Source organism: Vitis riparia, chromosome 9, assembly GCF_004353265.1.
Source record: "Vitis riparia cultivar Riparia Gloire de Montpellier isolate 1030 chromosome 9, EGFV_Vit.rip_1.0, whole genome shotgun sequence".
In the NCBI taxonomy this organism is placed as follows: domain Eukaryota; kingdom Viridiplantae; phylum Streptophyta; class Magnoliopsida; order Vitales; family Vitaceae; genus Vitis; species Vitis riparia.
In genome coordinates, this window is record NC_048439.1 from 8,833,353 (window position 1) to 8,977,531 (window position 144,179).

The 144,179-nt window shown below is 33.8% G+C and overlaps 5 protein-coding genes, 1 long non-coding RNA gene and 2 pseudogenes across 18 annotated transcripts; 3 read left to right on the forward strand and 5 right to left on the reverse strand.

Annotated features, from left to right (window-relative positions):
* The first annotated feature begins 12,062 nt into the window (after window positions 1–12,062).
* Window positions 12,063–20,540, forward strand: LOC117921996. Its single transcript, XR_004652424.1, has 3 exons — window positions 12,063–12,535; window positions 18,005–18,105; window positions 20,270–20,540. It is a non-coding gene; the product is annotated as an uncharacterized LOC117921996 (long non-coding RNA).
* An 816-nt stretch (window positions 20,541–21,356) lies between these two features.
* Window positions 21,357–30,147, reverse strand: LOC117921995 (annotated as a pseudogene).
* A 306-nt stretch (window positions 30,148–30,453) lies between these two features.
* LOC117922608 (putative disease resistance protein RGA3) lies at window positions 30,454–38,579 on the forward strand. 10 transcript variants are annotated; one of them, XR_004652516.1, is made up of 4 exons: window positions 30,454–33,276; window positions 34,483–34,690; window positions 34,951–35,090; window positions 38,297–38,579. XR_004652516.1 is itself a non-coding variant. In XM_034840769.1 (2 exons), the coding sequence occupies exon 1, from the start codon at window positions 30,517–30,519 to the stop codon at window positions 33,235–33,237; it is 2,721 nt and encodes a 906-aa protein (XP_034696660.1). In that variant the 5' UTR covers window positions 30,454–30,516; the 3' UTR covers window positions 33,238–33,276; window positions 38,297–38,579. The 10 variants fall into 10 exon arrangements, 2 of the variants coding, with proteins under 2 accessions (XP_034696660.1, XP_034696658.1); XR_004652515.1 differs by having other exon boundaries at window positions 34,965–35,090; XR_004652518.1 differs by having other exon boundaries at window positions 30,739–30,828; window positions 30,912–33,276; window positions 34,483–35,090.
* Window positions 34,540–37,688, reverse strand: LOC117922610 (putative disease resistance protein RGA4). Of its 2 annotated transcripts, none has more exons than XM_034840770.1 (2): window positions 37,339–37,688; window positions 34,540–34,702 (listed from the first exon to the last, which is right to left on the reverse strand). In XM_034840770.1, exons 1-2 carry the CDS (start codon window positions 37,648–37,650, stop codon window positions 34,565–34,567), a joined length of 450 nt encoding a protein of 149 aa, XP_034696661.1. In that variant the 5' UTR covers window positions 37,651–37,688; the 3' UTR covers window positions 34,540–34,564. The 2 variants fall into 2 exon arrangements, with proteins under 2 accessions (XP_034696661.1, XP_034696662.1); XM_034840771.1 differs by lacking the exon at window positions 34,540–34,702 and adding an exon at window positions 36,195–36,376.
* A 2,105-nt stretch (window positions 38,580–40,684) lies between the features above and the next one.
* On the reverse strand, window positions 40,685–66,467 carry LOC117922602 (annotated as a pseudogene).
* Window positions 66,468–77,626: 11,159 nt separating this feature from the next.
* On the forward strand, window positions 77,627–115,233 carry LOC117921537 (F-box/LRR-repeat protein 14-like). 3 transcript variants are annotated; one of them, XM_034839443.1, is made up of 16 exons: window positions 77,627–77,702; window positions 79,662–79,894; window positions 79,977–80,105; window positions 80,225–80,432; window positions 81,993–82,139; window positions 86,193–86,267; window positions 87,029–87,100; window positions 89,470–89,541; window positions 93,157–93,228; window positions 93,414–93,485; window positions 94,071–94,142; window positions 96,501–96,572; window positions 111,153–111,296; window positions 112,780–112,851; window positions 113,895–114,041; window positions 114,722–115,233. In XM_034839443.1, the coding sequence occupies exons 2-16, from the start codon at window positions 79,697–79,699 to the stop codon at window positions 114,904–114,906; spliced, it is 1,737 nt and encodes a 578-aa protein (XP_034695334.1). In that variant the 5' UTR covers window positions 77,627–77,702; window positions 79,662–79,696; the 3' UTR covers window positions 114,907–115,233. The 3 variants fall into 3 exon arrangements, with proteins under 3 accessions (XP_034695334.1, XP_034695333.1, XP_034695335.1); XM_034839442.1 differs by lacking the exon at window positions 77,627–77,702 and adding an exon at window positions 78,131–78,933; XM_034839444.1 differs by lacking the exon at window positions 77,627–77,702 and adding an exon at window positions 78,131–78,933 and having other exon boundaries at window positions 80,058–80,105.
* A 6,111-nt stretch (window positions 115,234–121,344) lies between these two features.
* Window positions 121,345–125,475, reverse strand: LOC117921522 (putative disease resistance protein RGA1). Its single transcript, XM_034839418.1, has 2 exons — window positions 122,555–125,475; window positions 121,345–121,655 (listed from the first exon to the last, which is right to left on the reverse strand). The coding sequence occupies exon 1, from the start codon at window positions 125,396–125,398 to the stop codon at window positions 122,594–122,596; it is 2,805 nt and encodes a 934-aa protein (XP_034695309.1). The 5' UTR covers window positions 125,399–125,475; the 3' UTR covers window positions 121,345–121,655; window positions 122,555–122,593.
* Window positions 125,476–134,597: 9,122 nt separating this feature from the next.
* Window positions 134,598–137,951, reverse strand: LOC117921769 (putative disease resistance protein RGA4). Its single transcript, XM_034839728.1, has 2 exons — window positions 135,087–137,951; window positions 134,598–134,744 (listed from the first exon to the last, which is right to left on the reverse strand). The coding sequence occupies exon 1, from the start codon at window positions 137,949–137,951 to the stop codon at window positions 135,132–135,134; it is 2,820 nt and encodes a 939-aa protein (XP_034695619.1). The 3' UTR covers window positions 134,598–134,744; window positions 135,087–135,131.
* Window positions 137,952–144,179: the final 6,228 nt, after the last annotated feature.

The window sequence follows — 144,179 nt, forward strand, 5'->3', positions numbered from 1 at the left end:
TAGAACACGAAGTATAAGGAATAAAGTCAAATTGGGTGGGTTCTTGGTGAGGGAGAAGGTGGTTGTTTTTTATTGTTCTCTCCCTTTAAAGTTGTGCCTTTTGGCACCCTTTCTATACATCCTGTATATCTTGGTGTGTAGCATCCTCATTTGATATTTGTACTATTTACCTTTTCACTTATTAAAAAAATGGACAGAAAAAAGTTTAATTGTCTTAAAATTATCGTCGTGGTTTTAAATCATACAAAGATTATGCAAGGCATTATGATTGTAAATGAAGGAAATCCCTTTCACCGTACCAAACATAGAGATAACATGGAGCAAAATGGATAGGAAGAGAGATTAGCATCTGCAGTTAGGGATTGATGGTGTTCTAAGGGATCATAATGGCTAAGAGGTTAGAGCCTTCTTTAGACCTACAACAATGAGGTTAGCCATAAAAGAACAAACCCTTGCATTGTTGAAAAGCTTGCTTCAAGCAAGATCTATATACTAAACTACTGCCATCAAAGAAGGGTGTCATGCTAACCCAAGCAAAGTAAACCCACAACAAACATGATCAACAACCGCCTTAGATGCCCTTAGACTTCATTCTTCAAGCAAATTCATGATTACTAATAACTTGATTGAAGGTGATTCATCAATTCTTATAATGTGGGCATCACATAGAAATAGAGATCCATGTGAGTTCAATGGTTGGTTCTGCAAAATTATCAATGTCAATAGTGGTTTGAATAGCTATTTTTCTAGGATCTCATTTGGCTAATTAGTTGCGAATCAATTGGTCAAATAAGGACAAAGACGATTAGAGTTCTTTGTAGAGGATGCTATGCCACCATGAGGTGTATGCTCTTTAGCTTTTATAGCGGTTGCTTCTTTTTTGCTTTTGTAATCCTTCTTTAGCTTCTTGAAGAAAGCCTCATCCTCCTTTTACTTTCAAATTCGTAATGAATTACCATTTGAATAGTTGTTGCTGACTAATAAAAAAATGATTATAGGATTGGGCAAGTTTGGAGAATTATTTAAGAAGAAACTCGATTGACAAGAGAAATGTATTGTTTATGAAGCTTAAGAAAAGAATTAAGAAGCTCTCATAAAAAAAAAAAAACCGAAGAGAATTGAGAAGCAACACAAGTTCAAAATTAGCACATGGAATGGAATGCACAAAGACAAATATGATGATGCAATTCTAGGCACTAGATCATATGATGGAATTATAAGAATTTCCATTCATACAAATAAAGAGGCATGAAAGCAGTGGAGCAAACCTCCAAGTTTGACTATCTTTTTATGTAGTTTGGTTTAATGAAGTAATGAATAAATGGCATCTTACTACCAACGGGTCCCAATCCAACCATTTGAGATGAAATGGGGTGGTTCATGTCAACCTAGAAGATACTTGAGAATATGCATTGATGGCAAAAAACAAAAAAAAAAGGGTTTGAAGTTCAATGAAAGAAAGCCATATCTGGAAACCTAAATGATGAGCCAGAGACTAATAAAAGTGTTGTTCAATGAAAACAAAATCAATTGTCATCAGTGACATGAATATTGATGTTGATTAAGAGTGGAAAATGGAAGGAAATAACAAGCTTGGAATGTCAAACAACACTGCTTCAAGTTCCTTAAAACAAAGTAGCAAATTACAGATTTGATCATTTGATTGTGCAAAAAAGGAAAACACTACTTACCCATGTCCACAACAAAGGGAGACATTAATACAATTTTTAAGATGAAGATAAGGAACAACGACGGGCCAATGTAATGAATATCATAATGAATAAGACAAAACGATATTCTTCCAGTGCAAGGGGAGTCATTGGCTTTGCAATGAGCAATGAAATGCTGAAGGTTTAATAAAGTTGGAGAAAAAAATTCTTTTTGTGCTGGAGTCTTTTGTCATAGTAAGATGTGTAATATTATTCTTGATGTCAGCAGCAGCCAGAACACTGTTTCAGTGAAGGTTGTTAAAAAGTTGAGGTTATCCATTTAAAAGCATCCTAATCTTTATAAGGTTGCATGATTTCAAAATAGAAATAAAGCACCCTACTTCCTTTCGTCCAGTTACATTTACTAGGTGATAATATAGATTTATTTTTATTTTTATTTATGGGCAAAAGAGCAATAGGTATATTAAAGACCCAAAAAAGGCTACACCAAGTACACAGGAAATATACATGTGCATACCAAATAAAAAAAACACAAAAACCCTCCTCTTATTGATAAAATCAATCGTAGAGAATGACTCTTGCCCTAAACCCCCTTTGGTCCATTCTAAAAAGTTACATAGAAAAGAGAATTTTAGCTCTAGATCTAAAAGCTCATTATCAAAAACCCTTCCATTTCATTCTTTCCAAATAATCCAAAACAAATAAAGATGAGCAACATTCCATGCCTTATTTCTCCTCTTCCTAATGGATCCAGCTATGATAACTAAATAGCATTGCTTGGATTGAGGTATGCAGCACCTAAACCACTCCAAACAAGGAGATGACCAACTGCTATCACAAACTTGCCTTAGAACAATGAAGAAGGATGTGATTGCAAGATTTCTCCTCGCCTTTGCATAGAAAACATCTGTTCACCAAAGTCCAACTTCTCTTCTTCGAGTTGTCCTTAGTTAGAATCCCTTTCCAAGTTGCTTCCCTAAAAATAATCACTTTTATTAGAGCCCAAGAATTCCAAATAAGCCTTGCACAGAAACAATCTGAACCTCTCTAAACCATCTTATCATAGAAAGATTTAACTTAAAACTAGCCTCCCTTAGTAGTCGTATACACCACCTTCTCATCCACCTCCCTACTCACTGATTTACCATGCAAACACAGAAGAAGTGCTTCAACACAACCTAACTCCCAATCTTGGAAATTTTTTACAAAACGGGGGTTCCAACACCCCCTAAATTTAGTTTGTTCTCAATCATCACATACCCAAGCCTCCTTTGAAGTGGCTATAGTGAACAAAAAGGGGAAAAAGGTCCTCAAATGGGTGTCCCCACACCAAATGTCCTTCCAAAATCTTACCATTCTTCTATTGCCCAAAACATAGGAAATCTTACTTTTGAAAACATCTCATCATTTCCTTATAGCCTTCCTCAATCCTACGCAAAGTTGTGAAAGGCGCGTCTAGGCTCCAAACGATGTGATTTGACCCTCCGGTTGTCTCACCTAAAGGCAGGCGACACCTCCTTCATGAAAGCACCGCTTAGGTGCACAAGGTGCTCGCCTCCGGCAAGGGACGACGCGGTCCACTATCTCCTTCTTCTTCTTCTTTTTCTTCGATTTTCTTTTCTAACGACAAGTTGTAGATGGTAGAAGAGAAGCTTTTTTTTTTTTTGAGACCAAAATGACGTTGTTTGGTCTGTTCTTTTAAAAGAATAAGGTCCAAAATGATGTTGTTTTGGACCTTTAATTTTTTTTATAAAAAAATGGTCAAAATGACGTTGTTTTGGTCCTTGTTGTCTTAAAAAAAAAAAAAAAAAACCAAAACGGCATCGCTTTGGCTCCTTTTATTTTAAAAGAACAAGCCAAAACAATGATGTTTTGGAGCCTATTCTTTAAAAAAAAAAAACAAAAAAAAAAACAAGCCAAAACGACGTCGTTTTGGCCTTGTTTTTTCATTCCAACCCCATTTTCTGGTTGTTTTCAACCCGACAACACCCTTAAAATTTGCCTTAGCCTCTACTGTGCTATGAATAAGTGAAGAAGACGAAGAAGATGAGGAAAAATAGAGGAAAATATGAGAAAATGAGGAAAAATAAATGTACCTTTCCAAGACCTTGGTATTTTTCTCTTTTCTTCACTTTTCTGCATTTTTTTTCCATTCTTGTCTCATAACTCTCATTGACATTTTTTTTTTAAAATAAATATTGTATTTTGACATGAAAAGTTTACTAAATAAAAATAAGCAAATAAAAAACACTCTCATGTGTATATTTTTTGTTAATATGATATGCATATTTATTTTTTTATTTTTCAATTTTTTATTTTCTTAATTTAATTATAATTATTTGATTATAGTATAGATAATTTGTTTGCAGGATGGATAATGAGAGTAAAACTCAATTGGACTTTAGTACAAGTGGAAGAAGAGATTTCGGATGGAAGTATGCTCATTTGCTTAATGAAAAAGATTTGAACACCATCATATTCATTTTTTGTGATAAAGTAACCAAATGAGGCATATATAGACACAAACAACATCATGTTGGTGGATATAGAAATGCTAAAAAGTGTAGAAAATGTTCGGAACATGTTAGAGAAAAAATAGAAGAAGAAATGAATATGGGGAGCAAAAATGTTAATGAAGCTTTTGGTGAGGAGATTAATAGTAGAATGTGATTATTGGTGCACAAGAAGTAGGTAATTACTAATTTTTGAATTGTTATATTGTTTGAGACTTTTAGTAAGTAGAGTCTTTTGTCACATGTTTTAAATATTTGTTATATATGAATTGCAAGAATGGGAATTGAACCTCCATCTCCATATGAAATAAAGAACAAGTACTTGGAAATGGACTACAAAGAAACGGAAGCTTATGTGAACCAACAAAAAGAAAAATGGAAGACATATGGGTGCACAATAATGTGAGATGGATGGACAAAGCCCATGAAATCAAGTATTCTTAATTTCATGGTTTATTTAAAAGGGACCACGGTGTTCCTTAAGTCAGTTGATGCATCGAACAATATCAAACACCACAAGTATATATATGAGCTATTGAAGACTGTTATTAAAGAAGTCGATCAAGAAAATGTGGTCCAAATTGTCATAGATAACGGGTCGGCATTTGTGAAAGCAGGGAAACTATTGATGAAGAAGTTTAACTTATATTGGACTCCGTGTGCTGCATACTGCATCAACTTAATCTTTGAAGACATTGGTAAAAGACCTAGTGTTACAGATATGATAAACAATGCTCGCAAGATAACCAACTTCATTTATAACCATGGTTGGTTACTTGCACAAATGAGAAAGTATTGTGGTGGAGACATTGTTCGATAAGGAGCTACAAGGTTTGCTACCAATTATATTGCTCTTAACAATCTTCTTAAAAAAATGGTTGATTTGAAAAAATTGTTTATAAGTGATGAATGGGCACAACACAAGCTCAATCAAACAAAAATTGGACGAGATTTGGAGCAATTATTGTTTGACCATGCGCATTGGGACAGAATGGCAAATATAGTTTCATTATATGAGCCATCATACGTGGTGCTTCGACTTATGGATTTTGAAGTTGTTACCATAATGCTGTTTGTGTACAAGCTTATGCAAGTGATGAAAGAGAACCTTATTCGTCAAGAAGCTAGAGATTGGATTTTCAAAATAATAAAAGATCATTGGGATAAAATACTAAAACATCCACTTCATGTAGCAGGTACATAAGTACTATCTATCTTTATAAGTTTTACTTTGTATTTAATTTTCTCTAACAAAATACTAAATCTAATTAACTTTATTGTAGCATACTTCTTGAATCCAAGATTTCAATATAAGCGTGGAGTTGGTAGTGATCCAAAACTACTTCAAGTGGTTCATGACGTTTTTACAAAATTAAACCCAACTATCGAATCTTTTGGTCAATGTGGAAATAAGGTAAATAGAAAACTGTTATTTTTGTCCATAAAACAATAATTTCATTCATCAATTTATTTGAACGTTTACTAACAAATATGATATTAACAAACTAAATGTTGAATATATAACTTGTGTTTTTTTGAGATGCAAAAACAGGATTCAGTGGTCAAGCAACAATTGTAACAAGGTCAACCATGGTGCCCAGTGAGTATTTATAGGAAAAATTGATTATCATTATTGTAAATTCACCACATAAGTATTTATATAATTATGAAATTGGTTGCAGCTGAATGGTGGTTCATGTATGGGAATTAAATACCTACATTGAGAAAGTTAGTCATCAAAGTTCTCTCACAAACTATGTCATCTTCTACCTGTGAGAAAAATTGGAGCATGTTTGCTCTCATCCACACAAAGCAATGAAATCATTTGGCTTACCCTCGACTGGAGTAATTAGTTTTTTGTTACTATAATATGAGGCTAAAGTTACGCGATATGGAGGCAGAAAATGATCGAGTTGCTAAAAAATATTACTTTGATCTTCTTGACATTTCAACCAAGGTGGGTGAAGAATAAGATAATTAGTTGTTCCAATGGGTTAGGCTTATACACTTGGATGATGATGTTGGAAATCTTGATCCACGAATTGCCTCTCATGCTCGAGAATTTAAAGTTAATGTTGAATGTGTGTTATCCAAAGAAGTTCACTTTAAAAGTTTTAGCAAAAATACTGAGGATTCATTTTAGGCGGCATTGAATTCCCATTAAGAGGTAAACTCCACAAGTGTTGGCCATAGTAGTAGACCTAGTGTTGTAGGTACTTCTGCTTTTAGTTACGATGGTTCAAGGGGTGGAACTGATGATTGAGGTGATAATGCAGGAGGAGATATTTGGGAACGTCAACAAAGTCAATATCCAATGAGTCAATTTACCTGTGAAAATGATTTCACACACTGCACACATGATGAAGACCATGGCTCTAGAAGAGTTGGTCTAGGCATAGGAGCTATTAGGAAGCCCTATGGAGGAAGAGAACGAATAATGGAACCATATAACGAGGAGTTCCATTCAAGGAGTTTTGAATCTATGAGTATAGGGACTTAATTTAGTGACTCCTCAAATGAGGCTAATGTCTACCCTCCTTATGTGATGAGTTACGGTCAACCTTCAAGTTCAACCGATGAAGAGTATGGTATGTTGAGTTACTCCCCTTCCGCACAAATGTCATACCAAGTTTCATATTATATGGAATGAGGATTTGACATTAACACATGGATGAACCTTGAGTATCCTATCCATGTAGAGGCAGTGGACATGACTCAAGAGATATATGCATGGCATGTTAGAATTTTTAACCAATATTATCAAGGCTCATTGAGTTGGTACCAATATTGTCTCAAACAGCAAGACGAGGTTTCTTCATCTACCAATTCCATTGAACCATATCGATCCTCATTTTGGTACTAAAGGGACATTACAATGTAATGTGTACAAATTATTGATATTTAATGAAATGAAGTATTTTATGTAACTTTATAATGAGTGTACAATTACAAAATTAACATTTCTTATAGATCGACATGTATAATTACATCTAATATCGCAAATTATATCATACATATATCAAATTCTTCAATAAAACAACTTTAAAATGTCTATTATACTTCTAATTACATTGTTATGAGGTTTTTCTTATATTTCCATGAGTTTTTAACAATTTTAGGTCTACCGAAAGGCTTTTCCCAAAATATTTGTCGATATATCCGTAAAATCGAAGTATCGATATATTCGTGATTATCGATATTTTTATCCTTGAACCACACACACGAATGGAAATAAAGAAAAGACGATATTTTTAATGTTATTCAATGATCAATGTGATTCTTATATATACAAAGTGTACTAACACTTAAGAATACAATAATCAAATACAATAGGAGCAAACTCGATTCAAAAAAAAAAAAAGGAATCCAAGGGGTGTTGCCCCCTTAAAATAAACAAAAAAAAATATTATTATCTTAACATATCTTAAAAAAAATGGTGAGAACTTGCATAAAAGTACAAATTTACATAATTTTTAATTCATTTAGGATTCAGGAAAAAGAAATATAAAATAAATTACTATATACTTCCAATTAAAGCTCTATAAATCACTCTAAGTTCCAAATATGGACATATATCCAAGTTTGATTAACTACCTATATGCAAAGAAAAAAGTAAAGTAGAACAACAAAAAATGCTCTGGACTTCTTAATAATGGAAGTCCAGAACTAAATTGTGAGATGTAAGAGTTTAGGTATCAACAAACTCATTTTCCTTATATTACTAATCATTTTGTTCTTCTACCTCCCTTTCCTTATTTCATATATATATAGTTTATATGCGAATGTGCTTTGTAAATTATAGGGGGATGGAAAATGCTAGACAAGGGAAAAGAGTGGCAAATTATTTTTTTTCTCTTGACATGTGAATTACTATTTTTAAATCGACGGACTATGTTTTGCTTAACTGTTGCACTAATAAGTTGCTCCTTACTTGTGAAAAATGAATTGTACATGTTTAATAAGAACAATGAATTATTTTGTTAAATTTATCAACCATGGTGAATGGAGATTTGGAACCAATTACTAATTAGTCTCATTGTAAGGAGCCATAAGTAATTAAATTAAGGCTATATCAAAGCTGCATATTCACTTGAAGATAAATATATGTATATGTTTTGAAGAAGGTTTTGTTGCCTTCTAATGGTGAACCAAATAACTTTGGTTATGTTGCTCCAATGTCACAATCACATACAGTATCATAAACAGAGTTCTTTAGCTAACGATTCAGAAGTAATGAAAACTTTTTCAATATATATATATATATATATAGTGTTGTTTGTTGATATATTAGCGTAAATCACGTAGTTTTTTTTTAATATTTTATTTTTATTAAATATTAAAAGATAAAAATTAGTATATTTAAAAAAAAATTAAATATTTTGATTTTTTACATTCAATAAAAATTTATAATAAATCATAAAAAATTTAAAAATAAACCACCTAAATATAGAGACAGGATTATTGAAGGAAAGGTTGAAATAAATAGTTTTGGATTATTGAAGGAAAGGTTGAAAAAAATAGTTAGATACCTTTGACTTTTGGGAGAATTGTGTTTTGGGCCCAGTTGGGCCCAAAAATTAACATTTGGTCCATATAATTTTCATAATTGATGAAAAGGATATGAGATGTTAAAAGACCAATATATCCTTCAAATTTCTATACATTACATTTTAAGGATATAAAATAGTGATGGACTAAAATACCCAATGACCTTTCACATAAGCTTTTTTTGTCTTTATTGTACCACTATTAATGCAACAATAATAATTCTATTTTAACAATTTGGATTTTTCATTATTTTTAATTTTTTTTAATAAATAATTGAAAATCAGCATTATTTTCTATTTTAAATTATAAATAAAGAAAAATTATGTTCAAAAACTATTTTAAAAAATACTTTCTGAAAAATAGTAATATGATTTATATTTTTTATATTTCTTTTTTTTGAAAAAACATTTAATTAAAAAATGAAAACTATTTTTAAAAATAAAAATTGAAAACCTTGTTTAGTACTATTTTTTTATATGAAAATAATAAAAAAATTAAATTTCATTCATTGATTATTCATTTTTATTTTTTTTCCATTAGTTATTTTAATAATAATAAAAAATATAGTATATTTACAATTAAACAAAGAAATTGATCAATTATGTGTGTTTTGTGGGACTATATTTTACATGAAAAATAATTAAATAACTAAATTATATATATTTATTACTCTTTTTAATTTTATTTTCTTTATTTATTTTTTGTCTAATAGAAAATTTTAATATATCTATAATTAAAAAAGTAATAAATCAATTGTGCACATTTTAATCTTTAAAATAAATTACTTTCTAATTTAAATAAATAAAATGAAATAAGCAAATAAATTTGGGGTTATTTCTATTTTTTAACATATCTTATATCAATATTTTTTACAATTAAATAAATTTTTTATTTTTTATTTCTTTAATTCCAAAAATAAAATGAAATAAATAAATAAATTTGGAATTTTCCAACTGATTTTATATTCATATTTCTTATGGTTAAATAAATTTTTTATTCTTTTTTCTTTGTTTCCAAAAATAAAAGGAAATAAATAAATAAACTTGGCTTAAATAATAGTTTTTAAGTAATTTCTTTGTCTTATTTTTAATTACATTTTGCATTGAAAATAAAATAAAATAACGTTTTATTTGAGTCACTGTACAAGGTATTTACACTAAGTGTACATGACAAATATATTAATTGTACAAGGGTGTACAAGATTATTATTTGTGAAAGATTTTAAGTGATTCTGAAAAACTTGTTTGTTTATTTCCCCTAACCGAGGATAAATGACATTCTTTACACACATTGGTTAAGCATACATTCATCTCATGCACTTTATCTAACTTGTATATGGTCATTTTAATAGGTAGCTCACTTATGATGATTGTAAAACAAAATTATACAACAATTTTTCTTCTTTTTTAAAATCAAACCAATGCAAACATGGTTAACTGACTTATTGTCAAATATTTATGAGATGATGTATGAAATTTGAGTTATTGTACAAAGGCATTACACTAACTATACAAGACAAATTTACTAATTGTATAAGGGTGTACAAGACTACTTTTTGTTAAGAATTTCAAGTGATTTTGAAAAACTTTCCCATTTTTTTCCACTCAAATATTTTTTCCCCACTCAAATTATCTCACTCAAGAAATGTTTCAAATTTTATTTTTAAATTTCATCATCAAATTTTTGTAATCGCATATTTTGTTTTTGTAGTTTTAGCAATGTTCTTTCTTTCCACTATTTTTTTTTTTTTTTGTGAAATTTTATCCAAATGAATCTATATTTAAAATTATAATCATATTTATCAAATTTTTTACTAAGATTATCTTTAATTTTTTTAATATATTTATACTCATTTATTTAAAAAATGAAAAACTAATTTTTTTTGTAAACATGTTATATTACCTTTCAAGCAAAAAACTAGATAAGTTTGAAAGTCAATAAAAAAAATTAAATACCACTTTCAATAATTTTTAAATAAAATTTTATATAATATATTTTATTTGAAATTTAATTTCTAAAGTTTTACTAAAAAATTGTACTGACAATTTTCTTGTTGTGAATCAAAATACTTTGCATTAATCTATCTAGATAAAAAAAAATTATTAATATAATATTAGAACTTCATATCTTAGTTATTTTTTCAATAAATTTATCTTTTAAAAATTTTAAAATAAAAATATTAAAAATTAAAAAGCTAAAAGGATATATATATATATATATATATATATATATATATATAATAGAGTGAAGTGATAGTCAATTTAATTTTTTTTTAAATATGGTTAATGTAGAAAATATAAAAAACTAAGAGAAAAATATAAATGAAAGGGTAATATAAATTTAAAATAAAAAATAAAAAATTAAACTAAAAAATAAATACAAAAAGATAAAAAATATTTGGATGAAAAATCCCAAAATTTTTATCATTGCTTATAATAAGAGCAAAAAGATTCAATATATATATATATATATATATATATATATATATATATATATATATATATATATATATATATATATATAATAGAGTGAAGTGATAGTCAATTTTAATTTTTTTTTTAAATATGGTTAATGTAGAAAATATAAAAGATAATTAAAAATAAGAGAAAAATATAAATAAAAGGGTAATATAAATTTAAAATAAAAAATTAAAAAATTAAACTAAAAGATAAATACAAAAAGATAAAAACTATTTGGATGAAAAATCCCAAAATTTTTATCATTGCTTATAATAAGAGTAAAAAGATTCAATATCTTTAAAAATGAAAAACAAAAAAATATTATTACTTTTTATTTGACATAAAATAGAAATATAGATCGGAAGAAAAAAAAAAGTTAGAAATGAGTAATACTTAATAGGGAATAGAAAAGGGAAAAAAAACACAAAAAAATTGAAATTTATACTCACTTGTGTCTATATAAGGATTAAGGGTATTTTAGGGATTATTGAAGGACAATATCCTTCATCTTAATTTTCATACTTTATTTGGGTCTTGAGCTTAAATATATATATATGATATATGGACCAAATGTTAATTTTTGGACTCAATCGGCCAAAACACAATCCTTGACTTTTGGTGTGTCACTTATGGGTAGATAGATGAAATAGTTACATAATATTTAAAATATTTACATAATATTCCAAAATAGGGAAAGTTAGGTTTTAGGCTCTTGACATGGAATATATATGGTTTTGAAAACCCAAGTGTATAAAATATGAGATGTCACTGTTAATTGGTAAAATAATATCCAAAATATGCACTATGTCCTGTTTACTTTTCTTCTTCCCAGATTGCCCCTAAATTTCTCCATGTCATCAGCAAATTCTCCCATGTCAGCATAACACAAAGAAACCCGACCCGAGAACCAGGAATCTCTCTCTCTTCCCGTCATTTTGCCCTAACCCTATCTCAGGAAATTCCCAATTTCTAAATTTCTCATCTTCTTCCCACAAGCCCCTCGTTGAATTTGCTAGCTACCTCTTCATGTCGCGGCATTTCGGTCGACAACCCTTCAATCAAATCTTTCTCATATTTCAGATACGTGGGTTTTCAAAACCATATATCGTCCATAGCAGCCTGCAATCACAACTTTCCCTTTTTAATACACCTGCTTCACTTGCTCCAATTTTAAAGTGCCCAAAAAAATTTTCACTTGCGTAATTTCCTCACGAAAATGTCTTCCATCGGAACTTCAAAGGGAATCCTGGAAATCGGAAAGTTCGCTTTCTATGTCTCAATCCCGATTGATCTGATGTATACTTTGGCAAACAATTCCGAGAATATGAAGAAACTCGTCCAGAAGGTATTCTTTTTCCTCAGTCGGTGCTATGAAATTGGTGTGTTCTGGTTATTGAATCTGTGATTACATGACACCTGGGGATTTTTTGAAGTAAAAGAGAAGAAAATGCTTAACAAAATGGACCATTCTGAAGCATTTTATTTTTCTTTCATCCGAATGGTCCTTAGTTTGTGGAGAATATTCTCGATAGGGCTGAACTAGTTTTTCTTTAGAAGATTGAATCAAGATTTATTACGTTTTTGTGGTTTGGAAAATCCTTATTAATTGGTTGATAGAGTAATTTTGGGGATCCATCATTGATGTTAGACATTTTTTGAATTGGGAACTATTCTGATTCTTACACGTCGTGTTTAGGTCTAACATTTTCAGACTATAAACTTCTTGGATACGTGTCCAATGTTCCTCAAAAGTCTCCTTACTTATACAGGGATCAAATATCTCTTTTTTACTAGCTTATACGAATTTATGAATGAAGCAATGGTAAGTTAGTATAATTTCTTAGGAATTTGATCAAATAGAATCTGCCTATCCACCTTTGCTAAAAGGATTCTCGAGGCTCTCAGAGAATTAATGGTAAACAATAAGGATAGGGAGAATAAGGAGATAAAGAGCAGAAGTAAGACAGGGTAGCTCCAAAATATTGGGGTTGTGACAATGTTGATAATGTTGCTCTAGGCAAAACATGACTATGAAAGCAGACTCGACATGGGTTTCCCCCAAACACTTGGATTTTGCCTCTGGTTTCACAGGCTTTTGAAGTATGGCTAGATACTAGACCAGTGATAGCCCCAAACACTAGGATTTTGCCTCTGGTTTCACGGGCTTTTGAGATACAAGAAGGGACTAGGCTTGTATATAATATTTTGAGCTGCTTTTAAGGTTTATGGCACATTTTTTATCTCTTAATTGGATTTGAAATTCAATACAACACCCTAAATGGTTGTTTACTAGTGATCTTATGTTTCTTTTTTGTATTTTCCCAATGAGATGTTTTGCAACAATAAATGGCTGCTTAGGCATTAAGGAATGTTTTAAAAAATTTCTTAAATAAAATTTTAAATTGTTTTCAGGAATAATTTTTTTTTTTTTTTTGAGAACTTAAATGTGAAAAACAGTTTTCTTGGCTTTTTCTCCATGAATGCACTAGAAAGAGTTTTTAAGAAAAGAAATGAAATCATCAATCCAATCAAAGAGAGAGAAAAAAAAAAAAGAAATGATGAAATTATCAAAATGTTTCCTAGTTCCTGTTAGTTTTGTGTTGTAAGAAAACATGTACACTTGCAGGCTTGGTTAAAATGTGTGAAAATCAATGATACATATCAAGGTAGCTTATTTAAATCAGTGATCAGGTTCATATTTATTACGTCTTAGGTTTTATTAGGTAAGTAGAGACTTATGTTTTAATTAGGTAAGTAGAGACTTATGTTTTAATTATTCTTGTTGGTATTATCCTTTATTCGTAAAAGCTAGAATTCATATTTGTATGTCTATCATCTTCTGAAATACGTTCATATTGTTTGGTGGAAGTTTGATGTATATTTTTGAATTTACTTTGATTAGTTTTCTTAAGACTTTTGTTGTGCTTAGGAGAGAATTTGATTAATGTGCTTCTAAAGGATTGTGGACTATGTTGCATGGGTTGGGGTATGAGTGTCAAGTGCAGGTGTTTGTCTAATTGTTCAATCCTTCATAACTCAAATTTTAGGTTGTGAAGACTTGGCTAAAAATGATCCAAAAAAGGGGCATGGACACCTTTTCCCTCTAAAAAAAAATCAATTAAAATAAATTGACATAAAAATAAATTGACATGAAAATAAATTGACAATGAATATATCCTATTTAAAAGCTCCCACCTTAAGGTACCCTAGGTACTACCTTAGCTAAACATGAACTCAACCTCTCCCAAGCCTTGGGTCTTCCTTTGTGACCCTAAGAGCATCCCATTATGTGGTTCTCTTGAGTGCTCAAGTGGTCCACCAATGGTTTTTTGGGACTGTACCTTAGGTACACCTTAATGACCTTTAAGTATTACCTTAAGAGACCCTAGGTACTACCTTAGCTAAACTTGAACTCAACCTCTCCCAAGCCTCGGGCTTTCCTTTGTGAGCCTTAGAGCATCTCATTATGTGGTTCTCTTGAGTGCTCAAGTGGTCCACCAAAGGTTTTTTGCAATTGTATCTTAGGTACTACTTTAAGAGCCCTTAGGTACTACCTTAATGGCCTTTAGGTACTACCTTAAGGGACCCTAGGTACTACCTTAGCTAAACTTGAACTCAACCTCTCCCAAGCCTCGGGTCTTCCTTGGTGACCCTTAGAGCATCCCATTATGTGGTTCTCTTGAGTGTTGAAGTGGTCCACCAAAGGTTTTTTAGGACTGTACCTTAGGTACTACCTTAAGGGCCCTTAGGTACTACCTTAATGGCCTTTAGGTACTACCTTAAGGGACCTTAGGTACTACCTTAAGGTAAACTTGAACTCAACCTCTCCCAATCCTCGGGTCTTCCTTGGTGACCCTTAGAGCATCCCATTATGTGGTTATCTTGAGTGTTGAAGTGGTCCACCAAAGGTTTTTTAGGACTGTACCTTAGGTACTACCTTAAGGGCCCTTAGGTACTACCTTAATGGCCTTTAGGTACTACCTTAAGGGACCCTAGGTACTACCTTAGCTAAACATGAACTCAACCTCTCCCAAGCCTCGGGTCTTTCTTTGTGACCCTTAGAGCATCCCATTATGTGGTTCTCTTCAGTGCTCAAGTGGTCCACCAAAGTTATTTTGCACTGTACCTTAGGTACTACCTTAAGAGCCCTTAGGTACTACCTTAATGGCCTTTAGGTACTACCTTAAGGGACCCTAGGTACTACCTTAAGGGACCCTAGGTACTACCTTAGCTAAACTTGAACTCAACCTCTCCCAAGCCTCGGGTCTTCCTTTGTGACCCTTAGAGCATCCCATTATGTGGTTCTCTTCAGTGCTCAAGTGGTCCACCAAAGTTATTTTGCACTGTACCTTAAGTACTACCTTAAGAGCCCTTAGGTACTACCTTAATGGCCTTTAGGTACTACCTTAAGGGACCTTAAGTACTACCTTAGCTAAACTTGAACTCAACCTCTCCCAAGCCTTGGGTCTTCCTTTGTGACCCTTAGAGCATCCCATTATGTGGTTCTTTTCAGTGCTCAAGTGGTCCACCAAAGTTATTTTGCACTGTACCTTAAGTACTACCTTAAGAGCCCTTAGGTACTACCTTAATGGCCTTTAGGTACTACCTTAGCTAAACTTGAACTCAACCTCTCCCAAGCCTCGGGTCTTCCTTGGTGACCCTTAGAGCATCCCATTATGTGGTTCTCTTGAGTGTTGAAGTGGTCCACCAAAGGTTTTTTAGGACTGTACCTTAGGTACTACCTTAAGGGCCCTTAGGTACTACCTTAATGGCCTTTAGGTACTACCTTAAGGGACCTTAGGTGCTACCTTAAGGTAAACTTGAACTCAACCTCTCCCAATCCTCGGGTCTTCCTTGGTGACCCTTAGAGCATCCCATTATGTGGTTATCTTGAGTGTTGAAGTGGTCCACCAAAGGTTTTTTAGGACTGTACCTTAGGTACTACCTTAAGGGCCCTTAGGTACTACCTTAAGAGACCCTAGGTACTACCTTAAGGTAAACTTGAACTCAACCTCTCCCAAGCCTCGGGTCTTCCTTGGTGACCCTTATAGCATCCCATTATGTGGTTGTCTTCAGTGTTGAAGTGGTCCATCATTGGTTTTTTGGGATTGTAGCTTAGGTACTACCTTAGTGGCCTTGAGGTACTACCTTAAGAGACCCTAGGTACTACCTTAAGGTAAACTTGAACTCAACCTCTCCCAAGCCTCGGGTATTCCTTTGTGACCCTTGGACCATCCCATTATGTGGTTCTCTTCATTCCTCAAGTGGTCCACCAATGGTTTCTTGGGACTATAGCTTAGGTACTACCTTAAGGGCTCTTAGGTACTACCTTAGTGGCCTTCAATTACTACCTTAAGGGACCCTAGGTACTACCTTAAGGTAAACAGACTCTTTCCTTTAAGGAGATAAGAGCTTTGATGAACCAACTTGGGGAAAATTTGACAGTAATGATGACATGGAATCAATTTGGGGATGAACTCAATCGATGGTACTAGCAAGGTAAGCAATACTCCCATTTAAAGGATATGTATGTGTTTGGGGGGTGGAGTTGCATTTGAGTATGCTTAGCATTTGTCATGTTACTGAAATGCATGCTCATCCCCCATCTGCTTCTAATATTAGGAGTATGCTTAACGAGAAATACATTACCTGCATAAGTTGCTCAAAAGTTCATCTGTTCAGTGTGCATGCAAGTTATACTAGCATATAAAATGAAAAATTGCGAACAGGACATGTGAAAAAGGTCTAATGTTAGATCCCAGATTTGATTCATAATCCAATGTGTCATTTGTTTTTAACTATGGTTAAACTTGAAAGAAAGAAATTTAAAATACTTTCACTCAAACCAACTTTATTTGGTTGAGAAGTTTGTACTCTATCCAATTTCACCCAAACACAAGGTAGTAAAAAAACATTATCTGTAATTGTACATGTCAGCAGCAAGGATGGCATGAATGTCCTTGTTCTCAATGTAAGATAAAGTGTATATCTCGGGGACATGGGCTCTAAAATGCATGGCAACTATGATAACTGACCAATATTTGACCCATTTCGATGAACATAGATAATGTATTTGGAGACTGGCTCAAAAAGGGATAGGAGAGTTAAGATGATCTCACTGGTGAGTCTTGGATTTGGAATTTGAGGGCCTTCTGAACTCTTAGGAATCAGATCTGCTGGTATGCTGATGCTGACAATTGATTTGGTTTATCCATACATGGGCTGGCTTGAGACTAGGTTCTAGAAAACATATGCTCACCTTGAATCACAAAATAGTGTAAGAGTGACATAACCTGAACCTAATTTTTATGAATGTTATTGTATGATGGTACTTTTAGAAAGCTGAACTCAAACCCAACCACATCAGACTTGGTGTGATCATAGTTTGATAACTATATTGCAACATCCCATTTGATGCATGCATTTTAATGGAAAATTTTCAACTACTTTAAAAGCTAGTCGCCGAAGCCAGTTCTTGGAGTGTTGCTGATTTGTGCTGTTTATAATGAAATGTGGAACCGTGCTTACATGCAGCCATTTCCTGCAAAATGCAGAGGCTTAGGTCTGCTACTAGGCAACCCATTCTAGCACCCTAGAAAAAGGAGCCTACATTGGGTAAGCAAGCTTCCTATATCAAAACGTGCAACTTGGGTTCATGTAGGAGCATCTGTATAATATTTTCCCATTTATCTGCTGCAAATGGTTCTTTGTGATTTTTCATTGTTTGAGACTTTGATCAGTAGCTGGCAGTAAAGTTTGATTTTGCATTTTTCTTCTGAATTTGGTGTTCACTATAAGTCCATTACTTTTGTAGGTGGATCATGAGAGACAAAACTGAGGTGCAGAATGGAAGACGAATGTTGTGTGACAGAGAGTATTCTTTGCAATACTCGGTCAAAATGGAGTTGGTTTGAGGTAAAAGCACTTGCACTATCTCAGACATCAGTCTAATCATGTCTCATTTGATTTTTGTGTTAAAGAATTTTGAAAGCTATTTTAAAACCTGTAGCTAGTTTAAAAGTTAAGTGATGGTTTAATGGTTTTCAAGCTGGACCAAATAAATTAGGGTGATGCTACTATTTTGGACCAATGTTAATTTAATGGCAAGGTCATGATTAGAGCCACCTAAGAGCCTATAAGATTTTATTATCTCTTTTTGGTACTGCTTAGGTCAATCCTTCTTCAATGAGAGGAACCTTCTTGGGTGGAAATGGGAGTTTTGTGGGCAAAAGGCAGAGGAAAGCATGGAAACCTGTGCCACTATGTTTGTTTTTTATTATTTGGGTGGATAAAAATCATAGATAGTTTGAAGATGTGGAATAGCCCAAATGCTTAAAACCTGTTTCATATGTGCCCTTCTCCTTTGCTGAAGAGAGTGTCTTGATGCTTGATCTGTGTCTATGTTAGATTGCATTGACTGGTTGGCTTCTTATTAATGGGAGGGTGCTGGTTTTTTATTTTCCATTTTGAATTTGAGCACCCATGGCATACTACATGTTTGTTGGTTGAAATCTTGGTTGTTTAAAACATGTGAGAGAAAAGTTGAGAAAAAAATATGTAGAAACTTTATCCTTGGACACATCATCTTCACCAACTTCGGTTTTCTTGTCACAGAATGACCACTTACAGCAGAATAACAACCCATTGTCTTTTAATCAGCCATCAATGATGTTAAAAGACACGAGTCAAGATAGAGAAACTCAGCCATCAATGAGCTTAAACAAGATTTGGCTAATAGGTTTGGTATAGAGGGACAATTGGAGGACCAACAGAGGATAGGCTGGAAACTCGTGTATGTGGATTATGAGAATGACGTTCTGCTAGTGGGGGATGATCCTTGGGAGTAAGTTCTCTATTTCATTAGTTAATAGAGCTCATTTATATTTGTGCATTTTAATATGAAGGAGTGGTAATACTAGAAAATGTGGAATAGGAAACAATCGGATTCTGAAGGAGTTATGAGGGGGGATCAATTCAAGGTAATGATGCGGGAAAGTATCTAACATGATGTGGTCATTTGCATTGAAGACCGTCTGATGCACCAATAAAAAAAAAATGGTTAGATTTAGATTGAAGGAGGGATGAGAGTAGAGGAAGCCCAAGAACGGCATAGGTTAACATGGGGAGAAAACACATGATTTCATTTGATTTAACAGAGTATGCCTTTAGCAGAGCCAAATGGCAATGGGGGATTTCTGTATCAAAGCTGAAATAGTTGGGATTTAAGGATTTTATGAGTTGGGTAATAGTCAATTTTGTTGATTTGTTGTCAATCTTTGGGGCACTGTTGGAGAGAGTAAAATTACAGATAGTTTGAACATCGTGCTCATGTATGATGGTATATTTGTACTTTGGCAAACTTCTATTTACTTCAAGTTTTCCTGAGTAGCTAAGTTTGATCTAGAAAATGGATCAATGTGGTGTGTGTTGCACCAGTACGTTGAAATGTGGCATGATGGTGTAGGTTCATTTAGAGTATTTATTTAGAAAACAATAAACAATCTCAAATAAAATATCAATTTGCTTTTTCCATTAGTAAAAAGTGGATTAATAAAACATTTTATTTAAAATGAAACTCTCTGTTCTATTATATTTCAATTTGTTACTTTTAATATATTTTAATTCTCAAAATGATTCTGAAGGAGAGTGATTCTTTTGATTGTTAGTTATGTTGTGGGAATGAGAGTAAACCATGATTTGGAATATGTTATTTGGACCATAAATAACTAGGCTATTAGCATTTTTCTGTACCCTGCAGTGTCTAATACTTCACTTTGAATAGCATGGAAATATTGCTTACTGTTATTAAGAATAGCTTTGATTGTATATCTGATTCTGGGAACAAGTTGACTTCGTGCTAGCTTCATTTGATTTGGACAATAAATATCATTTTATTTAATGGCAAGAAAGCATGATTTTTCATTTGGTTCTTATTTAATTTTTTTATTGTTGTTGCTTTGGTCAATGTAATTTTCTCTACATGTATATTATGTTTATTTAATGTTACATTATAACCTCATTATGTTTTTTTTTTTTTTGCTTTTCTCTTGAAATGAACGCTGATGTTTTGACTTAGCAGGTGAATTTAGGTTAAAAGATGAGTACTCCGGATGCAACTCGAGCAGAACTTGCTCTTGTGATTTTGTATTTGAACAAAGCTGAAGCTAGGGATAAGATATGCAGGGCAATACAATATGGTTTGAAAATTTGGAGTGATGGACAGCCTGGTACTGCCCAAAATGTTGACAAATCAACCAGCTTGGCATGGAAAGTTTTCCATCTTTTAAGGTTGGGTGATACCGTACATTGTGGTGTAAAACTTTTATCTATATATATATATATATATATATTAATCTTGTCTGCTATTTCTGTTGGCTTCTCCATTGTATACATAAGCAAAAGGGGCACCCTTAGTGCATTAAAAAAAAAAATTGATGTTGAACTTGCATTAAATCAAACACCAGAATGAGCATTCAAGTATCCTGTGAAAACGATGGACCTATAAGTACTGATTACAGATGCTTATGATGAGATGATCTATTTGGATGAACTCAGGTCTCACAAATGGGACCATTAATATCTGAAGCCTCTTATACAAAATGGTACTATTTTTTACCTAGGTATTGATTGAATTTGTATGATAATGAACCCCAAGAACCATCCAGATGTATAGTTAAAGTTAATTATGAGCTAATTCAATACGATCGTTTTAGTATGTAACATTTTTTTCCTGGTGGACTCGGAACCTTAAGCCTCCCACAACCCCACCCAGTCCTCTTCATTACCACTTCAGGCAAAGGCATCAAGGGCAAAGTATTCAAAACCGAATTCACTCGCACCCAAACAGAACAATGGCATGCCTGTGGCAACACACAGTAAAATGTGATCATCCCATCTCAAGAATCACCTCACGCGTAATGCGCAACAAGGGTATAGCTCGTGATGTGAGCAATCAAAGCTCTGCTTGTGTAAAAAGAGATACCCTAACCCCACATTCAGGGTATATTCATTCCAGGCATGAACAAGTGTGGATCCCACCAGGAAAAAAAGAAGGCAAAATCTTACTCATGAGAATAAATATGGGCTCTGGCGAACTCTCAATGAGAAAGACGGCTATCAAGGGGCAAAACAAAAGTTGTTGAAGAAACAAATATGGTAATTGTGTCTTTATCCAAAAAAAGAAACGAAGTTTACCATTGAACATCTAGTTTCAAACATTTATGGGCATCACATCCATTTTCAAATCAAGGAGAACGATGGCAAAAAGCACCCCTTCACAATGTAAGTTTAGACTAATTTAAGTGTCTTCGAATCGTAGGCATAATCTGTGTATGAGACAACACCTTACAAAGTTAAAAGCCAGTCTATATATTCTTAGTGCTTCCCAACAGTTGTCTCCTGAAAAGCACAATAGCATGTTCTTTAGAAGACATCTGGATGGAAATGGCCAGGGATGGAGCTACTTTGCTGAGCCTGCCTCAGGTGCATTGAGAGTGCATAGTTATTCACCTGTTACACCATCACAAGATCAAATAATAGTGTCATTGCACCTGGTTGATAACAGTAACAACAACAATAACAACAACAAATATCTAATACAAATTCATAAAATTAACAAATGATGATTCTAATTGTGGATACATTCTTCCTCATAAGGTAAAATCAATATTCAGGCAGTGATCCAATTCCAGCCAATCTTTTGGTCACTCCCAGCCATGCATCCTGCTTCCATTTCAGGATGTACTACTCTCTCAGCTTCACTCTATATCCCTTTTACCTCGATTTCAGGATCATCCCTCATTTGGATTATCAAATCGAGCATACATTTAATGATCTATAGATGAGCTAGGTCTGATGCAAACCAGATGATTCATTCAGATGTACAAATGGATCTAGTAAGGGTAAGCCCACATTAAACCTAGTCTGCTCTTTTACCTAAAGTATATTTATTGTATGAACTTTGCTTTGAATGAGCCTTGCAAATGGAAAGTGCCATCATTCTACATGAACCATTTCTCAATTTCCTATATACATTTACTATTTAAGTCAGAAAATGGTACGCTTAGAAAATGCATACCAACTTTTCACATCAAAAACTAAACATAAGAGAAACCTCAATCAAGAATCAAAAAAGGCAGAAACCAAGAAATCATATAAAGAACCAAATGTTTGAGATGTATTATTGTACCTCACCAGCATATAATTCATCAACCTGGAACTGATTGGGAGATAAAACTCCAATTTCATCAGCATAATAATCCTGCAATCAAAGATTAAGCAGTTAAGAAATTAGCATAAAGGATGTCACGAATATTTAGAATCTTTCAAACCAAAACAGTGATCATAAAGACCACTAAAGAAAACTTTAATATGCACAACAATTCTTCAAAGTTAATTATTTGAATAACACTACATTGATGGAAAATGGAACGTGGTGTATAGAACCATGTGCAAATATCTACAATGAGAAAATAATGCCTGCCAATGTAATTTAATTGAGTTCGGAAAGAAAGACAAAAAACAAATAATACTTGAAAGAAATACTTTACCTTCTTGCTAGCCATAAAATAAATCCTGTCACCTTTCTTTATAGTCCCATCAATGACTCGAAAATATACGATCACTCCTCTATATGGATCATAGTAACTGAAAAGGTTTGAAGAAATGATATTTATACACATCCAAATAATGCAAAGGCTAATATGTTATATGCTGAAATTAAAATAGCAAAGAGAAAACAAAAGAAGAATGCATGGAATAGGACAATTTGTTTTCAACATTAAAAAGCCCTATAATTTTGGGCCAAAATATGAAAGTTTATTATTTATGTTGTGAAAATATAATTTTATAAATGTTTTCTGAAACTTTTACATCAGCTGTTATTTAGACAACAGCAGCATTTAATTCCACAATAAATTCACAAGAGTTGGACACGCAACATTTTGCACCAGCATCCCTCTTTTTACGCATATCTCAATCCAAAAAGAACAAACCAAACCAAACCCCACCCCCCAACACAAATAAAAAAGGCAAGAAAAAAAGCCTCTTCTCCTTTCAGTCTTTCAAATGTTCATTTATTTTCTTAGCAGCCACATTCATGCTTATGTTTACTTTCGGACTTACGCCTATCGAAAAAGGTAAAAATCAATTTCTGCATCATCCAAGGTTCCACTTCATTGATATGTTTCAGCCAATTCAAATATGAAGACATTTCAGAAATGCAATGTACAAGGCATGACTTTTAGAAATGGATTCTGAATTGCCAAGGTTACACAGCTTCCTTTTTCCAAGTTCAACCTTTACACAACCTTTTGTATCACCATAAGAAGTATATGGTAGTCAATTTCTATTTGGAAAATGTGTATCTATAAAAAAATTTGTCATGTAAGCTAGCAAACTCATTAGCTTGCATGTTCAATAAAATCACTAAGATTATAACATAATTAACTGGCATGTATGATATGCATTTGTTTATTCATTATGTAAGAATACTAGTATTGAATGTGATCTAAACTTTCATTCAATAATAAGAGAAGAGAGACCATGCATTATACAGGACAAGTGACAGACCATTAGAGCATAATTGAACTTGAGTTCATGAATGTTGAGAAGTTCAACCATGATGTGTGAGTCAGATACCTATCAAATATTAAAGCCCTCAAAGGTCTTTCTGCAGTATCACAGGATGGGGGAATCCTTAACTAAGGTAGTACCTAGGGTCCCTTAAGGTAGTACCTAAGGGCCATTAAGGTAGTACCTAAAAGCTCTTAACGTAGTACCTAAGGTACAGTCCCAAAAAACAAAGGGTGGACAACTTTAGCACACAAGAGAAGCACATAATGGCATGGTATAAGGGTCACAAAGGAAGGCTCGAGGCTTAGGAGAGGTAGAATTCAAGTTTAGTTAAGGTAGTACCTAAGGTCCCTTAAGGTAGTACCTAAGGGCCATTAAGGTAGTACCTAAGGGCTCTTAAGGTAGTACCTAAGTTACAGTCCCAAAAAACCAATGGTGGACCACTTCAACACTGAAGAGAACCACATAATGGGATGCTATAAGGGTCACCAAGGAAGACCCGAGGCTTTGGAGAGGTTGAGTTCAAGTTTACCTTAAGGTAGTACCTAGGGTCCTTTAAGGTAGTACCTAAGGGCCCTTAAGGTGTACCTAAGGTACAGTCCCAAAAAACCATTGGTAAACCACTTGAGCACTCAAGAGAACCACATAATGGGATGCTTTAAGGGTCACAAAGGAAGGCCCGAGGCTTGGGAGAGGTTGAGTTCATGTTTACCTTAAGCTAGTACCTAAAGGCCATTAAGGTAGTACCTAAGGTACAGTCCCAAAAAACCTTTGGTGGACCACTTTAACACTCAAGAAAACCACATAATGGGCTAAGGTAGTACCTAGGGCCCCTTAAGGTAGTACCTAAAGTACAGTCCCAAAAAACCTTTGGTGGACCACTTCAACACTCAAGAGAACCACATAATGGGATGCTCTAAGGGTCACAAAGGAAGACTCGAGGCTTGGGAGAGGTTGAGTTCATGTTTACCTTAAGGTAGTACCTAGGGTCCCTTAAGCTAGTACCTAGGGTCCCTTAAGCTAGTACCTAAAGGCCATTAAGGTAGTACCTAAAGGCCCTTAAGGTAGTACCTAAGGTACAGTCCCAAAAAACCTTTGGTGGACCTCTTGAGCACTCAAGAGAACTACATAATGGGATGCTCTAAGGGTCACAAAGGAAGACCTGAGGCTTGGGAGAGGTTAAGTTGAAGTTTAGTTAAGGTAGTACCTAGGGTCCCTTAAGGTAGTACCTAAAGGCCATTAAGGTAGTACCTAAGGGCCCTTAAGGTAGTACCTAAGGTACAATCCCAAAAAACCTTTGGTGGACCACTTCAACACTCAAGAGAACCACATAATGGGATGCTCTAAGGGTCACAAAGGAAGACCTAAGGCTTGGGAGAGGTTGAGTTCAAGTTTAGCTAAGGTAGTACCTAGAGTCCCTTAAGGTAGTACCTAAAGGCCATTAAGGTAGTACCTAAAGGCCCTTAAGGTAGTACCTAAGGTACAATCCCAAAAAACCTTTGGTGGACCACTTCAACACTCAAGAAAACCACATAATGGGATGCTCTAAGGGTCACAAAGGAAGACTCGAGGCTTGGGAGAGGTTGAGTTCAAGTTTAGCTAAGGTAGTACCTAAGGTCCCTTAAGGTAGTACCTAAAGGTCATTAAGGTAGTACCTAAGGGCCCTTAAGGTAGTACCTAAGGTACAGTCCCAAAAAACCTTTGGTGGACCACTTCAACACTCAAGAGAACCATATAATGGGATGCTCTAAGGGTCACAAAGGAAGACTCGAGGCTTGGGAGAGGTTTAGTTCATGTTTACCTTAAGGTAGTACCTAAAGGCCATTAAGGCAGTACCTAAGGGCTCTTAAGGTAGTACCTAAGGTACAATCCCAAAAAACCTTTGGTGGACCACTTCAACACTCAAGAGAACCACATAATGGGATGCTCTAAGGGTCACAAAGGAAGACCCCAGGCTTAGGAGAGGTTGAGTTCAAGTTTAGCTAAGGTAGTACCTAGAATCCCTTAAGGTAGTACCTAAAGGCCATTAAGGTAGTACCTAAAGGCCCTTAAGGTAGTACCTAAGGTACAATCCTAAAAAACCTTTGGTGGACCACTTCAACACTCAAGAGAACCACATAATGGGATGGTCTAAGGGTCACAAAGGAAGACTCGAGGCTTGGGAGAGGTTGAGTTCAAGTTTAACTAAGGTAGTACCTAAGGTCCCTTAAGGTAGTACCTAAAGGCCATTAAGGTAGTACCTAAGGGCCCTTAAGGTAGTACCTAAGGTACAGTCCCAAAAAACCTTTGGTGGACCACTTCAACACTCAAAAGAACCATATAATGGGATGCTCTAAGGGTCACAAAGGAAGACTTGAGGCTTGGGAGAGGTTTAGTTCATGTTTACCTTAAGGTAGTACCTAGGGTCCCTTAAGGTAGTACCTAAAGGCCATTAAGGCAGTACCTAAGGGCCCTTAAGGTAGTACCTAAGTTACAGTCCCAAAAAACCTTTGGTGGACCTCTTGAGTACTCAAGAGAACCACATAATGGGATGCTCTAAGGGTCACAAAGGGGAACCCAAGAAGCAAAATCCGGGAGAAATTTGTTCCGGTTCACATATGAGTCTGTTGAGCTGGCCCAAGGGGAAGGCATTTTCGGTATGAAATAACACCTCAGACCAGAGTGCATGAAAAGAAAAAATTTTCTTGAAATAGTGGACATATCTTGGGTTATGCAAACTTGGGTTTTGAAAACAATATTATTGGGAAATGGGGCCCCAAAACACAACTTTCCCTTCATAATTCCTGTGTTCATGGTGTACTTCCATTTTTGCTAAACGCCTTCTAATAAAATTTTATTTTCCTATTAACAAAAAATTCACAACTGCAACCAAAATCTCTAGCAACCAATTCTCTAATGAATGACCTATCTAATTCTATGTAATTTTTTTCATAAAGTCATATTGGTTCTAACATGTTCAATGACCCTAGCAATCCAATCTGTAGTTAGAAACTAGATAGGAGAAAAAAAAAATTTCACATATAAAATGTGCAACACCTTTTATCAACTATCTCACACATAAAAATATTTCATACATACATACAAAAATTACCTAATCAATATATCGAAAGAAGACTATAAGCGTGTAAAAGCACCTTTTATCAACTCATTTTTTATACAAGAGGGAAGAGAAATGGAAGGTAACCAAAGGAGACCCATAAAACACAAATAAATAAAGAAAATTACATTTAATGGGGAACCTCAAAAAGACTTGAAATCCTTCCAAACTTGTGTCCAAAAAAATATTTTCCATGTAAAGAAAGATATGGAACAAAATAAAATTGGATTTGAAGCTTCTTGGAGAGAACTATTTGAAAATTTACGATATAAAGGGGGGAAAACCTAAAAGAAAAGGGACAGTTTGGATTATCTTGTGAAAATGTGTCATGTTATATCACATGATATGAAATAATATATAACACGATATTTGATATTGTGCAATACAACCTACTTTTCCTATTGATTTGATAGGAATAGATACATCTTGCATGATACAAGTATACAACCCTCCACCCTTTGCAATGTCATATCATCTATCAATCAATTAGGCCTTTGGCAGTCCTCTTGATTTGCAAATGCTTCCAACTCCCCGACAAAAGGAACTTAAACCCAAAAAAAAAAAAAAAAATCTTTTTCCCCATAATTTCTGAACATACCATGTTCCAAAATTTTAAACAGGAAAAAAATTCAAACCCGTTATCATTCAAAACTAAAGCATAATTTTCCAACAACACAATCAAATACATCCATACCACGATTCCCACGTGCTGTTTTTTCCCACTATGATCTTCTCTTATAAAATAATCCATAGGGCAATTACATTTCCTTTTAGGTTTCTCACCTCATAAAGAGCATAATCAGTTATTGCCACAATTCATCTCATGGAATTGGAGGTAAAATGAATAAGTTATGTTGTGTTAACAAGATTTAACAAATACGTAAAGAGATTTGAAAAGGACCACCAGCATACCAGATCAGAAATACCTACTTATTCTGATGGCAAAAAATTCAAATATTGGAAAGCAACCACAGTCCAGTCAACCAAACTGTAAAGAACCTATTCACTACTCTTGGGGGCATTTCCTATTTTAGTTCTAAGTGCCGAAATATCCAGACTTCTACATCGACAAAATCACCCATTACAGATAATAAAATTAGAAAAGCATTTTGCCTATGAGAAAAAAGCTACCAAGATTGATCCAGACATAAAAATTATAACTATGTTTACAAAATTCAAAAAAAGAAAAATATAAGTGACTTGGCATCTAGAAGGCATAATGTAGCCATCGAATAAACAAACAAACAAAGAAACAAATAAGATAACCACGTAATAGTTTGCATCCATGAGAACAAGATAAAATTTTTGCCCGTTAAAATATAGCAAGATAACATTCATAACTGGTTAAGATATAGACAAAAACACGCATAAAAAATTACGAACCTACACCTGTGGATTCTGGAAGTCATCCATAGATGCAGCTAGAGCTGGTAGCACTCAATGATGGTACTGAACTTGCAAATCTGGGCCCATGTCTGTGGACAGTTGCCCAATGGCATTAATAGCTGCCCATCGCACACGAGGATGGGGATTTGGGAATGTATTCAAAACCATTGTCACCATTTGCTCCAAATTTTTTATCATCACCTGAAAATAAAATAGTCAGAATGAATAACTATAGTAGCATGTAGGGACTATTACGATTTATTTCTAATAAATACAAACAAACAAGCAACACAGACAAACTAACAACCTATACTAACAAACCATATTAACAATGTATTCCCATTATTGTTTCCTCTCATTTCAAAACAAATTGACCACCTTTCAACCCATACTCCAAAATGTTAAATATTCACCTTCCTTAGTGTGGGAAGTATGTGTTTTTAACAAAGGTAGTAAATAATTTTCCTTAATGAAAATTGGGTTAAATACTTCACAACCAAACTCAATTACCAGAATTATGCTAAATTCCGGATAAACTCCACCAAGTGAGCAGTTAGAATACAAAAAAATCCTATGAGATTTTTATAAAAGTACTTTGGAAAAAAGAAAGAAAGAAAAAACAATTTAAGAGAAAAGAACAACTCCATGAAAATCCTATGAGAATTTAATCAAAGTACTTTTGAAAAAAAAAAAAAAAACAAAGCAAAATTAAAAAGAAAATAACAATTCCAATACCTTTGAACAGACTTTTGCGATCTGAGCAAGAGCAATCAGAGTTGCATGGTGTTTTTGCCACTCCGGCACATCCAAATATGCCGGCAAAAGCTCTGAAGCAACAGGTACAATCATATTCCCACCCAATGAAATAGCTAACCTATCCAAACACTCCTGCCCAGCACTGTAATTACTGCTCTCATTCGCATCCTCGTCCTCGCTATCCGCACTATGCCACCCTGGATCATCCTCAATATCCAACAACATCTTCATCAATATAGCAAAAAGCCTACTTATAAACTACGACAACTTCCTCATCATCCCAGGTGCGCGCTCCCTCGCCTCTGCCAGAGCTATCACGAACTCCACCGCCAAATGTCGCGTTCCCTCCTCCAGGGTCTCAGCCTTCGCAATCTGTAACATAGACCCCACCACATCCACCAACTGCAGTCTCAGAAACCACGGCTCTGTCCCGACCAATTCGATCAACAACTTGAGCGCCTCTTTTGTCGTCGCCTTCTGCCCACAATTCAACGCCTCTGTTATCGTGCGCATCATCGCCGGCAACAAGTCCTGAAACCGATCCCGGTCCGTCGAACTCGACAAACACTGAATGAAATTAATTGCATCGCTCAAGGCCGCGATTTTCACATTGGAGCTCAACGACGACGTCAGACTCTGCAAAAACATCTGAGTATGGATGCTTGATATGAGAAACTAGGGTTTCCTCGATGTACTGCGCCAACTGAGCAAAAATCAAGAACACTGCCTCCTGAAGCTTCGTCGAATCGAAGGTCACGCACTGAAACATATACGACAACAGATTCGGCCACCCGTTCTCCAGCAAAATCGACGACGCCAACTCCGAAACGGTGTCGCACAGCTTCTTCGAAATGCTCTTCGCATTCTTCCGCTGAATACACCCTAACAAAATTGATTTCAACGATAACTGAGTGGATGCACTGAGCATTAGGTTTACGATTTTCATTGGCTCCCAAAAACTGGAAATGGAATATCGAAATTGGGAATTTCATGAGATGGGGTTAGGGCAAAATGACCAGAAGTGAGAGAGACTCACTACTTTTGGTTCTCGGGTCGGGTTTCTTTGTGTTTCAGCTTTGAGAACGAGTTCAAGTTTCAAATTGTTCTGCTGACATGGAGAGGATTTGCTGATGAGATGGAGAAATTTAGGGGCAATCTGGGAAGAGTAAAAATAAACAGGAAATAGTGCATGTTTTGTATATTATTTTACCAATTAACAGTGACATCTCATATTTTATACAATTGGGTTTTCAAAACCATATATATTCCGTATCAAGAGCCCAAAACCTAACTTTCCCAAAATAGGCAAAAAAACTGAGGTCAGTGGGGCAAGTTGCCGGTAGAGCCGCGTCAAAAATTTAATATAGAAGGAAAATTTAAGTATGGTGCCCCACCACCGTCCTACAAAAGTATAGACCATAATTAAAGTATTGAACTCACTAAACCTGCAGATCGTATCTCTTCATCTCACTCGCCTTTATTCATTCATCAATCCCACCTTCTTCACCCTCCCCATGGCTGATGCCCTCGTTTCTATTGTGCTGGAACGCTTAACTTCGGTTGTTGAACAGCAGATTCATGAACAAGTTTCTCTGGTTCCGGGTGTTGAATCAGAAATTCAAAGTCTCAAAAGCACACTCCGCTCCGTCCGAGATGTTCTTGAAGATGCCGAGAGGAGAAAAGTGAAGGAAAAATCTGTCCAAGGTTGGTTGGAGAGGCTCAAAGACATGGCCTACGAAATGATGGACGTGCTGGATGAGTGGAGCATTGCTATTTTTCAATTCCAGATGGAGGGAGTTGAAAATGCTTCCACGTCTAAGACGAAGGTAAGCTTCTGTATGCCCTCCCCTTTCATCCGTTTCAAGCAAGTTGCAAGTGAACGGACCGATTTTAATTTTGTCTCTAGTAGGAGTGAGGAGCGACCACAGCGACTTATAACTACCTCTGCAATTGATATTTCAGAGGTGTACGGTCGGGATATGGATGAAAAAATCATATTAGACCATTTGTTGGGTAAGATGCGTCAAGAGAAATCTGGCCTCTACATCGTCTCCATATTTGGGACGGGAGGCATGGGCAAAACAACTCTTGCTCGACTAGCCTACAACCACCGACAGGTGAAGGCCCATTTTGATGAAAGAATATGGGTCTGTGTCTCTGATCCTTTTGAGCCAGCCAGAATTTTTAGGGATATTGTTGAAATCATCCAGAAAGCGTCTCCTAATCTCCATAATTTGGAAGCTTTACAACAAAAAGTTCAAACGTGTGTCTCTGGAAAGAAGTTCCTTCTTGTGCTAGATGATGTGTGGACTGAAGACAATCAATTGTGGGAACAACTGAAGAACACCCTCCACTGCGGAGCAGCAGGGAGTAGAATTCTGGCGACCACACGCAAAGAGAGTGTTGTTAAGATGATGAGAACTACGTACAAGCATCCCTTGGGGGAGCTGTCTTTGGAGCAATCTCGGGCATTATTCCATCAAATAGCTTTCTCTGAAAGGAGTAATTGGGAGAAAGAGGAAGAATTAAAAGAAATTGGTGAGAAAATAGCAGACAAATGCAAGGGCTTGCCCCTCGCTATAAAAACTTTAGGGAACCTCTTGCGCATAAAAAATAGCGAGGAAGAATGGAAGTACGTATTGAATAGTGAAGTATGGCAGCTAGATGAGTTTGAGAGAGATATTTCCCCTGCTTTGTTGTTGAGTTATTATGATCTGCCCCCTGCAATTCAACGCTGCTTCTCATTTTGTGCTGTTTTTCCAAAAGACTCGGTTATTGAGAGAGATGAGCTGATCAAGTTGTGGATGGCACAAAGCTATCTCAAATCTGATGGGAGTAAAGAGATGGAGATGGTTGGGAGAACGTACTTTGAATATTTAGCTGCTCGGTCTTTCTTCCAAGATTTTGAAAAAGATACTGATGGTAATATAATACGTTGTAAGATGCATGATATAGTGCATGATTTTGCTCAATTTTTGACTCAAAATGAATGCTTTATTGTGGAGGTTGACAACCAACAAATGGAGAGCATAGATTTATCCTTCAAAAAGATTCGTCATATCACCTTAGTTGTCCGAGAGAGTATCCCTAATTTCGTCTCCACTTATAACATGAAGAATCTACACACCCTCTTGGCTAAGGAAGCATTCAAGTCAAGTGTTCTTGTAGCCTTACCTAATTTGTTAAGGCATTTGACATGTCTCAGGGCATTGGATTTGAGCAGCAATCAGTTGATTGAGGAACTTCCTAAGGAGGTAGGAAAATTGATACATTTAAGATTCCTTAATCTATCATTTTGTAGAAAATTGAAGAAGTTGCCTGAAACAATTTATGATTTATATAATTTGCAAACCTTAAATATTCAAGGATGTTCCAGTCTTCCGAAACTACCACAGGCAATGGGTAAACTAATTAATTTGAGGCATCTTGAAAATTCTTTTCTTAATAATAAGGGCTTGCCAAAAGGAATTGGAAGATTAAGCTCTCTTCAGACATTGAATGTTTTCATTGTGAGTAGTCATGGCAATGATGAAGGCCAAATAGGAGACCTGAGAAACTTGAACAACCTAAGAGGAGATCTTTCCATTCAAGGGTTGGATGAAGTGAAAGATGCAGGGGAGGCAGAAAAAGCAGAATTGAAGAATAAGGTACACCTCCAAGATTTGACATTGGGATTTTGTAGAGAGGAGGGGACCAAGGGTGTGGCTGAAGCTCTACAACCCCATCCAAACTTGAAAGCTCTACATATATATTATTATGGTGACAGAGAGTGGCCCAATTGGATGATGGGTTCATCATTAGCTCAACTGAAAATACTTCACCTCAAGTTTTGCGAAAGATGTCCATGTTTGCCTCCTTTGGGGCAACTGCGTGTCCTCGAGGAGCTGGGGATATGGAAAATGTACGGTGTGAAATACATAGGTAGTGAGTTTTTGGGATCATCATCAACAGTATTCCCAAAGCTGAAGGAATTGGCTATTTCTGGTTTGGATGAATTGAAGCAATGGGAAATAAAAGAAAAAGAAGAGAGGTCAATAATGCCATGTCTCAATCACTTGATTATGAGAGGCTGCCCAAAGCTGGAGGGACTGCCGGATCACGTGCTCCAGAGGACAACATTGCAGATATTGAACATCAGATCTTCTCCTATTCTGGAACGACGCTATCGAAAGGATATCGGAGAGGATCGACACAAAATATCTCATATCCCGCAAGTCAAATGTAGATGCGACTGAATGGTCATCTCACTTCACCTCATGTCGCTCTTGTTACAGGTAATTAGAATTTATCTTAGTTTTCATTTCCATTGCATCCATAATCGCACACATTAATATATTCAATAAATATTCTTTTTCTATAGCTTTCCATTTTGCATAACATTATTATCTTGTATCCATAGGTCCATTTTGGCACATTTACAATGTTACTAAAGTGTTTATCCTATAATATCTATACCTTGCAAAATTTAAAAATAAATTAAGAGAAATCTTTTAAAAAAAAAAAAATGAAATCCTTTTGTACAAAAATACCTCATCTAAACTTGAAACCTTTTCTATTCTAAAAGTGTTTTGTTACATGATCAAATACCTTGAAAAAGCTCCAACAGCCGTGTAGAAGAGATTTTAGGTGGTCATATGTGATCTTAAGTGGACTGGTTTAGGTGACCCAAGTCCAATTTAGGATCAAGTCACTTAAGCCTAACAAAGAAACCTATAAATACCCCTTAAGGGATAGGATTTTAGTCTTTTTTCTATCATCTTCCAAAGAGCTTTCAAAAAGAAAAACCCTACTTGTCTTCTAAAGAGAAAAGTTCACCATTTTCTCATGCTTATACCCTTGAAAGAGAGCAATTGAAGAGTACCAGGTAGAGAACTTCTACAATGGTTTTTGACATCTTCATCGAATTAGAAACGATTTAGAAACATTCAAATTGAATGTATGATTACTACATTCTCTATATCTAATTATTATAATGGTTTTTTGATGTTATATTATGTTGCATTAGATATAGAGAAGCCTAGGTAGATAACATACACCCTATATGATCTAGGGCTAGGGAACGGAGTGATCTAAAGTTCTTCGCAATTATAAATTCTACAAAACCCTATTAAAATCGTTGATGAAATAGAATTTGAAGCCCAAAATTAATTAAGATGATTAAAGTGACACCACAAATTTTAGTATAATCCTATTGAAATGATGGGTGAAATAGAAGCCAAAATTAATTGAGAAGATTAAGACCTTGTTTAATAACTGTTTTAGATAACATTTTTCTATTTTAAAAATACTTTATGTTCAAAACAAGCCATCAAAACAGCCCTTGGAGAAACAAAATAACACACACTGGAAATTAGCTGCCAAACAGAGTTTAGGGAGAAATTCCTGAATCACCTCTCTTCTCAATTCTCATAAACCAGAGACAATAAGGATCAAAGCCAACTCTCATTTTTATTGTTTATGGAGGGCTCTATAAAGTTCAGGCTTCTCCATTGAAGAGTAAGAGACGTTGAGGAAGACAACGGTTGGCGACAAACGGCGGCGGATTGGGCGATGCCGAATTATTCATGGCAGTGAAAGGCGGATTCTCCAATGATTAGTGCCGAGAACAGCTTCCGGGATGGTGGTGATGAGGCAGTAACCAGCCATGGCGGTGGGTTTGGTTGTGGCGGGAGATTTCTTCACCCAAAGGTCAGTGTTGATCTATTCAAAATCATAACAAGAAAACCCTAAAAGAAGATCAAAGCCGGAGCCAGTGTTGGATTACTACATAGCACAGGGACAAAATTAAGAAAATAGAGAAAAAGGTCTTCAATGATTAAGAGTATGGATTAACCAAGAAAGCATTGTCAATTTCAACTATTTTTAGGGGAAATAGAAGAATATATGATGCCAAATAATTAACAGAAAATAAATAAATCAGTAATTACCGAAATGTGTGGACTATTCAGAGGTATTTTTTTAGGGCAAGACAATCGTAGATGCACAAAGTCTACAGCTGCGTCATCCGGAGCAAGCAGTCCGGCAGGGCCTCTAGCTTGGGGCATTTCTCCACTGTCAATGAACGGAGACATGGCATTATTGCAACATGGTATTCTTCTTTTACTTTCCACTTTTTCCATGCCTCCATAAAAGCAAACGTCAGTTTCTTCAACTTTGGGAATGCAATTGTTGTGTTATTGTTATTGTTCCCAAAAATTCATGACCCACATACTTGAAGGAAACCATTCCCCAAATGTCAAGCCCCTCCAACTGAGGTAGTTTTCCCAAGGAAGGCAAATGGGTGCACTTTATACTACCCTTCCAGCTTAAGTGTTGTCAATTGGGTTAGCAATGTGGTCAACCAATTGGGGAATTTGATGTCATTGTAATGGTATATGCCTAAAGATTTCAGGTCTTGATGGGGTTGTAGGGCTTTAGCCACGATCTTCATCCCCTCTGCTGCTTCTTCCTTATCTGTATAGAAATTCAAATATGGAGATGCTTCTTTTTCTTTAAGTCTGCTTTCTCTGCCACCCTTGCATCCCTGGCATTACCCAATCCACTTATTGCAAGATGCCCACAAAGATTGTTCAAGTCTTGCAGGTCTCCCACTTTGAGTGAATTATCATCACCGTCATCACCCAAAACAGCAATCTCTGCCAATGTTCGAAGTGAACTTAATCTGCCAATTCCTTTGGGAAACACCCTTTAAAGAGTGCCGTCTGTTTCAAGATGTCTCAAGTTTATCAGTTTTCCCATCCCCTGAGGTAGATTCTCAAGACGCCAACACCGACTAAGTGTCAAGGTTTGCAAATTACATAATTTGCACATAGCTTCTGGCAATTCTTTCAACCAAGCATTATTCGACAAGTTAAGATACCTGAGATGTATCAGCTGTGCTATCTCCCTGGGAAGTTCTTCAATTGAGTTGTTGGCCAATTCTAATGTTCTAAGAGATTGCAAACATTGGAATATATTAGGTAGCCCTTTATGAATATGTAAGTTGCCTCGAGACATAACTAAGATAGTCTGTAGATTCTCTATATTGAAAATAGAGACAGGAAAGGGGCTGCTATATGAAAATACTATACTTGAATGACGACCCATTTTATAGAATGACTCTAGCCTCAGATCTTTTCCATTATCAACCTCCATGATAAAACATTCATTTTTTGTCAAAAATTGGGCGAAGTCATGCACTATGTCATGCATCTTACACTATTATATTTCCATCATTGTCTTTTACAAAATCTTGGAAAAGAGAGCGCATTGCTAAGCTTTCAAAGTACTCATGACCTATGGTCTCCATCTCTTTACTTCTAGGGCTGAGGTAACTCTGGGCCATCCACAACTTGATCAAATTATCCCGCTTTATGACATGATCTTTTGGAAACACTGCACAATACGAGAAACAACATTTCATTGCAGAAGACAAATCATAGTAACTCAGTAATAAAGCAGGGGAAAGATCTCTTTCGAACATTTCCAGTTGCCATACTTCACTATTCAAAAACATTTACCCAGTCTTCTTTCCTCTCTTTTAAACACAAGAGACTCCCCAAAGTTTTTGCAGCAAGAGGCAAGCCCTTGCACTTGTCTGCTAATTTTTGGCCAATTTCTTCTAATTCTTCAATATCTTTCTTAGTTTTGCCAAAAAAAAGCGATCTTACTGAACAGTGACCAGCATTGCTTCTTAGACAATTCTTCAAGTGGGTGTGTGTAGGTAGTTCCTATCATTCTAGCCATCCCATTTTACAGGTGGTCACCAAAATTATGCTCTCCGGTGCTCCACACTTGAGACAATTCACCAGCTCCCAAATCTGTTAGTTTTCATAGGAACTTCTTTCTTGCAATAGAGTTTTGAATTTCTCGTTGTAAAATTTCAAGTTCATGGAGATGACTAGAAGTTTTTCTTTCAAGTGCTTCAAGTATTGCCCTTGAAATCCTCATTGCATCAAAAGGGTCTGACACACATACCCAAATCCTTTTGTCAAAATGGGAACACACCTTAACATCATTGTAGGCTAGTTGGGCAAGCGTTGTCTTTCCAATACCTCCCAAACCTACGATTGAGATGATATGGAGATCCAATGTTTTTTACTACTGCCACACAACAATTTGCTTATTGTGATATCCTTATCCTGGCCTCGACCTTCTACCCTTGATACATCAATAAAAGAGGTAGTTTTTGGTCTCTCAGGCTCTTCCATGCCTGAAATTAAATTAAAATTATACCTATCTTTCTCCTGGGCAATCACATCTAGTCTTTTATTGATTTCTCCTATCTTAAGAGCGATGTCATGACGTAGGTGGATACCACAAATAAGAAAACAAGGGAAAGGGATACAGCAGCACACCTTCTTCTTGTGAGTGAGAGTATTGTCAACTCCCTGAATTTGGACTTTGAGAATTGATGAGCTCCATTCATCCAGCACGTTGTCCATGTCATATGCCAATCCTTTGAGATCTTTTAGCCAAATTTTTACAGCTTCATCCTTAACTTGTCTCTTCTCTGCATCCACAAGAACTGCTCGGATGTTCTTGAGTGTGTTGGTGAGCTTTTGGGTGTCATTTTCAGCACCCACAACCAGTCTCAACTCTTGTTGAATCTGCTGTTGGATTACTAAAGCCAACCGCTCCAAGACAATGGAAACAAGGGCATCAGCCATGCTGTGTGATGAATTGGGCAGAATTGAGAAATGAATGATGGACATAAAAGTTTCAGCTTATGTCCTCATTTGTAGCTGCAATCATGTAGTTGAGTTCATATAAATCGCCCAACCACCAAGTTGACTTCAAGAGGATGAGACTTTTTCCTTTTTCTCAAAGTGTTTATAATATGAGCATTAGTTTATTTCATTTATTTCTCAATTTCAATTTCAATTTTTCCAAATTTTATTCTTAGAAGATTCTTACGGTTATTGTGTTTGCTGATAATTGCTTTGTTTTATTTTTCAATTTTGGTTTCATTTTTGTCTTTCTTCTTGGTGTGTGGCAATGACAATCTTGAAGATAATGGTTCCCTGGGTCATGTTTGTAGCTCCTTTCTTTTGCTTCTATCTTTTTTTCTATTTTCTTTTTCTCAACTCAGGAACTAAGCATGATTTAAATATTCACCTTCAGCTTTGTTTTTACCCTCATTTCTTGGGGAGGTTGGAGTCCTCATTGTTTGTTTTAGTTCAGGTCTGTTATGCATCATCCGATTCCATTAGATGGTTGACAATCATTTATTTGTTCATATAATATTAATAACATCCATTGACTATAATAGTTACGTTAATACTATTCATATTAATATTAATATTTGATTGGCAGGAAAATGGATGACAACAACCCAACAACCAGGGTTTGCTTTCTTTGCCAACTTAGACCAGATCATCCTTAGCAGGTGAGTACATAAATAAATACATAAGCAAAATAATAAGTGGGTAACATCTACTCCCCTTAATACCCTTTGTTGTTTTTTTTCTTTTAATTAATATAAGCACACTTAATGTAAACATCTATTCCCTATTTGTTTAGTTGTATACCAATTTATTACTTGTAACAAAATCACTTTTTCAAATGCTAATTCATTAGTCCACTTTCCTTATTTAAATAATTTTTAGGCATAAAGATGGCCAAACTATCATTTTTATTTTTTATTTTTTATTCTTTTTTTTTAAAGTTAAATGGGTTAAAATAATTATTTAATTAATATTGAAAGAAAATTTTGTAACCCTAGCATATGAAATTACTTGGACAATGATGAATAAATATTCCCTGAATTAATCTCTAATTAAATTCTTGTTAATAACTTTTAGTATGTCCTTTAGATACATATTTATTAAGAGCAAACAATCTCATGTATGTATTAAAAAAAAAAATTGATTGTATTAATAAATATAAAATATAATATGAAAAAAATCATCTAACAATATAGTAAAAGGAAAATCATGCAACCATTCATCACCAAAAAATAAATATGCTTTTAGGAACTTTGTTTTTACCTTTTTAATTGTAATGTGTAGAAAATCGTAAGTGGTCTCCTAACTATTGAATAATTCATTAATTTTGAGAAATGGTAAAATAATCCACTAATTATAAGAAAAGTACACTGTTTACTTAATTGTTAAGACCTACTAAAAAAAAATTATTGTAAGTATGGGATTTGATTTTAGACTGCATTGTGTATAAATCCATACCTACCACTATGTGTGTTAGCATTTTGGCCCTCCATCACTCAAGTCCTTCTCTAGCTCCACCACTACCGTCAATAAATTTTCTATAAAACAAATCCAATTATACTTGAAAACCCTAGAATCCTATGGTGCATAATTTCCCAATTTTAAAACATCCAAAAAACCATGATAATCAATTAGGAGAGTTTCAAACCTTTTAAACATTCCAAAATGATTTTTTACTAAAAAAAAAAAAACAATTTGAAAACAAAGTAAACGGAGTAAGAAAACCAAAAACACAGAGGACCGTTTGAACGATCATTTTAAATGATGCCCCTGATCTTTTGAACAGTCTCTCCCATTTGACATGTTTTGCCAAATTTTCAAATGCCTTTTTAGTGCTTTTTCATGTAATTGTGATTCCAAAAGTTTTATCAACTTTAAATGCATACTTATCTTGAATTTGACAACTCTGAATCAACTCGAAGCTAAATTTGATGAAGTTCAAAGTTGTCTTGAGACAAATAAGATCAAAAGAAGTAATAGGAATCCAAACAGTAAGAAATTGGGCAAAATTATCGATTAAAAAAAATTCATTAATAATCCCCCTTCAACAATTGTGTGATAAAATACAAACATTACAATGAGGCTCCCATGACTCTCAAATGCACTGCCAACCTACATGTTTAAGGTAAAGAAAAGTGGAGCAGTTTGAAGGTGCAGTCTTTGCTGCAGCACCCAAAAAGGAGCATGCCATATTTGGAGAAGATGCAGTGAGTACAATAATATTTTCCCTTTTTATTGGATGCTGATTTCATGGCCTTAAATTTGAATAGCTAGTTGGAAAGTTAAGATCTGTACCTCGAGTTCAATGGGCCTTGAATGGGGTAAAAATCAAAAAGAAAATGCTGCCATGAATGTAGAAAATATGGTCAAAATATAGAAACTAGGAGGAATTCAGTATAAGGAATGTGAAAATTGAATGAACCATAGCTGATTGTCAGTTTTTGTAGGATACAAATATACCAAGAAGACCTCTTAGACTCAAGGAAATTGCATCATTAGGATTCTTCAGCCCATGCATTCCATTTTGATTCTAATAGTAATCCAAATACAACAAAAATGGATTTTCCATTCTCATTCCATGCTCCACCTTCCAAACATGTTCTTACAGTTCCTTTTCAATTGGGAGCTCAAATGCCATGATAGGCACCTAAAAGGTTAAAACCAGCTTACTGAAGTTCATGGACAGTTTATATAGGCACCCAAAAATTCAAAACCACGCTGAAAGAGCATCTTGACGAGCTCACTCAGAGAACACACTTCCTTGAGTAAATAGACAGTAGATAACAGAAGGGTCCTGAAAATAAGATCCCAACATGAGAATCCTTGGTAAAGCCCCAACTCTTTGACCATCAAGTACATTCAGCTACCCAAAGAGAAAAGAAAAATAGTAATAATAATAAAAATGAACGTCTATAATGCTTACAAGAAGGCTGTAAGGATCCATTATTCAAACCAAAATGGATGTTCTACAAGGAACTTCGGCTGAAGGAATACGGAATAGCATATCATTAATTAATCTTCTCCATAAACCCAACAAAATATGGTATTCACAAAGATACATGGATTTCCTTGAGCTCCAGCATGTATTAATTTGTCAAAATTATTCAGTCTTCAACTGTCAAAACAGGGCAACAGGCCGATTAATGGAGAATATCTATTAAAAAGGATATTCACAGATTGTCTTTAGTTTATTTTGACAGTAAACAGCTTTAAAACCCTTTTCTAAATCCTTTCCATCTAAGTTCTTCCCTATGAACACGATCTTGTTTACTCTTGGTTCATCTGGGCCCCATAACCGATCAGGTGAACCTTGGAATATATCATGAACTCCCTGTTATAGAATAATTCACATGTTAAAGAAAAAGAAAGAGAATCAAATTGTTCAAAACTTGAATAAAATATCAATCAGTGCAACATGTAATTTCAAATGGAAATTCTAAGGGCAACTCAATGTAGTAAGAAACTAGAGGATATAGAAAACAAACTCATTTGTTGAAGGTCAACTCTAAATAACACCAAATAAATAAAGAAAATCTGACATGCTAAACAGAAATGATGAACAAGAGGTAACAATTTAAAAGGAACATCATCAGGCACATGAAATTGTTTTCACTATGTCTGGACCAATACAAAATGCAGCCTTTCATGGTAATCTGTTCCAGGAGTAGCCATGGCTGAGTCATAACTAAAGATATAGAACTAGCATCCATCGAGATTACATTGACATATGCAATGATGCCAATCCTCAAAATGTCCACAGGTTTTCAAACAGTCACCAGTTATATTACATGGACACTGGTTTGTGCAAACTCGTGAGCATCTAAGTGTCACATCAGTTTAATTCTCAGGCTTTAGACACAGGGACACTACTAAATATCTTACTTTTCAATTCCTCCCAATATATTTCATAGGCCAAACAGAAGGTTTTTCAATTTTGATGGGTAAACTTTTGCGTTGGGACTCAAATCTGAAACCTCCCACAAACCCTTCACCATTTGAGTCAAGCCTCTAGGCAGGCCAAACTGCAGTAATGACTAAGATAGAATGTCAGTTACAAGTCTAAACTTATGATTAGATAGAGGTTTGTTCTTCTGCTCCTTCATTGACATACTTGTCAGTTACATATTCATATCCAATGCAAGTTCTCACATATTTCGAAGTATTTATGTAACATAAATGACCACAAATTGCATTGTGATACCAAAGGAAATGTCAGGTCTATTAACCTCACCATGCAAGATATTTACCTGGTCAACATTTAATGCTAGGGTGTTGAGTTATTATCAAAAGGACATGGCATCTTACAAACTTTATAGTTAAATAATTTGTGATGAGATATAATCAAATTAGAAAAATAAGAACGAAACAAGCAACTTGAAGGCAAAAAAAAAGACAAAGAAAATTGCCAAAACCATAACAGATCTGCCCTTGATCATGAGACCTTAGCTTGAGGCCATATTAGCATAGTTCCAAGAGATATTATAAAGTATTCAAGCATTGGCATGTTTTAGACAATAAAACAGCTACTCCTATGCTAGAGGTGGTTGGCACAATCTGTCATACTTCATCATAACTCCTGTCCACAGATTTAGCATATAATCTATACAGCGATTTTGTGCTAAATACGCTGGATTTGGTTACAGAGACTATAACAAAGTTACCAATTTTTGAAGTGGAGTGTTTGTTAAAACCTTGTGAGATACAATACAACAAATGATATGACACAAAAATGTGATAATTTTTTTATGGAAATCTATACATGTCATATCTTATAAGTGTATCTTCGGACACATATATCAGATACATGATACACAAATATGTGATATTATGATACAATGATTGATATATGTATATATATAGAACTATTTTCATAGTTTTTAAGAGAAAATCAAATTTTTTAAAAAAAAATTCTTAAAAGGTTTATTATATTAATTATTTAAAATGAACTTTAAGGTTAGAGATTGATCATAAAATAAATGGTGAGGGAGAGGAGAGGAGAAAGAGAGAGTGCAGGAGGGAGGGAGGGAGGAGAGAGTGAGAGGGAGGGAAAGGTAAAATAATTCTACATAAGAAAGATTCATATTTGTTGTCAAAGGCACACATGAAATGTTGAAGGTTAAATAAATTTATTCTTGAATGAATATTAGAGAATTGTCATTTGACTTATTAGAATATTGACATTAAAAATGATGATGATTGATGATAAAAAAACTTTCGATTAACATATTTTGCTTTTTGCATATACTTTTTTCAATGAGAGAAATGATCAGAAATATGGAAACTTGGAACATGGAGATGACACACAACACATAAATACATATGCCTAGCTACAATTTGGAACCAAAACTCAAAAAATAAAAATTGATGCCACTATAAGAACAAGGGAAAAGGCTAAAACCAGTATTGATTTGATGTAAACGAAGAAATCATAGCCAACAATTTTACAAATATTGTGCATACAAGCAAAGTTGACATAAGACTTTACTGGGTTGAAAATTATTCCTCTCCCCTCCCCTGGTAGATGAATCAGTTTTATTAGGTTATTTTCCTTTGAAAATAGTTTGATACAATTTCTAGTGTGTCATCTTAAGGCTAATGGTTCATCAAAAAAAGAAGGATGTATAAGATTTTATAAGATGATATAGTATAGTGCAGCAACAAAAATAAAGATGTGATATCAATCAACTTGGAAGAGAATGAAATAATTTTAATGTAAGACAAATAACAGATCATTTTGTACCATCCAGAACCAAGAATTTTCAGATACCAACAAGTCCAAGATATATGGCATGAAACCCACCTGAAAGACAAACCTCTCATCCATACCCTGAACAGAAAGGAGACCTTTCATCCGATATATATCTTCACTACGTTCCAACAACAATGTACCCAACCATATGTTAGCCTGAAAAAAAAAAAATAAGGAACCAACTCATCAGTCCAATATTATCAATATGTTATGTCCTGAGATAAGTAAAATCTGAATTGGAAAAAATGCTCCTCGAAAGAGCTTCCATGGAAAAGGAATAAATGATTTCTCATCATTCATAAACTGACATAGGTCAGGTCAAGGATATAAAAAATTTGGACCATAATTTTAGACGCAGTTATGAAGAACTTGCATATAAACTGCCTGCAAAAACACTAAAACCAACCTTCTCAAGGTCCAAGCTCCCTTCACAAACTATGCTGACTGAAGAAACACCTGGGTCATGAGTGTGATCATGGGAATGGTGATCATTGTGCTCTGCATGTCAATGTTGAAAACATCAATATTACTCATTACTGTCATTAGAAGTATAAGAGCCATAGAGATTTGTTGAATTAAGAACCCAACAATAGACCAGATATTCAGAATGCTATTTGTTCTTCCTTGTGAGACCTTGAATAACGGGCAAGTACAATTAAAAGCTTCGTTCAGCAATAGTTCATGGATATTATATCACAAACGAAGATTAAAACACAATGGCATCAAAAGTGAAACTTGAGTTGGGAGTTTCATACTTGTTGTTTCAGCTGACGAGATGTTTAGTTTTAACATCAAATGGAAATTGACAAATCAAGCACTCTACAGGATTAGGAGCAACGAATTCATCTGTCTAATTTATTTCTTACATGAGCTCTGAATAACTCCAATATTTTATTTTGTTTCTAAAGAAAAAATAGTACAGCATCCAAGATGCCCTAAGTAGCATTCTGAATGCTTGGGGATTCAGCAACCTATCCAGAATATGAGCACAGAATAATAACAAAACAGCTAACAGATGTCAAAATTAATTGTTGATGTAAAATGAAATAACAAACACAAGACCTATACCAGCTGGAAATTACTAGTTTATAGTAGGTGTGTAACTTGTAATTGGATTAAGAAACATAGAAGTGGGACAGAACAAATTAGAGAGTGAGGTAATAAATTTTGGTGGTTGTGCCAATCTGTATAATAGGCATAAGCCTAATGTGTATTTTAAAAAATATTAAATAATCTTCATCTCTGAGAGCGTCAAAACCAAGCAAAGGCATATCTTTGCGAGGATGAACACATGTTCCATTGCATACAAATTTTTATTAACTCATCATTTTGAGGTAGCATGATTGATTATTTTTAGGCATTTGGGTGTGTTCCCTACCTGTGAAAACTAATCCGTGTTTGTGTCTACCTTAATGTCAGATGAGTGACACTGCACGATTATATTAACCAGATCATTCTATTTTCTTTGTCTCTTGTTGGGGCAATAGTAAATCATTAGTTTCATTCATAATTAGAAAGTGAAGTGTTCAAACTCCCAAGAGCTGTACCCAACTTCAAGGTAAGATCTCCACCAGAATTAAACACAATACTAAATGGCATGAGTTTTAATCATCTCCTTCTACATATAGAACAGCAGAGCCATGTCACCCCCCACACCCCACACCCTCCATTTGCATGCATATGTCCTAACAAACATCTTCTTTTTTTTTTTTTTTTTTTATAGGTATCCTAACAAACACATATTAACTTTCATAAATATTTGCCACATGATCTATGTACACATAAAAACATAGATCATTAGCAATCATTTAGTACAGATCTTTTTTGAGAATGGATGTCAGGGTGGGTCAGGGGAAATGGAAGTATTTTCCAGCTGCTAATTAATGATTATGCAGCATTCATGCTTCTATAAAAGAGAGGCTATTTTCTGAGGAGGTCATCTTTTCAACCCTCTACAGTTTGTGTGGGGATAACGCCCCTGGGCTTCGGCAATTTTGTTGGGATTTCATGAAAAGTAAGGTGATGGGCTTTTTCTGCAGAGTTCTATAAGTTAGGCTCTTTTAAAAGAAACTTAAATGCCACTTTTATAGTGTCACTCCCAAAAAAAGGAGGTGCAAAGATTTAAAGGATTTCAAATCAATTAGTTTGGTAGGGGGCTATCCAACTTCTAGAAAAAGTCTTGGGTAATAAACTAAAAAGGTAGTGAGAAAAATGGATTCAAATTTTCAAGATGTGCTTGTAGAGGGTAGACAAATTTTAGATGTGATCCTCATAGCAAATAAAGACATTGACTCAAGGTTGAAAACCATAGAGAGTGGGGTAATATGTAAACTGAATATCAAAAAGGCTTATGATCATAGCAATCAAGGTTTCTACTCGTGATCTTGGAAAAAACGGATTTAATCCTAAGTGAACAAGATGGATCAAGTGGTGCATCTCCATGGCTCGCTTTTTTGTATTGATTAATAGAATCCCAATAGGATTTTTCTAGAGTTCTAGTGTTTGAGACAAAGTAACCCTCTTTCCTCTTATGATTTCATTATGGCCACGAAGCCACTATCTTATATCTTGAACAGGGCAAAGGAAAGGATCTTTATAGCGAGGTTTTCAACTAGTGTCCCACCTATTATTTGTTTGTGATACCCTTATTCTACATAGTACCAGTAAGGAGCACATGGAGTACTTGAGCTAGGCATTCAAGTGATTTTGAGGCAATCTTAGGTTTAAAAATTAATTTGGAGAAACTTGAGTTGATGCCAATTAGGGGGTTCCTAATATCAAGGACCTGGCTAGGGTTTTAGGTTGTAGAGTGGGTACTCTCCCGAAAAATTATTTGGGCCTTCTGTTGGGAGCTCCTTTCAAATCTCCTTGAGTTTGGAATGTAGTGGAGGAAGGATTTCAGAAACAGCTCCCCATGCAAAAGAGATAGTACCTATTGAAAGGAAGAAGATAACTTTGATAAAAAGCACCCTATCTAGTGTACCAATTACTACTCCTTATTTTTCATACCAAGAATGGCAATTTTAAGGTTGGGGTATATTTAAAGGGATTTCCTTTAGAGGGGAGGAGCACTTAAGAGAAAGCCACTTGCAATCAGTGTATTGATCAACAATCTGCATAGAAAAGAGGGGTGAGGGCTTGAGTATTAGAAGTTTGTCCATTAAAAAGGAGATTCTTCTTAGTACATGGTGTTGGAGATTCACAATTGAAAGTGAATCCCTTTGGAAGTGGGTGATTACAAGAAAGCATGGGGAGCAAAAGGGCAGATGGTAAGTAAAAGAGTGAAGGAAGGGTAATAGGTGAGGTTATAGAAGACAATCAAAAGCAATGTTTTAAAAACCGGACTGGCCGGTCCAACCGGTTCAACCGTCGACCAGTCGCAATGCCGGTCCGGTTTACCCTATTAGACCGTTTTAACATTGAACCGGTCACGGACCGCCTAAACCAGCGGTCAGACCGATGAACCGGTGGAACCGGACGGTTCTAAACGAACCGAACAGTCCAAGTTGGCCCATCATTTTGCAAGCATGAGGACCCATTGTATAAAAACTTTAGGCAAAAAACCATACTGGGCCATGTCTTAGTATGACAAAGCCTATACCCATCCAAACTATTTAAGTGGGCTAAGTCTTGAGCCCACAAGATGGGATGATGCTGTGGCTTTCAATGAGGATACCTTTTATAGGCATCCTTTGCACCCTTATTTCTTTCAGAATCTGATGTGGGATTGCAAACTAATATTAATGAAAAAAAAATAACAAATGCACCCAAGAGGATTTGAAGCTGGGACCTCAGGTTTTGTAAGTAAACTAGGACACCACTCGGCTACACACGATTTGTTATTTGATATGCCAAACAAAACAATATATATTGGATTTTAAAATTTTTTATAATATTAAATAAAAATAATATAATATTTTTAAAAATTACAAAATTAGTTAAAATTTTCATTTTTAATATATTCACATTTAAATATTATACACATTTCATTTAATATGATTTAATTTGATAATATCAAAATAATATAATTCATTTTTAATTTATTCATATATATTTTAAAATTTTTATAATTATTTTTAATTTTAATAATATACAAACTACATATTTATGACGTCAACAGTTCGACTGCGGTTCGACCACCGGTGAACCGGTAACTTTTTCAATTCAATGACCGGTCCGGTTCTGAAAACATTGATCAAAAGTGAGTGGGAGGTGTTTAACAGTAAGATTTTATTTAGGGTGAGAAACAATTGAAGGGTGAAATTTTAGAAGGATAGGTGGTGTGGTGACAAATCCTTAGGAGAGGTCTTTCCTAAATTATTTTCAATAGCCATTGCTAAAGATGCATGAGTAGCCAAGGTGTGAGAGCAGAATGTGGAGGAAGATTGTTGGAACCCTAAGTTCACAAGACATTCACAATTAGGAGTTGGGTGAGGTGGAGACTTTTTTTAAGAGATACAAGCGCAAACGACATTAGGGATATAGAGGATAATATGATCTGGGAAATTCAAAGTGTGTCAAATTCACAATTAAATATCTATATTCCTCCTTGTCAAAGGGAGTAACAGAGGCTTTCCCCTCCTGCATTATTTGGAATCCACAGGTCCCATTATGCAGGGAAGAATATTGACATTGAATCAACTTAGAAGGGGGGGTTGGAGGATGCTGAATAGATGCTACCTGTGTAAAGGGGAAGAAAAAATGAATTATCACATCCTTTTTCATTGTTCTAAAGTAGTTATACTATAACAGTTAACTTATGCTCTTTTCAGAGTGCAGTGGGTGATGATGTTCTCAGTTAGAGATGCCCTTCTATGTTGACATGGATCCTTTGTTGGGAAGAGGAAGAACACTTGGAGAGCAACTTCTATGTACTTATTTTGGGCAATATGAAATGAGAAAAATAGGAGAGCATTTGAAAAATAAAAAATGTGAATCAAGCAATCATTTATATCTAATTTTTTGGAGTCGGTTAAAGCATACATATACAATTGCTCATTATCAATGGTAAACTTCATTTATTAATTGAGCTCTAAGCAAGGCAAGAGTGCCGTTTTTTGTGTAACCCTTTGTTGTGTTTGGCCTTTTGGCAACTTGTATACACCATGTATGCTTTCATGCGCCCTTTTGTTAGGAGTTATTAATATAATTGATCTTTTCCTATCAAAGAAATAAAAGAGAAGAAGATCACTGTTGATATTTATCAGTTAAAAGATGAGTTTCTCCTCTTAGAAGCAGTCTATTTATTGCTTTCATTGCCTAGATGACATTATTGGAACATCAAATTTTTTATGGATATGCCTCTCTCATTGACTTAGTATTTTAAAAATTGAAGACAGTTTTTTTGTATCAAGACCAGCTAGGGGAAAGTGGATATTCTTTCCCTGCCATCCAAAAGCTAAAATGGATAATAGCATGTGTTTGCCAGCATTAAGCAACCACTCTCCACAGTTAAATGCGTTTCATGAAACTCAGGGACCATATCATCATGTGGACTTTTAAGTGAACTTCTCTCTTATCACACCTCTTCAAATAGGTTTCATTTTTATGACTGATGTTAGCTGATTCAACTTTCAAGCATAAAAATGCTCGAGGACCAATGCATAATTAGATAGGTACAATCTTATTCTATATTTTAGAAAATTCCCCACAACCAAAAAAAAAAAAAAAAAAGGTTTGAGAATTGAAGATATTCTTTGGCAGCAAAAAATTAAATTATTTCAAATAGTTAGGAATTTTTTTTTTTTTTTTTGAAAAACCTTTATGCAATAACTTGATTCATTCATTGAGATCATCTCGTTCTAGTTTAAAAAACAACAAATTTCAGTATCAACATCCGTGCCCATCCAGTACACGTATAAACAAAACAGAGCAAGCTTTACAAGAGCAAAAATAGAAACAGGAGAGAATCCAAAAAATTCTAACAGGCAAGAAATCACAAACTACCTATGTGTCATGGACTATCTAATCTTTGCCAACAGATAACAGGAAGCCATCATTCACACACATTAAAAGCAGTAAGAAAACTAAATATAAATCACTATTGCTACAAAACAACATGGCTGAAATCAAGAAGACAAAACTGGGTGGCATGCAAGAACAAACATCTTTTGCCTGGATACTGAAAAAATATTTAGAGTTACCATGTCCGTGGTCATGTTCATGATGATGATGATCATGGTGATCATGGTGATCATGGTCATGATCATGATCGTGGCTGTGAGTGGCATGATCTTCCTTCACACCTTCTGAATTGACAGCACTCTCAATCCTGGCAAGGTTCCACCAGATGTTAGCTTACAACCCCAAGTCACAAAAAGATGCTCAAAAGGCCAGAAAGAAAGCAAAGAAGTCTTCATGAAGCCAAACAGTAAAGTACTTCATCTGTCAAGAGCATAGAACCGTTTCTTCTTTGTTGTTTCATTGTCCCTTTTTCATGGGTAAATCCCAATGCCAAAGGTAAATACATGAGGCCATAAGTAGACAAAAAAAAAAAAATGGGATAAACAAAACAAAACCAAGCACACAAACAAACAAACACTGACACCAGCAGAGAAGCTAAAATAAAACAGTAAAATGTGAGGTCAAGCTGCTCCTGCACAGAACAGGCAGAAATAAAAACCTACAAAGAAACTCTCTGGGCTACTAATGAGGATGAGATCCATAGAAATAAGGATTTGACTAGGCTATCCTTCCACTTTCGTACTCAGTAGACTTCTCTGTCATGTTAACTCCTTAAGGCACTAAAACAAACATAAGAGAGGAACTCTCCAACCTTTTTTTCTTTTTGCTTTTTTTGATAGGCACTCTCCGATCTTTACTCTCATTCTTTTTCAGGAACTTTCTTTGCCACCAAGCAAGAACATTTTTACTCAGTCATGTTACACTCATATGGTCTGCTTCAATTGGCCATGGTAAGGATTTTACCCCAAGCTGCTTCTCACTCAAAAAAATTAATTTGGAAGGAACAGCTGCCAACCAAACCTCAATAACATATTCCTGAAAAGCATATTAACAGAATCTTCTATCCATATTGAGCTTCCAACTGATAGTATCTTTTCTGGCTCTGCCCACCATTATCTCATATAGCATACTCATAAACTCAACCAACTCCTCTAGCTACCAGCCCTTAAAGCTCCAAATGATAACAAGGGACTAGTGATTGCCAGTCCAGCCCTCACCAAATAATCACACATCATGTGTCCTCATTCGGCACAATACTAAACAAGTCCTGAAAAATATACATCAAGGTAGTATCCCCACATGAAAAATTACAACAGTATCTGGCTCTTTTCCCATCAATTATTCAGAACTGAGTGAAACTGAGAATATCCATCTACCTGCTCCTAATTCCCAGCCATCAAGAGGATATATATCAACTAAAACATTATTTCTATTCAAAAAGTTGGGAAATAAAATAAAATAAAATCCTATGTTCCAAGGGAACTTAATAAGGCCAGGGAACTATGATATGCAGAGAGAATTATGAACCTAATAAGAATCCAGATCAGGAGTTCTTTCGAGCATCAACAAGCTACTAAAACTCTATAGAGGACAGAAAACAGAAACCAAATAATAAACAGGGTAGATCCCTTGTTTAGCCAAAATGGGATACCACCAAAAAATATCCAAAATTGTTATGACATCCTGCCAAATTCTCCAAAGAAGCACCACCTAGGAGGCACAAGTGAGCCCATTGGATATAATCGTCCAGAGAGGCATGTTTTTGTTCCTTTCAAGCTCCCACATCTGCTCGACAGCTTTTACCTTCATAGTGAAACTGATTTATCAATACCAAGCTGGAGATTGGCATAAACTATTATGAGGAACAGAGTAACTAGAGTCTGCATCCATCTGCCAAATACATTGTAGATGAAAAGGCGTTAACCAACTTCACTTCTCACCATAATGACAAATGTTAGATGACAAGCATCCACTTTGCCTTGCAAAAGGTTTTTTTTTTTTGATAAGTAAAAGATAGAATATATTAAAAGCGCTAGCACAATGGCACGGCAACGTACACATGGAGTATATCGTATAGGCCATAAGGCTAGAAGAGAGGGGGGAAAATACCTACCCCTGAAACAACCCATTGCTTAAAAACACTGCTCAAACCATAAAAACCCCAAAAGACTAACAAAAATCCACATGAACCTCCAGTATCCCAATCCCTGCAACCCAACTGGAAAAAAATAAAAGAACCTCGTACAGAAGGAGACTGTGATCCCACTGCCCCTCCCTCTTCCCTTTGCTGAGAGGGCGAGCGATTAAAATTGACCGAGCGATCTAGTTTACAAATCTCTCTCCAATCAAGTAACCGGCAACAATTTCTTCTTTCCCCTCACAACCTTGCAGAAGTTTGGTCAGCATCAACTATAAAATCAAAATGAAAAGATGATGCAATACCTCAAACCCAAATTTCTGGATTTCATGGTAAATTAATTACTTGGTTATGCTAATAATGAAGGATATATGTACTATGTAACTGTGGGGCCATAAAAAGGGGGAATTTTCTATCCTGAATTATTCAAGGTTATACAGGATTTCTTTTATATCAAGGCTAAGAAAATTAAATAAAACTTAAGAGGTACTTTGCAAATCTGTCGGAAGTACAGAAAACCTAAAATGAGCTTAAGCAAAAATAGGGTCTTCAGACTCCTTAAAAGACAATTGTTCTGGGAGAGAGAGAAAGAAGAGAGAGGGAGGAGAGACAGACAGACCACAAGAGAACTCACTTTCCTTGAGCATTATCAATGGACTTTGAGACATGGTAAGTAAACTAATTCCTTTCTCATAATCCAAGACCTAGAAGTCTTAGGTGGAGAAATCAACCATAGAAAAAGTAGAAACTCGCATCTCTAAAAGTACGAAAATAAGTTGAATCAGTCCCTAGACCTAGGTCTCAAATCATTTATTCAGTGTTAATCCATGTTAATAAGACACCCAAAGCCTTTATTATATATATGGGATGAAAATAACTTGATTTTGACACTTGGGACATGAAATCAGATTCTTGGAACTGTAACTTGATTGTGATCTAGAATTTTGTCCAGTTTGATTGAATGAGATGATGACCTGATATCAAGGAAGAATTTCAATGATTGAACCAACGCTTCAATTAATGGACATGGAAAAATCCACCATTACCAAAATGAGGACCTGAGATCAGAAATTGTGAAGCATTTGTGAACTAAATTAGTTCTATGTCTAACTTTAAGAAAGGTCGCCCAGAGATAAAAGCAAGGGAAAATCCTTAGAATTGCAACTACAGTGAAGGGTAAGGGGTTGTAATATAGCTTGTTATTTTGGTAAGAACTTTTCTTGAGAACACTGTGAGGAAATCTATAGTTTAGCTATTTTATTACATATGGAATTTTAATAACCTGAAAACGTACAACAAGCTACTTCTTTGAGCATGTGTTCTTGGCTTCTGAGAATATGTTTATTTGAACAAATAGCGTCAGATCACTTGAATATGCTCTGTGTGGATTACCTGTTCACCTTAGTGGCAAGGGAGAAAGGGCAAGCTGCCAACCTTTACATCTCTTAATGGGGTTACCATACATTGTGCCTAACCAATAGGTGGTAATTATTGACCTAAGCACCCATGCCGTGATCTGTTCAGGCACCATTTGTTATCAAACACTAGCTAGCTACAGTATTTGATCCTAGCCAACAAGATGCTATTTTCTGGGCCTTTTACGTCCGTTAGGACTCAATGAATTGTAGTTAAGACCTTTTTATGGTATTTGTCTTAAAAACTAGAGATTTTGAGAAAACATGATTTTTGGAATTATATGAACTTTAAACTCACTGAGAATTGTTAAATTGCCTAGATGCCTGTGACATATGCTTTGAAAATCATATCTGGCTAACAGGTTCTACTTCCACAAAAGGCCATGTCTTATTTTGGACACCATCTTGAACTGTTTTTGCTCTACCCTGTTGGATTATTGTTTGTTAATGGTTGCAGCCTCACCCCTGAAAAATATTTGTAATAAAGAGCAGCCAGGCAAGAAGTGATATATGAGGAGTTGGGTTAGTCACTGAGCAGGCTTCTGAGATAGACTTGGGAGCTGCTAACAAAAGGATTTGTGCTACCCATAATTTTGATTTTGGATGTCTGTTTTAGTAATTGGATTCTGGAACTTTCGGGTTGGACTTACGATATTAGTTGTGGATGTTAATATGAACCATCAACTATCTTGTTTATCCATGAAATGAATAATAAAGAGCATAAAATAAAAGGTATGCCTTCCTTGTGCCTTGGGCCTCAAGTGACGCTTGCTTGAGGCAAAGCAAGGCACTTCACATGCACCTCCCTGTGCCCTGGGCTTTTTTCGCTCCTGGACTTTCTTTTAACAACTACAGCTTTCATGCATTACTGAAGAAGGAAATTAAATGGAAGCAACTTGAGGTACACCTCAAATACAACACTGCTCTCAAACTTCTTTCATCCACATGCAAATGACTCTTATCTGATGAATTCAATTAAGGATAGCTTTTTGATCAGTACTGAACTATCTCAAAGAAAACCAAGTTTTTTACCAGATAATATTAAAGGATAAACAACTATACAAAAATAGAGCATTCAGTTCATTTATGTGATTAGGCCTCTACAACCCCCTTCCTCCCTTTGAACAAAAGTGTATTAAGAAAAATGAAACACAAAGAAATGAAAAAGAAAGGAAAAGGGGGGGAGGGGGGTTTGGTTGGGGGCGTGGGGTGGTGGTTGGCGTGTGTGAAGAAATGAAAGCTATCAATGTAAAACAACTAAGCATATCACCAGTATCAAGCAAATAGATAAAGCACAAATCAAAGATGGAATTTTTTTATCTTAAGTGCTAGAAATGAAAATACACTAAATCAACCGCAACCTAAGAAATAAGTTAGCTTATAGACAAGGGAAATGTTTAAGCCCTACAACAAAGAGAAGATAGAGAAATAACCTCTCCAAATCAAAGCCTCCTACTCCAAGTACATAATCCAAGTCAACTTTCCAAACTCTGTCCGCTTGAGATGAGCCATGCGATTTATATTCTGCTTTCAGCAAAAGTACCACACCACAGTCCAACACATCCAAAACGAAACAATAAGAAAAATGAAAGCCATCCAAGCAAGAAGCAAGGTACCAACCTTTATCCGCTGGACCAATGAAGCATTTCTGGCTCACCAACAAGATCAATCTGTGGCATCATGGTTAAGTAAATCAATCAGGCTTTAGGACAACAAATCGAACATCTGAAGTTAAATCTATCCTGGATCTTAGCATGATTTTCTGTACAACAACTTCTTGTTGCAGCGATTCTACAGAACTTTGGTACCATGAGATTCTTTAAATGGAAAAACCACATTGCACATGGTGACAAACCAGGCTGTTCATGAGCTGGGTTTGGGCTGTCTTATGACCAGAGAATATACATATAGGCTTTTCAAGAATCCTGATGCTTCAACTAGAGCAGATTAAGGTCAAAGCTTAACTACAGAGCGCAACAAGATAAGAGTGTTCATATGTACCTTATTTACTATAATACGGTCAGCATAGGCAATTTGCTCTACTGCTTCATTGACCACTCCTTTAGGCTTAACCTCATCCAAGTGAAAATCAGCATGTTTAGCATCAACCAAAGTAACAACGCCATCCAGTTTGACATCATTGAAAATCTGATCCTCAGCATAAAATGTCTGAATGATTGGTGCTGGATTTGCCAATCCTGTGAAGTTGCAAACAGATTCATGAATATAAAACCAGAGAAATCCAACACATTTAGCTAGTCGAAATGCTACATATCTGTAAAGGAAGTGTATATACAACTCTATCATATGCCCTAAGACTTCATGATGTAGAACACGAAGTACAGGGAATAAAGTCAGATTGGGTGTTTCTTGGTAAGGGAGGGAGTGGTTGTTTTGGTTGTTCTCTCCCTTTAAAGTTGTACCTTTTGGCACCCTTTCTATACATCCTGAATACCTTGGTGTATAGCATCCTTATTTGATATTTATACCATTTACCTTTTTACTTATTAAAAAAAGGGACGGAAAAAAGTTTAGTTGTCTTAAAATTATCACTGTGGTTTCAAATCATACAAAGATTATGCAAGGCATTATGATTGTAAAGGGAGGAAATCCCTTTCAACATACCAAACATAGAGATAACATGGAGCAAAATGGATAGGAATGATGGAGTTGTATAAGAATTTCCATTCATACAAACAAAGAGGCATGAAAGCAGTGGAGCAAACCTCCAAGTTTGACTATCTTTGTATACAGATTGGTTTAATGAAGTAATGAATAAATGACATCTTACAACCAATGGATCCTAATCCAACCATTTGAGATGAAATGGGGTGGTTCATGTCAACCTAGAAGATACTTGAGAATATGCTTGATGGCAAAAAACATAAAAAGGGTTTGGAGTTCAGTGAAAGAAAATCATATCTGGAAACCTAAATGGTGAGCCAGAGACTAATAAAGTGTTGTTCAGTGAAAATAAAATCAGTTGGGGATTGCCATCAGTGACATGAATATTGACGTTGATAAGGAGTGGAAAAGGGAAGGAAATAGCAAGCTTGGAATGTCAAGCAACACTGCTTCAAGTTCCTCAAACAAAGCAGAAAATTACAGATTTGATCATTTGCTTGTGCAAAAATGGGAGGCACTGCTTACCCATGTCCACAAAAAAGGGAGATAAGGAACAACAAGGGGCCAACATGATGAATATCATGATGAAGAGGACAAAACAATATTCTTCCAGTGCAAGGGGAGTCATTGGCTTTGCAATGATCAACGACATGCTGGAGGTTTAAGAAAGTTGGAGAAGACAATTCTTTTTGTGCTGGAGTCTTTTGTCATAGTAAGATATGCAATATTATTGTTGATGTCAGCAGCAGCCAGAACGTTGTTTCGGTGAAGGTTGTTAAAAAGTAGAGGTTGCCCATTTAAAAGCATCTTAACCTCTACAAGGTTATATGATTTCAAATGGAAATAAAGCACCCTACTTCCTTTCATCTGGTTACATTTACTAGGTGATAATATAGATTTGTTTTTATAGGCAAAAGTGCAATAGAGATATTAAAGAGCCAAAAAATGCTACACAAAGCACATAGGAAATATACATGTGCGCACCAAAGAAAAAAACACAAAAGTCCTCCTCTTATTGGCAACCTAACCAATCAATAAAATCAATCATAGAGAAGGACTCTTGTCTTAGACCACCTTTGGTCCATTCTAAAAAGTTACATAAAAGAGAGAATTTTAGCTCTTGATCTAAAAGCTCAACATTATCCAAATAGTCCAAGACAAACAAAGAGGAGCTACATTCCACGCCTTCTTTCTCCTCTTCCCAATGGATCGGCTATGCCAACTAAGTAGCGTTACTTAGACTAAGGTATGCGACACCCAAACCACTCCCAGACAAGGAGAAGACTACTATCATAACAAATTGCCTTGGAACAATGAAGAAGGATGTGATCGCAAGATTCCCCCTCACCTTTACATAGAAAACATTTGTTCACCAAAGTCCAACCTCTCCTCTCCAAGGTGTCCATGATTAGAATCCTTTTCCAAGTTGCTTCCCAAACAAAAAAAAAAAATGACTTTTATTGGAGCCCAAGAATTCCAAATAAGCCTTGCCAAGAAAGAATCTAAACCCCTTTGAACCATCCCATCATAGAAAGATTTAACTGAAAACTAGCCTCCCTTAGTAGCCATCCACACCACTTTGTCATTCACCTTCCTACTCACTGATTTACCATGCAAACACAAAAGGAGTGCTTCAACACAACCTAATTCCCAATCTTGAAAATTCCTTACAAAATGAGGGTTCCAATACCCCCTAAATTCAGCCTGCTTCCAAGCATCACATACCCAAGCCTTCTTTGAAGTGACTATAGTGAACAAAGAAGGGAAAGAGGTCCTCAAAGAGGTGTCCCCACACCAAATGTCCTTTTAAAATCTTACCCTTATTCCATTGCCCAAAACATAGGAAATCTTTCTTTTGAAAGCTTCCCATCCTTTCCTTATAGCTTTCCACAATCCTATGCCATAACCATCCCTTGCCTCCAAAGAGCACCAACCCCTTTCTTCTACCCCATACTTACCAATGATTACTTTCTTCCACAAGGGCTCCCCTTCTGACATGAACCTCCAACTCCATTTGCCTAATAGAGCCTTGTTCAAAATAGAAAGATTTTGAATGTCTGGCCCTCCTTCCACCATTGGCTTACAAACTTTGCGCCAACTCACTAAGTGAAGCTTATTTTCAAGAGATCCCCCTCCCCAAAGAAAGTCCCTTTGAAGTTTTTCCAATCTACAACACATCTTTCTTAGAACAACAAAAATGGACATGAAATAAATGGTAGCCTAGACAAGGTACTTTTGATAAGAGTTAAAGCAACCCCCCGGACAAGTATTGTCTCTTCCACTTTGCGAGCTTTCTTTGCATCCTCTCTTCCACCAAGTCCCACATTGTGGTTGATTTAAAGGTAGAACCCAAAGGAAGCCCAAGATACTTGGAAGGTAACAACCCCATTTTACATCCTAGAATATCCACCAACTCCTCCATTATAGGAATACTTCCGGTTGAGATGAGCTCACCTTTTTCAAGGTTGATCTTAAGCCCAGAAATTGCTTTAAACCACATCAAGACCCAATGAAGATGCAATAGTTGGTCCTTAGAAGTCTCACAAAAAATTAATGCATCATCCGCAAACAAAAGATGAGACACCTCCACTCCCTCGCCACATCTGCCTCCCACCTTAAATCCTGAAAGAAAACCCCCCCTCCCTAGCTTTCTTAAGAAGAAAGCTAAGTGCCTTCATAGCCAAACAAATAAATAAGGAGACAAAGGATCTCCTTCCTTCAACCCTCTTGAGCTATGAAAAAATCAACAAGAGTCCCATTGATCAAAACTAAAAATTTGGCTGTAGAAGTATACCAATTAATCTACTCAATCCACTTATGACCAAAACCTATCTTATCCAAAACCGCAAATAAGAAGTTCCAATTTACATGATCATAGGCTTTTTCTCTGTCTAACTTACATAGAATGCCATTAGAACCACTCTTTAACCTCAAATCAATGGCTTCATTGGCCAATAAGGACTGCATTAAGAATTTGTCTCTTTCAAAAAAGCATTTAAGAAGAAAAGATGAACTTTCCCCACTCTTTAAGTCTATTTGCTAGAACCTTGGCCAATAATTTGTACAAGCTCCCAACCAAGCTAATAGGCCTAAAATCCTTTAAATCATCTGCACCACCCTTTTTTAGGATTAAGACCAAAAAGGTAGCATTCAAACTTCTTTCAAACTGCCCAAGGTCAAAGAATTCCTTAAAGAAGCCTAACACATCACCCTTGACAAAGTCCCAACAAAGATGCCAAAAACCCATGGTAAACCCATCAGACCTGAAGCTTTATCCCCATTCAAAGTTGATAGAGTTGAAAAGACTTCCTCCTCAAAGAAAGGATGCTCCAAACTCCTCGCCTCCTCCCGAGTCAAAGACTCAAAAGACAATCCATTAATGCTAGGTCTCTAGTAACTGTTGTCAATAAAGAGATGACTAAATGCATTGATCACCCCTCCTTAATCTCCTCCTCACCAGACAACCAGTTCCCAGCCACCCTTGGTATCTATGTTATCACCTAGTAATGATAATACAGATCATAAGCCTTATTATCTATATTATCATTACTAGGTGATAATATAGATAATAAGGCTTATGAATGCTTGTCTCATGCTATTGAGATGGATGTAGGACAAAGATGCACCTCTACACTAAAGCCAATGTGCATTCATTATGAATAAACAGGCAAAGTTAACTTTGTAGACTCCAAAGGAGAAAGTCACTCTTACCTTCTAAAAGCAACAAAGTTAATAGGATTTTTTCCTGCTTAAGAGTTGAAACTAACAGTAGGAAAAACAAGGATTATGGATGTGCTGTTACAGAGACTGTAAAACATGGCCAAATAATTTTCATGATTGTCCACAGGAAATCAGCTCCTATGAGGGACTCAAGGAGAGTTAGTGATGCTTTGCTTGTTCTCTTTGTAAGGTGCCTTGTTAATAAATTATATTTTTCCCAGAAAAAAAATGCAAAAACCAACAGGCTTTTACAATTCTCTTATAGATTTGTTCTCACTTTTTCCTTCCTTGCAAGCATCAAAAGAGAACATGTGATAATTGCAGACTCCAAAGCATACATTAACTTAATAAAGTTGTTTGAGAAAAATACCTACCTGTAGTCTCTATAACAATATGATCAAATTTCCCTTTCTTTTTATTGACCAATTCTGAAATCATCCTAACAAGATCACCCCTCACAGTGCAGCAGAGACAACCATTATTGAGCATAATTATGTCCTCTGCCCCAGTAGTCTTTGCAGCAACTAGAGAGCCATCGATGTCGACTTCACCATACTGCAAAGTCAACAAAAGGATGTGAATTTAGATAACCCATTTCGATGATGGCACCACAAGCACCAGGTCTTAATTAACAACTAGTAAATTTTTAAACAAGACGAGCTTGAAAACTATCACAGTTTTCAGCAGAAAATCCCAAATCATTTTATTCCAATCCACATAAATGCTGAATAAATTCATCACAATTGAGCAATTGAAGATTGATTCCATACCTCATTTTCAATCACTGCAATGCGTTTCCCGTGATCAGCAGTTAATATATGGTTTAGTAAAGTAGTCTGTTCAAAACCATAGAGAAACAGATCAATATTATTGACTGGTTTTTTTCCCCAAAAAAAAAAAAAAAGGAAATAATTCTCTAAAAGAATCGACAGAAAAAATAAAGAGAAAATGCTAACCTGAAAAAAGAATGAGAAAAGAACCTATCGCTCATTTTTTAAGCGTTTTTTCATATGTTTTCTCCAGTTTTTTCAGGGAGTCAAATAGATTAGGGGAAGTATCATCTTTAAATTCTTGATAGATATTTCATTGTGAAACTTGGGGCAAATTTGAATAAATTCACTGTCATAAAATAATATCCTTTCCCCTCTAGTCCACAATATGTTCAAAAAATATTTCTAGGGAAAACTAAAGTTATGGCTATGTTTGGGCACTGTTGTCAAGAACAGTTTTTTATTTTTGAGAACAAAAAAACATTAAAACACCTTTGGTTGTCAATTGTTCCCAAACGTGTTTTTGAGGATTGTTTTCTAATAACATATTTTAATTGTTTTCAATTGTTTTGGGGGGTTGTTTTCTAAAGAATGATTGAAAATAAAGCATGCTAAATAAAAATTATTCTTAAGAGATACTTAGAAACAGAAACCAAGTTGAGAACATTTCAAATTCCTAGACAAACTTTTGTTCTAGAAAATATCAGAGAAGTGAAAACATTCCTAAATAGACCCTATATTTCCAACAAAAAGATTCACATTTTTAATGGAAATTCATAGAGAACATTTTGGGTTAAGTTGCAAAGGAAGTGGACACCCTAATATCTTGTATTTAAACTGTCAAGAGCAAGTCCAGTGCTACTCAAGGTCTCAAACACTAGAAAAATGTCATATGACAATCCTACTTTTTTTACAACCTCAAACAGTATCATCCTATCCAAAAACTACTTAAAATAAATTTCTCCTAGAAAATCTTAGCATAAACTATCTTTCTTGATATAAAGAGAAACCTAAAAGACTCCCTAGAAATTTTCTAGAGCAATCCAAAACTCTTATTTGAAAGCCACTACAAATACTATAAACCTAAATTCTATTGAATATAAAAAAAAAAAGGAAGACAAAAACACAAGGAGTGCAAGAAGAGTAAAATCGAATGCATTTGAGGTAAAAGCAATATGTTCATTAAATGATAGGCAAAAGCAATATGTTGATTAAATGAACAAAGCCTAACAAACGGACGCACTAAAGTATACACAATGTATACAAGGGCATCAAAAGGCCCACGAGGTCATAGTAAAGACAAAAAACAACTACCAGCCACAACCTAAAGCTCAACCAATCAATAAAGTCCAACATGAACAAAGTGTAATCTCCTATATACACCTTCAACCATCCCCAAAATTAAGCATAAACACTGCTTTGATAGCTCGCTTTGCTTTGTCAATATTTTCAAAGGCCCTCCTATTTCTCTCCTTCCAAATGGTCAAAAAAAAGAATAAAGGAGCAAATCTTCAAGATTTCTTCCTCTTTTTCCCAACAAAGGAGCCATGTCAGCTCAGAGTGCTTTCCTTACTAAGGATTGGCATCACCCACTCCATTCCAAACAGAGTGTAAATTATCTACCATAAGCTGACTACTTTTGAAGAGTAGGAGAATGTGGTCAAGTATTTCTTACTTCTTCTATACTCAGCTAAAGAGTACTTTCCTTACTAAGGATTGCATCACATACTCTATTACTGAGTGTAGATCAACTACACGAGATGACTACTTTTGAATAATAAAGGAGATGTGGTCAATTGTTTCTTACTTTCCTATGCACATGTTGCATCTATTCGGAATTTTTCACCCCCTTCTTTTGAGTTGATCCACCACCAAAATTCTTCCCCACCATTTTCCCAAGCAAAAATCTACTCTTAGTGAGATCCAAGGGTTCCATAAGATAGGAAGGGAAAGCCTCCATTCTACCACAATGGTACACTACAAAACTCCTCATAGAGAGCATTTCCTTGTATGCAACAAGGAAGAGGATCTGACATTCAGTTCTATTTGTCTTTTCTTTTTTTTTTTTTTTTTTTTATAGGTAAGTTCTATTTGTATTATTTTCCAAGTTACAATGCCACATTAGCAAGAAGAAAAAGGATTGAGACAGGGCAAGTAATGGGCCACATTCAGCAGTCAACAAAAATCAGCTTCATCTTATAAAGAGTAGTTTTGGTAGTAACCCTGTTTGTGAGACAATGAAGAAATATTTCAAAGTTAGCACATGCAATATGGAAACTCAGAAAACTAAAAATAATTGGAAATGATTATTTGGAACTTTTAGAAGACTTTCTACAAAATCCAGCGAAAACCAATAAACAACATGCTTCAAAATCTATCTTTTATGTTTATCAAGTCTTTTTCTCATAATTTTTCATAAACATTCTCTGAAATTTCTCAATCATTCTTAAGTTTACAATTTGATTGAATCTAATAATAAATACCGGAATGATTTTGGTTCTATAATGACTTTTGCCTAAAGTTCACATTCACCATATGGCCTTTTCATAGTTCACATTCGCTCATAAGATTCACACAAAGTCTTCCAACACATTTCTATTAGCTTGTAAATAATTTTCCTGTTCACATAGTCCATAAATTTTTCAGACTGCGCTGTTCTTTTGACAGGCAAATTAGAGATATATTAGATAGATACCAAACAAAAGACAGGTACTATGCAATGTAAACAGGGAGTATGCAAGGCACACACAAATGTGACAACTCAATATTAAATAAATACAACAATAGGTGTGCTAGCATTCTGAAGAAATTGGCATAGAAAAATACCCATCTTCCAAGAAACCCATGATCAAGCATAGACAAGTTCTTTCATTGCTAATTCTGACCGATCCTCCAAACCCTCAAAATTCCTCTTATTATGCTCTTTATATATGCATCAGACAAGAAACAGTGCCAATTTTCAAACCTCATGCAATGAGTCCTACAGACTGCAATTCTCACTTCTGTTCCCATTGTTTTGCTCATTTATGTGCTTGTTCTGGTAAATGAAGTTTGAACTTCGTTTTCATTCTAGAACATTCCACAAACTTTCCACCATTTGCAATCTTCATATAATGTGGTGAAGACCTTAACTTAGAACAATGTTCTAAGAATCGGACCAGACTAGTTGGACTGTCAACTGAAGCCTGATCTGGTCCGGTTGAGGCTTTGAGCTAAATTACATAATGAACCAGCATCGAAATGTGGACCGCTGAAACGGTGGAGACCGGCCAGTTCTGGGCTCTGGGTTGGTCTTATTCACCACCAAAATGTAAGCCCAACCCATTATGCTGCCTAGTGAGCTCCACTATAGTCCCCACCCCCCACACGCACATTCTTGCTTGGCTAAATAAGGAATTTAAAGCCCATTTTATTCTCATCCACATCCGATGTGAGATGAGTTTAAGAACATTCATGAAAGAAACTCAGCTGGGAACTTAAACTTGGACTTTGAGTTCAAAATATGGAAGAGGCACCACTTCAATGATTACAATTTATTGATCAATGTTGCAAACAAAACTACAATATTTTTGTACAAAAAAAATTGTAATATTTATATTTAAATTATATAAGTAAAAACATATAGTAAAATTAAACAACTGAATATCTTTCATTTTTAATATATTCACATTTAAACATTATATATTTTAATTAATAAAATTTAAAATATTAATAATTATTTATGGTTTAATTTGATAATATCAAGAATAAAAAAATAAATATTATTGATTTTTAATTTATTTATCTATATTTTAAATTTTAATTATATATCAATTACATATTTATGACATCACTTATTCAATTTTGATTTAACCATCAGTCCACTATTGAACCATGAAGCAGTAACTTTTCTGGTTCAATGACAAGTCCAGTTTTAAAAACATTGCTTTAGAATCACACACCAAATTGCTTTTAGTACATTTAAGCAACTTGATTAAATTCATTAGATACCATGTCACCATCATAATTCTTTTTTTCCATGACAAGGTTTAACAATTGAGTTTGACATTCTTTAACAAAACATTCTAATAGATATTCCACACCCATTGATTTAATTAAAATAAATTCCAATCATCAAATCTTTGAAAATACTTAACTTATAAAATGGAATTCATTAGCTGACATGACTTGGTCTTTTAGGAACAAAATTTTTAAGTACATCCATGCCACATGACATCAACCTTATAGCATAAGCCCTTTAGGCCTAGCTAAGTAGTAAAGGGTTAAGGTAGGTTTGTGGTAGGTTTTAGGTTCAAGACCTACCAGGGACAAAAAGAGGAAATTAAAAAAAATACCTATCAAAAAAAAAAATTCAACCTCGAGGCAAATTTCAACTAGCAACTTATGCATCATAAATGGTAAAATATGTTGTAGGAGTACATTCTAGACTTTCCCCTTGTTTTGGAATATGAAACATGTACTTATTACAACATTTATATATTTATATATATATATATAGTTAAATTTTTGTCCCCATTAGGACTTGAACCTAAAACTCCCACAAACCCTCCCATCCCTTTACCACTTGAGTCAGGCCTCAAGGGCATGTACTTATTATAACATTATATGAGCCATGTGCAACGTGGAATAACATCCTCACATGGATAGTTGTAAATGCAAAGTGTATAAAAGGAATTTCCCCTACAAAGAGAATAAATAAAAAAATATTTGTTGAACTACCAATTTTCCTAAAAGTTTAAACTTACTAGATTTGGGCCCACGATGTATATCAGCTCTTTAACACTCTCCATCACATGTGGTCCCATACCCACACATGGAGAAATACATAGGCCCAAAGGCAAACAACCACAATTAACCTCTTAAATGCGAGTTTAATAAATTGCAGAAATCGATATATGTGGTGAGGCTCAAACAGATGACCTCCGGTAAGACAAGGCTCTCATACCATGTTGGACTACCAATTTTCTTAAAAACTTAAACTTGTAGGATTTTGGCTCACAATTTATATCATGTTCTTTAACAAGATTTTTATAAATATCCTTAGGTTTTACATGGTTACCAAAACCAACAAACTTGCTATTTGCATCCAGAAACTAGATTAGAATGACGAGGTTTTTTCTCTAACAATGAGACTAGTATAAGTAAAATTAGTTGCCCTTAAAGTTTTTCGGTTTTTCCACTCCTATACTAAGGATAGCAAAGAGAGTGGTTAAGAAAAGGAAAAAAAAAGCTTGTATCAAAGGCTAATGATTTTTAATACCAGTGAGATCTTCAAGATTTGGTTTTCTCTAGTCTTAATGAAAAAATTATGGGGGTGTAAGTTTTTTTTTTTTTTCCTATTTCTTATGACTGGTCATAGGAAAATAAAGTTCAGGAAGGATGATAAAATACAGAGTTCAGTAATGATAGCTTAAATTCATGTAATATTCATCGACCTCTCCAGCTTTTCAGGGTGCATTTGAATTCTCACCTACTCATGAAGTTCTACTCCTTTTTATTTTCTCAACTATCAGAATTTAAGCTACCAAACAAACAGAAAAGTACCTATCATTAAAGCAATCACATCATTTCAAGGTAATACAAAGTTCCTAAACACGGATTTTAAACACCAAATCGAAGCCTACAGAAAACGCTATTGTATAATGTATACTTCTCTATCAGTACTATATAGCAGCAAAAGCTAAAGCTATCCTATATGAGGCCTTCATGGATTCTCAAAAGGCTTCTCCAAAAGAGACAATTCGTACGCCCCCAAATTTTCCTACAAATTAATAGAACTCCCAAAAATGCAATCCACATAACCCAGCAAAATCAACTGCATTTATGCTGTTATACAAACTACAAAGAATAAAAAAATTGAAATTTTTGAAACCAATGAATAATGGCAGTGCCCATCTCATTTCGAAACGAACGCTAAAACGTGAGGACACCCCAATTCGCATATTTATTCTCCAGAACGAACAAAGCAAAAATGTTACCTTCCCAGAGCCCAAGAACCCAGTAATGATGGTCGCTGGAATCCGATCATCAGGGGGGATTTTCGTCAGCACATCGGAGCCCTCACTCTGCGTCGTCTGGGCCGCCACCGCCGAGAATCGACGGCGGTCCCTCTGGGGCTTGGAGGAAACGCCAGCGACGGCAACAATCCTCCTCGAAGGGACCGGAAACGAATGAAAGTTGAGAGAATGGGAACCATAAGCCTTCGGCCTCCAAAGAAGGGGCAACACTGCGGTACGAACCCTAGGACGTGAAGCGAAGGTGAGAAAGGTGGTCGCGAGGTCGAGTGAGACGGCAGCCATAGGTTGAGAGTGTGGCTTTCGCGTCTGGGGGTTTTAGATTTTTAGAAGGACAGGCTTATCTATGGTTGTAGTTGTCGTCTCGTCTGTAGGATTTTGTAGATAGTTTTATGAATGCGCCTAGGAAAATGCCAAAGCAAACGTTGCTTCTAGATGTTTGTTATTAACCCAATTATAAGACAATTCTAATAATTTTGCATGTCACTTTGTCGGTACATTTTGTGTTCGGCTTGACTATCAAGCCGATACAACCCATCTCAGATGCACCTCTTATTATTAAGGGAACGATTTGACATGATTAAAAAAAAAACAAATTTTAATCAGCGAGAAAATTATAAATATGCTGAGATCACTTTTCTTTTCCAAGATTCGTTTTTTATATATAGCTAACAAGTTTTTCCACGTGTCATATCCTTATTGGTTTTGTCCATAACATCTTATAATTGAAAATATTTTTTGAAATAAATGTTAACACGACTATTTCGAGTTATAATCATGATATACAAATATTTTATACAGATGTTTGATCGTCATCACGTTATGCTTATTTTAAAAGGGATTAATTGATTAAAAACGATGAAAACATCTCAAATTTATAAAACTAATTTTTTTCATTTTTGAACTTGAAGAGTAACTTATTTTTTTACATAAATAACCTTTAACATTTTCATTATTTACATATGTATTTTAAAAGAAATGGTTACTTTTATAAGAAAAAATATGAGGACATTTTTGTCAAGAATTGGTATTTTTTAGGTTGAAAAAAAGTGAATAGTTTTTCAAAGTGGAGAAAATTTCATCAATTTTAATCGGTTATCCCTTTTAAAAATTGTATATGCATAATGACAACACTTTCATGGGAGTTTAAATAACATTCTAAATTATCATCAAATAATATTGCTTTATTATTTCTCTTATTCTCTAAAATAAATAAATAAATAAATAAAGCTAGTTATATCGGACAAGACAATTCTTACCTTGAGCAAACATTAGGAAATCACTTTCAAGTTGTTGCATTTTGTATTGTGAGGCAATAAAAATGAGAAGAGTTGCTGTATGGCATATCTATTAATAATTTAGATCATGATACCTACGACATGTATATTCATCCATCTTTGATCTGCTTACAAAGAACATAAAGTATGTAAAAGAAAAGAGTGAGATTATTTATCCTCTGTGCCCACACTTCTGATGTTCAGAGTCTCCTACACCTACATCCACTCGCGGAGCCAGCCAAGGCTCATGGAGGCCACATGACATGCCCACTCAATTTTCTATAAAAATATTTCCTTACGTGTAAAAAGTTTTTTAATAAATGTGATTAAATAATATTACCAAAAAGATAATGATATATTATTTAATATTATTCATACTTATTTTTTCTCATTGATTCAATATTTTTTTCTTTTTATACTTATTTTTATGGTTGGTTTAACTAAATCATAAAAAATAATATTTATTTAGTTTTTATTAACTATTTATATTTTTATTTGAAAGTAAGATTTTTTTTTTCTTTTAATAACCGAAATCATGGCCAAGCCCTTACGACTTTCCATGGGACCCTAATCATCAGTAATAAGTTTGGAACCGAGAACCATGTGTCATTTACTGAAATCACATTTTCTAATATTCGCCCTAACCAACTAGGTTACCCTGACGGGTTACTTGGAAGTAAGAATATGATATAAGTCCATCAAAATATAACCATTAAGCTACTTGTGTTTCAATATTTATAATATGAAACATGAATTTAAAAAGAATACTTTACCTTCAACTATCTTATATTTAGTTATTTTAAAAAGGAAAAAATAAAAATAAAAGTATTGATCGGGTATCTATTGAAATCTTAATCTCAGACTTTTGAAAGTACATAAAAAAATCTAGGCTTTTTGATGTAAGTATAAAAAATGAAATCAAGGTATAAATGAATGAGATCAAGTTCTAAGAGAATAAGACCTTAAAGGACACACCTCTTTCATTTTAAAAAATATCTATAACAAAAATTATTGAATTCTTTAAAATAATTTAAATGTATTTGTTACGAAATGATTAAAAATTTCTAATGATTTTTCTTTCTATTTTTTAATTCTCTTGAAAATTTCTTTTAAAACTTTTTTTAAAGTGTTTTTAGTTCGATGGTTGTTTAACTTGATACATTTTCCATAATTAATATTTAAAATTATTTAATAATAATATAAAATACCATTAATTACCTTACAATTTATGAATGATGGTTATATATAATATTTTTCTTCAATGCCCCCTGGCAAAAGTCTCTAGCTCCTGTCCACATTAAACCACAATCAAGAATCAATATATTGAAAATTGATAAAATATTGGTGATTGGATTTTTCAAAAACATCCCAACAGATCCAAAGAAAATCCAAAAATAATAATAATAACAATAATAATAATAATGTCATTAACTATTTTAAGTATTTACAATATATTTTAAAAGAAATTATTATTTTTACAAGATAACAATAAGGACATTTTTGTCAAAATGAGATAAAAAAAATGAATGAATTGTTAAATTTCCAAAATTAAGTTTTTAATTATCATTTTAATTAAATAACCTAAAAAAAATTATTGATTGGACGGAAATCATTCAAAACTTGTAAAAGATATTTTTTTTAAAATGATAAAAAGAAATAATAATAAACATATTGGTTATGCTCTTTTTTTTTTCTTTTTCTAAGAAAACAATATACATGATGTAAATATATAAATTTTGAAAGTGTGTACTCGCAATAAAAAACATATTATATTTTATTATTTAGAACACATCGCATTAGTACCATAACACATGGTTAAAGTAGCTTGTCAAATATATATTAAGATAAATGATAAAAATATATATAAAAAAATTGGTTAAAATAAAAAATGTGGTTGGAATTCACATGAATTTTGGATTGTTTGCATTGCAAAAATCTAAAGATTTTGCATCTATTTTTTAATTGGTCAATCATTATTTTGAAATGAATTTTTGAAGATCGAGTTTATGATTTTTGATTCAAAGGACCCTAAGTGAGTTTTTGAATGACATTCATGAGGAATATTTTGGGAAAAAGTTTATTTTTATTGAAAAAAAAAAAAAGAAGAAATTTTTTACAAACAAAACATAAAGATCAAACACAAACAAATCTAAGGAAAATAAAATTACAAATTGAAAATTTTGACAACCAATCAAACTAATATGGTGAGAGTAGAGGAGGTCAATTTTTATTATCTTCGAGAGCCTTTGAAAATCCAATTTAATAAACAACCACCAAAGCAATAAACCAAACGATTTTAGATCAAATAAAACTAACAAGATATTAATCGAGAATTAACAAGGATAAATCAAACACATAAATTGAGATAAACAAACATAAACTAATCTAAGATCAATCGAACACCTAAACATGTAATTATCATAATGTGGAATATAGTAGCACAAACATGTAGAATTCTAAAACATATGAAATAAACGTGGATCAACCAAGAGTTAAAATTAACAAGCTTAGAACATGAAAATAATGACAAGGGACCCATTGGACTAATCAACTTAAATTCTAAAAGCTCAGAAACTAAAATGATAATAAATAAATAAAAATCACGAACTTTACCACTATGGATCACTTATACTAATGAATTAATAATTTTAAAATTATAAGAGTAAGATGGATCAAATCTAACTCAAAACAAAATCAAACTAGTCTAATGAATTGCAACAAAAACTAAACCTAACTTTTCGAACCAAAACAAATGAATCATAAACTCAAAGAAAAATTCCAACTTTTTAAACAAAAATTAAAAATCAAGACTCATGACCTCATTGAGGGTATGTGCCTTGGTTGCGTGCTGCCTTGTATGGATGTCGGCTGCGTAGATTTCAACTCCGAATTCCTGCCCGTGGACATTAAATGTGTGCTGGCTGTGTAGAAAAAAAAAATTCGTGGTTGATGTCTCCTCTCTTTTAGCATGAGATGGCTGTGGAAATCCACTTAGATGCAACGATGTGAAATTTCCAGATAGTGGACTTTTAGAATGGCAGCGTGTTGAATGGTCTCATCTTCTCAAATTGCAGTAGTGTATCTCTTTCATTCAAGGTGGACTCTGTGGTGTATCCCCTTTGTGTGAATGGTGTGTGCGCTTCAAGTGTCCATCCAAAGTGGTAGCATGGTGGATTGATTTCCTTCGATCAGTGGTCGTTATGTGCGTGTTGACTCAAAAAAATAAAATAAAATTGGAAATCCTCTTTTTTTGCTCACGGTGCACTTAGGCTTACTCCCCCCCTCTTTATGCCTCCATGCAATCCTTCCCCTCCGTCTATGTGTTTTTGTGTGGCCTGCGCTTTTCTTTCCAAAGTAATTCAACCTGAGCCCCTCTCCAAAATTCTGGTGGCGCTTTTGTAAAATATTTATATAATCACATAGATTAATCATACATGATTAAATGATATTAACAATAGGAAATCACTATAAATAACATATCTATTTGAATCATCATAAAAAACCGTGATTGATTGTTGCAACCAAAGTCTTCCTCTCTATGATCTTGATAACAGTTATGATGACTCAATGGGAAAACAGAAAAACTTTTTTTATCTAAATTAGAGAGAGGACTTAGCATAACTCAAATTGGGTTCTCATTGGCCCTCCTATAATAGGCTTCAATGAGACTTATAGTCTACACTTGCCATTCAACTGAGCTTCTACTCAAAATATGCAAAACCCAATCCAAAATGTGATCACTAGTTAATTGGGCTCATTATATAATAGACTATCTATTAACCCGTTTTTGCAAATACAAATTATTCAATTAATGTTAGCCCATATAAAATTTTTTCCAAGAGCCTCTTCCTAAATATAATTCACCTGTGATACCCACTAAAAAACTTCATTGATCCCCCTTTCAAATAGCTGGCAGCCTCTTTTCCTTTTTGGCTTTTTCAAAACCTCCCAATGCCGTCTTTCTAGAGGTCTTCTCCAATGCAAATTCTCCATTGAAATCAAAGCATTATCACAGCGGAAAATGGACGAAAGCCTTTCCATTAAATCAAGGCACCAATACGCACAAAGTGGCAACCATCTCTTCCCTTGATCAAAGCTTCATTATAGCTTACATTGGTTGAATCTCTCCACTATTTTAATCCTCCGTCACAGCTGAAATTTATCTCTACTAAACTCTCCACAATTCAACCATTTCTCACCATTAACAACTCAACATACTTTCTCCACTAAGGACAAACATCAATACGGCTGCATCTCCTTCATTCCACTTGAATTTTTCCATCTCCAAGGTATCCATTAACAACCACACAAGGCTCCATAAATTCTATGATAATTCAACCATGCAACCTTCACTAGGTAGTATGTCCTTTACGTGATTCTAAGCATTTATGATCATGAAATCTATGACCACAATAATTCCTTCGAATGAATTTAACATATATTCTTTGTGAACAATAGTAGGTTAGTTGTCAAGTTGATCATGACATATGTGGATTTGAGACTTAAATATTGGAGATGTAATCCTAAAAAATTGATAGTCATTGCCTTGTTGCATTGTAAAACATTGGTGTCGTGGAGAAATTGTATCCAATTAACAGTAGGTCATCAGCTCAAGAAATTAATTAATTGCTTGTATCTTAATTTAACGTTGTAGGATACCAAAGCGCAATCGATCATCTTTAGTGGAGCGTTGAGTTTCCAAAATTTGATTATGAGAAAACAATATTTTTCTATTGGTTTGAGTTTATTTATTTATTATTATTATAAGTGTACATAAGCATAAAAACATAAGTGTTTTTGCATAAGTATAAGGTTGCACAAGTGTTTATAATCAAGTAGCTTATGATTTCCACTTGAGCTAATTAATTAGAGTCCATCAATTAGGTCAGATAATTAGATAAAAATAAGTGGGCTGAATTAAGTGACTTAAGCCCATATGACATGCACTAATCACTTAAGCCCATATAAATAGTCTTGTGAACTCCCATACTCTATGGAGAAACCTTAGCCACCATCCCATCAAGGAAGAGAAGTCCATACTTCTCTTATGCCTAAATTTGAAGAAAGAACCATAAGATGAAAGACTCTAAGATAATAAAGTTACTTTACATTGGCTTGGAAAAAGGTTTGAAAACATCTAAATCTAAGTATGTTCATTGTATCCTATAAAAAGATTATTGATTTGAAAAATAGCTATATTATGCTATTCTATGGATCTTATATATATTTCATTTTTTTTTCTTTTCTTTTTCTCTTTATCCTAATCCCTACATTGAATGTATGAACATAATACACTAAATTATTGTAGCTTAAAACATAAGCTATATGATACCATAAGTCAACATTTGTGTGTGGCTCTTGCAACCAACCTCCAATGACCGACTTTAGAAGTCACCACTCTTTTAAGTTTCTTGTACAAATCATATATGACATCGACATGAACACATTTAACATACAAAACAAATGCACTAAAACTACAATGACTTAAAACACCGGCTAATATAGTATAATAAGACATCTTTGTGACTTATTATAAGATATGGATGTGACAAAAATATATTAGATATATGAGGCAAATAGTTTAAAAGTTAAATGCCTTACAATAGGGCTAAACATTGGTTTTCTATTACAAGCCAACGTTTATAAGTGAGTTTGAATAGTATTTTTTTAAGATTTTCTTATGAAGACATTTAGTAGTTTTATAAAAATCATATATGAAACGAAGCCACTCAACATATAAGACAAATACAATAAAACTATGATGACTTATAATATAATATAATAATAAAATAATCATCATGATAATAAGAATAATATTATTAATATAATATTAATAGTATTAATAATAATGCCAACAATGATTCTAATAATAGGTATAATTAATAATAAAATAAATATAATAATACTAATATCACAATAATAGTAGTATTAATAATAATAATAATAATTAGCTAATTAATAAATAAAGTAACTTCAAAACAGTCAATAAAAGCACAAAGAGGTACATAAGGAGGTTAAGTGGTGATACCAAAAACTGGTATAATTGGAAGTTTAGGATGATTAAGTTATTGTTTGACAATTGGTTTTTAAGTAGTATTCTGATGTTAAAAATAAAAAAATAAAACACAATAATAAACAATTTCTTGTTTTTAAAAGCAAAAAAATAAGATGTTTTCAAATAATATTGTTAATTATTTTTATTTGTTTTCACTCATTTTATGAAAATTATTTTAATGAATAATTATACAAATATATATAATGATTAAAAATAAAGTAAAATTTATCTTTAAAATGCATTGAAAAACATATAAAATAGGTTAGGAACATTTCAGTTATGTTTGGTTCCGGAAAGTACAAAGAAAATAAAAAAAATGTTAGAAAAAATGATTTTCTTATATTTATTTCAATGTAAAAAAATACAAAAGAAAATCAAATATAATTAAAATTAGTTGGAAATCTACACAATCTTTATATAGGTAAAAAAAAAAGTGAAATGAGTTTTACGTAACATATAAAATAATTTATTGATTTTATTTTATTTTTAAAATTTTCTTTGACTTTTTTTTTCTTTGACTTTTTCTCACTATTTTATTTCTCTTACATTTTCCAGGAATTAAACATAATCTTCAAGTTTTTAAACACATTTTCATCTAACAAAACAGAAAATAATAATAATAATAATAATTTTTAAAAATTATTCTAAAAAAATATTTTTTAGAACTATTTTAAAAAACATCGAGGATATTTCAAAATTCCTTTTAAGGAGTGCAGATACTCCTCATGAACTTCTTTAGGAATTTGTGAACTTGATAACCCGGGGTGTAGTTTACCACTCTCTCCCTCGTCCCAGTAGAGTACTTGGGATGTGTTCGTTGATCTCTCCCCTTTTCTTTAATTTAATTTCCCCTCCTTTTTAAGGCAAGTCTTTTGTCTTTACCTCCTACTATTTTTTCTTTAAAAAAAAAAAAATTAAAAAATTTACATCAATTCGTTAATCATTGAGTCGGTGATAGATGCGTTAAAGAGATGTGGGTGTGTGTGTTTGATCTGCTAAAATGACCTTTCATTAGTTAACAATTTGGTATAGATGTCTAATAATTACTTATCTTTTACTGCCATTGAATTCCTTTTACCCAAAGCATGGGGAGACATTATCAACCATAATCATACAACTATGGTAATGATTGAGCTTAAAAATAGTTTGTTGGATCCAAAAATTTGCTGGTACCAAACATTAAATAATGGGACACTATTAATTTCAGGATTTTTAACTACTATTTTGATTCAAGTTCGAAGTTGGCCCGAAACTTACTTAAAACTTGTCAGATAAACAAAATTTTGATAAATGATTTTTAAAATAGTTTTCAAAAATAGTTTTTGAAAGTTATTCTATAATATTTTATAAAATAAAAGTCTGTTTGGGAACTGAAATGTTTTTAACTTATTTTTAATATTTTAAATAAAATGTAAAAATAATTTTTTTTGTCTAAATTTTTATTTTTATCATTATACATGTTTGTCTAATTATTTTTTAAAGCAACTTTAAAAAAAGCAAGTAAAAACAACTGATAACAACTTAAAAAATGTTATCTGAAAATAACTTATTTTTTGTTCTTAAAAACAAAAATAGAAAATAATTTTGTGGTTGTCAAATGTATTTTTCTATTTTTTTTTTTTGTTTTATGAAACAAAAAATTCGATAATAATTGTAAAACAGGGCAAATAATAAGGAGCGATAATTATTTTAAAGAAAAGTTTTATATTATCTAAAACAAAAAATCCAGAAAAATATGTTTGACAACCAAAAATTATTTTCTATTTTTTGTTTTTAAGAACATAAAATAATATATTTTTAAATAACATATTTTAGTTTTTTTTTTCACTTATTTTATGATGGTTATTTTAAAAAATAATTATACAAACATGTAAAATAATTAAAAATAAAACACTAGATATAAAAATTATTTTTAAAATATATTTAAAAACATTAAAAATATGTTAATAATATTTTAGACTTTTCAAATAGAATTTATTTTTACAAAATATAAAAGAACAATTTTGAAAAACTGTTTTTCATAATTATTTTAAAAAAACACTAACTAAGGCGTTAAAAGTTTATCTAAAAGCATTGTTTAAAACAATTCTCAAAAAACAATTTAACAATTTATTTTAATATTTTTATAATACAATTATAGGATTCTTAAAAAATAAAAGTTTGTTCGAGAAGATGTAATATTGAAAATAACTTTTATTTATAATATTTTATCTTCAATCATTTAATGCAGTAGTATAATTTTTTAAATAATTCATATAAAATAAGTGAAATTAATGAAAAATAATTCAAATATATTTCTATAAAATAGTCTATTTTTAAATCAATTCTTAGGAACTTGTTTGATGAACAATGATAATAAAAAATGTTTTGACATTTTTTTTTTCAAATAAATTAGTTCTAAAAAATTCCTAAGCATACCCCAAATTTTCTTCAAATTTCAATTATGATCACGCTAGCTAATTCAATTTTGATCATTTGAATTATTTATAGTTGCTCCTTCATTCAACATTTTGATCATTTGAAACTTTCTTAGTGGTCTAATTCAATTTTAAATTATTCCACTATCACTAGACGTGAGCTTTTATTGAGTGCATAGGGAAAGCATAATTGATTCGTCTAACCATTAGGCCTTGCTTTCAAAGATTACTCCTAAATTTTAAAAATAAAAAAATAACTTTATATCATTGAAAGAATCCAAAAGCCTAGTGTATGATATAAAATTAAAGACAAAATCGTATAGCATCTCATCGGAGAAACAATCCAACATCACTTAAAACCCATTTGACAGTGCTTTTTTATCGAAAGTATTTTTATTATATGTATTTTCTTCTACAACATTTCTATGAAAATTTTTTTTATGAGAATTTGAAAAAGCGGTTATAATAATGTTTTTGATGATATATTACATAAGTAAAAAAATGCTTTTAATAATAAAAAATAACTAAAAATGAGATTTATTACTAAAAAAATTATAATAAACCAAAAACTTTTATTACAAACAAAAATATAAGCATTTATATTGTTAAAAAACTAAAAAATAATTATTTTTATGAAAAGAAAGTGAAAGAAGAAGAGGAGAGTGAGAAGGAAGCAAAAAGTGAAAGAGAAACCGATGATAGCAGGAAAATGTATTTTAGGAATATATAAAATTTTTTGAAGCATTTTTTTATATGTTTATTTTATTATTATTTTTGTTTATTTTTATTTTTAAATAAACACCCCCAAATGCTTCTCTAAAAAACACTTCAAATGTTTAAAAAAAAAATTAAAAGTGTTTTTCAGAATATTCCCAATCAATTAAAGTACATTTGGAAGTGATTTTAAAAAGTATTTATAGCATTTTTAACATTTTAATTATAAAATTTTTCAAGTATTATAAATATTAAAAGCGCTTCTTAAAATTACTATCAAACGGATTCTTATTTTTTATCTTAAAAATACTTTAAAGCATTTTTAGGACTAAAAAGACTTTTAAAAAACATTGCCAAACCGACTCTTATTAGACATTTCAAATTAAGTTATAACACCATTAAATTTAATATTTTGGATACATTTTTTATATTAAAAAATAGAATAATTATAATATATTTTAAAAACTCAATTAAATTAGAATATATTTCTTGTATTATGTTTGAGAAAAGTTATAAATCTCGATAAATGTTCCTCCTATATTTGAAAAATTATTTTGAATGAAGTTATAATAAGTATTTGCTTGGTTGATGGAAAGTAATATCAGTTTGTATGGATATTATAGAAATTTAATTAATATGTTTGAGGCATTTCAAATAAAAAAATAAAGTTTTTTTTTAGTTAACTAATAATAATAATAATAATTCTATTAGTGTCGGGCATAATTGATAAATTTAATAATTAAAATTGATTTTTAAACGTTCACAAGAAATTCAGTAAATTGAAATGGGCTGAGGTGGGCATAGCAGATATTTTAATTGTACTTAACGTAGCGTGCATAATCTCCCCAAGCACAGAGTGGTGGGCCCACCAGCGACTAATGGATAAAGCAAAGAAAAAGAACCCGATTATGGGCCCACCTTCCCGCTCCTATCTCATCTCTCCAACCCCACCTAACTCTTAAGCTGATTCCATTCTCCACGTGGCGAGGATCTGTCGGTTCGGACCCAGGCTCGGACATCAGCCACCTCGCAGTGGTACATAGAGTCCTTTTCTCCTTCCCTCTCTACACTCTTCTCTGGTTTTTCATTTTTTTCTTCGCTTTCTCTCTCTTGAATTCTTCCGATGAAGCCTTGAGAGGTATTTCTTTGATCGGAAATATATTTTTTTTCCTTTTTTTTGTTGTTTTTGTTTGGTTGGCGAGAAAATGGAGGAGAAGGGGAGAAAAACGAGGTTTTGAATAATTTGTTTTGTGTTGTTTTGATTTCAATAAAATCGGAAAAGGGAATGAAAAGTTGTTCGAGCCATGCTTGCTTTTTTTTAGGGGAGGTTCTTGGGTTTCTTGTGGGAAGTTAGCTTTGGAATTTTCTTTAATTTTTTTTTTTTATCTTTTTCCCATGTTTCTCCGGAACCAAATGAAGGGTTGGTACTTGGCGATCGTCGCTCCTCTGATTGCTAAGTTTCATCGCGTGATTTGTTCTTGGGAAATTCTTTGTTTTTTTCCCCTCTTTTTTCTACTATATTCTGTTCTAGTGCAGTATGTTGGATTGATTTCCTTCTTTTTGGATGGAACTATTGTTTCCTTTTTTTTTTTTTTTTTTGTTTATGCATGGTTGTTCTCTGTTTGGATGCTGCATAAATAAAAGAAACCAAATCATTGAATACTCTCAAGTTTTCATGATTGGCGACCTGAGTGAAGGAAGAGCATGGCTTAAATTAAACATAGAACTTCATTTTTTTTTTTTCTAAAATCATTTTGAATATTCTCTCAGAAACCAAACAGGGATTATGGAATAAGAACCTAATAAAGAACCCAAACAGCGGTTTTAAATGCAGGTGGTTTGATGGTTCCTGGGTTCTTAATGTTTACTAGTACTTAAATAGAAAAACTTGAGTAATTATAAAATATGGACTTGTACTTGAACTTCTGGGCATCAACTCTGTGTCCTCCGTAAGGGAAAATGACGCTTCCATGGGATCAAGGCTTCAAAGGGTGGATGAGAAGATGATTAGAGGAAACATTTCCCATACTTGGTTTTTTTGGAGAATAATTCGCCCTTGATGATAAATAATGCCTGATATTGTTGTAGCTTTTTTACAGCAATCCTTGAAAATCAAGTTTAAAACTCAGAATCTGAATTTTAAAAGATGATTTTATTACATGATAAGTCTGTTAGCTTGCTTCAGTCAGTGAGGACATTGAGGTTATTGGTGGGCAACAGATATATGTTCATCCATCCTTCCTTGATTTAGCGAATCAAAGTTATTGAACCTACATTCAGTTTCTTTGGCATTTATATGAATTTTTGTGGAGTTCTCTTATCTTCATGGAGTGTTGCAGACTGCAGAGAGTCATGGATTTGACTCCCTGGTAAGGACTCAAAATGCATCCTTGAAAAATTTGCATCTGATAATCTGTTTTTCTGTGAATAATGTTGGGGTAAATTAGATGCTCAAGGTTGTTTACTCTTATTTTACCATGATTTATGCCTATTAGTTTGACAAAGACTCATGATTGTCAAAATATGCACACTACATCTGCTAGCTGCAGCAGCAGTTATTGTTGTCTTCATGGTGGGTTAACTAGTGTGTATCATGCAGGAGCGTGTATGTGTGACTGGGCATATCTATATATATATATATATATATGCATGTTTTTATTATTATTTTTATTTTAAATGTCATCATGGCAATTGTTACTTGTAATTCTGGGGTTTTATGGTTGCTTAATCGGGCAAGTTGTATCTGTGTTAGTCATAACAATTCTATTGCTCTTGTCCTTTCTTTCCAGCTTTCTTTCCTTTTTGATAGGAAGAGAAGTTTATTTTTTGAGGAGATGGAAAATCTTAGAGAGGGGGAATAGAGTCAATTGTCATGAAAGTTTGTGGGAGGTTATAGCCCTAAAGATGGTTGCAATGTCTTAAATTAAACTTCTTTTCTCCAAATAATTCTTTTTTCCTTTCCAACTATGTATGGATGATTATATGTGCTAAATACCTCTTTTGCTATACTTTCTCATTTTATTCTTGTGGGTTCATAAAAAAATGCATATGCCTGCTTTTGCTGATCTAATGGATTTTGCTACTTCTTTGTGCACAGTACTTTACAATTATTGATTACAAGGCCATTGCTCAATGGGGGGAGCTTGTTCTAGGAAGAGAGATCCACAGGTCAATGAGGACAGTCTACAAAGGGGTGTTTCTGGAAAGTATTGCAGAATTGGGAGTTCTAAGTGGTTGGGAACCTCAATTTCTCGACCCGCCTTAGATATTTTACAGGGAAGAGGGCAATGCCCTTCCCTCATGGAATTGTGCATTTATAAAATACGTGAGGTATCTTAATTTCTTATCATGCTTTGTCAATATGACAGCTTCTGATAAATGGACCGATCTTCTCGATTCCTTCCTGTTACAGGACATAGATAAATATACTACTTTTTCTATGCTCCCAAGGGATATTAGCCAGCAGATCTTTAATGAATTGGTGTTTTCCCAGTGTCTAACTGATGTTTCCCTTAAAGCTTTTCAAGATTGTGCTCTCCAGGTAACTCCCAGTAAATAATTTATCAAGTTGACTTTCAAAATTGATAACTGTTTTGTTTCTAATTTTGCTATTAATGCTCAGTAAGCCATTCCCTTAAGGTTTTCTCTTGGCTTTGACAGGATATTTATTTGGGAGAATACCCTGGAGTGAATGACAGTTGGATGGATGTCATCTCTTCACAGGGGGTATCTTTACTTTCTGTGGATCTCTCTGGTTCAGAAATTACGAACTCCGGGCTGATTCATCTTAAAGATTGCACAAACCTCCAAGCCTTAAATTTTAATTATTGTGATCAGATTTCAGACCATGGGCTAAAACACATCAGTGGTACTTTCTCAATGTTGTCTTAATCTCTTTTTGTATTCTTAACTAGTATGCCCTCATTTTATTTTTACTACTTTTTAAATATTTTGATAAGAATGTCTATCCATTTTTTTAATAACCATTGGAGAGAGAAACAAGTAAAAGTGAAGGAGTTATACGTTTTTTTTTTTTTAAAAAGTGAAATGGAGAGGCAAGAGAAATCCATGCAAAAATTCCAGGCCTAAGAGAGTTTGGGTTGGTTTCAGGGTTGGGGGTATTATGGCATTCAGCTCTCAATTGGTTTTATGCGGAGTCCATGTGAATTTCCTAGATAGGTTCTAGATAAGGTTCCTTTGAGGCCTTGTTGTGGGGCAAGCTACTTGGACAAGCATGGGTTTCTATGTTTTGTTGTCTGATCCATGATATCTGCGAATGCCAATAATATCTACATTTCCAAGCCTTCAAGTTATAAAATGGGGGTGAAGTTAGGAAATGTTGGAGGGAAATCAAAATTTCAAACTTATTCATCCTATGAATTAAAGTTACTTTCTGACCTTTTGAGTATGTGCTTATAACATTTTGATTTTGAGTATGGTCATCAGAATTATTGCGCTCTCTCTCTCTCTCTTTCATAATTGTAATGTTGTTGGGGTCGATTTGGTCTATATGTAATTGAAGACGCAGATATTGCAGACTGATAATCTGACCATAGAGAACTACACATTTTATAATACATGCGATTTGTTGCTGGCTAAATGTATTTTAAGATTAAACTTCTTTTGAGCATCCAATATGTTAAGATGCTTTGGATATCTTCCAAGTTCTGGATTTATTTTTCCAGGTATTTTTCATGCTGTTCCTTCTGATTTGGCATTTTTTTAATCTTTATTACAGTTACATATTTAACCTTCTTTTAAGTGTTACAGAAAGTTGAATCTAGTGGTATTTCTGTGGGATTTTTTTGTCAATCAAATCATGTGGCTATATAGAAATTATGTAAAAAAGGAATCAAGTTAGTTTTTGCTTGAAATTTTTTAACCAACTCATAGAAACAACTTTTCGAGCTTTCAACTTTTTTATCATATGACAAAATCTACTTGTGCTGGCTACAATAATGATTGTTAAAGCATTGATTATAGTAATTTTTATTTTAAGTTTTTTTCGTTATTTGTAATTAATCTTTATTTTTTGTTTAAATTTTCCTCGATTTAATTTAGTATTTGAACCATCTTATTACTGGAAACACCATGTATCATTTTGTTCTTCTGTAAGTCACTACATTTTAAAGATTTTTCTCCATTTATCCAGTTAATTAAATAGGTAGTAAGCAATTGTGCACTATTCACCAGAATCACCAGAAATTTCCATCACTTATGTTTCATAATGATATTTGGTTTTTATGTTTGGTGTACTGAGCTTTGAGAAGATGTGGGAAGCATCACTGGGATTAGTATGGCATATATTTCCTCATTTTCACTCTTTGTTTTATAATTCTCAATATACTGTTGAATCAGGATTTTAGTCTCTGGCATTTTCTTGGAGTAACTTCTTCCATGGTTTTGTGGTTGTGATTGAATCTTTCAGGTCTCTCAAACCTGACAACTTTGAGTTTCAGAAGAAACAATGCCATTACTGCTCAAGGAATGAGTGCTTTTTCCAGCTTAGTTAACTTGGTAAAGTTGGATCTAGAGAGATGCCCAGGAATCCATGGTGGACTTATTCATCTTAAAGGTTAGTTTGTTTATCCCAATAATACTTGACCTGAAGAAATGAACTTCCTTTTCATGCACTTAGACCATAAATTTTGCTCCAGTTTCATCTGTCAGATATAATTTAGGTTTTTGGCTTTCTCAAAGTACTTGGTTTATTAGAGGGAGCATATACTTTCTCTTCTTCACCTGCACGGTGTCTTTTAGGAACTGCAATAACTCCTTCGGTTCTATTCATATAAACCTGCTAATCTCATGTCTGAATGTGTGTGAACATGATGATAAAGCTCAGTCACATGGAGTGGGTTCATTAAATTATTGTTTGACATATGTGTTTCATTTTGACCTCATGTCGTTGTTGGAACTATTAGATTCTCACTCCATGTTGCTTTTGTCTAAGCCAATGCATTAGCAGATTGCTTATATGTTCAAGGAAGTGATCAGTATTGTTGACTGGAGTCAAATGCCTCTGTTTTGTTATGATTGTCCCTTTAAATAGTAATGGTCAAAGTGGAGACTTCATTATTTGTTAGAAAAGATTAATAAGGAGTTGGTACTATAATTATTTAATTTTAAAAGGATATTCAAGGTCTGGGTAGTTCCAAGTTGGTGCCAACTCAGAACTGAACTGACCAAGGTTGGTTGTCAAGATTTGAACTATGGCTCAAACTGAGGTATAAGTAGAATTGATCTTGTTGCAAATCCAGTTTGTTATTTGGAGGTATAAGTAGAACAAGGGAATTTGGAGGGTTGGGAATAGGGAAGACGACCTTGAGAAATCGTGCTCTCTTAGGGAAGTGGCTTTGAAGGTTCCCCCGGGAAAGTTTTGGTTTGTGGCATCAGGTGATTTCGAGCATTTATAGGACACATGCTAATGGATGGGATGCTAACATTATGATTAGATGATCACACAGATGTCCTTGGAAGGCCATTGTTCAAGTCTTTTAGGACTTTTCCCCTTTCATCCGTCTTGTGGTAGGGAATGGGGAAAAAATCCAATTCTGGGAAGATTTATGGTGGGGAGATTAACCTTTGAGCTCACAATTTGCAGGCCTTTATAAAGTTGTTTCAGTGAGAAATATTTCCATCTCTGGCATCCTGGGAAATTCCTACCTTTCTTCTTGGAATCTTAATTTCTGATGCAATCTCATTGATTTAGATATTGAACTCCTCGAAAGACTCATGTCTTCACTTAATGCAGTGCACTTGTATTTTTCTACCATAGATTAAGAGTGTGGTCCTTCTCCTCCACTGGCTCATTTTTAGTAAATTTTTTTTTCATGGTCTTGTTGAAGCCCTTTCATCCAATTTCATGCCTTCTGACTAATTTTGTTTGGAAATCAAAAGCCCCATCAAAGGTCAAGGCCTTTGCGTGTTAGTGGTGCATAAGAAGGTTAATATCAATGACATGCTACAAGTGAGAAGACCTTACAAATCTCTTTGTCCTCATTGGTGCATTTTATGCAAAGAGAGTGGAGAATCAATTGATCGTCTTTTTCTGCATTGCCCAATAACATTGGTGTTTTGGCATAAGCTCTTCAATGTAGCTAATTTGGGTTGGGTTCCACCAAGGAGTATTGGAGATATGATGATTATTTCATTTAGAAGCTTGGGGAATTCAATTAGAGGCTAGACGCTTTGACATATTGCATGTATTACTGTATTGTAGGTTGTGTGGCAAGAGAGAAATACTAGGATTTTTTAGGAAAAGTGTAGAACGGAAGGGATGTTATGGGATCTTATTCATTTTTACTCCTCTTTTTCGGCTTCTTGTACTGTCACTTTTAGAGGAATTCCTCTTAATGTTATTCTACTTAGTTGGCTTTCGGTTTGTAATTAGTAAGGGGTAGATAACTTTTGGGAGAATTTGGTTTTGATTTTTTGAGAGTTTTTGTACATGCTTTTATAAGTATTTCTCCTTGTACAGTGGAGGGTATACTTTTGCTTTGATTAGGTTTTGTACATTGAGGGAAGGTCCTCTCATCCTTCTTTTCAACTTTATTATTATCAATTTTTAAAAAAAGAAAAAATACATGGAATTCCATTCCGTTGTGTATATTTTGGACGGTGTGGAAGGAAAGGAACCGGTTAGCTTTTAGGGGAGGGTCTTTAGATATTCAAAAATTCAAGAATTTTTTTGTATGTAACTTGTGGAGTTGGGCTAGGGTGTACATTGGTGAGGATACCTATTCTCTTTTAGGCTTTTTGGAGTGGCTTGCGGCCACTTGAGGGTGTGTGAGGTTGTGGCAGCCTTTCTTCTTGGGCGTTTGTGTATACCCCCTGTATACATGCGGCTTTTCAGCCTTCTTTAATATATTCTGATGTTTATCTATAAAAAAAAATATATATATTATATATTCTGTTTCTGATTAATAGGGGGGAAAAAAAAATCCAATGTTCTAGGAAGCCGGATATTGGTGGAATAAATTGAGTATGATTCTAACCTTTGACCTTTGTTCAAGCAATTGTCACATCCAGGCTTGAACTTGCACATTTATGCTTGGCTGTTTGAGACGTTTACCAATGCTGCAGGCAGTGTTTCCTCTGTTTGCCATGAACATAACATGCATAAAGGAGAGATGGAAATTAGTGTTTCATTTGATGAGCTTATGTAAGATGTTTGTAGAGGAGAAAAGGGGAAAAAAAAATTGGAGAACAGGAAATGAGAGAGGAAGGCTGGATTTGTATGATTCTTTAGATCCAATAACTTGAAGGAATAAGGAAGGGTCAGATCGTGGAAATATGATGGCTTCCAAATCCCTCACCCGAGGCCGAGGATGAAGGAAATGAACGAATGGGGATTGTGAGTATGGAGTCTCCTCTTATATGTATTATGAAGTGTAGGAAAACCCACATTATTATACTTCATTAAATTAAAATGAGACATGAATAATCTGATATAAAAAATGACAAATGAATGATTTGACAAATGGGAACTTGAGTCTAGAGTTTCCTTTTATATCCATTATGAAATGTAGGAAAAGCCATATCTTTTACTTTATAAAATTAATATGAAAAATGATAATTTGAGATGCACATATGTGATCACATTCTTAGTGGGTTCTTGAGATGGGTGAGTTTAACAACTAGCAAATTGGAACCAAATTGAAGTGTATTGGTTCTCTATAATCAATCTAGGAGTAGACCATCCAAATGAAACTAAACCAAACATATCGATGGGGTTGGGGTGGTTAGGTTGAGCTTGATTGACTTTGTCAGCCCTTGGTTGTTCCTCTTCCTTTTATGCATGCAAATTGTTCCAAAATGCACAATTTTCGTATGTTATTAGAACTAGAATTATCATTTCATGCTACATGTGTTTGACAAGATGAGGTTTTTTCAACTCCATAATTGAAAGACTCTTAATACCTAAGCCCGTTTTCAACTCTAGCCCTTTATGTTTGTTTTGGACGGTTTGGAAGGCAATGAACAAAATTGCGTTTGATAACGAGGTTTTTTCTGTCCAAAAGCTGACAAGGGATTTTGTTTGCTTTCTATTGTCAAAGTTGTTTATAGATGATTGTTCAGTGACTTTAGTAAGTTTTTTTAAATGGTTGGGCACTTGTTGAGGTTTTTCCTTTGTTTTCTCTTGTTTGCTTGGTGGTGAAGAGAGGTTTGTTTCTTGAATACCTTGGGTTACTCTTTTGGCGGCTCTTCATAATTTAATTTTAGTCTTTGTTTATGAAAAAAAAAAAAAAATGAAGATAAAGAAAAATAAAAGAAAAATCAAATCAAATCAATTTATATCGTTCTCCTTCCTGCTCTGTGCTCTGTCTCTATTGTTTAAGTATGGTTGGTTTTTAATCAGCATTATTTATAGCTTAAGAAATTAATTAAAATTTTTTTTTGCTATCGTAGTATAAGCTATATGCCTAACAGATTCATGAGTAAAGGCTAACTCTTAGGGTATAAGGCTTAAGCTTTTTTGGCAATCCGGTGAGGCTTTATACCTTATAGACTGAGCCATAACAATGGCCTTCTGGGACCCCTTTGCAGACAGCATTTTATTTGCTTCAATGTTAATGCCCTATTCTGACCATGATTTATGCGGCTTATGTGAACCCTTTTTTGACAGGGTTAACAAAGCTTGAGTCTCTTAACATCAATATGTGTCATTGCATAACAGATGCTGATCTGAAGCCTCTCTCAGGTAACTTTTCTGTTTTCTTTCTTATTTTGATTTCTTGTATTATCATCCTTGGTGTTTGCCTGGGAAGAGAGGAATGGGTGAGAAGGGATTGATTGTTCACCTTATAGTTCAGTTATCTGGTTCTTGTTGAGAACTTTGATTGATTGAACTGACATGTTCCTGGTTCATAATTGTTTTGAGCATATTGTGGGGGGGTGTATCTTTTTTCCCCTTCTTTTTGTCCCTTGCCGTGTGAGCTTTCTGCTCAACTGGGTTCCTTTTGGGTTATGCTAAGTCAGGATACATGCACCTATGTTTATACTACTACTGCTAATAGGTTTTACCCATGGACTTCCCTTACTTCTCATCTTCTGTAAACATTGAACTATTCAAACATATCCATTTCATTATTTTCTGTGATTAGCCTACTGTTTGAAGGAAGTTGTACACTATGATTGCATTGTCTAAGACTCAAGGGTACAACAAGAATGCCTTCAATCCCATGTTCTTGCTGAAACGCTAGTTTATTTTTTGTTCTAGAAGCACAGAATAAGTTCTCCAGCACTGTTAGATAATCTATGGGTGAGAGGTGATGGAATTGGTATTTCTGGAGTCAGAAACTATGAGAAGTGTTTCCAATTGTTATTCACGAAAATGAAACATGTGAAATTGTAATGAGCTTTAAATTCATTGTAAAGCATGTGTATATGATTATGTTCCTTTTGAAACTTAAAATGCTGTCTTTTCCCAGCTAAGAAATTTCTCATTCAATCATGTTTCAGGGCTTACAAACTTGAAAGGATTAGAAATTTCCCGCAGTAAGGTCACAGATGATGGTGTTGCTTATTTGAAAGGTATTTGGTATTTATCTGTTTACTATCTTTTACACGTTTATGTTATAATGGTAAAACATATAGTAGCTTTGGAGCATGGTCCATACTTGTTTCGTGTTTGTAATTGTAAGAAGTATATCATATGAGATGAGATTGGAACTTTTATGTGGAGTAAGGGGTGTTTGATAAAATTAAAAGTTAAGTATTAGAAGCTTCAATATTGAAAATGAGTATTGAATTTTGAGAAGAGGAAAGCAACTTCTGAGAAAGCCAAGCAAGCTGTTGCTCTTAAAGAAACATATCTAAGTTGAGAATCCAGTGCATGATAGGAAGAGTCATTCTGCTGATAAATATTACATGAGATGCTTTCTGTGGGCAGATAAATCTGCAACTTACTTGGTTTGATGCCTTAAGGAATCACATTCTTTTCTTGAGGAGAACATGATGATTCTTATTGGGTTTCTATGCCTTTATTGCTATCTTCTGAAATTTGGGTACTGAATTCAGTTAAACTGTTTGATAAGTACAAAACTTGAAGTCTGAAGTCTGTTATTTTACAAATCTATCCAGATTCAATACTAGAGTGTTTATGGAACATATAAGAGCATCAGGCCATTTGAAGCATGCTATAGACAGAATTCCTTTCCTAGAATATGAAATTTGAGTTTTGGAACTTATAGATAAATTAAATTTAGAAAAGCTAGTAAGTTTTCATATATTATCATTCTTTTCTTCATTGGAAAATACAAATGTGTACATATGAATTTTCCATGTCTTCTCATTTTATCGATTCAAAATGTTACCTAGATATATTTTTTTTGTCAATCTCTAAAAGGCTTTCGATAATAAAATAGCATCTTCCTATTGAACACTGTTGTGTCTGTGCAAACAAGAAAGCACATTTGTGCGATAAATAAAATGGAAAATACAAATGTGTATGCATGAACTTTCCATGTCTTCTCATTGTATCAATTCAAAATGTTACCTTGATATATTTTTTTTGTCAATCTCTAAAAGGCTCTCAATAATAAAATAACTTCTTCCTATTGAACACTATTGTGTATCTGCAAACAAGAAAACACATTTGTGCAATCAATAAAATGGCAAAGAATATAGAGCTTAGCATTGAGACAAATTTAAGGCAGTTAAGTGTCATAAAATTCTCAAGACGTATGAGCCTATTTTGCTTCACCTATTTAGTTTGGTCACTTTGAATTAAATTCTAAGTGCTCTTTTAATTAGTACCTACTTGATTTGTTTAGTTTTAAGAATTTATCATCGATATCAAGCATCCTCTATGTCTTTATTTTGAGATTGGTAGAAAATTTCAAAAGTCCTTAAAAAATTGATTGGTTAAATTTCAGCCTTTTTTGAATTAGATCCTAGTTTCTCTCTCTCTCTCTCTCTCTCTCTCTATATATATATATATATATATATATATAGTGATTGGTATAAGTTTGTGTCTTTTCTAAAGCTTAGCATCTTCACTAATCTCTCTTCCTCTCTAGATCCTAGTTTCTTCACAATCTCTCTCTCTCTCTACCTATCTTTCTATCGAAAGCCTAAAATCTTCAATAATGTTTGTCTCTCTCTATCCATTTATTTATCTGAACGTAATATCTTCACTAATCTCTCTGTCTGTCCGTCTATCTATCTATCCATTATATCTTTCTAGCTTGTGCACACCATCAAGACTCTTCTTCTAGGATGGTTTGTATCAAAAGGATGTGGTAATATGATGATCAAACAAAGATGAGAGTGACATTTTCAACCATTGATGAATGCATTATTGATCTTGGAATGTGTGGTTCATGTGAATCCTGGAAATAATGCTTCAAAGGAATAACCAGATATTTTTCCTGTATAGTTTAATGCTTATCGACATTTTCTGAATCTTAAGAATAGATCTTCCTTATTTTTGGTTTTAGTTGGCATTGGGTCAAGATGGGGGGTTGGGCAAAAGGGAGGGGAAGGTGAATAAAGGTTTTCCTTTTAAAATTGATATCATGAATCTGGAAACATAGCAATATGTTGACTCTGCATGTTTGTAACTAATATGGGAGTACCTGTTCCTGCCATGCATTTACATTCTTCCATTAGGAATACCATTTGGATGGAGGCTTTATTCCTTTTCATCCTCTCTATGATTACTTTCACCATTTGCCTGGTGGAAATAATTAAATTTGATACATCTTCCTTGATTTCTAGCTTTTCTGTTTATGATATTCTTTTACCTTCCCTGCAAAGCATTTCAACTGTCCTCAATTTCCTAGATACCTTCCCTGCTAACAACACTTTTTATTTATTTTTGGTTTGTTTTCTGTTGATCATTGATCATTTATTTTTTCCCCTTTATAAATAAGTGCTGAATCTTTTCATGTCCCTTGCAGGTCTGCACAAGCTTGCTTTGTTAAACATGGAGGGTTGCCCTGTTACTGCTGCATGCTTAGAGTCTCTTTCAGGTTACATTCTTTAAAAATGCTTGGCCTTTATACTGATTATTGTAAAGCCTTGGTCTGTCATTTTCATAACAGAACTAACGTTTGTAATCTTTTAATCCTATATTAGAATTGGATATCATGTTAATGATCCTGGCCAAGTTGACTTCAGGGGTGTTTGATAGAACTGAATATTAAGTACCGAAAGACTTTAGCACTGAAAATTAAGAGCTACATATTATAACAACTGAATTAATCAAATTGAAAAGTGTTTGGTATCATCTTAGTTTTAAGTATTTTAATTTAATTTACTTATTTGATAACAAAAACAACGGAAGACTGAAAATGATTAATTTACAATTAACCTTATATTCATTGTATGACAATTTAAATATTCATTCCAAATTTATATAACTAATATATTAATCAATAAAATTTGACTTAAAATACCATGTGCATTGCAATTTGCTTGACTACTAAATAATTCACTTGCAATTTGGTCATGTAAAGTAAGCATATAAATTTGATGAGTGTTTTTCAAATCCTCTAAATTTAATAGATGTTAAATCTCATTATTATTGCTGATAATTTCAGATATGAAATAGTAATAGTATGAAAAAGTTTTTATATTGTACCTTGTAATTTTTTTTCCTTCTCTTGTCATCTTTGAAACTATGCCAATGAGAAATTTTGGAACCCTTTAAAGAAATCTCTTTAATGTATTCTTATAAAGCAATGAAATCTAGATTAATTAGAATTCTAATTTTATTATAATAAAGAATTAAAAATAAATAATAATAATAGTAGTAGTAGTAGTAGTGTAAAATAATTATCACAATATAGGCATTAGGATAGAATATACAAAAAATAAATAAATAACATAAAATAGTAATAGTAGTAGTAGTATAAAAATAATTATCACAATATAGGCATTAGGATAGAAAATAAATAAAAAACATAAAAAGGTTCTTATATTCAATCTTTTAATTTTTTTTCTTCTTTTTTTTTTTGAACCTTTTAATGAAAAAGTAATTCTTATAAATCAATTAAATAAAGTTTATTTAGAATTTTAATTTTATTATCTTAAGGAATTAAAATGAATAAAAATAATTATTATGACATATACATAATGATACAAAAATTCAAAGAATAAATAACAGGAAAAATTAATTCTCATAAATCAATTAAATTGAGATTATTTAGGATTTTATTTTTATTTTATTAAATAATTAAAAATAAATGAAAGGTTGTATTTCAAATGAAATTAATTAGAAGTGTATTTCATAAATCAATTAAAATACATATTTTTTAGAATTTGATTTTATTATATTAAGGAATTAGTGATAAAATATTTTAATTTAAAAGAAGTGTTTTAATTTAAAAGAAGAATTTTAATTTAAAAGAATGTTTTGATTTTAAAGAAGTAAAATTTTCAATTAAAATGATTAAAAAATAAAAATCATTACTCTACAAAAAAAAGGATAAGGATGAAATAAAATTTATAATTCATTGATCTTGTTTTGCTACAAGTGATTAGCTAGGTCTTTATTGCTAAATGGAATAAGTAATTTTGATTTTAAGCGGTTTAAAATTTGTTTAAAAGTGGGACCTGTTATTTTTTTTTTTCCCCACTTTTTCAGAGGTTAGTTCTTTTATGACACTTTCCCTTCCATCTCTTGCTTTTGACTTCAGTACACATATTTATATAAGGGTTTTGTGATGAGAGGGATGCTGATGGGGAAAGCCTTATGAAAACTGTATTCAAGAAAGGAAATGAAAGACACAAATAAACTTTAAGTAGGATTAATATTGATTGGAATTAAATTAGGATTAGTATTTGTTGGAGTCAAATTAGGATTAGCTAATTAGGTTATAAGACAATTAGAATTGGTTGTAGACTTTGGATTTTTTAGAAAAGTCTATAAATAAGGCTAATTAATGTAAATCAAAGTAATTGATTGATGGATAATAATATTATGTTTTCTTGCATACTTTGCAATTCTCAATGGTGACACTTTAAGGGTTCTATCCTCCTCTTCTTATCTTCTTTTTCTCTATTTTATTTTGTTTTACTGCAATTAACTTTATCCCTTGGTCCTCTCCTAAAACCCTTTTTTGATTGTAGGCAATCATCCTAGGGTTGTCCTACATCATATGCCTGTGAGGAGTGTAGTAGATCACCTGATTTGTAGGGACATGGATCCCCATCTTGGTGATGGAGATGTGGTAGTATACCCTAAATCCACACGGCATCTCCTTCACCAGGAGATGAAATAAGTAAACCCCTTAGGCATCAGCCATGGCTGATATTCACATTGTTGGAATCTCTGGTTTCCAATATCTAGTTAGGAGTGGGCATATGTATTCTAGTATTGTAATACCTTAAGAAAAGAAAAGTGTATGGAAACAACAATGATAAAGGAAAATACATGTAATGCTGAATCAGCGGAGATTCTATTTTTCCTTCGCTTTATTTCTTTCTTTCTTTCTTTTTTTTTTTAAAGGTAAAATATGATTTGTTAATATATCCCAACAAAAAGGGGCACATCCCAAGTGCATGGGAAGAAAATATAAAGTGTCAAAGGTGAGAAAAAAGAGAAGAAAGGAAAGAATGAAACAAAGGGCTATAACCTCTCCGCAACTATCAATAGATGCCAATTTTTAATGATTTAAAATGAAAAAATCATATTATTTTTTGTGTCTGATTATAGGAAGAGTTTTTTGTTTTTTTTAGGTAATGATTGGGAGAGTTTGACTGTAGAGGAATAGCATATTGGCATTTTTACTATTAGGCATTGTTTGTAAGAGCGTTTTAAACCCTAAAATCAACTCTTTGAATGTCAAACACAACTTTTACGGATGTTCAATTAAGTACTCAACTATGGGCCTCAGAAGTCCCAACATGATTTTATCTATATCTTGAGAAAGCATGGAGATCCCTGCTCCTCAAGCATGAGGGAAGTTGTTTTTTATTTAATTAAAATTTTGAAAATGGAAAAAACAATCTTATTTTTAATAAAAACCTTTTTAAGTTATAGTTCTGAAACATTAAATCAATTGCGCATAGTGATGGTTTTTTTGCTTCTACTACTTTTATTGCTAAAAGTAGAAGTTAAAAACTATTCCAAACAGGCTGTTAATGTCAGGAAAAAATGAAGGTAACATAGGATATTAAAAAGGTTTTTAAATGTTAAGATTGAAATCTCCTCCAAAGTTCACTTTTTGGATCATCTACCTTCTTATTCCTTCCTGTTACAAATTCTATCAGAGTGAATCCAGGTACTTGAATTTGGATTTAAGGTGCGCATGCAAAAATATGGTACTTTAATCTGTGGCGATGCTGAGATGCTGGAGAGTGAGTTTAGGATTTGTGCCTAAACTTCCTATACTTTAGCTATTTCTGTCAGGTGTTCTTTGGTTTAGTGAAAATATGCAGCTGAGACATTATCATCCTAATAGATCAGTACACTTGAGCCTTGTTCCCACATGATGATCAGTTTGATCATGGGCACATCATTTATTTTAATGTTCAACTCTTTGCAAATATAAAAAAAATGCATATTTCTGAATTTTGTCAATTCAATATGTTATTCATGTTTGAGTTTAACTTGAAAGCTAACTTGGCTCGCTTCCTTGCAGATCTTCCTTCCCTGTTGTCTTTAAATCTTAGCAGATCTATGCTATCTGATGATGGATGTGAGAACTTTGCACGTATGTTGCATTGAAAATTTATTTTACCCTTATTGCTTTGGGACCTTGGGTTGGGTGTAGAACCGTGGAGTTTTTTTTTTTTGCTTTAATTGCAAGATGCTTTTTATTTTCATTTCTATTTTTTACTAGAAAAACTTTGAAAGCAGCTTTGGATTATTATTTATATCATCTTCATTCTTTTGTAGGACAAGAGAATTTGAGAGTGTTAAACTTGGGGTACAATGACTTGACGGATGCATGTTTGGTACATTTGAAAGGTGGTTTCTACTCCTCTTGTGGAAGTGACTGAAATTGTTGTTCTTTTTCCTTCAATTTTATGCTAGAGATGGTATGGAGAATCAAACATATATCTTTAGAACTCTCATAATTAATTTGGGAGGGAGATCTTCCTCTAGCTGATATGCACACAGATATGTTACTGCTTTTTGTCATAGTTGGTTTCATTTATTAACAATTGACGTCTAAGAAAAGGTGTTGTTGACTGTGGGACTACATAGTAGTAAGGTTTTATTGAAAAAAGTCACTATAGTGTTTCTAAAAGGTCCATATGTGCCATGCTTGGTAGTGGGTTCCCATACATAAATTATTTTACCTTACAGGACTTTCCTGGCTAGTTGATATATCTTAAAAGTTATCTTTTTTGATTGTCAAACATGTTTATATCTCTAGCTACTAGGTCAGCTATACAAAGCTTCATTTCAATTTTTATTTATTTATATTTATATTTATTTGTTTATTTATTTCTAGCTTTTGGCTCTATATAGGCCCGTCATTTATTAATGCATAATTTGCTTTACTTCTTGGAAATTAGTTATAAGATCTGATTATTGCGCTTGCTGCAGGTTTAACAAATTTGGAGAGCCTGAACCTGGATTCATGTAGAATTTGTGATGAAGGGCTTGCAAACTTGACAGGTTAGATATTATAGTTTCCTTCAATTTTGTTTATTTGTCTTACATTGTTTTTGTTGTGTAGGGGAGTTCTATTCTCAAATATCAGGTGAAGCAGTCATATCATATTGAAACATGTCCTTTTGTATATTTCTTTGAAAGCATAAGAGTTTAAGAGTTAGACAGTAACAAATGGATGGCCTTCCATTCTGGTTTCCATGGAAGCCCACTTTTATTCTCTTGGTGATTTAACATTGTAGCTTTGTTCTAGACTACGGATCACTACATTATGTAAAGAGTTCTCTTAAAATAAAATTTCAATTGCACAGTCAAAATAAAATTCAGATATTGTTGACATGCTATGTAAATAGACTTTCTTTTACTTGGTTTCTTAATATCTTTGAAGGCCCAAATGCATTACATAAATGCAAAATGAAGTCATCACAATAAATCACTGGAAAGGCTTACAAATTCCAACGATATCATTCATGGAGTCCTAAGAATAACCTTACCTATGCAATGGAATTAAAGAAATGGAATCATTTCAAATGTGAAAAACCAATGTCCAGTAGGGCAACACCCAGAAGGGAAGGAGGGGAGGGGTGGGGGTGGGGGGTGGGTGTTTAACCCAATTTTAACCTGTGAGATAACAAGGATAAACAAAATATCCAAAATCAAATACAAGATCAAGAGACACAAGAATCTTTACATGAAAAACCCCACACTAACTGTGGAGATAAAAAACCATGGGGTCTAAGGTTTCAAATCTAAATTCACTATATGAGATACAAAATTACCTAACTGCTTTACCCTAAAGACTTATTCTCTAGAACCTACAACTTGATCCATGTGCGTGACCCAACAATCTCCAATTGCTCCAGTGAATATATTTGAGCCTCATTGAAGGGATGCAGGTCATCCAACAACTGAAGATTCAACACTTTGAATCCTTCTTGAGAGATTGAAAATGGTATGGCAAGTTAGGCTAAACCTCTCGGTGAATCTCTCTAAGTTTCTCTCCCTAAAATTGGTCATAACAGGGTTTATATAGGCCCTCAAGCCCTAGGGGATCGGTATCCTGAAGTTTTTAAACTTGATTTGCGTGAATAATCTGAAAATATTCTTCTAGATTTTGCATGAATGCTTGAGTGCACTTACCTGTCGCTTGAGCGCTAGTTAAGCGCTTGAGCGGTCACAACACTTGAACACTGTTTCCACCTCTTGAAAATAAAAAGGAACAAAATTGCCAATTTACAAAGAAGACTCATTGTCCTAACAAAATTCCAGATAAAATACTATGGAATTAGTTGATTTCTATTGGATCAAAGACATTTTTTCTTCGAAATTGCATTTGTGAAGTTGATGGGTCAAATTGTATTTATTAGGAATCGGGGTCATTGTTTTCTTTATTTAGGAAAATGGAAGTACAAAATTGGATTCATGTCTGAACTTATGTTTGGGGGAGTATTACAGGGTAAAATGAGTATGCGATGAGGATGAATCTCCAAGATATACACCAAGAAGGGAATTGATATTAATTACAATTGAAATTAGGATTAGTATTAATTGGAATTAAATTAGAATTAGCATTTGTTGGAGTCAAATTAGGATTAATTAATTGGGTTATAAGACAATTAGAATTAAAGTCATAATGACTTGCTAGAATCCTAGTAGACTTTGAATTTCTCAGAGAAGTTTATAAATAAGGCTAATTGATGTAAATCAAAATAATGAATTGATTATTAATAATATCATGTTTTCTTGCATACTTTTTAATTTTCAATGGTGAGACTTTATTGATTTTCTTCTAGGTAAGACTCCTACAAGACCTTAGCGAGATTCTAAAGTTTCTCTCTCTTCATCCCAATATCTTCTTTCTCTATATTTTTTATTTTATTTTTGTCTACCATAAACTTTATCCATTGTTCCTCTCCTTAAACTCTAAAAAATAAAAAACCCTAGCCCACCTATTGGATTGTAGGCAACCATCCAAGGGTTGTCCTACATTATTCTGATTTGTTGTATTTTTTCCAAACAATTTCTAGGCTAGATAGTTAAGTTTTTCTGTTTCTTTAACCTCTTGTTGATGTGTTTCAGAATTCTCTTTATGTAGATTTTGGTTTTTGTTTATTTGGCTATTGACTCTTTATTTTTTAGTTAGGTTTTAGTGTAAGAAACCTGGTGATGCTTTTTCCCTCAATATATGACAATCAACCGCTGATTGATTATTTTTGAAAAGCATTATGAGTGTTATTTAAATGATAGGATAATCTTAACTTTTCCTATGTGGTTGTCCCTTTTGTATGCCTATAGTAGTCACTTTTATGTTTTTGTGGTTTGTGCTAATTCTTATGGTTCTATTGTTTTGTTTCGGAAGCTCAGGCCTTCGACATCTGAAATGTTTGGAGTTGTCTGATACTGAAGTTGGAAGCAATGGGCTTCGTCATCTTTCTGGTTAGACATTGTCTTCTGCATGCAATCTATAGAATTATGTCCATTTTTGATGAAAGTTATATAATATAATTTATTGATGGGAATTTCTTTTCTGGCACTGAAGGTTGTCACTTTTTTATTAATTTGATAGTTCACCAAACTAGTTTTTGCTGTCCATATATACGAATATATGTACTTAAGTAGATATGTATTTGTGGTTGCACCTGGTGCCTAAAATTAAGTTTATTTGTGTCTAAGAGTAACATGATAATGCCATGTAAGTTGCTGAAGATCTAGTAGGTACAGCTGAGTTTTTTTTGATGGGCAGGGATGTTGGTAAAGAAACTGTGACTTGTAGTGGAAGGTTTTATGGTAAGGCAGCTGGTTATAGGCCACAGTTGCATCTACATTCCCATTGAGTCATCTTGGTAGGCAATCAAGTTTTAAATGCCAAATTGAGGAAGGCATAGTTCATACTTTCCACAAGGCCATGATCATGTGGCATAGAGGATCCTTGATTAGTGATTGCATCTCTGCCCTGCATCCAAATATATGGCTTTTTATGTTGTATGATTGAGTGGTTCCTTTTGTACTTATGTATATTTTTCGTTGCTAATTTTGCTTTCCTACGTCTTGTTTCATTTTCTTTATAGGCAAGTATTCCTAGATTTTGTTTCATTTAAACTGACTCACTGCTTGCCAAAAATATGTATATGGGATTTCTTTTAGCTTAGAATCACAAATGTTTTGACTTTTTAGCGAGCTTGCACATTTTCTTGTTCTGAGAGATAATTACCTTATCATTGTCTTTGATATGATAAAGGGTGAATAAAAATGATTTTTTAAGGATTCCTAAAAGAATATGGTTTTAATTAGCAGGAAGATGCACCCGTTGTTCCCAGAGTCGGTTATAGAGGTGTTACTAAGCTGGAGGGGTTCTTTTGTGGGGAAAAAAAGAAAAAAGATATGGAATTCAATGGGTGTTCCCAGAGTCAGTTATAGAGGTGTTACTTAGCTGGAGGGGTTCTTTTGTGGGGAAAAAAAGAAAAAAGATATGGAATTCCATCCCGTTGTGCATTTTTTGGACGGTTTGGAAGGAAAGGAATAGGATAGCTTTCAGGGTAGGGTCATTAGATATTCAGAAATTTAAGAATTTTTTTGCATGTAACTTGTGGAGTTGGGCTAGGGTGTACATTGGTGAGGAAACCTACTCTCTGTTAGGCTTTTGGAGTGGCTTGGGACCACTTGAGGGTGGGTGAGGCTTTTCCCCTTTTTTTGTTTTTCCAGCCTTGTTTGGGGTTGTTCAGTATACCCCCTGTATACATGCGGCTTCTTAGCCTTTTCTTATATATTTGAATGTTCATCTATCAAAAAAAAAAAAAAAATTAGCAGGAAGATGCACAATATAACCTTTTTGGGCATCCTCTGGCATAGGTGGAGTTTTATCCATTAGAGGCTACCATGTGGATGAACATGGTGGGTAGGGGAATGGAAACATCTCATTTATTATTTGCTATATATATATATATATATATATATATATATATGAGCTGCAGTTGGATCTTAGCTGCATTTTTTTTCTGCTTTGAGGTAATATGAACTTATAAGTTAGGTTGGAAAAGATTGAGACATCCTGAAGTAAATGTGTTAAATGTGGAGCTATTGGCTTCTTTTAGGTGTAAAATGCACCTGCTTCAAGTTTGGGGTTACTATTAGTTGCATTGTTCAGATCTACTGTGGTTTGGGACCTAGTGGTGGGAACTGAGAAGTTTCTTGCTTGTTCAAAGAGAACGCTTTTCAAGGGTTGTAAGCTTCTAATGCACTGATTGACAACAGAACTCTGCAGTTAAGCATGTGTGGGTGAGAGTAGTATTAGGATGGGTGATCCCTTTGGAAGTCCTTGTGTTGCACCCCCTTTTTAAAAGCCTATAAAAAGCAAAGGTTGTAAGCTTGCCCTGATTAAAACAACCTCTTGACCTTGCCAGTTTCCTTCATGTCTTCCCTTGTTCTTCTGGTTTTGACCTGCATTAGACTAGAAAAACACTTGAGAGACTTCCTATTGGTGGACAGAAAAGAAGAGGAAAAAGTCCATTTGGTTAAGTAGTTTTGTTTGTGTTCTCCTATGGTGTTTGGAGAATTTAGGATCAGAGCCAGCTTGATCTCTAGAGGACTTTGATTGGGAGATGGTTTTGGAGGCATGAGAGGGGGCTTTAGTGAGATACAAGGGAGACTTAGGATGGTTTTCAAGCCCTCACTTGTATTGTTGATGGTTGCAGGAAATACTTGGTGGACTAGTTTCTGGTAATATGCATATGGTGCAGGAGGCATCTCTGAAGGATCAATTTTCAGCTCCATTTTATTCTGCAATCAATAAGGAGGCTAAGTCGAGCACTGGAGTCTAGAAAGGAGTGATGATGGCACTAGATTCCATGTTCTGTTAGAGATCTTTGTAATTGGGAGTTCAAGGCAGTGGTTTCTTTATGGATGCATCAATAGCTATTGCATTAGGGAGTAAAAGGAGGACCTTCCTTCATGGAATTTGACTAAAGGGTTTTCGTTTTGGTCAAATCTTTCTTTGAGGTGTTCCTCCCAGGAATTTTGCTGCTTTTCCGACTATGATGGTTTGGTTTTCAAGCTTTTCATCTAATGTGTGTTTCTTATGGAAGACATTCTTGGTTAAAATCCTTATCATTGACCGGTTGATGAAAAAAGGGCATGTCCTGAAAATGGTGGTGTTTATGCTGTTAATGCCAGTGTTCTACTAGCTGTAACTTACTTCATTGCTCTCCATCTTTGGGAGACTATTTATGCTTTGCTTCATCAAGTGAAAGATTCCCTTTTTAGTTATATGCTAGCTTTATTTGAAAGAGGAAGCAGAAATCTGGAAAGCTGCTGTCTAAATGTTGAAAAGTATATTCCTCAGGTCTTTGGTTTAATTGTTCAATGATTTTTTAGGGAGGTGGATTTTTTTTTCCTTAAAATGTTTTGAATAGGCTGTTATTGGATCGACTATGCTTGGGGATTTTTATTGCTCTTGGTCTTCTCCTTTGGTTCTCTTGTTCTTTGTGCTTCCTAGGATACCCACACCCATCCCCAACCCGTGTTTTATTGGGTTTGCCTCCTTTTGATGTTTTTAATATATTGAAGAAAATATTCTTCTTTTTTCTGTGTCAAAGCTGAATACAAAGTGACCTATATATATACAAGTGGGATTCCTAATCTAAGCCATATAATATGCACAATCACTATCTCTAAGGAAACAATAACTAATTAGGAGAGATTCTCTCATCCATAAAATAGAAAGTATCCTAACACAAGGAGAGATTCTCTCATCCATAAAATAGAAAGTATCCTAACACAATCCTTCTAATCTTGGCACTTAATTACAAATCATAATCCCATATTTCCACACTCCCCCTCAAGTTGGGTGGTAGATGTCTAGCATTCCCAACTTGCTTTTTATGTTTCGTAGGTGGCCTTTGGAAGTGCCTTTGTCAGAATGTCTGCTGTTTGACGACTTGAAGGAATATACATAAGTCTGATTGTTCCCCCTTCAAGTTTCTCCTTGATGAAGTGACGGTCTATCTCCACGTGCTTGGTTCTGTCGTGTTGAACTGGATTCTTTGCAATACTTATGGTAGCCTTGTTATCACACAAAACTGTCATAGTGGAGTTTGATATAATTCCAAGTTCCTTGAGTATTCTTTGGAGCCACATTCCTTCACATATCCCATGAGCCATTGCCCTGAATTCTGCCTCTGCACTGCTTCTCGCCACTACGGACTGCTTCTTGCTTCTCCAAGTCACCAAGTTTCCCCACACATAGGAACAATACCCAGTAGTTGACCTCCGATCTGTCAAGGATCCTGCCCAATCAGCATCTGTGAATACCTCAACTTCCCTACTTGAGGTTTTCTTGAAGTAGAGTCCTCTACCCGGGCTCTTTTTAAGGTACTGTAAAATTCTGTATACGGCTTTCATGTGTCTTTCAGTGGGATTGTTCATGTAGCGGCTTACCATGCTCACAGCGAAACCAATATCAGGCCTTGTGTGAGTTAAGTAGATCAACTTTCCTACTAACCTCTGGTACCTGTCTTTGTCAGTTGGATGACTGTCATTATCTTTATCAATCTTACCAATAGGATCCATAGGCGTGTCCACTGGCTTACAACCTAGCATTCCAGTCTCCTGAAGTAGATCAAGGACATACTTCCTTTGCGTGACCACAATTCCCTCCTTAGTTCTGCCAATTTCCATGCCAAGAAAGTATCTGAGTTGTCCAAGATCTTTGATTTCAAATTCTCTTGCTAGCAGCTTCTTGAGATTCCCTATCCCTTCTTCATCGTCTCCGGTAATTATAATATCATCAACATAGACAATGAACAAAGTCATTTCACCTTCCTTAGAGTGCTTCATAACAGTGTGTGATCTGCTTGACATTGGATGAACCCATGTTTTTTCACAACTCTAGTCAGTCGATCAAACCAGGCCCTAGGTGACTGTTTTAGACCGTATAGGGACTTTCTCAGTTTACACACTTTTCCTGAATTTTCTGGAGTTTCCATACTAGGTGGAATCTTCATGTAGACTTCCTCTTCTAGTTCTCCGTTGAGAAATGCATTTTTGACATCAAGTTGGTGCAGATTCCAGTCCAAATTTACTGCAACTGACAATAACACTCTGATGGAGTTGAGCTTTGCTACTGGTGCAAATGTCTCTTCATAATCAATGCCATAGGATTGAGTAAATCCTTTAGCTACTAGTCGAGCCTTGAACCTGTTTATACTTCCATCTGGATTGTGCTTCACGGTAAATATCCACTTGCATCCAACAGGCCTCTTACCCTCTGGTAATTCTGAGATTTCCCATGTCCCATTTTTCTCCAATGCTTGTATTTCTTCCTGAACAGCAGTCTTCCATTCAGGTTGTTGAAGTGCTTCTTGGATGTTGGATGGGATACGATCATCTTCAAGAGAAGTGATGAACGCTTGGAAATTCTGTGAAAGCTTTCCATAGGACACATGATTACTGATTGGATGCTGAGTGCAGGATCTTACACCTTTCCTTAAAGCAATGGGTTGATCAAGATCATCAAGGTCATTATTGGAATTTAGATCATAAATTGTGTTACCTGGTTGTGAGTTTGGGTTGCTTGGATCCTGGTCCAATTCTTGGTTCTGCTCAGGTGAAGTGCTGTCCTCGGGCTCCTTTTGAGGAGGTTTCTCGGGCTTTTCCTTTAAATTTTTTCTAGAATAAACTATTACCTCTTTACTGCCTTGTGTAGTTGACTCAGGTATGACAGAAGGGACATCCAAGGAATTGTTTTCGGGGACAAAAGAGTAGTATCTGTTTGAGGAGGCAGTGATGAACTCAAAGGAGAAGTAGTGCTGATTTCGGTTTCCCAGAATTGGAATTCATCTGTGGACCAGTTCTCCCCCTGAATTGCAATTTTGGGTAGAAGGGTTGATTTTCGAAGAAAGTGACATCCATGGAAGTGTAGAATTTCTTGGTTGTTGGAGAGTAGCACTTGTATCCTTTTTGGTTTGGTGAGTACCCGAGAAAGATGCATTTAGTGGCTGTCGGATCAAGTTTACTACGTAGGGACTTATGGATGTGAACGAAAGCAGTACAACCAAAGACTTTGATTGGGATAGACGAGATTATTCGAGCGGATGGATATGCAGCGAGGAGGATTTGACATGGGGTTTTAAATTGAAGAATCCTAGAAGGCATTCGGTTGATCAAGTAGGTTGCTGTGAGTACAGCTTCACCCCATAATTGTTTAGGCACGTTTGAAGCTATCATGAGGGATCGTGCAACCTCCATCAAATGTCTATTTTTCCTTTCTGCAACTCCATTTTGCTGTGGAGTATCAATGCACGAGCTTTGATGTACGATGCCATTCTCCAGAAGATATGACCCAAGAGTGTTGTGATAGTATTCTCGAGCATTATCTGTCCGAAGAACTTGAATTTTTGCCTGAAACTGCGTCTGAACCATGTTGTTGAAGTTTTCAAATATTTCCCTCACTTCAGATTTCTTCTTCATAAGGAATACCCAAGTCACTCGAGTGTGGTCATCAACAAAGGTGACAAACCATCTAGAACCTGTAATGTTGTTGATTCTAGAGGCCCCCCAAACATCACTGTGAATCAAGGAAAAAGGATGAGATGGTTTGTATGGTTGAATGGAATAGGAGTTGCGAGTATGTTTGGACAATTGACATATTTCGCATTGAAAATTTTTGGAATTTTTATTGAATAATGATGGATATAGTTTTTCAAGATAGGAAAAATTTGGGTGACCTAATCGGTAGTGCCATAACATAACAACACTATCCGTCTTGGTACTAGGGTTGGAAACTACACAAGCAGTCTTCATTGGTAGCCTTCGAAATTCCTCAGCTCTCAGAAGGTAAAGTCCAGCACGCACCTCAGCATTGCCAATCCTCTTCCCAGAGTTCAAGGCCTGAAATTCACACATGTGAGGAAGGAATTTAGTAACACAATTAAGATCCTGTGTTAGTCTACTTATAGACAATAGGTTGCAATCCAATTTCGGAACATAGAGCACGGAGTGAAGAGTAATATCCTTGGAAATATAACTGAACCTGTGCCGAATACCCTAGAAAGGGTTCCATCGGCAATTCGAACAGAGGAATTGTTATGGCAAGGAGTATATTCATGAAAAACCATGAGATTCCCAGTCATGTGATCTGAAGCTCCTGAGTCCACTATCCATGTAGTGTGATTTTCCTGTCTAACATTTAGGGCATGGGAAAAAATACCTTTCTGGGCTACAGATGCGGTACCAATAGTTGTTCCAGTTGATTGAAGAGTCTGTTGGAACATTTTCTGTAGTGCCTCCAATTGCTCTTTGCTAAACGGTCCAGGATTTGAGCTAGTGCCAGATGTGTCTTCTTCGGTTGTAGCGGTGTAACCCCGGCCTTCTCTGTTTTGCTGTGGCCGAGAAGGTTTCCAATCAGCAGGTTTACTGTGTAGATGCCAGCAAGTCTCTTTCGTGTGTCCAGGTTTTCTACAATGGTCGCACCATGGACGATTCTTCTTCGTTTGGTGGTTGTTGTTGTTGGATTGGGTTCCTCGTGCAACTAGGGCTGAGTTCTCAAGATTTTTGGAGGAATTTTGGGTTCCCAACATCACTTTTTGTCTGCTTTCCTCTCTGCGAATTTCAGAAAAAATTTCCCTAACACTAGGTAATGGCTTAATACTTAGAACTCTTCCACGTACCTCATCTAAATTCTTATTAAGGCCAAGTAAAAATTTGTAGATGCGTTCCTTTTCAATGACCTTCTTGTATAGGAGTCCATCTTCGGGACACTTCCAACCAATTCTTCATAAATATCGAGTTGTTGCCAATACCGTGTAAGGATATTAAAATATTCGGTAACAGTTGAATCTCCTTGTCGAAGATCCTGGAGAATACTCTTGATTTCGAAAATCGCCGAGGTATTATCGATGTTGGAGTAGGTCTCTCTAGCTGCATCCCATATCTCCTTTGCTGTGCCATAATACATGAAGTTTTCTCCTATGTCATTGGTCATAGAGTTAATTAACCAAGACATCACCATACTATTTTCCAACTTCCAGGTTCGGTATCCTGGATCATCTTCCTTCGGCTGAACAATGGCTTCCGTAAGGTATTCTTCCTTACCTTTCCCGCAGATGAAGATCCGAACAGATTGAGCCCATTGAATAAAATTCTGCCCATTGAGTTTATGACCTGTTATGGGAAGAATGATGCCGTCTGTGGTGCTGGCACTGCCGGAGTGAACTGCTTCAGGTCTGGACGTCACCTCCGAGTTTGATCCTTCCGTTCTGCTCTCCATGGAAAAAGATGATTTTTTTTTTATTTTTTATACGTGGTTCAGATCTGAATGCTCTGATACCATGAAGAAAATATTCTTCTTTTTTCTGTGTCAAAGCTGAATACAAAGTGACCTATATATATACAAGTGGGATTCCTAATCTAAGCCATATAATATGCACAATCACTATCTCTAAGGAAACAATAACTAATTAGGAGAGATTCTCTCATCCATAAAATAGAAAGTATCCTAACACAAGGAGAGATTCTCTCATCCATAAAATAGAAAGTATCCTAACACAATCCTTCTAATCTTGGCACTTAATTACAAATCATAATCCCATATTTCCACATATATATACTTGCTTAAATTTGTCAAGATGGAAGGCAATTGAGTAGAAAATTGTAATTTGGATTTGGGGGACTAGGAGCATTGAATTTATCAAAATCATTGAGTAGAAGCTGGATCCTTGAATTAAGGATTGAGGGAGGATATAACTGGAACCGTTTTAGAGGTGTATAGTTCACTGTTAGAGTTGAATGGGAACAAGGCTGTTGGACTGGATGGTTTCTCTTTGGATTTTTGGCAATTGAGTTATGATTTGGTGAAAAATGAGGTGATGGTTTTATTGAGAAAGAAGAAGATAAGAGAAAAATATGACATCTCATTCTTATTGATGATGATGAATATTTATATACAAACACATTTGAGTTGTACTATAATTCAAACCTTATCTTCCATTCTAATTCAGAAAAGTAGACCTCTACTTTAATTCAAACTCTATCTCCTACTCTAATTTAGAGTAATGTTAGACTTTTGCTCTAATTCAAACTCTATATTCTACTCTAATTCAAACTAATAATAAGTAGATAAATATTAAAATTTAAATTAAGGATAAACATTTAAATAACGATATTCGTAGATTCTTGACGCCCCCCCTTAAGTTGGTGCATGTATATCTATCATATCCAACTTGCTTGTTAGATGTTCAAAAACTGGTCTATGAAGTCGCTTGGTTAGGATGTCAACCAGTTGTTGGGTAGTTGGAACAAATGGGGTGCGCATATAATACCAGCTTCAAGTTTTTTCTTTATGAAATGTCTATCAATCTCCACATGTTTAGTCCTATCATGCTGAACTGGATTATGTGCAATGCTAGTTGTAGCTATATTATCGCAATAAAGCTTCAAAGGGTAGATTGTTGGTTGTCTTGGCTCTTTTAGGACTTGCTTAAGCCACAACACTTCACAAACCCCATGTGCCATCGCTCTAAATTCTGCCTATGCACTAGTTTTGGCTACTACACTTTGTTTTTTTACTTCTCCAAGTAACCAATTTTCCCCAGATAAACGTGCAATACCCTGAGGTCGATCTCTTATCAGTTACAAAGACAACCCAGTTTGCATCCATGTATACTTCAACTCCCCGTTACTCATTTTTCTTAAAAAGTAGTCCTTTTCCTGGTGTATTCTTCAAGTATCTTAAAATTCTATAAGCTACTTCAAGATGCACTTGAAAAGGTAAATACATATATCTGCCATACCCAGCTTGGATACACCTTCTTGAAACTTTGTATTGTTTTAACCTTTTGTGAGTATATCTGCCAATTGACGGTTAGTAGATACATAAGGAGTACAGATCAATCCACTATCTAGTTCTCCTTGATAAAATGCCTATCAATTTCTGTGTTTCGTTCAATCATGTTGCATTGAATTATGTGCAATACTAATTTTAGATTTATTGTTGTAGTAAGTCTCATTGGACAATCCCATTTAATCTTCAAATCCTCCAAAATAATCTTAAACCATAGTAGTTCACAAACTCCTTGGGTTATTTACTCGAAATTCTGCTTCTGTACTGGAATTTGCCACAAAACTCTGTTTCTTCTCCATGTCATTAGAATCCCACCAAGAAAGGTGCAATACCCAGTAGTTGATCTTCTATCGATCACAGATCCAACATAATTTGCATATGACTAATCCTAAGCTTTGTTTAAATAGGGTGCCCTTTCTTGGAGACCTCTTAAGGTATTGTAGTACTTGGTTAGTAGCTTGCAGATGAGCCTCCTTTGGACTGTGCATGAATTGACTAATCACACTCACAACATATGCTATATCCAGTCTTGTGTGAGAGAGATAAATGAGTCTTCCTACTAGAGGTTCATATATCTCTCTATCTACCACAATGTCTTCCTCAACCTCTCCAAGTTTATGTTTGGGATCTATTGATGTGCTTATTGGTTTACACACCAACTTTCCCGTTTCTTTAAGAAGTTTTGTTACATATTTCTGTTGAGAAATAAAAATTTGCCGCTTAGAATGTGCAACCTCAATTCCTTGGAAGTATTTTAACCTTCCTAACTCTTTAATCTTAAATTCCTTAGTCAAGCATTGTCTAAGTCTGTCTCTCTAGTTCATCGTTTCCCATAATGATGATATTGTCTACATATACCAAAAGAGCTATAAATCCCCTTGACACTTAATACTTGATGAACAACGTATGATCTTTTGACTTTGTTTGTATTATATGTTTATCACTTTTGCAAACCTTCCAAAATGCCCTTGGAGACTGTTTCAGCTCGTTTAAAGCTTTCTTCAGTTTGCACACCTTTTTGTGGCTAGGTCACTAGTAAATCCAAGAGGGACTTCCATATAAATCTCTTCTTCAAGATCTCCGTTCAGAAATGCATTTTTGACATCAAATTGTTGTAGATCCTAGTTATAATTTGCTGCCAAGGATAACAAAATTATGACTGTGTTCATTTTGGCAATCGGAGCAAATGTCTCTAGATAGTCCACACCATATGTTTGAGTGTATCCTTTAGCCACCAGTCTTGCCTTCTACCTTTGTAATGTCCCATTTGCTCTGTACTTTTCAAATGACACAACATGGGAAAATGGATACAAAGGGCGTTTAGTGCATTCTCTCGTTCCCTTGTTGATGGCAATAGGGAGATTTTGATCAATAGATTTTTCAGATTAAAGTTGACTTGGTTTGTGAGGAAGGATGAGAAATTATTACCTCATTTCTAGAAGCTGCTTCAAATTCTTGGACTTGTATAAGTTTAGGAATTGCAACTTTCTTCCTTGAGTACACTTGGCCAGTCATTCGATTCTTAGGAGGAGGCTCAAGTGGCCATGACTCAGGTTCAGAGAAGTGGGGTATGGATATTGGAGGTTCAGAGAATTGCGGTACGAGTACGGATACTTGATAAGACACTAGACTAAAGATTATAGGAGGGTCAATGAGAAAGAGATTGATGAGATAGGAATCCCAATCCTTGTCTTCCTTGATGGAATTTCCACCTTGAAGATAAGGAATAGGAAAATAGGACTCACTCTCATTGAAAGGGACATCTACTGAGACAACAACCCTTTTGGAAGGTGGATGGTAACACTTGTACCCCTTTTGAGTTGAGGAATATCCTACAAAAATACATTTGACTGTTTGATTGCTTTTGGGTCCAATTTTCCCTTGTTTGGATTGTGAACATGCACAAAGGAGACATACCCAAATATCTTAGGACTGAGATGGTTTGTGGTCCTTATATTAGGATAAAACAATGAAAGTATATCCATGGGACTTTTGGAACTTAAGACTTTGGAAGGTAATCGGTTATGAGATGTGTAGTGGTTAGGATGACATCCCCCCAGTAAGTTTTAGGCACATGTTTTTGAAACAAAAAAGCTCGTGTTGTATTAAGAAGGTGACCGTTTTTTCTCTCAATAACTCCATTTTGCTATGGGTTGTTGACACATGATGACTCATGAATTATTACCTCATGTTGAAAGTATGGAGTGAGGACTTGATTGAAATAATCTCTGGCATTGTTGGACTAAAACCTCTTGATAGTGACACAAAATTTGTTTTTTATCATGTTATGAAAGTTTGGAAGAACAAAATTTACATTAGATTTGTGTTTGTAAAAAAATCCAAGAGACCCTAGTACAATCATCGATAAAAGACACAAACCAACGTGCCCTAGATATATTAGAAACAGGGGAAAGACCCTAAATATCACTATGAATTAGATGAAAGGGCTTTGAACTTCTTTTATTATTATTGGTGGGGAAGGTTGAATGCTTGTTTGGAAAGTTCACATAGGTCACAATGGAAACTCTTAACATCTAATTTCCTAAATAAAGAAGGAAACACAATCGTAAGAGTTCTAGATGATGGATGTCCAAGTCTATAATGATGAAGCTAGATTTTTTCTTTATTAACAAGGTGGTGCTCAAAAAGAAAGATATCGATAACTTGCTTGATGTCTCAAGGTAGTATAGCCCGTTTCATTCTTTAACATGTTCAATCATCTTCCCCAAGTCCTGGTCTTGAAATGCACAGCGGCTAGGTAAAAAGTCACATTGCAACCTAAATCTTGTGTAAGCTTTTGTATAGAGACAAGATTAGTGGACAATTTGGGAACACAAAGCACATTTCTAAGTGCGAGTGTAGGACTAATTTGAACATCTCCCACACCCGCGATAGTGGTTAATGTAACCATTGGCTATGACTATTTTTCTACTACTTGGACAAGAGTTATAGCTGTTAAATTGGTGTGATGAATGAGTCATGTGATTTGTGGCGCATGAATCTAAAACCTAAGAATTGGCAAAGGTTTCATATGAGACTTTTAATCCAATGGAAATAAGAAACTTACCTGAAAGTGCCAATGAGTAGGTACCTAAAGATTTCTTACTTGAAGGTTTATCAAGAGTTCCCAACAAAGCTTTTAATTTTTCAATCTCTGTTTGATTGAATCCACTTTGTTCTGGGGATTTTTCTTCAACTGGTTGAGCAGAGGATAAGTTGGCTTGCCCATTATCCTTTGTTGCCCTCCATTATAATCCCATTCTTTCTTGGATGTAGTTGGCTTACCATGAAGTTTCTAGCATTTCTCCCATGTATGTCTAGGCTTTTGGTAGTAAGTGCACCATAAGTTATCCCTTTTTTCACGTTTGAAGCTCTTGATCGATCAGTCTTTTTGTTATCAGTATTGCTAGCCTTTTGATCACTCCCTTTGTTAGCAACCATAGTTGAGCCTTCCATATTTTGGGGTTTAAGCATGACACTTCTCTTGCTTTCTTCTGCTTGAATAATAGATATTGTCTCATTCAAAGTTGGAAGCTCTTTGATTAGAATTGGAAATCTAATTGGGTCAAACTTAGCATCGAGACTAACTAAGAAATTATAGACTCGATCTTTTTCGATATAATTCTTTAAGGATTGCGACATCTTCAAAGCATTTTCTCTCAATGCATCGATAGTGATCAAATTCTTGTCATAGGTTTTTTAACATGTTATCATACTCTGTGATGGTCTTGTTTTCCTATTTCACTGCTCTGGTCTTGACTTTAATTTTGTACACATGCTGCATCTAGTGCCTTTGAGTATGTCCGGTGAACTGTATCCTAGATGTCTTTAGCAGTTGTCAAGAACATACTAGTGTCACTAATTTTGGGCGTCATTGAGTTTCACAACCATGCCGTGATCATTGAGTCTTGCTCATCCCAGGCATCAAACCGAGGGTCTCCTCTTCTTGGTCCAGTTTCCAAGAGATGACTTAATTTCCCTTTTCCTTTTAGAAAGGTATGAACAAGCTGTGATTATTTTAAATAATTCTTCTCATTAAGCCTGTATGTTGCTTGAATATTATGCAATTCTCTTGTGTTGTGATTGGTAATCACTCCTTCAGATTAAGGAGTGATAGGGGTGGTTTCTCATATCTTAGACAATTTTTTTTTTTTTGGGGTGAAATATAAAATCTTACAGGAGGGTAATTGGTAACTTGTAGAAACCTGTTATTGGAAATATAAAAGGCTCTTATGGGGGTAACCTATAGAAACCACTCGTAGAGCTTATGGATGTGAGATGGAGACAGCCGCAACAGTGCGTTAGAGGTCTGGTTCTCTCGGTGACCACGAAAGTAACGTCGGACCACGATTTCTGACGATATCAATAGCACAGGAACAATTGAAGTCCTGACGAAGGCTCTATTGCGCTCATGACGTGTTCGCGAACTTTGTTTGCAACAATGAGGAGGGTTTGTCTTGCAATCAGTGATGACGACAATGATTTTCGTCGGCACAAGGTGATTGATGGCTTAAAGATGACGCAAAGGTGAAGGCACTGTGAGAGGCTAAGACTGTTCAACCTGTGCTTGTTGTGATGGCTAGAAGGCAACGGTGCGACCTTAGTGGCGCGACGGTAGGGTGAGGTAGAGATGAGGGTCGCAACATTGAAAAGGACTCGTGTTTGCTTCAACACACTTGCTATTGCAGAAGGGGCGTGATTCAGGTAAAGGAAACCTTTGAAAGTCGACAATGAAGGTTGACATTGAACTCGGCAATGAAGGCCGAAGATAATTCTTCTCCCAATTTCACTAGCTTAGGTCTCTAATACCATGTAGAAGAGAGATGGAAGAATAAAGGGTGAAAAATTCTTTTTTTGAAAAATTTCTCACACACAAAAAAAAAAAAGAAAAAAAGAAAAAAAAAAAAATCCTAACACCTAAATTAGAATCTTTCCTACGTCAATTACAACAAATCCCTTTGATTACAGGATTACCTAATTCTCTTCTACAAAATCACAACTTCCCTAATTCCATTCTTCTATACCATACTCTTGTTTGTTAATATGGAAGGTATTAATCAGCAGGTTTGAGATGAAATGACAACTTTATCGTCAATATGCTTACTATGAACACAAAAAGTAGTCAGTAATTAGAGGATGTATATTCTGAGTTAACTAAATTTTGCTTTCATCTTTTCTTGCAGGTTTGGCAAATCTGGAGAGTATAAATCTGTCTTTCACTGCAGTTTCAGACAGTGGTTTAAGAAAATTATCTGCTCTATCATCTCTTAAATCACTTAATCTGGATGCTCGCCAGATTACAGATGCTGGCCTTGCAGCTCTTACAAGTAGGTGTATTTTGGTGGATGTTGCATTCTCATTATCTGATAATGCATGTGAAGCCTTCAAATGCATGATTTGTAAACATGCTTTCTTATTTGGTGTAGATGCTTTGATCATTTAGGTTTTTAGGCATTTCCACATTGAGAGCTGTCTAATTGTTCCATATGAGATAGCATTAGCTTTATTGGTATGTTCTGAATTCTTATAGAAGGGTGAAGGATCAGTGTTGACATTGGATTTTGATAATCTGCTGGCATCAAATTCTTATTCCTTGTACTTAAAACAGAATAAGTCACATATGTCACAAATGCTTTGGAATTGGAGTTTTGTATTGTCATATGTAGCATATGGTTATCTTATGACTCACAAATTGATGTTAAATGTAATCTGTCATTGTATTCTTGCTGAGTTGACACAAGTGTTTAGGGGAGTTAAGTAGGTATACCCATATAACTGCAAGTCATGTCCTTCAAATAAAACTAAGGTGGTTACATGGTGACACACTTGGTATATAAAAAAGAGAAAGATATATGGCATGATCAGACAAATGAACTTCTTTACCGAGAAAAATGGGCTAGCAAGTATCAGGCACTTGCTTTGTATTTCAAGATGCATTAAAGTACTTTGCCCAATTCATTTTGGATACAAGCATGTGTACTACTGTGTTTTTTACCGGATCAATTCTCTCTATATCTCTATTCAATCACATTTAATCAATCTGTCCGTTATTTTTTGGACAATTAATGAGGATATTCTGACCAAGTGTTCATTGTCTTCTCTAAATTATTTTGGGATTGCTATTTTCTTCTGTACCTGACTAATATTTTATGGTTTGTTTCATAAGTCCTTTGCTCTTCTGTAGTTTATCTAGGAGAGGTCTTTCTCATCATAAGGCAGATAGGCTGAAATGGCAGTATGGAACAATTTTTTTTTGATAGACTAGTATGGAATGACATTATGGGTCCTTTAAGAATTACCATTTAGCGGTACATCACAGGTCTTTAGTGCCAGCCTAAACGCACTGCTTCTTAGGAAAGGGAGAATGTAAGATATTTCCATGAAGAGTATCATGAACCTGAATATCATCTATGGCAACTGGTTTTATTTAGTTTTATTTTTTTCCAGTGAAATTTTAACATACTTGCCAAGTTCAGTTACATATTTTACAGAGTCTTGCTGCATTTCATGGATGCCTATTTTTGAGGTGTCCTTGGTTGTTTCATGTTTGCCCTGTTAATCGTTAGGAATGTGGTGTGGGAATGATGGTATTGAAAATTATTGAAACTTTTTTATTTTAAGTTTTAGTAATAAGACATCATATTAAAAAAATTTGATGATGAGAATTAAATGCTAAAACCTGCTGAACAAAAATCTGAGTCCTGGCACCTTGGGAAGTTACCATCTGCTTTCTTTGGGAGATGTGATTATTTCAAGCTGATGCCATAGATGCATGCAATTAATTGCAGATTTCTGCTTCTGCTGATGCAGGTTTGACTGGACTGACTCATTTGGATCTTTTTGGAGCTCGAATTACAGATTCAGGCACAAGCTATTTAAGAAGTATGCAAAGATTGATTCTTTTGTTTGTAATGCTGCAATCTTGTACTTCCTTAAGACCAAATGTTTGGTCCCCTGATCTCATGTGCTGATAAAATAATATCTTATAAATGCAGTTTTATTTATTACGGTTTAAAGTTCTGCCATGAGCTTCTGTGTTTATAAGTGAGAAATTGTTCTTTCTTTAAAAGGAATTCTTTGATAAGGGTATCTGATTGATATATCACATCCAAGGGTACTGTTTTACTGGCTGTTATTCTGTATGCTGGTTTGCACTTGTATTATGGATATGTTATTTGAATTCCTTTTAATCCTGGATTGGTTATGCCTGGAACAAGTCATGAATAGCATAATGCATTGAATAGCAAACAGTTCTATTCCAGACCTCTGCCACAACATTTTCTAAACTTACTACTTATGGTGGGTTAAGTACAAAGCAATGTTTTAGAAATATGTTAGCTGCTTCCATGTGCATAGAGAGCGTATATGGGAGTAAAAGCCCATTTGCTGCCCTCACTACCTCCATGAAAATATGCAAAGGTTGGTGGATTATCATCTAACATTATACTATCAGGAGAGAAGGAAATAGAGAAAAATAGAGACAAACTTCACATTGGGCTTGATTTAACAAAACCATTGAGCTCCATGACAAGGAAAAACCTTTTGCCTTGAGTTCTGCATTAAGCTCTTGTTTCCTGCATTCTGTTTTTCCATCTTTATTCCTTTATTTTCTGTGATTGATATGTTTTGAGCAGGGAGCCTAAATTTGTTCTGTAGTTTTATCATGTTTCTTCCTGTTTGAAGAACCATAGTGCAACTGTTAATCACATATTAATTACTCTTATACAGCATATTAAAGTTCTATTTCTGTGCTGGTGCTGGTATTTTGCTTTCGTGGGAATGATTTGCACCCTTAAGTTCTACTTGTTTCTGACCTATCCTTTAGGAATGTGAGAACGAATAAAAAAAACTACTGCCTGTGCACTGTAAACTTTTGCTTTGTACTAATTTTTCCCCTATTTTTTTTTTCTTGGGTGTCAAATCAGACTTTAAGAATCTGCAGTCATTGGAGATATGTGGGGGAGGATTAACTGATGCTGGTGTGAAGAACATTAAAGATCTTACTTGCCTCACAGTGCTAAACTTATCACAGAATTGCAACCTGACTGACAAAAGCTTGGAATTGATTTCTGGTATTTGCCTTTACTTCTCTTTATTTGAAGAATCGATAATTGCTTATAGTAAAACTCAATTTTCTGGATCGAAGAATATCATACCATATAGCTGTCTTGGAAAGCATGCAGAATTTTTTTCCATTTTTTGTTTTTCTGTTAAACTTTTTTTAATTTATGTTAGGTGAGGATTTCTGTAAAGATAAATGTGACATCATTTGGTCAATCCTGACTTCTGTGCATGGGAATGGCTTCACAGAATCTAATTCTCAGTGGGAAACCCATTTCATGCATTATAACCTTGAAGCGTTTTCTTCCTCTTCCAAATTCTTGAACTTAGAGAGTGCACCACCAAAAGTTGGTAGAACATGCTTGTCCATGGTTTCATCTTTTGGCTGTCCTAGAATTGAATGCTAAATTTCGTTTGAGCTTGAGAACCCTTTGCATTAGGAGCAATGCCTGAACTGGAAATAATGGTTATTGGGTTACTTCACTCCAATCATATACTGGAACAAGCTTCGAACTTGGGAGTCTGCAGTTCTGTATAGATTCTAGAATAAAATTGCAATTGCCATGATGATGATGATGATCTCTTTCTATATTTTTACCCTGTGGCTTGGGTTTCTGTATTCTCGTAACCATACATGCTAACTATCCTTCCAATGTTCCCTTTTTTTCTCATACTCTCCCATGTGATGCAGGGTTGACTGCGCTGGTCTCTTTGAGTGTTTCCAACTCTCGTATAACCAATGCAGGGTTGCAGCATCTGAAGCAACTGAAGAATTTGAAGTCACTGACACTGGATTCGTGCAAGGTGACTGTGAACGACATTAAGAAGCTCCAATCAAAAGACCTCCCTAATCTGGTAAGCTTCCGGCCCGAGTAGTTCTCGTGATTTATTAGATATTCTGTGAGTAGCTCCTGGTCAGCAGGGAGCAGCAGTGTAAATAAGAAGAATAAAACAGAAACATTGAATAAACTGTACATATGGGTGGATCTGAATGCGGGTTTTAGCATGCTGAGAATCCAAGGTTCTGATGGGATGTTATGAATATTTTATACAAAGCATTCCTCGAACTTGTGTAGATGTGGAAGAAAATGTAGACAAGCTTCTGCTGCATGTTTGATTGTTGCTCCTTTGTGCAAAGCTTTGTATTGAATGTGTACAGATACACTGAAAGAAAATGGAAAATGTAGATAAGCTTCCTTGGCATGGTTTTACATGTGCTGCTGCTGATCCTTTAAGGTATTATTATATGTATTCAGCTAGCTTTTGCTGCCTGCTCATGGTGGTCTTAGTCTTGTGAGGTATAAGGTTTTTCAATTGTTACTTATTTTGTTGGGCATTTCTATAGTTTTGCACTTTAGGTTCAGATGTGTTGGGAGCAACTTAGGGTCCATTGTTAACTGTTTTTAAAATAAATTGTCTATTTTCAAAAACAGTTTCCTAAATTTAAAGTATTTTGGATATTTTTTTTTAGTAAAGAACGTATTTTTGAGAACCTTTTTTAGAAAATAGGGTGTTTTTCTAATTATATATTTTAATTGTTTTTAGTTATTTCTATCTTATTTCATTTTTTTAGATTATTTAAAAAATTATATAAAAATAAAGAATGATTGAACATAAAACATTTAGATAAAAGTTATTTATTAAAAAAATTCAAAAACATGGGAAACAAGTATGAGAATATTTCAAATTTAAAATTTTTTTTTTGTTAAATTGAGTATTATAGAATTGTTTTTGAAAAAATGTTCCAAGCTTGCACCACCAGAGAAATTTTATAACAACATAATGTATATCTAATCCTATTGTCATATTAATTAAAAATTAAACTACGATTACGTTCGTGATGGGATATTATGTTTTCTCGTAATTAATACTAAATTTCTATCATAAACCCTGTCCTACTAATCGATCTATCTTATAATTTTTTTTTTCTTATTGTGCATTTGTATGAATACCCATTTATATCTAGTAAATTTTACGTCTTTAGGTGTTTGGATCATAAGTCAAATTCTTCTCGTTTTATTAATGAGTTTAACTTTGCCTACATAACTTCTTTTTATTTTGACCAGTTATTTTTGTGTTGATATTCTTTCACATTTTCTTGTTTGAGATCTTCATTATTTTAATTGTTTTATTAAACATAACTTATTGAAATTTCATTAATTTTAGGTCTTATGCTTCTTTAGGGGTTACTCATTCAATTTGTACTTCTTTAAGGCCTATTTGTTCAATATGTCTTTTTAGGGGTTATCTAATTAATTTGTTTGTGCCTCTTAGGGGGTTATGAGTTCACTAATTTTAGATTAATGAGTCAATTTTTTGGGCTCTTTGAGAGTGCCAACTTTTCCTTGTGCTTCCTCTTTCGAGGAATTACATTCTTTGAGTTGATAAGTTTATTATGTTTCAAGCATATTGTATATTCATTTATTAACTGCCTTGTAGGGATATCAATCTGTGTTAGAGTATTTGCAAATGAGTTTGTCACTTTTTTTTATATCAATGAATGCATTTGATAATTGGTTTTCAGGATTTTGCAAATGAGTGATTATTTAAACTTTTAGTTCACATTGGTTTCTATGAGGATTAAAATGTGTTTCCTCATATGGGGAATTACATTCTTTGAGTTGATAAGCTTATCACGTTTCAAGCATATCTTGGATTCACTTATTAATTGTTTTGTAGGGATATCAATTTGTGTTGAGGTATTTGTAATTAGGATATGTGACTTTTGTCATTTTTTTTTTTGTGTATCAGTGAATGCATTTAGTAATTGGTTTGCAAGATTTTGTAAATTAATGATTCTTTAAATGTTTAGTTTACATTGATGTCTATGAAGATCAAAATAAGACAAAGTTGATGTATTACAAGCAATTTCTCGTTGTCCTTCTAAAATCGGTTTTTCTCCCCTTAATGGTGGGAAAAATAGTATAATTAAAATGATAATACGTAAAGTGTACTATAAAAGCATAACTTGCTAAGTGTTCAAGACACCTTATAATAGATGGAGGAGAGTCAAAATCTACATAAATCTCAATTCTTCATTAGGGACACATTTTAGTGCGTCGTGAGGATGCAATTGGTGTATGTATTACACAATTAAAGATTCGTAAGCGAGAGACATTTGGTTGTTTTTCAAATACAAGTTGTGAAGGGAAGTATTCATGCTAAGTTGTAGGTTTAATACAAACTAAGGCCATAGCATACATGATAACATGTCTTCAAGAGAAGTCGATAATTTGATTTTCATTATTATGAGTTGAATAATTAATTAGAGATGTTTAATGAAGGATTTTGCGAAACCATTCTAGGTAATAGTCTGAGCAACAAGATGCTCAATATCAAATCCCAATCGACATAAAATAGTTAATGAATGTTTGAGAATTAAATTCATTAGTATTGTTAAGATTTATTAACTTGATGGATAATCTAGAAATTGTACTTGTAATTAGATTATTTATGCAAGGAGCTTGACAAAGGGAACATTACATATAGATAGAAGACAAACATGTGATTGTTTAGTAGAGACATCCATTAAAATAATAAAATAATAGAATGATTCACATGATGGGTGGATAGACCCATATATGCATGTTCCCATGTATTCTTTTCAAAAAGGGTGCTGACTCGAATGTGACTTTAGTAAAAGATGGTTTAATAATCAATTTGCCTTGTAAGCAAGCAACATATGAATATTTATTAGGCAAAAAAAAAATAAAAAATCTATTTCTTCAATGGATGTCCATGTGAGTACTCTATTATTTAATGCATCATTGAGGATCTTGGGTGACCTAGCCTATCATGTCAAAGCATAAAATTTTTTGAGTCATTGAACTTCTAGTTCATGACAACATATTGATTGGATGGACCTTATGGTTATATGATACAACTTAGAGGAGATAGTCGAGCGTTCTTCAATTATATGCTTTAGACTAGAAATAAGAAAAGTAATGTAAAGATATTTTGCATTGCCTTCATTTATAGTTTCAATATAACACCAATTTCTATGGATATCTTTAAAATTAGGCAAATTTCTTTTTGATTTGCTGTAATATAAAACATCATTTGTATAGAATCTAGTTCCATTCAATAGTATAATATTTTCTCTTCCAAAGTCTTCGATCAGGTCTACGGTACTTAATGTTGCACAATCTATAAGACATACATTTTCCCAATTCACCTTAAAATAACACATGTAATTTTATATATGAATAACATTGGAGAAAAACATAAAACACATGATAAATAAAAATAATAAATGTAATGATGATATATGATATATCTTGATTAATAAGAATATTTCCATCATTCACTAGAATATTAATTTTTCATTAGGATATTCAAAGAAATCAACATCAAATTAAATAAGTTGGATCTAATCAATTACTATTAATGAACTTCATTTTCATCTCTTTCTTTTTTACTTTAATTGTGACTTGATAAAGGTTGATGTAATATTTGAGCATACGATAGGTATGTGATCAATGCACTTTCATATCATACCTATAATAATTCTCAATATTATTTCATTTTGGTAATATGATTTAGTTTGTTATGCCAAATTCACATTAATATTAATAATCAAAGAAAAAGATTTGCCTTTATCTTAAGGAATAACATTACATTCGTTTCACATATATTTTGACTTCAATCTTAAGCTAATAATAATTTTTGCAGGCTATAATTTTTTTTCTTTATAGAGTTTTTGTTATGAGAAAAATATAAAATTATTTTTAGATAGTTTCTGGCTACAAGAATGATTTTCACAATACTTCTGACTATATAATAATTTGTACATAACATCTAACAATGATGTTATTAAATGAGATTTGTGCATAACTAACAATGAATAAGTAAAATAATTTGCTTATAGCTTCTGACCATATATAACTAAGTAAATACGAATAGAAATATGCAACATCTATTTTATATTAACAACTTTGACTTAACAATAAAAAAATTATCTGTGAAGTAACTTATGTTGATAACATATAACAAAAAGAAATGAATCATGATTGGAAAAAGGGAGAGAGTAAGAAGAAAACATGTTTCTCAAAATTGATCTTTCTCTTTTGCAAGATGCGAAGCCACCATTTATAGATTCACAAATTGAACCTAAAGTTACAATTTATTACTTCATAATGAAGTAAATGCATATATTTGAACCCGCAAAACTAATGGTGGTGGTCATCCACCATTAATAGCGATTCGTAACAAGTAATCAGTTCTTAAGTCATATTAACTTGCACAATATGAATTCTTTTGTGATGAAACAAAGATGCAAGATAAAGGGAAAAACTTCAAATTTCTAGACAACCATAGAAGATTACATAAAGTATTTATTACCATCAATTGTCAAAAATAGTCTTATTATACATCCATGCATTTCCATTTTACATTTATTGAGCAGAAAATCCAGTGGAGATGGTAGACTTGCTCCGGTTCTAGAAAATTTGCTTCCCATGACCATAAATCCAAGCATGACCAAACTGCACCAATCATCAAAGCCAAAAGGAATAAATCTTGTAGTCATGGATGGAATAACATTGAATTTTGCTATGAATTCTTTCATTATTTTTATGTTCAAAGCAGCATTCTATATATCACTATACATACCAGCCAGTCAAAAGATCATTGTTTTCTTATTGAAAATTTTATCCTAGTATAATGTTTATACACACAACCTTAGTAATGAGAAGAGACAAAAGGTAGAGATCCAAGTTGAGGATGGTAATAAAGAGTTATTCTTGACTTTGATTGGGAAACATGTGAGAGATGATAATCTTATGGAATATACTTCACAGTTGAAGGATTTAAATTAACCTGTTTAGTATATTAAGTCATCAAATTTACCAAATATAGTGAGAGAGTAGAGGAATGGAAATAAGTAGATTAATGTGTGTGGTTATGGATACAATGGAAAAGAAGGGAAGGCTGTATTAGAAATAGAATTACCTGTAACGTGAGCAGCAAGAGTGAAGTGTGATGATCAATCTTTCACTCCCCTCCATATATGACTTTTGGGATATGAGATACTTTTTGTCCATCCTCTCCAATATCCTGTTGGTAGCGCTATTGTAGAATATCATAATTTGTGATGAAATTCCTGCAACGGTGTCCAGTGGAGGACATGGTCGGGTAGTCCCCCCAGCTTTGGGCATTTCTGGATTTCCAAGTAGCTAAGACACGGCATTATTGACCTCTCTTCTTCTTCTTCTTCTTCTTTTATTTCCCACTTTTCCCACTCTTTCATATTGTGAAAAGTGAGTTTCTTTAGATTTGGGAATGCAATTGTTGATGATGATCCCAAAAACTCGCCACCAATGTGTTTCACACTCTCCATATCCTTTATTTTCAGCTTCTCTAGGACAGGAAGTTCCCCCAACGGAGGCAGACACCGACAACCACTGCAGTGTGAGAGTTCAAGATTTTTCAGTTGAGTTAATGATGACCTCATCATCCAATCATGCCATTCTATATCACCATAACCCCATATGCATACAGATTTCAAGTTTGGATGGGGATGTAGAGCTTCAGCCACACCCTTGGTCCCCTCTTTTAGATCAAACACCAATGTCAAATGATGAATGTGTATCTTATTCTTCAATTCTGCTTTTTGTACCTCCCTTGCATCTTCCACTTTCCGTAACCCTCTTATTTCAAGTTCCCCCCTAAGGTTGTTCAAGTTTCTCAAATCTCCTATTTTGCATTCAGCATCACCATCACTGCTTACAACAAATTCCTCCAATGTCTGAAGAGAGTTTAATCTTGCAATTCCTTTTGGCAAGCCCTTTAGATCAAGAGCACCACAATTTTGCAGAGAGAAAAACACCGACTAATATTTAAGGTTTGTAAATTATATAAATCACAAATTGTTTCAGGTAATTCTCTCAACTTATGACAATCTGATAGACTAAGGTATTTTAAATGTATCAATTTCCCTACTGCCTTTGGAAGTTCCATAATCAAAGGATTCCGCGCCAAATTCAATGCCCTGAGGCATGTCAAATGCTGGAATAAATTAGGCAGGGCTTCATCACTGGTTGAACTGAATGTAAACTTAAGCAAGAGGGTGTGTAGATTCTTCATTTTATAAGTGGAGACAAAATTCGGGTACCTCTGCTGGCCAATTAAGGTGGCATGACGAATTTTTTGGAAGGATGTCTTTGTTCTCCCTTCTTCTGCATTTTCAACGTTCATAATAAAGCATTCATTCTTAGTCAAAAATTGAGCAAAATCATGCACAATGTCATGCATCTTACATCTTATTATATCATCATCACCATCTTTTTCAAAATCTTGGAAGAAAGACCGAGCAGCTAAAACAAATCAGAAGTAACCCACTTCATCCATTAGGTTAACAATAGATATGTCCTTACAACAAATCAGAAGAAACATCATGCATGCATGCATGCAAGTTCCCATCATTCGCAAACCATTTATGTTGTAGGAAATAAATCCAAACAATAAAGTTGAAGTTTACACATTCTTACATATATAGGCAAACCAATAAAAGGGGAAAAGAAAAAGAGAAAAATAATTTACAAATCACCAATTTGAAATTGATTCATAGACAACTTCACAATACATAGGTGTTGGGAATTTTCTCCTCTTTATTTGAACTTGTTTCTCTGAAACGAAAAACGATAGTGTTAATCTCCTTCACATCCCATAACCAATAAAATTAAGATGGAAAAAAGATAAGGAAGCAAATAAAATAAGTCAAGACAGAAATAAAGATCAAAGCTTGCAAGTAAAAATGACAAATAATAATAATAATAAATGATGCATTTGGATATAATTTTGAGACAAGAATCAAGATGGTTTTTATTGATAAGTTTTGAAATTTTCTTTGCAATATTTTGAGCAAATAATCTAATAGGTTAGGCTATTAAAATGTTAATTAGTTAACATTTAGATCATGTTTTTCATTTGTTTCATTTCTCATTCATTAATGTATTTGATATATTATTTTTACAATTTATATATATACCCATGGGCCTGAAACCTGATCAATCATTGCGCCCATATCACCAGAAAAGGGGAAACACTAGGCCCATGGCCCAACAAAAGTCTACTCTAAGCCGAAAACCCCCAGCTCCACCAGAAAAGACGGAACACTAGGCCCATGCCCAAAAAAAGTGTACCCTAAAATGGAATTTGATAATGTATAACATTATATAGACATATAGTACATATAGAGTCTAAAGATCACATAAAATCTCTTTTACACGGTTGTTGGAGCTTTTTCAAGGTATTTGATCATGTAACAAAACACTTTTAGAATAGAAAAGGTTTCAAGTTTTTTTGTACAAAAGGTTTACATTTTTATTTCTCTTATTTTGCAAGGTGTAGATATTATAGGATAAACACTTTAGTAACAGTGTAGATGTGCCAAAATGGACCTATGGATACAAGATAATAATGTTATGCAGAATGGAAAGCTTCAGAAAAAGAATATTCATGAAATAGATTAATGTGTGCGATTATGGATGCAATGGAAATGAAAACTAAGATAAATTCAAATTACCTGTAACAAGAGCGACATGAGGTGAAGCGTGATGACCATTCAGTCCCGTGAATATTTGACTTCTGGGATATGAGATATTTTGTGTCGATCCTCTCCGATATCCTTTCGATAGCGTCGTTCCAGAATACGAGAATATTTGATGTTCAATATCTGCAATGTTGTCCTCTGGAGCACGTGGTCCGGCAGTCCCTCCAGCTTTGGGCAGCCTCTCATAATCAAGTGATTGAGACATGGCATTATTGACCTCTCTTCTTTTTCTTTTATTTCCCATTGCTTCAATTCATCTAAACATAAAATAACCAATTCCTTCAGCTTTGGGAATACTGTTGATGATGATCCCAAAAACTCACTACCTATGTATTTCACACCAACCATATCCCATATATCCAGCTTCTCAAGGACAGGCAGTTGCCCCAAAGGAGGCAAACATGGACATCTTATGCAAGAGTTGAGGACAAGTATTTTCAGTTGAGCTAATGATGAACCCATCATCCAATTGGGCCACTCTCTATCACCGTAATTGAATATATCTAGAGATTTCAAGTTTGGATGGGGTTGTAAAGCTTCACCCACACCCTTGGTCCCCTCCTCTCCACCAAATTCCAATCTCAAATATTGGAGGTGTACCTTATTCTTCAATTCTGCTTTTTCTGCCTCCCCTGCATCTTTCACTTCACCCAACCCTTGAATGGAAAGATCTCCTCTTAGGTTGTTCAAGTTTCTCAGGTCTCCTATTTGGCATTCATCATTGCCATGACTACTCACGATGAAAACAACTAGTGTCTGAAGAGAGCTTAATCTTCCAATTCCTTTTGGCAAGCCCTTTAGACTCCAAGTATTAGAATTTTCAAGATGCCTCAAATTAATTAGTTTACCCATTGCCTGTGGTAGTTTCTGAAGACTGGAACATTCTTTAATTTTTAAGGTTTGCAAATTATATAAATCACAAATTGTTTCAGGCAACTTCGTCAATCCCCTACAATTTGATACATTAAGGTACCTTAAATGTATCAATTTTCCTACCTCAGGAAATTCCTTAATCAACTGATTGCTGCTCAAATCCAATGCCCTAAGACATGTCAAATGATTGCTGCTCAAATCCAATGCCCTAGGACATGTCAAATGCCTGAGGACTTCAAGCAATCTTGACTTGAATGCTTCCCTAACCAAGAGGGTGTGAAGATTCTTCATGTTACAAGTGGAGGCGAAATTAGGGGTACTCTCTTGGACAACTAAGGTGGCATGACGAATCTTTTGGAAGAATAAGTCCATACTCCCCTTTTTTTGGTTGTCAACCTCCACAATAAAGCATTCATTCTGAGTAAAAAATTGAGCAAAATCATGCACTATATCATGCATCTTACAACCTATTATATTACCATCATCATCTTTTTCAAAATCTTGGAAGAAAGACCGAGCAGCTAAATATTCGAAGTACTCTCTACCAACCATCTCCATCTCTTTACTCCCATCAGATTTGAGATAGCTTTGTGCCATCCACAACTTGATCAGCTCATCTCTCTCAATAACCGAGTCTTTTGGAAAAACAGCACAAAATGAGAAGCAGCGTTTAATTGCAGGGGGCAGATCATAATAACTCAACAACAAAGCAGGGGAAATATCTCTTCCAAACACATCCAGCTTCCATACTTCACTACACAAAACATTCTCCCATTCTTCCCTATTATGTTTTGAACGCATGAGATTCCCTAAAGTTTTTATAGCGAGTGGCAAGCCCTTGCATTTGTCTGCTATGTTCTCACCAATTTCTTTCAATTCTTCCACTTTCTCCCTGCTCTTTTCAAAGAAAGCTATTTGATGGAATAATGTCCGAGCTTGCTCCCGGGACAATTCCTCTAAGGAATGCGTGTATGTAGTTCCCACCATCTTAACAACACTCTCCTTACGTGTGGTCGCCAGAATTCTACTCCCAACACCTCCGCAATTGAGAGTGCTCTTCAGTTGTCCCCACAATTGATGGTTTTCAGTCCACACATCATCTAGCACAATAAGGAACTTCTTTCCAGCAATACATGTTTGAATTTTTTGTTGTAAAGCTTCCAAACTATGGAGATTAGGAGATTCTCCTTGGAGGATTTCAACAATCTCCCTAAAAATTCTGAATGGGTCAAAGGGATCGGAGACACAGACCCAAATTCTTTCATCAAAATGGGCCTTCACCTCCGGGAGGTTGTAGGCTAGTTGAGCAAGCGTTGTTTTGCCCATGCCTCCAGTCCCAACTATGGAGATGATGTGGGGCCCAGATTCGGTCTCTTGACAAGTCTCACCCAACAGATGGCCTAATATGGTGTTTTTATCCATATCCCGACCATATACCTCCGGAATATCAAGTTGAGAGGTAGTTATAAATCGCTGTGGTTCCTCACTCAAACTGGAGATAAAATTGAACTGGCTTCTTTGACTAGCAATGACATCTAGTTGTTGTTTAATGCCCTTAATCTTAAGAGCAATATCACGACGAGAAGCAACTTGCTTGAGAAAAAAGCAAGGGGAGGGAATGCAGGAGCTTACCTTCTTCTTAGACATGGAAGCATTTTCAGCTCCCTCGATCTGTAATTGGAGAATAGCAGTGCTCCACTCATCCACCACGTCGTCCATTTGGTAGGCCATGTCTTTCAGCTTCTCCAACCAACCTTGGACAGATTTTTCCTTTACTTGTCTGCGCTCTGCATCCTCAAGAACATCTCGGATGGATCGGAGTGTATCTGTGAGGCTTTGGATTTCTGCTTCAACACCCAGAACCAGAGTAAGTTCATCACGAATCTGTTGTTCAACAACGGAAGCCAAGCGCGTCAAGACGATAGAAAGGAGAGCGTCAGCCATAAGGGGGTGATGAATGAAGGCAAGGGACAAAGCTGGTGATCTAATACACTGGTAAAGAGGCGGCGCAGCCGTATAACACCAAGACCAACTATGCGTGGAGGAAATGAGGCCAACGTTATTGTGATGGAAAATTCTAGGGTACCTCTTCGGTACCTACCCAAAAAGCTTTTCAAGCCATTGGATGTCCAAGATTACATCTTGGCCATCCATTTTAAATTTGAAATAAAAATTCCACTTAACCAGTTAAGGGAAGAACCGGTTGTGGCATTCTTTCTTCCTCCATTCTCAACAATTTTGGGTTTAAATAAAATAAATATTAGATAAAAATAGAATTGGAAAAAAATAAAAAATAAAATGATATAAAATTTGAAAACATATTTATTAACAAAAAAAATCATCATATATCATAATTACATTATTTTATTTTTAACAAATTATTAAACATTTAAATTCAACATAAAAATGAATATGGTAATATTTTAATATGAAATGAGTATTTTCATAAAAATTCAACATTTTGGTAATCATACGTAAAGTTTAGGTAATTAGATCGTCCTAATTTTTTTTTCGTACTTTCCAAATTTTACATTTTTTGAATTTAAGGTTTTTAGAGTTAAATTACAATAAAATAAATTACTAATACTCTTTTAAGTTACTAATGATAGTATTTTCAAAAATAAATTTGTAATTTCAAAAATTTTAAAACTAAAAATCAATATGAAAAATGTGATAAAAGTACCAAACATGTATTTATCACATTTTTCATACCATTCTCATATTTTTCGTACCCTAAATTATTTATATTTTTAAAATTTTAAATTTACTTTTTAACTTGAAATAACAATAACATAGTTTAATAATATTATTTTGAGTTATTATTGATAGAATTGTTAAAAAAAAAAAATTAAGCATTAAAAAAATTTTAAATTGGAAATAATGTAAATTATCCTAAAAAATTAAAAAATTAAAACACTAAAAAATTAGAGAGGATATGAAAAATGTGAGAAAAGGTATGAAGATTATGAGAAATCCTCACATTCTTCATACCTTACCTCACATTCTCCGTACCCTAAAATTTAACAATTTTTCGATTTTTTTTCCACTTAAAAATATAAATAATATTGTTTATTGATATTAATCAAGCTTAGAAATGATGAATATTACTTTTAAGAAAATTAAAAAATTAAAACACTAAGTAATTGTAGAAGGTACGAATAATGTGAGGAATTGTACAAAGAATGTGAGGATTCCTCACATTCTTAGCACCCTTCGTCACATTCTCTTTACCCTCGAAAATTTTACAAATTATCAAACTTTTCAAAAAATTTTTCCACATGGAAATACAATAATATTATTTATTGATACTAATTAAGCTTAGAAATGATGGAAATTACTATTAAAAGAAATTAAAAAAATTACTCTTAAAGAAATTATGGAAGTTCGTAGCCCATCTCACAAAGTTCGTACTCTCTCTTAGAAAGTTCGTACTCTCTCTTAGAAAGTTCGTACCCTCTTTTAGAAAGTCCGTACCCTCTCTTACAAAGTTCGTACCCTCTCTTAGAAAGTTCGTACAATCTCTTAGAAAGTTCGTACCCACTCTTAGAAAGTTCGTACCCTCTCTTAGAAAGTTCGTACACACTCTTAGAAAGTTCGCATACTCTCTTAGAAAGTTCGCACTCTCTCTTAGAAAGTTCGCACACTGTCTTAGAAAGTTCGCACTCACTCTTAGAAAGTTCGTACCATCTCTTAGAAAGTTCGTACCATGTCTTAGAAAGTTCGTACCCTGTCTTAGAAAGTTCGTACCCACTCTTAGAAACTTTGTACCCTCTCTTAGAAAGTTCGTACCATCTCTTAGAAAGTTCGTACCCACTCTTAGAAAGTTCGTACCATCTCTTAGAAAGTTCGTACCCTCTCTTAGAAAGTTCGTACCCTGTCTTAGAAAGTTTGTACCCATTTTTAGAAAGTTCGTACCCTCTCTTAGAAAGTTCGTATCCACTCTTAGAAAGTTCGTACCCTCTCTTAGAAAGTTCGTACCATCTCTTAGAAAGTTCGTACCATGTCTTAGAAAGTTCGTACCCATTCTTAGAAAGTTTTAGAAAGTTCGTACCATGTCTTAGAAAGTTCGTACCCATTCTTAAAAAGTTCGTACCTTCTCTTAGAAAGTTCGTACCATCTCTTATAAAGTTCGTACCATCTCTTAGAATATTAGTACCATGTCTTAGAAAGTTCGTACCCGCTCTTAGAAAGTTCGTACCATCTCTTACAAAGTTCGTACCATCTTTTACAAAGTTCGTACCATCTTTTACAAAATATTGATGACAATTTCATAATAAATTACTAAATGCTCTCAATTTGATTAAAAATAACTCAGAAAAAATTAAAAAATCTAGATATTATAAATCATTACATATTTAAATGTCATTTAACATGACATTTCTACCTACAATAGTTATATGTAAATGGAAAAAAAAAATCAAATGTTACCTTTTAACACTTGTAATCACTTGACATCCTTCAAGACATATAAAGCTTCATCTTCAAATTTAATCTATGAACAAAAAAAAAATTATATAAAAATATTAATAACAATTTGAGAACAAAATTTTATAATAAACTCATAAAAAATTCTAAAATCGTTATTTAACATCACATTTCTTCCTACAACAATTATATTTGGATAAAAAAATATAAAATATTACCTTTGACATTTGTAATCACTTGAAATCCTTCATCTTCTTCATATAATACAAATTTTAAATTTTCTCTCTCAAAAAGTTTTAAACTTGATCTTGAAATTTGATTCATCAAAATACATCTTACATATTTTGTAATTTGGTAATTGAAATTATGTAATTTTCATATTAAATTACTATCTTTTTTTTTATAAATGAATAATGAGAGTATAAAAGTAGTAAGTAAGATTTTCTTTTTTTAGATAAGAGTTAGGTAATGCATTAAATAACAAATTATATTTGATATTTAATAATAAATTATAAAAAGTTGTAATATTTAGATATATATGAAATGCATGTGATTATTTCTCACCAACAAGTTATCTTTACCGGTTTGACAAGTTTTTATAAATTTTTTAATGATATGCACTTTACACATGTCATATTTTTATTGGAGTCAAATGTGGGTAGGTACCCCCAAAATGAAGAGTGGGTACCATAGAACAACCCTATTGTGATTGGAGCTTTTAATTTCTTCAGTTTCCCGTTCAGATTTATTTATTTATTCTCCTTAAAAGCTTGGAATTTTATGCCAAAAAGGTAACTTTTTGGCTCCACTGTATTTGTTTCCACTTTTATTTATATTTTGTTTTCATAATTAAGATTTTTAAAATGATTTTGAAAATTAATCCTCATCCATAACCAATGATGAAAATTTCTGTTTTTTTGGCCGAAATTTCGGCGAAATTTCGTGTTTCGGAGGTCGGCGAAACGAAAGAGGGGGGCGAAATGTCGACGGAAGAAATATCCGTAAATTTCGCCAAAAATCGGAGAAATTTCAGATAAATTTCGGTAAAAGGAGAAATTTCGGCGATTTTTTGAAAAAATCGCCTTCGGTTGGAAAATTTTAGAGAAAAATCGTTTTGTTTCGGTTTATTTCGACGATTTTTCGGCCAAAAAAATAGAAATTTTCCTACCAGTCCAACCCGCGCACAGGATACAAAATCTGATCATGATTTGCAGGCAAAGCTTGTGTTTTTCAGCCTGGCTCAAAAATCGTGGATTTAGGGTTCGTGAAATTTAAATCCAATGGCACAACAGCAAAGAGAACCCTAAAACGGATTCAGAAAACACAGGGAGCAAAAGAAAAGCAATTTTTTTGGTTTTCTTTGGGGGCTTTGCATGGATTTTCTCGGAAATCAAACGAGGATGAATTTACCCGGAAATCGAATGGGGGATGGATTTTCTATGGAATCAAACGGGGGTTGCAAAAAAAAAAAAAAAAATAACATGTTTAGATTAGTACCTACGAGGATTGAGAGTGGTAGAGGAAAATAGGGTTTTTTTAGGGATTCTGTCGGAGGGCATCTTCAGAAAAGGGCATGCCCGAGTGAGAGAAGTGGTGTGGCCCATTTGATTTTTAGATTTAGTAGAAATAAAATAAAATAAAATAAAATAAAATAAATGGAAACAAATCATGACCCATGTGCATATAATGGTCCAAATTGAAGCTGGATGTGATCCAATGGTCAGAATTGAACCTCAAGCTATATGATAATATGTACAAATTATTGATATTTGCTAGAATAAGTTTTTCATAAAACTTCATAATGAGTGTATAAGTACAACCGACATAATATAATTATGTCTAATATCGCGATTCACAAATCATATTATATATATATATATCAAAATTTTCAACAAAATAACTTTAAATTGTCTATTATACTTCTAATTACATTACTACAAGGTTTTTTTTTACATTTCCATAAGTTTTGATCAATTTTTTGTTTACCAAAATTTTTTTCCAAAATATCCGTCGATATTTCTCCGATATATCCGATATATCCGTAAAATCGAGTTACCAATATATCCGTAATTACCGATATTTTCATCATTGTCCATAACTATTATTTCACACATCATCACAAAACTAACATTAATCGTGTCTGGCCTAAACATTAAAAAAATATTCAAAATTATCAAATAATTATAAAAAATATCGTAAAATACTTTTTTTCCTTCTTATATAATTACCAAATATATTTTTATTTTTAAGAAATAAATTAGAATTCTCAAACCCATTTAATATTTATAGAAACTAAAAGTATATATATATAATTATTCTTTTTTTTTTCTCTCAATAATTAATAAAAAGAATTAGAATAACATATAACAAGTTTAAAACATTTGTAAAGTGTGACTTACTTTTCAAAATTTGAATTTGAATTTATTAAAATATCAGCATTCAGTATTTTCATATAATATGATATAGATCAACTCTTTAGATTCTATTATCTTACATGAAATTGGGTATATAATACTTTATACTTCATATTTTTTATTAGATATTCGCATATGTACATACTTTTCTATTTATTTATTTTTATATAAACAAACTTTCAATACATGGTACGAAAAAAGAGAAAAACGGTACATAATACGTTTTATGAGTTAACAACTATAATTATTATATGCATTGAGCTAGTTTTTGCGGCCTGCTCATGGTGGTTTTAGCCTTGTTATAAGGTTGTTCAATTGTTCCTTATGTTGTGGGGCATTTCTAGAGTTTTACACTTTAGATGTGTTGGAGCAATTATTTTTTAAAATAGATTGTTTATTTTTAAAAATAGAAAATAGTTTTCTAAATTTAAAAATACTTTTGATAATTTTTATTTTATAAAGAATGATTTTTTGAGAACTTATTTTGAAAATAGGTTTTTTTTTAAAAATATATTTTAATTATTTTTAATTTTTTTTTCTTATTTCATTTGTTTTTTTTTTTTGGGATTATTAAAAAATTATTATGTAAATATAAAGAATGATTTAAATAAAACATTTAGACAAAATTTATTTATAAAAAATATTAAAAAACATAAGAAACAAGTTTGAGAATATTTCAAATTTAGAAACAAAATTTTGTTAAAATAAATATTATATAATTGTTTTTGAAAAACGCTCCAAGCTTACACCACCAAAGAAAATTTACAATCTACTAGCTTTTGCTGTTTCCTAGGATGATTTAACATTTTAACATTTTACTTAATGATGAGATAGATCAAGGATTTAATCTTGATCTAATCTTCTTAATGAAGAGAATGAAAGTTAAAAGACACTTAGGAAATATAATTTAAGTACATTTTGTGAATATAGTAAAAATAACTTAATATTTCAATTAAATGAAAGAAATTATTATTATTTTTTTAAATTTAAAACATTCCTAGTCCTTGTAGATTGGTATATTACAAAATTGAAACAATAAAAGAAATGAATAATAAAAGGAATAAAGGAGAGAGTGGGAAGAAAAATGCTTCTCAAGATTGGTATATCTCATTTATGGGGTGAGATACTTTCTTTTATAGTTTTACAAATGGAACCTAAAATTATAATTTTATCACTTCACAAATTAAGTAAATGGAAATATTTTAATTTACAAAACTAAAGGTGGCGATCATCCTCTATTAATGGTCATTTATAATATTCTTTCTTACGAGTCCATCATATTAAAAGAATATGCTTATTAAAACCTTATTAGTAAAAAATTCTTTGAGAAAAACCCGAAAAATAGTACAACATTCTTATAATTTTTTAAGCTGATCTTGGTTTGTTAGAATTACCTAGTTAAAAACTTGGTTAATAAAAACTAATGAGATAAAATCTCGATGAAGAAAAAACCAGTATAATATATTGGCATTCTTTTAGAAACATGCTCCCTTTCATGTTCATATCCTCATACTAATCTAATGATAGATCCTTGAGTTGACACATTTTAATTTTATGTATTAATCTTTTGAATGTTGAGGTTGGTAATAACTTCATGAATAAATCTATTATATTATCATTTGAACTAATTTATTGAACATTAATTTCACCATTGTTTCGGAGTTTATATGAACAAAAAAGACTTTTGTAGAATGTTCTTGGTTCAATCCATTAACCACTCTTTGTCTGTGCAATAGACATAACATGATCTTCATACAATATTGTTGGGTAGCCTTTGATCAAGGATAGCCCACATAATTTCCAAATACGTTGGATCATAAATTTTAGTATTATTCACAACTTCCTTCATGAATTACAAGTATTTTTAAATTATTTGAAGGCATGTCCACCATTGTTTGTTTGACAGATCTCTATGAAATAGTAGTATCATCACAATTAAATATATACCCAATTTGTAACCTACCTTTATGCGGTTCTGAAAGGTATCTTACATTTGCATACCCAAGTAATTGTAGATTTGATTTTCTTAAGTAAAATATATTTGTATTAATTGTTCCCCAAAGATAGCGTAATATATATTTGATACCATTATAATGTCTTTGAGTTGAAAGAAAGTATATCTTGCTAGTAAATTGTTAGAAAAAACAAAATATGGGTGTGTACAATTGGTAAGATACATAAGTGCACTTCAAATTCATTTTCTAAATAATTTTCCGTTCTTGTGAGCTCTTTAGTAATCCTAGTAAGATTAAATTATCAACATATACTATAATAATTGCAAATTTGATTTATGATTTTTTACTAAAATATAAGGACATATAGAGTTATTTACATACCCTTTTTTAATAGGTATTTGCTAAGATGATTGTATACCACATATGTTCGTATTGCTTCAATTCATATAAGGACGGTTATAAGTTGATTGAATAAATGCTACAAGACTTTCTATTATTTGCTTTAGAAAATTTAAACCATTTAGGGATTGTTATGTATACATCATTCTTTGTAGATCCATATAAATATATTATAACAACATCCATGAGATGGATATCTAGTCCTACTGTCAAATTAATTAAAAGTTAAAGTATGATTACGTTCATGATGGGATAATATGTTTTCTCGTGGTTTATACTAAATCTCTATGAGAAACATTGTGCTATTAATCATCTTATATCTTATCATTTTTTTTCTTATTGTGCTTTCCTTTTAATACCCATTTGTGCCTAATAAACTTTACGTCTTTAGGTGTTTGGACTACAAGTCACACTTCTTGTTTTATTAACGAGTTTAATTTTGCCTACATGACTTCCTTTCATTTTGACCAATTATTTTTGTGTTGATATTCTTCTACATTTTATTGTTCAAGATCCACATAATTTCTTATGATGTCAATTGGAAAGCTAAAATATTATTTAATAACAATATTATTTTGATTTTTTTTTTCTATGTGAACATAACTTATTGAGATCTCATTATTTTTAGGTATCTATACTTCTTGAGGGGTTACTTATTCAATTTGTACCTCTTCAAGGCTTGTTCAATATGTGTCTTTTTAGGGGTTATCTAATTTATTTGTGCCTCTTGAGGGGCTATGAGTTCACTAATTTTAGATTAATGTGTCATTTTTTTTTAGGCTCTTTGAGAGTGTCAACTTTCCTTGATGTTTCCTTTTCTAGGGAATTGTATTCTTTGATTTGATACATTTATCACATTTCAAGCATATCTTAGATTCATTTATTAATTATTTTGTGGGGATATTAATCTGTACTGAAGTATTTGCAACTAAGATATGTGACTTTGTTATTTTTTTTCATATCAATGAATGCATTTGGTAATTGGTTGCAAGATTTTGCAAATAAATGATCTTTTAAACTTTTAGTTCACATTGATTTCTATGAGGATCAAAATGAGTTTCCTCCTTTAGGGAATTAGATTCTTTGAGTTGATAAGTTTATCACATTTCAAGCATATCTTGGATTCATTTGTTAACTATATTGTAGGGATATCAATCTATGCTAGAGTATTTGCAATTGGGATATTGACTTAATTTGTCATTTTTTTTTTACTTTAGTCTTAAGCTAATAATAATTTTTGTGCAGTTTTAGGCTATAATTTTTTTTTCTTTACAGAGCTTTTGTTATGAGAAAAATATAAAATTATTTCTAGATAGTTTTAGGCTATAAAAATGATTTTTATATTGCTTCTGGCTATATAATAACTTGCACATAACATCTAGCAATGATATTATTAAATGAGATTTGTGCATAGCTTCTGGAAATGAATAAGTAAAATAATTTGCTTGCATCGTTTGAATATATATAACCAAGTAAATGTGAATAGAAATATGCGACATCTATTATATATATATATTAACAACTTTGACATAACAATAATACAAATTATCTTCAAAGCAACTCATATTGATAACGTAAAATAAAAGAATATAAAATTCAAACAATAAAAGAAATAAATCATGAGCCAAAGAAAGGAGAGAGTAACAATAAAGAATGTTTTTCAAAATTTGATCTTTCTCTTTTGCAAGGTGGGAAACCATCATTTATAGATTCACAAATTAAACCTAAAGTTACAATTTATTGCTTCATAATGAAGTACATGTATATATTTTAATTTACAAAACTAATGGTGGTGGTCATCCACCATTAATAGCTATTCATAACAAGTAATAAGTTTTTAAGTCATATTAACTTGCATAACATGAATTATTTTGTGATGGAACAAAGATGAAAGATAAAGGGAAAAACTTCAAATTTCTAGACAACCATAGAAGATTACATAAAGCATTTATTACAATCAATTGTCAAAATAGTCTTATTATACATACATACATCACCATCTTACATTTATTTAGCAGAAAATCCGGCGGAGACGATAGACTTGCTCTGGTTCTAGAAAATTTGCTTCCCATTACTCTATATCCAAGCATGATCAAACTGCACCAATTATCAAAGCCAAAAGGAATAAATCTTGTAGTTATGGATGGTAATAAAGAGTTATTCTTGTGTTTGATTGTGGAACATATATGGGAGATAATTTTATGGAATATACTTTGAAGTTTAGGATTTAAATTAACCTATTTAGTATATTAAGTAATCGATCAAATTTACCAAATCCGTAGTGGGAGGCAAGAGAAATTGAAAAAAGTAAATGAGTAGAACAAAGAAGAACAAATGATTAGGAGAATTAAAATACCATGCAATTGTTGCAATAGATTAATGTGTGTGGTTATGGATGCAATAGAAAAGAAGAGAAAGCTATGTTAGAAATAGAATTACCTGCATGTAACATGAGCGACAAGAGTGAAGTGTGATGACCAATCTTCACTCCCCTTCATATTTGACTATTGGGATATGAGATATTTTTTGTCGATCCTCTCCAATATCCTGTTGGTAGCGCTGCTGTAGGAAATCGGAATCTGCGATGACTAGTTCCTGCAATGGTGTCCTCTGGAACACATGGTCAGGTAGCCCCTCCAGCTTTGGGCATCCAAGGATTTTCAAGTAACTAAGACATGACATTATTGATTTCTCTTCTTCTTCTTCTTCTTCTTCTTCTTCTTCTTCTTCTTCTTCTTCTTTTACTTCCCACTTTTCCCACTCTTTCATGTCTTGAAAAGTGAGTTTCTTCAGCTTTGGAAATGCAATTCTTGATGATGATCCCAAAAACTCGCCACCAATGTGTTTCACACTTCCCATATCCGTTATTTCCAGCTTCTCTAGGACAGGAAGTTCCCCCAATGGAGGCATACGTAGGCATTTGCTGCAATACGAGAGTGCAAGATTTTTCAGCTGGGTTAATGGTGACCTCATCATCCAACCATGCCATTCTGTATCACCATACCGTTGTATAGATAGAGATTTCAAGTTTGGATGGGGTTCTAGAGCTGCAGCCACACCCTTCGTCCCCTCCTTTCCATCAAAGTCCAATGTCAAATGTTGGAGGTGTATCTTATTCTTCAATTCTGCTTTTTGGGCCTCCCTTTCATCTTCCACTTTCCACAACACTCTTATTCCAAGTGCCCCTCTAAGGTTGTTCAAGTTTCTCAAATCTCCTATTTTGCATTTATTGTCACCATCACTACTTACAACGAATTCATTCAACGTTTGAAGAGAGGTTAATCTTGAAATTCCTTTTGGCAAATACTCTAGAGTAGTCAGCAAATTTTGCAGATGCCTCAGGTTAGTAAGTTTACCCATTGCTTGTGGTAGTTGTATAAGAGAAACACATCCAAAAATATTTAAGGTTTGTAAATTATATAAATCACAAATTGTTTCAGGCAATTCTCTCAAGCTTCCACAATATGATAAATCAAGGTATTTTAAATGTATCAATTTCCCTAGTGCATTAGGAAGTTTCACAATCAAAGGACTCCATTGCAAATCCAATGCCCTTAGGCATGTCAGATACGGGAAGAAATTAGGTAGGTCTTCATCTAAGCTTGAAATGACTACAAATGCGAACAAGAGGGTGTGTAGATTCTTCATTTTATAAGCGGAGGCAAAGTTCGGGTCCCAAGGTTGTCTAGTTAAGGTGGCATGACGAATTGTTTGGAAGGATATCTTTGTTCTCTCTTCTTCTGCATTGTCAACGCTCATAATAAAGCATTCATTCTTAGTCAAAAGTTGAGCAAAATCATGCACTATGTCATGCATCTTACAACTTACTATATCATCATCATCATCATCCTTTTGAAAATCTTGGAAGAAAGACCCAGCTGCTAAATAGTCGAAGTACTCTCTACCAACTGTCTCCATCTCTTTACTTCCTTCAGAATTGAGATAGTTTTGTGCCATCCACAACTGGATCAACTTATCTACTCGAATATCAGCGTCTTTTGGAAAGACAGCACAATATGAGAAGCAACGTTTAATCGCAGGGGGTAGATCATAATAACTGAGCAACAAAGCCGGGAAAAGATCTCTCTCAAACACATCCAGCTGCCATACTTCACTATTCAAAACATTCTTCCATTCTTCCTTTTTATTTTTTAAGCGCATGAGATTCCCCAATGTTTTTATAGCGAGTGGCAAGCCCTTGCATTTGTCTGCTATTTTCTCACCAATTTCTTTTAGTTCTTCGACTTGCTCCCTACTCTTCCCAAAAAAAGCTATTTGATGGAATAATACTTGAGCATGCTGCGGAGACAATTCACCTATTGGATGCTTGTATGTAGTTCCCATCATCTTAGCAACATTATCTTTACGCGTGGTCACCAGAATTCTACTCCCTCCTACTGCACCGTAGTTGAGAGTGTTCTTCAGTTGCTCCCACAATCGATAGTCTTCAGTCCACGTGTCATCTAGCACAAGAAGGAATTTCTGTCCGGCAATACATGTTTGAATTTCTTGTTGTACGGCTTCCAAATCATGGAGATTGCAAGGCTTTTTTTGGAGGGTTTCAACAATAGCCCTACAAACTCTGATTGGGTCAAAAGGATCAGAGACACAGACCCAAATTCTTTCATCAAAATGGGCCTTCACCTCTTGGTGGTTGTAGGCTAGTTGAGCAAGAGTTGTTTTGCCCATGCCTCCTGTCCCAACTATGGCGATGATGTAGAGCCTTGATTTCTCTTCATCATTCTCACCCAACAGACGGCCTAATATGGCGTTTACATCCGTATCTCGACCATATACCTCCGAAACGTCAATTGCAGAGGTGGTTATAAGTCGCTGTGGCTCCTGGGTCCCACTTGAGATAAAATTAAACCGGGTTCTTTCACTTCCAATGACATCTAGTTGTTGTTTTAAGTCCTTAATCTTAAGAGCAATGTCACGACGAGAAGCAACTTGCTTGAAACAAAAGCAAGGGGAGGGAATGCAGGAGCTTACCTTATTCTTAGACATGGAAGCATTTTCAGCTCCCTCCATCTGTAATTGGAGAATAGCACTGCTCCACTCATCCAGCACGTCGTCCATTTGGTAGGCCACGTCTTTCAGCCTCTCCAACCAACCCTGGACAGATTTTTCCTTCACTTGTCTGCGCTCTGCGTCCTCAAGAACATCTCGGACGGATCGGAGTGTATCTGTGAGGCTTTGGATTTCTGCTTCAACACCCAGAACCAGAGTAAGTTCATCACGAATCTGTTCTTCCACAACGGAAGCCAAGCGCGTCAAGACGATAGAAAGGAGGGCGTAAGCCATAAGGGGGTGATGAATGAGGCGAGATTTGATGGATTAATTAAGGGTGAATGAAGGCAAGTGAGAGAGCTGCTGGATCTAATTACACTGATAAAGAGGCACAGCCATACAAACCGAAGAGTTGACTTAATCATAAAAAATTTTCTTCAGAAAAAGGAATTTTGTAACAAATTTTTTCTGACTTTTCTCCCTTCCCTCTCTTATTTTATTCACTTTCCCTTTCTCGTAAAATTTGGTAAACTACACCCTTGATGCGTTGTCCTTATCCATTATTTTCAACACGGTTTTTTGAGTTCTTATATTTTTTTTGTAACGTTATCTGTTAGGTGAGATTACAATAAAATAAGTCTACCAGCAAGTATGAACATCTTGCTTTCCTTTTAATCTCATCTTCATGCATGTATGGTCAAATTTTGATCGCTTTCAAGATGAGCTGTGAAACTATAAATTAAGCTATTCCAAGTTACAATTAATATTATAGATTATTACATTTCCCTTAAAATAATTCTGATTGAATAGTCTGACTAAACTCCTTGCATTGACAGTGTGACCATTTCAATGTCTGAAATGAATTCAGTGTTTGATGACTTGACAGAATAATTCATTTTTCTAATTATTCTTACAAGTAAAAAATATATATATATATATAATATTTATAATAAGAGAGAGACTTCTATAACTAATTAAGGTAGCTTTCCTAAGAGGATTTATAATTTATTTTTTGTCAAAAATTCATGATATGATTTTTTTTTTTTCTAATTTATACTTTCTTTTTATGATTATACTAAGCATGACCGTTGAGGTAGCAAAAATTTCAAACAATTGGTTAAATTCATTAATTCATTATTATTCTTCCCATTCCAAGTTTTGAAAAGATTTAAAAGATGTTCGACACCTTATTAAAGTAATTTTATTTATTGTAAAAAAATTATGAGAAAAATAATGTGATGTGTTAAATGAAGAGTTTGATAATTTTACAGTGGAAGCATGGAGTTTTATTAGTTCTTTTTAGAAATTTAAACAAAAATGTTTATGTATTATAAAAGGAAAGAAATAATAAATATGTTAAAATTAAAGAAAACAAATATTATTTAAGAAAAAATAAAATATTATTAACAAATTGTTTTTAACTTATGAAAATATTGATTGGAGTGGATTTTTTTATTGTACAATTTTTTATGTACACTTTATTTTATTTTATTTTTTTTATGTACAAATGAAAATATATATTTGATTATGTACAATTTTTTTATTGTTTCTATTATGTCATTCTATCCTTTTGAAACTCCCTTGATTATTTAGAGTAAGAATGAATATGGATGTCTAATTTGCCTTGTACACATTCTTTGACAAAGATGCAATGAAAATATCAAATTGTAATAAACTATTAAAAGCATCCTTTGCCTAATACATCTTTTGTGCCCATTAATAAAATAAAAAAAACTTTAAATTTATTTGTTAGCACAAGGTGAAAGAGGAAGACTTCCCCAAGATGGTTGGGACTTTCATTCATTTATTTAATATGAAAGTAAGATAAAAATAAAACTAAAATAGCCTTATAAATGAGGTGGATATTAGAAATACGAGTGGTTTTGTCTCTTCAGTTTTAGGAGTTCCAATAATGAAAATTTTAAATCTAATATTAGTTCGGGAGTTCTTATCATTAAATTCCTCATTTAATATGAAAGCAAGACAAAAATAAAAATAAAATAGCCTTACCAATGAGGTGGATATTAGAAATATGGGTGGTTTCGTCTCTTCTGTCTTGGAAGTTTCAATAATGAAGTTTTTAAATCTAATATTAGTTAGGGAGTCCTTATCATCAACTCCCTCTTTATATTTGAGAAAATAATTGAGATGTTGAACTCTTAATCTCTCTCAATTGTATAAAAAATATGCGTACAAATGGTTTTTTTTTTTTTTTTTTGAAAATATTGAAAAACTATTCCACCACTTTATTGTTTAGTCGCTTATATGGATCCAAGGGTTAAGATTGAAGGTATAGAAAACATTTTATTCATAGCTACTTGTATGAACCAACCATCTGAACTAGAGGGTAAGATATATGAACAATTAAACAACTTATATAAATAATATGAGAATAAATATGGTAGTGCCTCTTCAAGTACTATAACTCCATCTACATTTGGAAATGATTCATTCTTTATGCAATTAGCTAAGGGAAAGCGACAAGTTGGTCCTTCAAGTAGGTGTGATCTTTCAAAATATTTAGATATTGATTATTGTTCACACATATCTCCTAATGAAGTAAAAAAATTTGATATTATGAAGTGGTGGAAATCTCATGAATTCTCTTTTCCTGTACTATCTAAAATGACACGTGATCTACTAACCCCACCGATGTCTGTTGTAGCATCAAAATATGCTTTATCTATAGCTGGAAATATAATAGGAGATAGAAGGACAACTCTTGCAGCAGCGATGCTAGAAGCCTAGATATGTTTGAAGGATTGGGAAGATGGACACATGAGAGTCCAAACTTTGGAAGATGAATTTAAAGAAGACCTCGATAAATTGGATCTCAATACAGACAATGATGTTCAAGAGATTGACGACGATTGTAGATGAAGAATGAAGATGAAAAAAAAAGAATGAAGATTGAATAAGAAGACAAAAGTGAATATGATAATTGAATATGTTGTTCGTTTCTTTTAAATCTATTAAATGTAGCTAATTTTTAAAGATTGAGTAATGTATATGATTGATAGTTGGGTGGATGCCAACCGAGTTGAGATGTACTCAAGCTATAGTGATGCAATTCTCAACTTTATTTTCTCTCTATTTTTTCATGTAATTTTTTGGAATATTGAATAAAAGAATTATTACCTTTTATATTCCATTATGTTAAATTTATTGTAATTTTGATAAAATAAAAAACCAATTGAAATATAATTTTTTTGCTATTTTTTTTTAAAATTAATATTTCTATAAATTTTACAATTACAAACTCGACAAATATAAATATATGAAAATGAAAATGAAAATTATTAGAGGTCTTTAAAGAAATTTCATTTCATAATGAAAAAAATTTAAGACAAAATGACTTAAAAAATTAAATTAAAAATTTTAACAAAGTGAATGGCCCATGGGGCACGACTTGCTAGCACGTCACGACCTGGCATGATTGGCCTGTGGGCTTATAGGCCATGCCAGGCCACCTATTTAGCATGCATGGGCCGGCCCAACCCAACACGATTTTAAAGTGGGTCGTGCTGGCCCGACACATTGGCCCGTTATTTCTCGGTAAACAAGGTCAACACGGCCCATTGGACACCTCTAATTTAACCAAGCACTTGCATAAAAAGCTCATTGATGCAAAGCAATCTGAATGATTTGTTTTTGTCAATCCAACTTTGGTTTCAAAAAGTAGGATTAGGAAAGGCAACCAAGGAAAACAAGTTAAGGGTTATAGCTAATCAACTAAAGAATGCGAAGCATGTTGACTATATTTTTATTCCATACAATCTAGAGTAAACATTTTCAAATGTTAATGTTATGTATGTATGTTACATTTTGATATGCTAATTTATGTATAAATTTAATCAAAATAACCATTTTTTGTAGTTTCCATTGGATCTTAGTGACACTAGAGACAAGGACAATGACCGCATTCTACTTTGACCCAATGTTCCATCAACCATGCGATGATTTTAAGGAGATGGTTAATATGTAAGCGTGTTCCTTTTCATATTTGAATAGAATATGTACTATTTGAATAATATCATCTCCTTCATGTAGGGCAATGATAATCAATCCTTTAGAAAAATAGAAAACATCTAAAAGGGAGCCCACTAATTAGGTAAAAGTGGCAATAAGTTACTCATATGGATTAAACGATGTTCTTTCATTACTAAGTTCACCACATGGAACTTGAAAATGCATGGTTATTTGTATGATTAGTTTAGATACTAACGAAGTAAAAACATGATACAAGTTTTCACTGTATTGTTACCATAGTTTACATGTGTGTTTGTAGTGACCAAGACAACTAGGTTCTATGGAATGTGGGTATTATGTGATGAGATACATGAAGGAGATTATTGTTGATCCAAGTTGACTAATATCAAAGCTTTGTGTTTAATTCATAAGTTTCCTTTAATTACCAAATAAACTAATAATCAAATAGTATGTGTTGTTCATTTATTAGTATAATGGGCAAAAATCATATAGTGAAATGGAGGCTAATGAAATATGCTTAGATTAGGTTATGTTAGTGACTCAATTAATCATTACTCATGCTTGAAGGTACAACTTATGAGCTACAAGTCAATATATGTTTCCATAATTTTAAATATTTTGATTACAAGTTTTTTGTTTTTTTTTGTTTTTTGTTTTGTTTTAAAACATGAATTTCATAACCGGTTTCTTTGTTGTCAAATATCACTTTGGGAGACACTCTCACATGGGAGAACATGTGAGAGGTAGTGACAACTTGGTAAATATTAAGGGAAGAAAAAAAAATTGTTAAGAAACCTCTATATTTTTAAATTATTTAATCTTTATATAGAAAAGTTAAAAAAGCGAAATAAGTTAGAATTAGGATATGAAAATAATATATTGACTTTAAATCCTTTTTTTTTTTTGTTTATCTTTTTCTTTCCTTGTATTTTTTCTTTCACATTTTCCCTTAATTATTTTTTGGAAACCAAATATGGTAGAAAGATTCTTCTAGGTAAAAATTATAGCTCCAAAAGTTAATATAGTGTATTACATTAGTCACTTTTAAATTTTTAGCAATCATTTAAATTTCTGTCTTTTTCTCTTTTATAAAGCAACATAATTAACAAAACGCATCATGTATTTCTTTCTTTCAAATTCATTGTTTTGGATTAGATAGTTTGATGCTATTATCTTTAGTTTTAAATTGTGAAATTGTAACACCCCAAAATAAACTTTAGGGGCAAAATAGTAAATTATTAATTAATTAATTAATTAATTAAACCCATTAAAGGTAAAAGAGTCATTTTACAATTAATAATCATAGGTATAAATTAGATTTTCCTCTTGTCTTCTGTATTCAGAAAACTCTATTAACAAAAAAAATCGAAGAATTGGAGAACGTAGGGCTAAAGGTTTGGAGGTTTAGAGTTTGAAGTTCAAATTTTTCTAGGAAAGATTTTAACCCTAGATTAATATATTTTATTCGTTAGTTAGTTTTGAACACATTAGATATTCTTTAGAAAATTTTAATTTAGATTATGGTTAGTTTATTTAATTTATTTTAAGATCAAAATATTGAAAATATGAATATAGGTTGTTTCATTGATGAAAATAGGGAAATTTGAATTTTTTTTTTATGAATAGATCTAAACAATGAAATTTTAAAAATTAAATGAGTAAATAAATATATGATTGTATGTGACATAAGAGATTGGAAAATAATAAGAAAAAGAATTGCATGTTTGTAGATTTTGGATTTGAGGCACTTTATTGGGGCGACAAAAAAATAAAATAAAATCAATATGTAACCGTGAAAGGCAAAGGGTGGTAGTGGAATAAATTAAAATAATAATAATGAGTAGAGTTGGTAGGGTTGTTGGAGTTGTTAAAAGTACATGAGGTATTTTATTAAGTAAGAGGGGACATTAGGATTAATAAGAATAATGATAATAATGATAGTAATATTAATATTAATAATAGAATGTTGTTGTTAAACATTCAAAATGTTGTAAAATGTCTAAAATCTTATGTCAATGATTCCTCATGGATTTGACACTTAAGATTTGAACATCTTAATTTTGGAGGATTGAAATTATTGAACAAGGAAAATATAGTGAGAGGATTGTTTTCAGATCAATTATGTGAATGATGCCTACTTGGAAAACATGACGAAATACTTTTCCAAAAGAAACCATTACAAGAGCAAAGAAGTCTCTAGAGCTTATTCATGTGGATGTATTAGTGTTAGGATTAAAACACTCTAATCTTATTTTCTGAAAGCAATAATAAACCAATGCGAAAAATAAAGCACAAAAACACACAAAATTTATAATGGTTCACTCTCAATTTGAAAGTTACGTCCACTTGTAGCTGTTGTAGATTTTCATTATGATGAAAATAGAGTACAAGAGAATCCTAAAACACTTCACCCTCTAGGTTTTTCTCGCTACGTTTTTCTATTTCCTTCAATACCCTAAAAGAAATAAAACTCTCTCTAAGTTGGCTACCCTAAACATAATATAAATAAGATAGCCAAATCAAATATGTAAA

Excerpts from the sequence above, each read along its gene's own strand:
- LOC117922608 (XM_034840769.1), top strand. The coding sequence starts at position 30,517 with ATGGCTGATGCCCTCGTTTCTATTGTGCTGGAACGCTTAACTTCGGTT.
- LOC117922610 (XM_034840770.1), bottom strand. The coding sequence starts at position 37,650 with ATGGCTGATGCCCTTGTTTCCATTGTCTTGGAGCGGTTGGCTTTAGTA. Across the intron at positions 34,703-37,338 it reads CTCTCACTCACAAGAAGAAG|ATCAACACTGACCTTTGGGT; the intron begins GTGTGCTGCTGT and ends GATTTTGAATAG.
- LOC117921537 (XM_034839443.1), top strand. The coding sequence starts at position 79,697 with ATGGGGGGAGCTTGTTCTAGGAAGAGAGATCCACAGGTCAATGAGGAC. Across the intron at positions 87,101-89,469 it reads TGGTGTTGCTTATTTGAAAG|GTCTGCACAAGCTTGCTTTG; the intron begins GTATTTGGTATT and ends TGTCCCTTGCAG. Across the intron at positions 111,297-112,779 it reads TGGCCTTGCAGCTCTTACAA|GTTTGACTGGACTGACTCAT; the intron begins GTAGGTGTATTT and ends CTGCTGATGCAG.
- LOC117921522 (XM_034839418.1), bottom strand. The coding sequence starts at position 125,398 with ATGGCTGACGCTCTCCTTTCTATCGTCTTGACGCGCTTGGCTTCCGTT.
- LOC117921769 (XM_034839728.1), bottom strand. The coding sequence starts at position 137,951 with ATGGCTTACGCCCTCCTTTCTATCGTCTTGACGCGCTTGGCTTCCGTT.